The sequence below is a fragment of the Pyrgilauda ruficollis genome, unplaced genomic scaffold (assembly GCF_017590135.1).
Source record: "Pyrgilauda ruficollis isolate IOZ18807 unplaced genomic scaffold, ASM1759013v1 scaffold63, whole genome shotgun sequence".
Lineage (NCBI taxonomy): Eukaryota > Metazoa > Chordata > Aves > Passeriformes > Passeridae > Pyrgilauda > Pyrgilauda ruficollis.
The window spans coordinates 197858-342036 of record NW_024528044.1 but is presented as its reverse complement, the minus strand read 5'-3'; the positions used below and the strand labels follow the sequence as shown (position 1 = coordinate 342036).

Genomic DNA, 144179 nt, shown 5'->3' with positions numbered 1-144179 from the left:
TTTAGCTGCCAGTTCAAGCAAAAGCATAAAATAAAACAGTAACCTTACATTTGTCCCATTTAACTGTTCTTGAAATAACTTGAAGGTAAGCATAAGGACCTGAATATGGTCTTGCTTTTATTTAAAGATTACCTTACTTTATTTAAAAGTGCAGTAAGAAGCTTTCATGCAAACATCCTTTATGAACAGAATTGCCTTCATATAATAGCTTAAATGACCAAAATAATAATTTCTCTCTGTGGAGAGGACCTGTGCAGCACATCCTGGGAGAGCCACTCAGGGTTTATCTGATGCTTTGTGCATATTTGTTTCTCCCACATGGGAAGATTTGTTCACAATCTGTATTTTCATTCTATTGTAATACAGCAGTTATTTTATTGTACCATTTCTTATTGGAATGCTCTTGTTAGGGTAAAGAAAGGGCTCTGCACCATCCTTCTCCTCCTGTCTCACCATGCACTCCCATACACAGCACATGGACTAGCTGCATTTCTTTCAAAGTTTTAAATCTCTTGCTGTGCTTAGGATGTTGCTGTAAAACACAAAATTATGAGGAAGCACATATTTTCTCCACCTTTCTAGTAGACAAAACTTTAATGTGGGAGTGGCTGTATTTTTTTTTATTTTTTTTTTTTTTTACTTCTGGTACAGCCTCATAGAGCAGCCCAAGACTTTTCTCAGCTAACAGAGCTGTGGAGGAATTTGTTATAATGGAGTAAATTTTGCTATGGAAATCACTCTAGAAAACTGAAAGAACTATGATTCACCATAATTAAGGAGAAATTACATGTATTCTGTTTGGTACCAGTCCAGTTGCTTCAACCAAAGGCAGTTAAAGCACACAGAAAATATTTACTGTAGACTTACTTAAAATATTTGAAACTATTTGCATTATTTCCTACATAAACAGCACCTCCAGAGTTAGACAGCAAACATCTCTGGCAACAGATAACCAGTAATTATTTTTTGCTGAAACCACATTAATGTTCTAAATAATGCAGTCACTTCTGTGTTAAAATTTCATGAGCTTGATTGCAATTATTCTCCAGTTTGTGCCAGTCTCAGCTCTGCAGTACACTCTGTGTGGCCTAAAAATAGCATCAGCTGTGACTGCTTTGTCCTTTTTTGACAATAGAAGACTGTAAATGTGGGTGGAAATTCCTCTTTGCATGTTCTTAAAAGGTTGCCAGTTATGCACAATTACCACATTTGATTTAAAGATGCTCTCTGCTCATTTCTTTCCTGTAAAACTCACTAAGCAAAAAAGGGAACAAAACCCTCTAAACAGCCTATTAATAAGAAAAGACAACTTTTGTGAGCTACTTGGGGAGAAGCTGTGGTCTCAGCACAGAATTGCAAGTTCACAGCAGAACCCCATGGAAAATATGTGTGTCATGGGCTTTACTGCTGACCTAAGAAACAGATTTCTAGTCTTTCAAGTGATTGGTACACGTGTGGAAGCCCAGATGCTTCCTGGGGCAATGGACGTATCTCCCTCAGCTAGAAGAGATGAAGTAGGCTGTAGCAATCACTGTTGGCTGAGCTCATTTCTTACAAGAACAGCCAAAATCTGGACATTTCTCAGTACTTAGATGGGAAGAGATGAAATCTATCCAAGTCTTGTCACGTAGTTTTCTTCTTTTGTTTGTGGAAATAGTTGTTGCACATTTGAGTGAGTTGTGTGTCTTGACCCTTGAATCAGTTTCCATTCCAAAAGGAGTGGTGTGGGATCTCCTTCTTCCTTACTACTTTACTGCTTTTCAGAGGTAAATAATTTTTGCTAAGATTTTTTATCTAACACTTAACTCGCTCCTTAAGTGATTGGCACACTCCAACTACATTTATTATTAAAATAATTCCCTATGGTTGTTCTGGTTTTACCTGGAATAGAGTTAATTTTCTTCATAGCTGGTGAAGTGCTGTGATTTGGATTCAGTATGGAAATAATATTGATAACAGGTTGAGAGTTTAGTTGTTGCAAAGTAGTGCTTCCTCTAAGTCATGAACTTTAATTTTCCCACCCTTTGCCATTGAGGAGGTGCACAGCTAGCTTGGGAGGAAGCACAGCCAGGAAAGGTGACCTGAATATCCAAAGGGATATTCTGTGCAACAGAACATCATGCCCAGTATATAACTGGAAGGAGTTGGCTGGGAGCCACCAATCACTGCTTGGGAACCAGACAGGCATCAGTCAGTGTGTTGATGAGCAATGTTACAGCATATCACATGGATCTCTTTCTTTACATTGAAATTTGTAGTAGGAATATACAGTTTGTATTGTCACATTTTATGTTTTGTTCCAATTATCAAATTGTTCTTAGCTCACCTTTTCTTTCCAATTCTCCTTCCCATCAGGGGTGGGGAGGTCAGGGAGTGAGTAAATGAGCTGCTGTGTGGTACTTAGTTGCCAGCTGAAGTTAAGTCAAGATAATAATTTAATCCTTTAAGACAACCTTGGGGAAAAGAGCAAATAGAATCATTGTCTTACAGGGTGTTCTGCAACGGGAAGTGCTGGTCCATTTTGGTCCCCATAAGCTTCTGGCAGCTTCTCACAGAAGCCACCCCTGTAACCACCCACCCACCACCACCAGAACCTTGCCATGCAAACCCAGCACAGTCTTGTAATTCATCTATCAGAACTTATCCTCTCTGCTAATATTACTGGAGCTGTACTGGCTTAAATGATGTATTACCATCAGTTAATTATACTGTGACAAAATGTGACACCTTATTTTGCTATAAGCATAGAATAAGGGTGAAAAACCAGTTCAGAGGCATTTAACATGTAATAAAAGTACAGAGGATATGCTCTGATAGGTGAATTACAAGACCACGTTGGTCAGCTTTCAAAATCTCAGTAATTCAAACTTACAAGTTAGAATACTCCTTCAGCTGTTGATGGATATCATAACAGCAGTCAATCTGCAACACTGCAATAGCACAATTGTAGCTATGATATTTTATTAAAAATCCTTTCCTAGGATTTTTCCCCTCCTGAGGAGCTGAGGGCTTCAGGAAAGAAATGTAAACAATAACTATCTGCTGCTGTGGAATGCAACAGGTGCATCTTCCATTGGTTCATGTGGATTGTTTTCAATTGATGACCAATCACAGCCACCTGTTCCAAGGCTGTGAGCAGTCACAGGATTTTGTTATGCATTCTATTCTGTTCTTGTTCTTTGTAACCTTCTGATCTTTCTCTTCTCTCTGTTCTTTTAGTATCGTTTTAATGTAGCGTTTTAGTATAATATATATCATAATAAATCAACCTTCTGAAATGAAGTCAAGCCTTGTGTCTCCACACGCAGAGTGTTCGTCACAACACACAATCTTTTAAAGATTATTAAAATTACCAGATTCAGACATACACATGATTGATTAATTTTGCCCTTGTGAGTAGAACACCAAAGAGGAAATTATTCTAGTTATCTAGAGAATTAATCAGTGTCACCAAAAGTTCATTTGAACAAAAATAATATTCTATTACAATGCTCTAGTATGTGTTCAAAATGTGTGGATATTTAGCAGATCACTTGTTAAAAATGCTATACAACAGATAAAGCAAATTACCAATACAATCTTTTCAAATTAGCAAAAGGCTGATTCAACTTTTGTTTCTGTTCTACTGTGAGCAGTTGGTAAGAAAAAGCCCACATTTTTCAGCAGTTTCTCTTAACAGAAACTATTGGTTTATAGTACCATTTAATACAAAAAGAAAGTTTCTTCAGGGTAGCACAACACATTCTATTTGCTCAGAGCTAAAAACAGTGCCACTCTGCAGAGAAAACTTGTATTACCTATATTTTTTTAATTTCTTTTCTATAGCACATGGTAGGAAACAAAAATCACAATTTCATACACTATATATAACAGAAGATACAGTACAAGCAGAGCATATATCAGTTCATTGTGGCAGTGTTCCTGATACTAAACATGAGAAGCCTATTGAAGGCAATCCAGCTTTGTATTAATTCCTTAAACCACCAATTAATGACAGTTAATTCCTTTATGCAGTCACCTTTCTGAAATTAATTGCATTAAAAATTACAGGAGAAAAAGACTATTTCACAAGGATATTAGTATCTTGAGACTTCAGAAAATTTAAATACTTAGCTTGATATGACATACTAGTGACAGAACAATTATTTTCCATTAATATTTTCTGAAATTTCAACTCAAATTACAATTTAGCAACATTTGTTATCTACACAAAAAAAATCTGAGTGACTCATGAAAGAAAAAGATCGGCATACAAATAATAGTTTGTCCTTTCACTGTCATTGTATTTCGTGTTTTATAAAATTTTAATTTGTAAATGTTCCTAAATAACTTGAAATATTCATCTGTTTTGTAAAGCAAGCTCTGTTCTGAATAAGATTGGTAGCATGAGTAGCAACAGCACATTTCTCCTGTTACCTGATATATATATTCATTGCATTCTGTAGACTTCATTAAAATTTATTGCTTGGAATAAAACCGGATTATCCAGAGTGTACACATTTAAATTGAGTATGTTTGATCCACACTAAAGTCAGTGAGGATGCGTGGTACAATTATTCTGTGCAACGACAGAATAAGCAAATATTAACAAAGAAGGAAAGTGCTGTTAAGAAGAGCAAAGAAGAACAGAATAAAGATGCTGAAGTCAATTATATCCACATTTCCCGCGGTGAGGCTCTGGAACAGATTTCCCAGGTAAATTGTGGACACTCCATCCCTGGAGGTGTTTAAGTCCAGCCTGGATGGGGCTCTGAGCAACCTGATTTAGTAGAAAGTATCCTTTCCCACAGCAGGAGAGGTTGAAACTAGGTGACCTTCAAGGTCTCCTTTCAGCCCAAACCATTCTATGATTCTATGATTTTCTGAATTGAAAAGCAGGTGTTTGTTGTTTGAGTCCAAATTACACACCTTTACACCACTGATGTCAATTTTGTAATGTTAATTTTCTTTCTGGTTCAACTTTAAGGAATTTGAATCTTGGCCATTGAATCTGTAAACACTTTGAAAACTACAAAGAAAGTTCTACAGTACTAGTACCTTCTACTGTGAAAGTCACTATAAACTAAATAAGTCACCATAACCTTCTTGCCTTTGAGATAAGCAAACTGGGGGTTTTTCACTGTGCAATTAAAAATTCAGAGCTAGACCACAGATCAAACCTCTGGTTCCACAATGTAAAGAGAAAACTCTCTTATTGTATATAAATAGTTAAATTTTTTTTCCAAAACATATCTGTTAAATAGATGGTCCTTTGTGTTTGCTCAAGACTGCATCACACAACTGGAACCAAGACCTGACTGCAGACTAAAAATCAAATGGATCATTAAAAAATTGATGGTTAAGAAACACTTATTGGAGACACACTAAAGACATTGAACAAAATGTCAATAAAATATATCGAAGTTAAATGTCATCTTATTATTCTCACTTCTCAAACATACAATCCAAAGCACATGAATTTGATATACAAGTGAAATAACTATCTTTGTATGGCTATCATGATCTTGCTGCCAATCTCTAGCACTGCTACCAAGCTCTTAAAATATCTGTACTTGTGCATTTTTACTCTCTCAAATTTTAAGAAATATAAATTCAATAAGTAGTAATTGAATGCTGAAGCTATCTCAAAGCTCATTTTAAGCTACAATGCATTTTTAAAAATCTGTATTCAAGGAAACTAACTAAAGCAGTCTTTTTTTTTTTTTTCCTCAGGAAATGAACTTTCAATTGCTTAGGCAAATATTTTCTGCAGAAAGCTCTTACCCAGCATCATGGTTTGCTTCCTTGGAACCAAGGTGCTTTGACTTATCTCTGTAGATTTACTTCTGGAAAAATCTGTGGGATCCACTTCCTCAGCACCTGGCCTTTGGTCTCTGTAGACAATCTTACAATGGCACTGCGACATTTTAAACATGTTAGAAGTCAAGGGTAAGGGCAGAATGTTGTAGGCACACAGCTTGTGGTGTTTGGGAGTGGGGCTGGGGCCAGCCTCATGCCCATGGGCACAGCTGTGAGCAGCAGGTGAGCAGCACTGGCAGCAATGAGCCATGGAGTGCCCAGGGGCTCTGACCAACCACCAAAGGGAGCAGAGGGCACACAGGGGCAGGGTGTGAACATCAGGGGTATGAAAGGCTGGTCATGCCTGGATAAATCAGAACTGATTGAAGGGAATGAATTTTCTAGCATCATGTTCAATAACACTTTGATCACCATTTCTAACTATAGCCCTGTTTGTTGAAATTTAAAAGTTAGTTGATGTGACCTAAATTAAAAAGAAAACATTCTATGTGAGAAGCTCCTGAGTGAAAGCCAATGGCTTATTAGTATCCTTTACAATTGCAAAATAGTCTAAAAGCTTCAATGCTGATAATGAATTGATGATAATGCACAGCAACATGTGCATTATTAATAGTTATCTACATATGAATAGAAACTCAGCCAGACTTGTCTGAAAGTACACTTCAAGGACTGCTCCTTAATGGTACATCTGAGGAACAGGTTTGTGAAGATGAACGTGACATTTATTATTCATTTAAGGATTGACAATAGGGAAAATCTTATTCCTTTTAAGTATATATATTAACCTTGTGTAGTGTTAGTATAGAGCCTTCAAAATCTCAGATTGTCCTTGTGACCAAAAGCTCTCAGACAGTAAGTTGCCCTAAAAATTTCAGTTATGTCAGCTGTGGAAGTTGTCTTTAAGCTCTTGTACTCTGAGGAATCACCTTGGGATTTCCAAACAAGAACTTTTGCCTAGTTCAACACATTCACAATTATTTGGGAACAGTAAAGTGGTAATTTTTGCTGCTGCTGCTATCAAATTTTTCAGACTAATCACTTTAGGTGGAAAGTGAAAGGTTGCACTGATAACACTTAATGACTGACAAAATGACAGATGATATGATGACAAAGGAACACTGCTTCCCATGGTGCAGACATTTTGTGGTATGCTTGTTTGATTAAATGTACTTACAACTTAAACTCCCACCTCTAATTTAGTTTCCTATTTCCTGTCAAAGGTGTTGTCCATGCTATCTTAAAGCAGATCTTGAAAATTCACATTTTTCTCTGTTGAGAAAAAAAAAGAAAAAAAGAAAAAAGAGGTTAAAATAAAACTCTGAACCCCAAGACTTGTTCAGAAAGCACCAGTCTGCATTACTAAAATTTTATACCATCCTCTTGGGCCACATACACTGGAGGTTACTAATGCTTATATCTATACTTACTGCAGTACAAACATATTATGCTATAAACACTTTAAACTCATAGTGTCTAAAACAATGTTTTTCACTGAATACTTTAATCTTTAATTTTAATAAAATTATTTGTATTTTACTGAAAACTTTTCTTACTGCTGCTCTAAGTTTAGCTAGGGAAAATATCAATGCCATTTTACCACCTATTAAAGCATTGAAGACATTTACATTGATTCAGGAGCTGCTATAGATCAGTAAAATGTTTCTTTGGGAAACAGGCAACCACAAAATCTCAACGTAATTTTTCTTTTTTTTTTTTCTCCTTATGTTTCCAGTGCACATTCAATACCTGTGCAACACCCTTGTTAATGAAAACTGACTGTAGGTCTAATGGACCAATCATAATGAAAGGTTTTCCAAATTCAGAGACTTTTCACAAGTCTTGAACTCCTGTAGTCACTAGTACCAGGCTGTTTTGTGGCTGTTTCTTCAAAATATGAGCAAAATACAGGACAATACATTGCATTTGGTGACTCAATTGCCATTAACAGGACTCAGGACAAGCCTTGTGTCAGCTCTTACACAGCTGCCTGCCTATCAGCTACCCCTAGTCTCAAAATCAGGTAATATCTCTGGTTGCAAAGAGGGGCATCTCTGCAGAATGAAAAAAATCAACAATGACTGGATCAGTACCACAAGTCTCCAGTGCCTACAGTTCTGACCCCTATTATTTTTCTGGATTGATTCATTTTTCCACTCTTCCAGGTAAGAAAATGGATATTTAAACAATTATAAAGCACCATATATATACTAGTTATTGGAGAAATTAAACTGATAACACCAGGGGAAAAAGAGATATTTTTTTCTAGAAAAAAAATTTTAAACATATCTTACAGATGAGTGCTGAAAAGGACAAGGAAAAATATATGTGTAAGTATGACAAAGAAAGAATGAAAGGGAAAGAATTAAAAAATTGTCATGAACCATACACACAGAAACAGTGCAAGAGAACAGAAATGAACAAAGAAAGTCAGAGATTAGAAAATTTTAATTTCTAGTTCAGTTGTAACAAGTAATTGTCAATGCTAAAACTTTAAAAGAGTCAAAAAAGACAAAGATTGCATTCATGGATGAAAAAATAATTTTAAGGACTAGTAGACATAAAGGATTAATTCCTGGCTTTTGAATGTCTGAGCTGTAAAATGCTGGAGAAATTCAGGAGAATTTTCTGGGAAGCTGCTAGTTGCAATTCCTATATTCTTACCCTTTCTCCATGCTCTACTGCCTATGCACTAAGCAAGCAAGCAATGAAACCACTGCCATCACTCCAGATGATTAACTAATCCTAAGGATAAAAGAAATAGCTAGACATTCTTAATAATACTGGAGTTCAGATCTTAATCAGCAGCAAAATTGGAAGATAATTATAACATATTTTCATCACTAAGATGCAACAAATCTTAGAGAGAAGCTTATATAGAGACAGCTTATAGATTTTGTTACAAGTTCTGTAATGCAGCTGATTTAAATACTTCATATAAACATTTTTCTATTTCCATTAAAGCCTGTTAATTTGACAATATCTAAATCTTTCAGGTAGAAATAACTGATTTTGTGAATATTTCTACTACATTTATCCAAGTTATTTGGTTTAAAATGTTTGAAATCTATTTCAATTATGTTGTTCGACTTGTATTATGTAATTTTTACAAGAAATAAAAGTGTTTGGACTTCATTATTCTACCATAATGAGAAGTAGAATTAATGTGAACCAAAGCTACAAGAACCCCCATGTTAATAACCCATCACCTTTGCTCCTGGCATTACATTAGCATTTGACCTGACATTATATTCACTAGTAGTCAACACATAAATGAAACTATCAGGTTTTGCAGATATTAAATTACAAACTCTTTCTGATTGCATCTTCAGATTTTATTTTACTATAATTAAATACATGGATCTTTTTTCCATGGGATACTTCTGTATCTGTTTTTTGGACAGGGCAGAGAGAAGTTGATCTGCATGCCTGTTCAGTCTACAGCAGGGCTACACAGAGAAGAAAAATTCTAGGTGGAAAAAAAAAAAAAAGGCATAAAAAGACAAAGGGCTTATTGATACCCCAAATCAGGGAAGCAACTGCACCTCTGGAAACCTCAGAAGCCAATGCCTTATTCTGAAGTCAAGCCCAACCATCTATCCTTCCATAGCTGCCAGGGACATAAGAAAATAAGCTTCAGCTCATATGCCAGCCTAAATTCATATCAGATAGAACTAGGGATATGCAGTATTTGAATAGCCAAGATGGAAATTTGAGCTCATATTGTTTTATATTTACTTTTCAGCAATGCAGAGCTTCATAAATTGTCTTTTAAGAAGAACATATTTTAGCTCATATTTACTTCTGTCATCTTGATATTTATATCCCACTGAAAAGGAAAACTGTAATGCAACAGATCTGCCTGAAATATGGTATGGACCGTGTTTTATTCAGTATTACCCCTGATGGTAAATAAATAATTACACAGCATTCTGCAAATGACTTGAACATTAGAAAAAAGAAGTCATCGGGAAAAACAAATCCACTGAGATTCCCATAACTGAACAGGAGAGGGAAGTAGAGGGCCAGTGTCAGTACAGTTCCAGCTATTGGACTTCATCAGGGCTATTTTCAGATTACACTAATGAGTCAAAATTTCTGGAAATTAATGACAGTTTCTGTGCAGCAAAGGTTGCACCCAAATAATACTGAAGTGAATTTGAATGAGTTAGGTGACAGAGAATAGAACAAATGTTTTAAAATATCATAACAGTTTCCCCTGCTTATCCATCAGATCTGAGAGAACAGTCAAGTAAGAGCAATTTCATATTTAAAGCAGGGTTGTGATTGCCATCAAGAAGCTGAAGACAATCAGCAAGTGTTAATCTAGAACCTAGGGCCGATACTTTCTAGAACATGATAAAAATACTAAAACAGAAGCTCTAGGAGCTTTATAAAGACATCGATTTGAGAATTCATCACCTCATAATCAGTATGGAGGAGAAATAGCTTGGTGTGAGCATCTGTCACAAGTGTACCAGACACTGCATACCTACATAATCAGTGCTGGTTCCTTTCTGATCAGGTTTTCAGTCTTGAGTATGAGTGGAAAATCAGAGCAGCAAGGGTGAGAAAGACAATCACCATGTCAGCATGATGGGCATTGCCTTAAACTGCCTAAAAATTACCTAGTTTTGAGAAATATCTATGAGCTATTTGCAGACTACCAATTCATGCGGTACTCTGAGTACTGTACACTTGCTATGGAAACAGCAATGAAAGAAAGTGGCTCTACAAAAACAAGAATGGTAGCTGAAAGCTAATGGTAACACAGTTCTAAGGCTGATCCTTTCAGACACCAGATTGCAAAAACTGCACAGAATAATGTACCTTTGCCTTCTGATAGGGATGGCAAAGCCACAGAACATGTTTTCAGAAGGGAAAGCCGACAACTCATTAAAAATTTTTAAGGTAATTTTTTGAGTTCTTGGTAGAAGTCTTGCTTTGCTATTAAAGCCTGCCAAATTGCAAAAATTATTTTTCCTAAATATTTTTAAACTCAGTAGGTTTTTTTTTTTTTCACTTACTTGTCTTCAGTGACTTTCCTGGAGTGTGGAAATAAAGCTGACATTCCATTTCATTCATGTTTTAGGATTAAATGAATATAAATATATAAAAAAAATAAATATTTTTGACCCACTGCATAGAAACTTTTTGACCATTTTCCACAGCTTCACAGCATGAAAAGATGTAGACTGTGGAAACAGATCTGTCAGCCTAATTTGAGAAACAGCAACAGCAGCAGAAAAACAACAAAGCCAACTAACCCTTTAGTCCAAGGAATGAAACTACAGCAGCAAATGCAATCCCTGCTGTGAAGGAACATTTCTCATGTATTTCTTTCTTGACTCTTTCCTAGAAGTGATTTTGTTATACAGGGGAGTTATTCCTTACTTGATTCACAAAGAAAATAAAGTCAATAGAACTGAACCAGCAGCCTGAAAATATAGTACTATGTTTCCTTAAAAATCCTTATTTAATCACTTCTCCACATCCACACTGACTTTGTAATTTAATGTGTAGGTTTTGGAATTTCTGCCTTGAGTTCTTCCTGCTTCTCTTGAAATTACCCATTTGATTTTTGGATCACAGTCACTCTTAATGAAGTTCCACTGCCAGTACAAAAGCAAGGGAGGGAATATTAAATTTCACTGTCCTGTGATTGCACAGACCAATGAATCTGCCATTCCTGAACATGTAGTGCAAAAGACTGCCCATTTTGATCATTCAGTGAGAATTTTGTGTAATACTGAATCAAATCAGTATCTTGCAAAGTATTTTTTGCATACTGATAATATGTAAAACCCCTAAATTCATATACTTATAAGCTTTTGAAACAGAAAGCATTTAAGGTGAAATATAGGTTACCTGGGTCATAACTATCATTTCCAGAGAGTTCTCTGAGGAAGATCCTTTATAGGATCCTTTATAGGATCTTCATTTTACATCTTTGAAAGGGACAGCATTGTCTCTAACAGTTACATTTCATATGAGAACTAATGTATTTTCCTAATTTATTAAATGCATGATAACAATACAGTTCTTGCTATTAATGGTAAAAAAATATTCTGCTTTTCTTTCCCATATCTTTGTTTAAACTTTCTACAGCACCACATAATTCCTTGTCCAGAAGGTGCCAAAAAATCATCATGGTATCTCTGTATTCTTAAATCTTTAAGACAAAAGGTGTGAGATTCCAACCAACCTTATTTCAGGAGAACTAGGTAGATAGAAGTCCAGGAATGCTCCAGTTCTTCTGCCACAGCACATCACATCACAGAATTATGGAATCATAGGCTGCACTGGGTTAGAAGGAACCTTAAAGATCATCTGGTTCCACTCCCACTGCTGTAAGCAGGGACACCTGCCACTGGAATGGGTTGCTCAAGGCCTTACCCATCCCGTTCTCTAACACAGCCAGGGACTGGAGACCCACAGCTTCTCTGGGCAGCTTGTGCCAGTGTCTCACTACCCTTGTAGTAAAAAATATCTCCTTACAGCATTTGTTTGATTTTAGTGTGTGAACACAGGCACCACATCATGGCAGGCGCAATTCCTGCTCTGGATAATGGTGTCCATCCACATTGCCACTCCTTTAAACTTTCTTTGCCATTTTGAATTCAGTGACCTGCAGTAGATATAAGAAATATTAAGTAACAAATGTGATTCTTTTTTTTAAGCCAGCTCTTAAATTCCTTACAGGGTTGTTGTGCACCCATGCACCTATGAAGTAGCTCTCAGTGGAGAATTTTCTGGGTCTTCTTAAGTTGTAGAAAAGGATGTGGTGTTTTCATGGTCAGGCTGAGCATGAAACAAGGTCTGCAGTAGACGGTTACAAGGTCCCTCACAAAAAGCAGTTGCATTTTTTTGTTTTGTTTTCTGATAGGAGTTAAATACTCTTTAACTTTTGTCTTGATGATGAATAGCCCACATTGTTCTTGTTTTGTGTATTTTTCTCTTAAGCCTCTTGCATAATACACACAAATATAAATACATGTATCCACTACAAAATTTTCTGTTGAGCTCTCCACCAACAAAAAAAAAGCTGGGGCCAACAGTGATGAGCTGTGGTAATAATACTGCTGTCACAATGAGTACAGAAGTCTGTATCCTTTAAAGTCTGAATTTGTAAAGAGAAGAATACATATTATTCAGTCAAATAACAAACATGGAAAACAACAGACACTTCTGAATGCATAAATCTCCTACAGGTCTCTGCAGAACTTTTCTCTATAAAGGGCTTCTCTTCCGAAAACTATGCCTAAATTATATTTTCCAGCCTAACAGAATATTTCCACTCATGGTGTATTTTAATTTGGGGACAAAATGGTATCTAGATCAGCTTATTGGTCTGTAATTCCTTTCTCAGGAATATTTTCTTTCTTTCAGCCTAGATAACCTCCAGCCTAATAAAATATTCATTTTTCCACACCGCTTACATATCTTACAGTCTTATCATGGATGATCAGAATTACAACAATACTTCCATTCCTGTGAAAACAGTAAATTCTGGAATATTTAAACTTACTTAAGCAGCAAATTGACATGTATGAAATTTGGCAGCTTTACCTCATTCAGAAATGGTCCTCAAAGAGTAATCTGCATAAAATTTGCAAACACAAAGATTAATGTTATGATGGTCAGAAAAGGAACATATGTACTGGTCTATGCTCACAGCTCAGACACTGCAGTCAGCTATTTTAACTTGTAGATAATGGGCATTTTGGGCAAGGCAAGCCATGATCAAAGGGCTTCAATCATGCCGGAGGTTTCATCCCTGTGGTTCCAAGCTACAGGGCAGCCCTGGTCCCAGCAGACAAAGACAGCACCTCCAGCTCCACATAGAGTGGGACCACACCAAGCAAGCTGGCCAGACCTGCTCCCACCTACAGGGAGGCAGGACAGAAACAGCTCTGCAAAGGAGGCTTCTGACATCTAGTTTGGTCCCTTGTCCTCTGGAATTTGAAAACTATATTTGAAAATCAAGTTTGTTTTTAGGCTTTTCCTTATATAGATGAAAAGACATTCATCTCTCTTCTTCTATGAATTTAAAATAAATATTTAATATTGATTGGAAAGAGTCAAAATTTATTTTCCTGGCCAACAAAACTGCAAAGCATTTATGCAGGGCAGGCAATTTCAGCAAAATTATAGGCTTTCTCTAGGTGTATATAATTATTTTCATTCCTGTCTCAATTTCTACTTCAAAATTATCAGAAATAGTCTGATTTTTACAAAAGACTTAATATTTTTCATATTGCCTTTACTCTCCTGTGGAGAATTTTGATGCTTTCTCTAGAAAAGGGTATTTTGCACCAAAGTTGGAGGTTTTCATTGACCACCCCACCCCCCCACNCCCCCCCCGAGGAAGACTTGGTCCCACATGCTCAGATCTCCTGTTCTGTAGCCAGCTTGTCCTCTCTGATGCTAAGCAGCTGGGGTATTTTCCCTTAAGGAAAACAATGTCTTTTGTCTTTAAGTACAAAAATGTCAGTTTTCCATACACTTCTGTGTCCTATATATTATCTCAGCAGAGGTATAGTTCACATGATTAAACTCTGTAATGTCAGACTACATTTTCCTCTTGTGGCCTGTGTTGTTTGTTTATCAGGAGAAAAAGTATTGATGATAATTCTTTTCATTAACTTTGCTGTTTTGTATTAACCAGTTTCATGCTTTGTTCTTTTACCAGCTGATAACACTGATACCTGTTCTAAGTGATACTCCAAATTTTAATCTTCTGAACCTTGGAGTAAATATAATTGATAAAAGCAAAAGCTTACAGATGCCCTTAAGCTTAAGTGCAGATATTTGAGAAGAAAAAAAAATGCAAATGTAGCCAAGAACTTTCTTTTATAAGCATATGCCACTCATTCTGTGAGCAGACCAGAATATTCACAAAACACATTTTGTCAGGAGTTATTTTTTAGTAATTAATCCTGTCACATAAAAAAAAAAAAAAATCAGAGTTCATGCATTTAAAGTATATGTTCTCTGTAATCACCACAAATGTTGGTCCACAGTTTGAAAGGGTAAGCTTCTAGAAATGTGTAGAACCTACTGTAAGATTATAACCTTTTATAGTATCAAATATCAAAAGATCCCTATAATTTACTTTTTAGGGTACCACAGGATACAAAAATGAATTCAAAATACAATTCCATCTCAACTACATAATTAATTCTTCACAAACCAATAAGTAATGGGACATAATGACTCTTTTAATTTTCTGTTTCAACTGAAGTTCATGGAAGAAATAAAAATTATGCTATTACTATCCACAGAGTACTGGATATACTTCTCTTTTTAAACTTTTAATTTTTCTTAAGCTTGTCTCTATGTGAGATTTGATGTTGATCTATGGGAGGCTTCTAGAACATCTATAGTAAAATTTATAAGATCAAAATTGGAAAAAGAATTAATGGCCACACCCATACATCTTTAAATTGTCATAACTTTGTATTAGGTGGTCTTGCTGAAACAAAACAAAACACACAAAAGAGCAAGAAGAACTGCGCTGCTGGCTATGATCTTTCAGCCTTAGTCTTGCCTGAACTTCAAGTAATAATACGCTTCTCAAGTTTGCCTCACTGTAAGGATTTTGAAGTAAGTATATTGCTGTGCTGTTCATAATTCAGCTACTGAGATTGAAATAATCCCTTTAGCCTGATGTGAAGATGCTGGAATCTATTTATTCTTGCAATGTCTTGATTTGCTCTTGCTTGCCTTTCCAAATGCAAGCAGAAAGCTGTCAACTGGAAACTTTGACGTGGATTCCCAATGTATTAAGGTAAGAAGAGTAAGAGAGGTCTCCTTATCAGATGGTGAGAGGAAACTGTGAGAAGACACAGGGTGATTATGCACGATTAAGTGATTGAACTTTTATCTTCCCTGGGAGAAGGATTTCTTAATGTGAGGGAACACAATCACTGAGGTCCAAAGAATACCCTTCCAGGCTTGACAGCTGCTCTGGGCTCACAGTGCAGCCAGGCACAGAGAGCCCTCCGTGTGAACCCGAGTGAGGAGTGAGTCAATATTGCAACTAACAGCACCAGAAACAGACAGAACAAAAGCCAGAATCCCAACGGCATCAATCCTTCTCCAAGATAAAATGGTACTGTAGTAATGAATTTTAAATTATGCTATTTCCTCAACTCTGTAAGAAAATTCCCATGAAGTAGATGACAGTGCTGGGGCTGAAAATTTATGTGTTGACAGAAGGGTACATCATGAAAAAGACAAGGTCAAGGGAAGAACATTTGAGTAAGCCTTTTTGACATACCCTTCTATTTCTCCACATCTCACACTGTTGCCTTACAGTGTCTACTTTTTTCCCAGCAACACAAAATAGCCATTGCCATTAAGAACCTACTCTCAGACTAAGTATTAGCTGATGTGCTAATAATTAATTCTGTGAAGAAGTTCAGTGAAAATTAGTTGTAATCTGTGCTGTGGGCTGTCACAAAAGTATGCAAATTCTAATGCTATTTGATTATTTTCTACTACTTTGTTTCCTTATGCTTTGGGAAACTTCAAACATCAAGCTGTATCTTAACTAGGTACTTGCTGGGATAGTGCTGGGCTTTCACTTGATGGTGAGACTTGATCACTAATGACTCTGTACTGATACTGTCTCCTTATATTTGCAAGTATTTAATTGCTTTTGGAAGAATTAATTCCTCTAACAGTACAATAAATAATGCACAATGAAGTAATCTCTCAACTTTAATTCTAATAATCAAAGAGAAGCATTCTAATAAGCAAAGAGAAGGATCAAGATCTTGTCCAAGATCTTTATCCCACATCTAACTCATCTTTTTATATGCAAAATACAAGCCAGCATTCAAGATGCTGCTCAGTACCATTAGTATGATTTTCCACTCCAGAATGGTAGGTAATTTTATTGGCAAATTATCTATCAGGAAGAATTTGAATCAGGAGAATTGATTGCCCAATTACTAAGGCTTAATATTCAAACTGCTATCTAAATACTAAGTATAATTACTGATTTTCACTGAAACAAACTAAATGTTTTTTAACCTATAAAAAGAACAAAAGTTCAGGCTAAGAAAATATGATTTCATCAAAAATATCATAATATTGTACTTTGTTAGGAAAATTATATTAATTTATCTGATGATATCAAAATTTTTAGTGAAATCACATAGGAAAAAGCACAGAAATATAAACAACCTATGATAATCCCAGAGATCCTCAATCCTAACTACTTTACAAGTGCAATGCTTTTAATTTCCAATTGAGCTACTGTTTAAAGAGGTTGAAATCTTTCTCAGAATTATAGCATTAATGTTCTTTCATCCCAATTAGTTCTCTTGGTTTATTTTTATTAGACTAAGGCACTAAGGCATTGGGTTTTTTTAAAGTGCATTCTTTTCTTGACAAAGAGTCCCAGTGGTATAAGTAACATAATTCTTAAGTTTAAAAAAAAAAAAAAAAAAAAAAAAAAAAAAAAAAACTAAAAAAAACAACAACAACAAAAAAGATATATATAGAAGTAAAAAGTATAAAAGAAGGAAAAAACAGTTGAATTGCCATGAACACTTTTATGTCTTTTTCTTCTTTTTCTTTTTTTTTAAATTTATTTCAATTAATGTAACCAGTCACCATCATTATTTTACAGGGTTTTTTTTTTTTTTTTTTTATTGAGGGTAATGTCTTAGCTCCTAAGAGCAATTCAAATTATATGTGGTCATCTGAGAAGAAATATATGTTAATATGGTTGATGAATGTGTCCAAACCTTACTCTCCAAAGAGCAAATCAATCTAGTATCTCTTCCAACTGCCATTTAAAATGAAACTAGCACATGTAACATACCTATTGAAATCCATCCTTGAATAGATCTAGTCTTTCCATCCTTGTTAAAATGCAAAAGCTGTTTGGACATAGTGCTGGGAAATCTGCTATAGGTGAGACTTCTTGAGCAGGGTGGGATTAGGACCAAATGACATCCAGACATTCCTTCCAACATCAGCCATTCTGTGATTCTATGACATTAGGCTCAAATGCATTTATTTGTTTACTCAGTAGCTCATCTAGTATCATAAATCAATAATATGGCCCATTTTCTGTGGAAGTGATATTTTATGTTTCATTTTAATTGTTGGAGGGGGAGAATTTCCAACATTTATTTCAGACTGAAAGTTGTGAGGACAGTGGAAATAAACAATTGCTGGGATCACCTCATTGATTATAAACAGTTCTGACAGGTATCTTAGTCTTCAAGGTATTTTCTAGATCACTAGAGCTAGACAATAGGAATCATAAACTGATTTAATTTTGTATGGGGCAGAAAGTCTCCCATGTTAAACAATGGTGTACTAGATATCCTTTGTTAAAGAATGTGGCAGGAGCAATGAGACAGTGTGAGTACTAGAGATGTTCATACTTACACTGTAAACTCCTATAGCTGGGTGAGATCCATTTTCTTTTCTTTCTACACCTAAATCTTGCAGTCAAATTCCAAAAATGTCTGCCTACTTTCTGATACCTGGTTTCAGCAATGCTTAAGATAAGACTGAATTTGCCACAGAATGAACTGGGATAATGACATAACATAGTTTGGAATTCCCAGGAAACACGTGCTTTGGAACTGATGGGAGGTCTCACATGAGCTCCTAGGAGAAGTTTCCTTCCTTCATTCCCTGAAACATTTTGGATGTCTTAGGCACCTGGACCTCTGAGTTCAGTACATGTGAGAGATTGTAGTCTACATCATGGAACTGTCTTTTTGGCAAGGGCTTTCTTCTGCCTGGGGATGATAGAGAATGTGTGCTAATGTATTTACAAACAATTCTACAGGTGAAGGTATGGGTGCTAACATCTTTGAACAGGTCTTACTGTCTCTACTAACTTTGAGCAGCAGGTAGGTTACAAAGTCCGGACAGCATAGCTCCTGAAACAGACAAGGTTCTGCACAAGCTTGAGTTTCTGAACTTCAGGGTAAAATGACAGGTTCAAGGGGGGAATAAGAGGGGAATATGTGGTAGGTGGTTCAAGAAAGCTGTACCTTCCTAGTGCCTCAGGAAGAGGGCAACATGCAGCTTGGAGTTTGGGATAAAAGGAGGCTGAGCCCTCTAAAACACCGAGAGAAAACCCAGTGGGCGTGTGCCCCAGTGGACTCCTTCCCTTCATTCAAATAATGTTGTGGGACTCCTCTGTCTTCTTTATGGATGTTGGCTTTTCATAACGTGATTTTCGGTACAAGGTATCTGGCTTTCCCCTTGTAAAGTCAAATTTTCAGTTACAGCCTGATCTCCAGGTGATCTTACCAGTATCCCAACAGCCCTTTAGTTTGCACTTCTAAATCTCATCTAAAACACTTGACCAGAGTCAAAATTCTCATCTATATTCCTTTAGGCAAAGGATAATCTATTTCCATTAAGTATCAAAAGTATCTCAGCAGGATAGTGGGAATTTCAATCTTTATATTCCTAAGGTTTTTTAAGACAAGAAGAAACATAAAAGACATAACGAAACATAAAAACTTCTCAGAATTCCAGATAATTCAGAATGTCACTTATGTCACATTTCATGCAAAAGAGTGTCTCAGAAAATGTCAGAAGCATGTCATATGTTTTCTGTTCCAATTAACAGAAAATACCTCACAATCCTGCAGTCACCAAAGTGAGATTTATTGCAATTCAAAGGCAGACATGATCCTGCATATCAGTTAATACTGTTGTGCTAGTGTTATAGGGTAGAATATGGCTCCATCCTTCTAAATATGAAAGTATGTGAAAACCCTAAATATGAAAGTATGTGAAAAAACTTTTAAGACCTGAGATGTAAATTGATGCTTTTGTAGACCATTAATTCAATATGGCACTTAGGGACATGGTTTAGTGGTGAACATGGTGGTGCCAGGCTTATGGTTGGACTCAATGATCTTATAGGTCTTCTTCAACTCACGTTATTCTATAATTTTGCTACTATTTTTAAATGTGACTGAGAGAATATATAATTCAGACACAAATTGTCCTGGTCCAGGACAGGGCAGGTTCAGTTTTGCAGTACCTGGGAGAGGGCATGGCCAGGAGATGGAGGTTATTTTATACCACCTCACATCATTGCCAGGGGTGGGGGGAAGAGAGTCTCTTCCAGGGAGAAGGGATTCCTTCCAGTTAAGAAAACATAGAGGGAGTTGTTGGTGTTGTTTATTTTAGGGGAATTATTGCCTGAATCCTTCCTTTCTGCACTTTCTCTCATTAGTACTGTTGCTGTTACTTTTTTATCTCCTTGTGGTTTTCAGCAAATTGTCCTTACCTCAACCTGTGATCTTTGTCCTTTGTGCCTCCAGTTCTACCCTCCAGCCTGAGGGATGGGTGGAGGAAAGAGGGAGTGAGCGGTGCATGTGTTGTAGTGGGAGTGTTAAATTGGAAAATATCATTCCTAAACCACTACACATATCCTACTGAATATTATTGGGGCTTGGGCCAGCACTGCAGTGTGCCTGTAAGTTGCAAACTTACTACATCTGACACTAAAAACCCTTGTGATTTTAAGAGAGTATTAATAAAATGGCAACACATTGTCAAGCACACAGGAACATGGAGAGAATCAAACACTATGAAAGCTTTCATCCTGCAAATGTTCTTAGACATCAGTTTCACTTTCAATTTTCAGACATATGGACTCGGTGCCTGTTTCTTCTCCACAATTAATGTTTTTATAAGACAGGAATCTTACACTTTCTGAGACTTTCTGAATCTTATACTTTCATCTCCTGTGAGTACAACACAAAGGGAAGATAAAAAGAACAGAAGATGGTAATATTTACCAATACCTGAGTTTTCTTCAAGTTAGTAGGCATATCATGTTTCTTCAAACACTTATACAGTATCAGTACTATCTTAACATGAACATGCTTCAAGACAAATCTTGCCTGTTTTCCATCTTCAAAAGTCTCACTCCCTGAAATATAAGCCATGGTTGACTCAAAATCTGGTGATTCTTTGCTTCCAGAATGTTCGTATGGTGCAAATTCTATATTCTGTGTTTCTATACTTGGGAAAGTATATTCTGCAAATTATTAGCAGTTCTAAAGGTAAAACAACAATTTGTGGTTCAAATAAATTTGCAGTAGAAGGACCTGTAGCTTCACATAATTCTGTTATTTAAAAGATCTGTGAAACATTTCTCCTTAAAGTCAACCTTGCATACTGCAAGTGTTTAAATACCAAATTTATCTTCCTCAATGTGTCATTATTCCTCAGTAAAATTCCATAGTTCTCAACTTTGACCTCCTTAGACTTTTTAATAATTGCTAGGTGTAATTTCAAATAATTAACAAAATTAACAAAAAACAAACTTTGTTTGTTTAAGTTTTACACAAAAATTCAATACAACTCTTCCCAAATATCCTGTCAAGCAAGAAGTAAGGAAAAGTAAACCTACACAGTGGGAAAGACAGTGAGGAAAATGAGGGGCTTGTGATTTTGCTGGTGTCTGGAGTTATATTTTGGTGGAAGAAGTAGAGAAAATGTTCTGGGAGACGGATATAATAGGCATTAAGTTTTTACCTTTCTGTAAGTGTTTTTCAGCTCTGAGGTGAGGCAACATTCTCTTTCACTCTGAAGTGTTTTGTAGTGAAAAACTAAAAAAAAAAGGGAAATTTTTCCTCAGAATCTGTAAACAAGAAGAACCATGATGGCAGCCTGAGTGTTTAAACAGCTAAATATTTAAATGTCGTTTTAGGCACCTTCTGAGCACTGGCTTTTTGTTGTTTTTCCTTAGAAACACCACAGAGAAGTCACAGTCCTGTTTTGCTGGCAGTGCATGAAAACCTGCCAAAGTGACAGGCCCCACAACAGAAATCTACTTTCCTCAAAGTGGCTTGTGCTTCTCAAGTCTGCAGTCACCCATGTTCAAGGACCAGATTCTCATCTGACCAAATCAACTTAATGCTTCCATACTAAATGCATTATTTTCCTTTGTATCAGAAAGAAGGACTTCTGTGGATAAAGAAAACTAGAGAATTGTGTGAGAAAAATACAGAATTTGAGGAATTTCAAATGTGGTTACAGATTTCCTTGCAGCAGAGCTTCCTAGGGATTTGCAAGGCATCTTTGAATATAACATTTTGGAAAAATGAGAGAGGAAATCAGTTGGAGATACAAACCATAACTTTGCATTATTCTTTGTCAGAAAAACACAGACCTGATCTCTTTCTGAAGATCTTACATGGGAAGCTGCATTGTTAGCAAAAGCCCCACTCTCAGCAGCAGTAGTTTTAAGTAGCAATTCAGACAATAGATTTTCTATCCATTCCTTGTACATTACCTTAAGTAGAGATTTATCTAAAAGCCATTTTTGGACACTGTTCCAGAGCACAGGCTTCCTTTTTCTTTATTGGTACTACTAAAAAAGTAGTACCAATAGCGTCACTACATACCTCATATATTAAATACATTCAGCATTCTCCAAATTTTAATGGTGATAAGTGAAACTAATGACCACAAATGGATTTGCTTGACTTGATTGCAAAAGTTAATTTTAGATATTGAAAACATTAATGTCTTATTTAATGAGCTTTTAAAAACATGGAACATAATGACTTTCCTGTGTATTGTTTTTAGGATGTTGCTGAATATTAAAAATAATTTTATTGGATAATAATATGTCTCTGCTATCAAGAAAAGTGACTCAGACTGGAAATGTTTCTACTTAACATAATAGATTTTCTACAATAGTAGTTTCTTCAAAGTCATCACCAAAGGAGTGCTGTTTCTCAGACTAGACTACTTCTAGTACATAACAGAACCAAACTTGCAGGAAATAAAGAATAATATTCTTGCAAGTCAATAAACAGGATTAACTGGTGCATATTAAATTATTTCTTTTAGAGACCCACCGTGCAGGAAAAAAAAAAATAAATTACTTTTTAAATTACTCCTATTTCCTCAAGCTCTTTCCTACTGAGTTACCAGACCTACAGTCACACCTCACATCAGGGAACACCCAATCTGACACTAGCTGCTACATCTGCTTTTACAGACAAGAATGCAACAATATTTTAGATATAAAAATTAAAGTGTTGCAGTTGGACCACAAAGAAAAATTGTTTACTAATGCAGTTCATATAGAATTCTGTATTCGGTCTCTCATTTTCATAAGGTCTATAACTAATGGTATTAGTTAAATCAGTATAGTTAGTTAAATTAGTTAAATAAGCAGTGGAATAAATATTTTAGGAGAAATCAAAGAACTGTTTTGAACTTTGATGAAACCTTTATCATCCTAATGAGTTCTATAACTTGAAGCTGCTGCTGGCCAGCTGTGACACTTACTAGATTCTCATGCAGCAATTTCTTCACGTGCGTGAGAGCTTGTGATTGGACTTCGGGTATAGTTATGTGTGTAAAAACGTGATGAAAACGTTTTGATCAGACGTGATCAAAAGTTTTGATGTTTCAGAAACATGATCCGTGTCTACTAACTCCTCCCCTGTCCTTGCTCGGTGTGAAGATGCACCTGTAAAGGTGACAGGGGAATGTGGCTGTCCCTAGAGCCCTCGGTCTGCCCTGCACTGTAACACGTGCATAACGCAGCCCAGTTGCTCTTGCAAATCCCTGAGTGCTGTGGTTTTCCTTTGATCTTTTACTCACAAGGTGTCTATGGGTTCATCGCTGGACAATTCAGACAATTCAATGTCTCATTGCTAACTGTGAGGCTTGGAGGAGAATTGATCATGCAGCATAAATCCAACATGCTGGAGATAAGGTTTCCTTCATTGCTTTTTGTAGGTATGTTCTTTGCCTTATTTAAATTATGCAAATAAACAGGAATTCTGTTAAGGAACAAGGTAGATATTTCACTATCTGCTTACAAATTTGTAGTCTATCTTCAGTTCAATTTTCACACAATAGATGTTTTTAATAACAGCTATTAATTCATACATGTTCTTTTGGAAATAAATGTCAAAACATTTTTTATCCCATTGTGTAGTGGAGCAAAGAATTGACATGAAGTGACATGGCCAGTGTCATACAACAGGTAAGCCCAGTCTTATCTTTTGCAACATGCTTTCCTATGCCTAGTACTAAAGAAAGAGAAATCCACCTACTTTGATTCCTAGACAAATGCATTTTCTCTAGAAATGTAAATATCATTTTTCTTCTTCACTTCTAGTTCTGAAAAGTAAATTAATTCTTCCTTAATTGGTCATAGATATCTGCAGCTAATAAAATAGTTTTTAAAAACTAAATACCCAGATTTTAATAAATAATTTCAAATATAATATCATGCAGATTTGTTTGCATGCACCAAGCACAGTTCCAAACTATTTGATCAAGCAATAAATAAGCATTTTCCTCTGATAGCTCAGATCAGCTTTAGTATTCCATGCCTATGGAAAAATGCTTTCTCAAGAATTGTCTATGCTCAGAAACCAAAACTAAACATAATTTTCTCAGACTCAGCTTCCTCTTCAAGCAGTTTCTGCACAGCATTGAACAGAGTTCTCTAAACTAAAACATTTATTTGTGCATGGAGAACAACTGCATCAAAAAGTATGTGCAATAACACCATGAGCAAATTATCACCATAATACACATATGCATAAATCTAAGCTTTCCATTGTACAGGTCTACAAAATAAATTCTCTGTGGAAATGTACACTGATGCAAATTTCAGTATAACAATCTTTGAATCTTTATTTTTAGTTCTAACTAGAGTTTATTAATCAACATATTTAGTGTGTCAATAAATACTCCAGGGAAAATTTTAATGTAGTTGTGCAGCAGACTGGAGACTTATTTCTAATGCTCTGATGCATTTGTTCAAAGGTTTTGTAAGGAGCTGTGATGAGTCAGATGGTCTCCACAAGCAGAACTGTTAGAAAAGTTGAAAGCTATGTTCAACTGGTTTTCACATGGTGAGTTAACTTTGGCTAAAGGCCAAACTCCCACTTAGCTGTTCAATCCCTCCTCCTACTCAGCAGGATAAGGAAAAATTAAGAAAGATTGTAATGAGATAAAGACAGGGACATCACTTACCAATGACTGACTTGGGGAAAATTAATTTTATTGCCCATTAGAATATTTCAAACAGTAAGAAACAAAGACAAATATTACAACATACTGCTTCTCCCCACTGGCCTATATTCAACTTCACACCTTCACTCCGCACATGAGCTCTGGAAAATTTAAAGTAACTCAGTTTAAAGAAAGAATCCTTCTTCTATAATGCTAATACCTTACCTTGTTTTTTACATACCTTCTAGAAACTTAGTCTCTATCACATGACCTCAGTAGAATCAAAAAATTCTTAGGTTAAGCTTATGTGGCAGGGTCCTACAAGGAACATCAAGTCCAGCTCCTGGCCCTGCACAGAAGAGCCTGAAGAATCACACCACGTGCCTGAAAGCATTGTCCAAACACTTCTTGAACCTCATTTCTCTCTGTGATAGGTTATGCTATAAGATAATCAGTACTCTCATCTAAGGAATACATCAATTTTTGCCCCCATTCCAGGATGATGTTTTCCCAGATTTGATCAAACTTTAAAGAGTTTCTTAAATTAATGTGATCTTTGAAATTCAAGCGCATAACTGTAACTGCAGTAAATGGACACCATTTGTAGCACTGTAAATAAAGCTTCCAAGAAAGCAGAACTATTGAGCCACAGACAGATGGTATCTGATTCTGTATTCTGTATTCATTTTGCTGGTTACCAATTATTTTATAGGGTTTTTTTTTTTCCTGGCTATAATAACAGCTATATCTTAAAATGGCAGTTTTGTGATTTGCCTTGACATCGACATTACCTAGTGGATTTTGGATTTTTGAACTCTCTAGCACTTAGCATCTGTGCTATCTTAGAGCCTCAGGTTTCATGGTATAAAAAGTAAGGATCTTGTCCTCATTAATTCAGGGAAAAATTTTAGAGTACAATGGATAAAAGGTAAGTTAAAAAAAAAAGTAAAGATAGAACCCTGTGTGGAACCCAAACTGTTTTGTCAGACAATTCAGCAGCTTTAGAAAGCTTTAGGGACTGGCAATGCTAGATGCAAGCCTCCACAGTACAGCTGTTTTGTCCTTTTTAATATTTTGTTTATTTGTTATTTGTTTGTGGTAGAAATTATTATTTCATCTGATTTAAGACATATTACATAGAAAAGAGCACTTCTGAAACTTGAATAACTATTCAAGGCTAAAATAACTCTCTGAAATAATGATGCTGACAGAGGAGAAACTGAGAAGGTTGAAGGCTTGAAAAGAGAAGTAAGAGATTTATCTCTGGAACAGTTAATCTTTGAGAAGGTTCAACAGGTAATGTCAGACAGAAAAGAAATATTTTTTTCCAAAGAAGACAATAAAACCCCTAGAAATCCAAAGAAATTGGTTTTTATTGCAAACTAGGGTAAATTTTGCATCATATATTTTCATTGTATATTAAAACACATCCTACATATGTAGTTTCAATATACGAATCATGTTTAGTCAGTTTGGTGACTTATATAATTCATAATTTTTTTGACCAAAATATTGCTGAAAATGTATATAAGAATAGAGTCAAAGCACTAGTTAAATTTTATATCAAATTTACTGAAGAGTCAGCTAGGTTATTCAATAAGCACCTTCAGCAAATGTAAGCTGGCACAGATACTGGAAAAAGCATTCCTTACCATCACTAAAAACATGCTCCTATTCTCATTCCTCCCATCCTTATACCAGCACAAATGATTGGGTGTGCTTATACAGTGTGCAGCAAGAGAGCTGCACAGATAAAAACGGAAAGAAGGAGAAGAGGCAAAGGAATAATTTTCTGTCAGATCAGATCCTGCATCCAATTTACTACTTTGACACATGAACAAATTTTGCACACATCTAAGCCTTGAGAGCAGGGAGCATACAGGTAAGGAGTGAGAAGGATTTCTCTGGTGGAAGTGGTGACCTGTAATTGCTGAAATGGCTGCTGAGAAATTTCCTTGTGAGAAGGAAATCAGAATCAGAATCAGATTATGGTATAAGCTTACTGAGCTGGTTCAAATATTCGCTAAAATGACAGTTCGAGATTTTATTAGCAGCATTTATTGGTTGCAGGATTATATTGGCAAGTAAATCAGACAAATATGCAGTGAAGATCAGAATGAATAACCTACAACAATCTTACTTTTCTCTTACAGTTAGATTTCTTTTCTGCTATGTTACAGGTTTCCTTCTTATCCTTTATCCTGGATGCTATGATTTTCATCTACTCAATGGTACTCCCATCTTAGGATCTACACCTGGTCATACAGAGAAAGGAGTAAGTGAGGTGTTATCTTAGGCCATTTACACTGAGATGTGGGTTAGTCTAGACTCATTATATTTCATTCTGCTATATGAAGAATGCTCTTTTCTGTGGGGCTTACTGGAGCTGAAGTACTTCTTTAAGTCGATTTTTTACTGCTGGCAAAATGGCTGAGACTTTTTAGGAGAATTTAAAAGAGGATTTCAAATAAAAACTTGGCTTCAGTTTCAGATTCTTAGAAGTCACAGAGGACATACTATTCTGCTTTTCATAGAGGCTGTGTTTTAACAGACATAAAGCCATTTTCCAAATACTTGAAAATACAAAATGCTTCCATACTGTTGGAGCCTCCTTTCAATATCTTTCAGGCTTAGGCTAAAAATAGAATTACCTTCTCTCTGAAGCACAAGGCCTCCTCATATAAAATACTGTCCATGCATATATTTAGAGGTAAAGATGCATCATAGCCCTTTAAGAAGGGTGGTAAACTCCTCCCTGTACAGCTTGTTCTCTCATAATGTATGAAGTTGGGAAAGAGAATGATATCTGCTCCTTTTGGCAGTAAAGCACCATGTTTTAATACTGTCATATGTCTGCAAGTGAGTAGGTGAGGAGTGGTTTTGTGTCCTGTGCTATAACATCGACACAAGGACAGCTGCAGCTTGGCCCCCCAGGAGTTATGGAGATTAACTATCCACTGGTCTTAGAGACAGCTGTATCATTTCCAATATAAATTTTACTGGTTTGAAGCTTAAATATATAGAGAATAAAAGTGCTGGGGCACACATGTGCTAAAGCAGAGCAGGAGTAGTTTTCAAGGTTCTAAACAGAAAATTTGGTGCTTGCGATTAAAAAAAATGCAAACAACAGACAGAGTATCTAGGGTTTGCAAATGCAATTTCCAATCTATCATAGGAATTTCATTTCATATTGTGGAAAATTAAAGCCCTAATAATTTCTTATTAATCACATCTTAATAGAAAGAAATAATGATAGCTTCATGAAATTTTACTGTGCTCATGTATTTTTTCTCTGGTTCATGTATATTTTAGTTCTTCCAGGGTTGATAAATGCTTGTATTTTTTTTTATGAGCAAAGGGTAGCTACCAGAATGGGTACTGACACTGATACCAGAACAACTAATCTGTTCATTCAGATGTTTGCTTTCCAGTGAGGGAAGGAACCATTCACCTCATTCTTCTGACTACTGTCGTTTGGCCATTTCTCACACCAAATCAACCTTTAGCTGAAAGGCACCTCCATCAGCATTTATCCCAACCCCCTTCTCAGAGCAGGTCTCATTTTACCAGGTTTCTCCAGGCTAGGTGCAGCCCTGAACACCTTGCAGACTGGGGAGTCTGCAAGATCTGGGGCCAACCTGATCCTCTTGGTAAAACGGTTTCTTTATGTCTAAATGGAGTTTTTCCTGTTCCAGCCTGTGCCTGTTGCCTCTCTTCCCACTGGTGTGCACCACCAAGAAGAGTCTGGCTGCTTCTTCTCTCTATCATCCCATCAGGCATCCGTAGGCAGCAGTAGGGCCTCCCCAGAGGCTTTCTCTTCTCCAGGCTGGATAAACCCAGATCTTTCTGTGGCTCCAGCAGCCCCCATTCCTCAGGCACACAGGCACCCTGCAGGAGCCAGCCCTGGCAGCACCAGCCTGACAGCTGAGCCCATCCTGCCTGTGGTGATCAGATAAAGGGCTGGTTGAATGCACGGAGAGGAAAGGAGAGGAAATTGCATGCATGGCCCTTTGCTAGGTCAACCTTCTCTCACCAAAAAACAAACAAACAAACAAACAAACAAAAAAAAAAAAAAAAACCTGAGGGCCTTGAAATTTTATATCAAGGCTTGCATTTACTTTTGGTGAGAATAATGAAAACTTGTTCCCCTGGCAGTTAGACAACAGTAAGTGAAATTACAGTATTCCTTGAACTGACTAAACTTTTTGTGTTTAAAAAAAAAAAGGTAGGGTCAAAATGGAAGAGTTGTACATATTTGCAGAATTTTAGCTGTTTGTCAAAGGCTTTTGCTAAACACGGTTAACTTTGGGCTGATCTCACAATGATAGATGAGCTGTAACTTGAGAAAGTAAGGCTTGACTTTTTTAATCAGTAAAAATATGAGTTACAAGAAAAAGATTTCAAAATACGAGCTTTATATTACACTAGATGAAGGGCATTTCTGTGTATATGAGGAAGGTAGATTAGTTATAAAACTATTTTTAAAATTGTGCTGACTCCATTTACATTTATAATGTCTCTTGGAATTAAACTATAAATATTTATGAATTATGTTATTAATTTCTGTAACAAGTCAGATTTTATTTGAATATTTCTGAAGTAAAACTCTTTCCTTGGATAATGGAATCTAAATGATTAAATAAAAATGTTCATTTATAATAAATATCTAACATGAGAGTTTGCAAATAGTTGTTTCCTTTGGTTTTTATCTTCTCTTAATACCTATCATAAAAAGCTGTTAGCTGAAAAAGGTCATTTGTAGTATGACAAAGCTGTTCAAGTAGTGAATTAAGCCTTTAAATTATATGGAATATTAGAATAAATTTTTGTCTGAACAAATCAAGTTTAATCCCCCCAAGAGGGCTGACTTTCTAGACATTAAATAAAACCAAAGGAAATATCTTTAGAACTTGAATGTCTTTTAATTTATTGTACTGAAACTAATGGCAAATAATTTCTTAAAATGTCCTTTTTATGAACTATTTTTGTCTGTGTAATAGGCTAAATGCTATGGAAGAAATCTGCAGAGAACTATTACCAAGCACCAGAAATTTACAATTGATTCATTACTAAATTATAGCTTAATAGCTACTAGAAGTTAGCTAATATTAAATGACTCCTTGCTCAGAGAAGATATTGAATTACATATAACTGAAAGCTGTTTATAACCATGATAAAGGGAGTTGATAAAGTTGAGATGATATCAGAGGAGGAAACGCAATTGGTTTCAGAGTCTTTCTAGTTTACATACCTGTGATGCATACATTATATATTAGTGACAAAGTTAAAAATATAAAGCAGCAGTTTTAGACAATAGTCAAATTTTCCAAAATTTCTGTTTGAGGCCTCTTCTCTTCTGCATACAAAGAAGACTGAGAAAATAGGCTTAAAAATTAAAATCTATGGACAACATTTTGAGGGTGTGGGAGTGTTAAAAAAATAGCTAAATATACAAATGTACCTTTTCCCCAGGAAAAAAAAAGAGGAAAATTAACAAAAATACATAATGAAAAAACTGGGAAAACTAAACATGTTGATATTGGTTTTTTTCTGTTTTACATGGACCTTTTTTTGGTGTTGTGTTTTTTTGTTTGGTTGGTTGTGGTTTTTTTTGTTTTTGTTTTATTTTGGTGGCTTTTTTTTTTAATATATATATATCATTGTTCCTAGGAAAAAAAGATTTTTTTTTCCTATATGAAGTAATTTTAATAGTAACATTTCTCAACTTGAAGTGGCAAAATCTTTCATTTATAGAAAATATTGATAGATCATGAGAAAAAGATTACATTCCTTTTTTTTTTTTTTTTACAAGACCACCCAATAAGTGTGGTCCATCCCGTGGTGGTTCAGAAGGTGGCACTGTTCTCCCTGTTGAGTTTAAATGCTTGTGTGGCATATTGGAACAGGGAACAGCTGTCATTTAACGAAGTTATATGAATTCCTTCCCCATCCATTAGCGCAGATGTCAAGCAAATGGAAAGATAAAATGCATTTTAACACTTTTCTTATTATTCACTGATATGAGTCAAGTAATATCCTTTCACAATTCTAATTATGTCTCTTATCTGCCTCTCTGTGCTTAAAGTATGTAAATAATTCCTATTCCCACAATGGAATTACAGACTGCAGAATTTCATTATGAATATATTTTCTTAAATGTTTTTCTCATAGTCAGACATTTGTTATATGGTCTATAATGTTCATTCTGCCCACAAGTATACACCAAACACAGGAAAGAAAGTAGGCCCTGAATACCTCTTAACTCACCCATGGAAACTATTTTGTTTTGTCTAATAAAGAAAAGAATATTTATGGTTTTCAGAAAGGAAAAACAACCCATTTTCTAGCTGTATTACATTAACTGAAAAACTGTAAAATAACAGATGTCAGTGCAGATTGGATTTATTTTTCCAATATGCTTTCAAATGAATGAATGTGAAACTGTTTAATACTTGTTGTATGTCAGAAAGTTGGTTATATTTACATGATTTTAATGTCTGTTTTTTTAAATGTTAGAACTGCAGTCATGTATGTGGGAGGTAACTGGCACTTTCCCAAAAAAGGCTAGCTGTATGATCTTGTCATTTAGGATGACAGACGTCTTTTCTTTCCTATTTATTTTGTGGTTTCATAAATCAGATCTTTTGTTGTTGTTGCTGGTGGTGGTGGGGTTTTTTTTCCACAGTTAGATACTGAATGCGTATTTCTACTCACAGGAGAACTCAATAATCAGATTGAGTCTGACAATGCTTTATGGGCAATCAGGTCTAACAATGCTCTGTGGGCAATGAAAAAGGCTATCCTTTTCCAGGAAAACATTCTGGTCTCCTACAAGGGTGTTTCTTGTATTGTTGTTGAAGCTGTACAGAGACATTTTCTTCTTGATGCAGATAAAGAAATAAATTCATTCATGGTTCATTACTTTTTGGCATCTTGAGAATGGGATAAAATGGGATACAATAATAAACTAATCTGCAGACCTTATGGTCAGGAAAACCAACATTGTAATGTTATTGTCCTGTTACTCTAATCTACATCCTTGGATCTGTGGGATCACATGTATTTCCATTAATGACAAAGACTTTTTTCACTTCTGTGTTATAGTATCAATAAGTTAGGGAAGAATGAACTGAGCTGGTCTGCAGCTTTCCTTCTACATCATCCACACTGTCAGCTTAGCTCTGTCTGCAGAGTCCTCATTAGAAAGGGGAGTGGAAGGAATGAACAGATTGCTTTTTTCAGATTCCAGATGGAGTTTGTAAATCTGACAGGTGAAGAAGAGAAATGAGTTGGAAAGAAAAATTTTCATGCTTGTGAAATTACAAAAATCTGTCTAGAAATTATTGAGAAAATGAATATTGGACAAAATGGGGCTGTAAATTATACCCTTCCTGAGTATAACAGTATTTGAGGGGTTAATAATTCAAAAATGCTTGAAACTGACACCCAGATAATCTGCAATTGCAAATATGTCAGATGAATACTAGCTGAGATCCTTGTCCATGAACAGATTACTTTGCATAAAGACTTGTGCTATTAGGTGTTTCTTAAAATTTTACGCAACTTAATATACCGAGTTCCTTTGTGACCTTGTAAGCATGAGGCTGTAATTTTCCAGATATGTGTATTAAACTACACTGCACAGGTGTCTCACCAGGTAGCTCTCTAGCTTCAGGTCACTACTTATTTGCTTGTTTGCTTCATATCTGCTGTGCTGCTTATTGAAGTGAACTAGACTTAAATAAATACAGCAGTTAGTTTATATGGAATCATACTTGCCATTTTGCACATTTGAAAATATTGCAGGCAATGGAAAAGAAGTCAGCTTGAAAGCTTAAAAGCTAAGGTTTATACTACGAGGGACTAAATTTCTATGTTTTCCCATTATATTTGAAAAGTAAAAGGCAAGGAAAGAGCATGGGGAAAACCAATTAACATGTGATAATGAAATATATAAGACTATAATACAAATTTTCTTTATCAGTGTGAATAAGTTTGTGAATATATCTGACTGGTCTCTGCAAATCCAAGCTAAGCAGCCATGCAAAACTACTGGCAGCAGCAGATTGAGATGAGATATAAACTCTTAAATATAAATGTAAATATATAACAGTATGTCATGATAGAGACTTTAGCTGGCTTGTAAGCCCCTCCAGAGCACAGGGAGGTAAAAGAAAATGCTAGGTAAAATAAATAAGCTATATATCACTGTGTTGAGAACTCCAGTACTTTAGAGAATTTAAAGACTAACACTACAAGTAACTCAAGAAAGTCTTTCATATCAATTGCGACCCAGATTTGAACTATACTTTTATAGAAAGAAAATTAAATATGTTCAGAATATAAGAATTAAGCAACTTAATTCTGCACAATAATATATGCTTTTATAGAATTACTTCAAGATATTAAGAAAGAAAATTTACTTTCTGTTAGCCTCTCACTTTTCTATTGCGCCAGTAATACTAAATCTAAAAAATAAATCTAATTTTCTTTTTAAACTTTTAATTCTTTTTCCAGGTTTTATATACCATTATTCTTGAAATAATTTATTAGTTTTGCATTTTCTTATTGTGAGTGTTCTTATTTTATGTTTCTTTTGACTTTTCATGCAAGAGCTGAAAATTGAAATAAAAGGATCAGTCAGTGCAAATGTTTATCTAATCCTTGCAGTGGCTGAGAGTGCATGCAGAAGAGTACAAGAACCACGGTATTTATATTATCCTTTCTCTTTTGGATTCTGGAAGATGAGTAAAACTGGAGGTTTAAAAGAAAAAATTTATGTTTATCAGCTATAAGTGGAACCATCTTCCAAAAGTTATCTTCCCCTATTGTCTTTTAATACAGGAGAAAAATTGTGTTTATTTTTCACTTACAGTGCTTTACCCTCCAGCCTTTATAGTAGAGATTGAATCAAGATGACTGTACTTTCTCCTGAAAGAGCAGCCCCAGAAGCTGTGAATCCATCAAATGATGTCAAAGCACCTAGAAAAAACTGATATGTAAAAAGCTATTTCTAGTCTGAAATGGGTTATTGTCAGGGCTTCAAAATCTGGATATAAATTTCTTCTGACCACAGAAGGGTCAGAGAAGAGCAAGTGCTCTCAAGGAATATGAGATTCATGATTTTGCTCTCAGTGGAGTGTAAACTGCTAAAGGCTGCATGCCTGCAGTCTGCATTTAGAAAGAACTCTGGCTCCTTTGTACTCACCGAGGGATATCAGACTCCTAGATATCCTCGGGGAAAATATATATATATATATATGCTGGGAAAATAAAGGTCTTGTTTCTGCCTCAGGAACGTGTTACACTGATGCTTTTATAAACTGTGGAAGTATATTTGTGACCTGCTATGCTGTCTTGTACAACATACATTCTTCAGGTTTTTGTTACACGATGTCATTTTTACTTTAGTTTGATTTAGAAAGAAAAACTACCTTTTAGGCTAGTATTTCACACCTCTACTGTCTGCAAAGTACGCAGAAAAAAAGGATTATTTAGTCATTGAGCCAAAGAATTCTAATTTCTCTTCTCATTTTTTATCATTATGCCTTAATCTAAGCTGTTTAGGAAACAGCCATATTATCTATTCTCACAAAGGCTCTGGGTAGAGATTTATTAGCAACATACTTCTGAATTCTTCAGATTAATATATGACTGAAATGCAAAATGCCCTTACTGATTAAAGAAAATGCAGCTTATATTGCCAGAATACAGCTTTTTTCATTAACTTAAGATAGAATAAAATTCTGCTGCATTTGTATCCAGAGTGTGTATTAGAGTTAGGTAGTAAGAACTACCAGAGTCTCATTTATTTTGTTTCTGATCAAAAAAACATGCATTCTAAAAATATACTTAAAATATTAGTTGGGCAGCCTCTAACAGTGCTTGGCTTCAAATTAGTCACCAAGTATTGAGAGATAATTATAGCACTTAGAGTGAGTGTGAGGAATTGTGGTTCTAGTTGCTGAAGCGGAGATAATTGCTGTGAACAGACTCTCCACCCATGCCATTCTATAAACACTCATAGAGTGTTTGGGAGAGTGGTGAAGAGATTGCTAAATGTCCACAAGTTCATAGCCTGGAGCATTAAGAAGAAATTTGTTTCAGTAAAATCAGTGGTATTTTTTTCTTCCATAGCTATGTGTTACTCTACCAAACTATCTGAGGCTCAAATGTGTTTATCAGTCCATCTCCCCAGTGTTAGTAGCATCCACCTGACAACAATACCAGCTTTCTGCAGAAGTATTCCCAAAGGCTCGTGGCCTCCTCATGACCCTCTACTCTCTTTCCATTTTAGTCCCAGATGTCCTTACAAGCACCAGAGAAGCCACACAGGAGCTGAATGAAAAACAGTCCTCTCCTTGCTGAAGCAAACCCCCTGTTTCTGGTATCTAGCAACTCACTGGCATGCACAAGTCTCAGGATATGAATGCCTCCATCCTATACCTATATGGGAATATTTGGCATGTAATAAGTTTTTAGGCAGTCCCCGCAGATGCCTTGATCACCATCATACCTTTTTTCTCCAACTTTCACCAAAACTGGAACTGTACACAATAGCAATCTCCTCTATGTAGGCTTCAGATAAAAATGCATCCAAGGACTCTAATGTTTGATGAAGATGTTGCCTAGGCTGGTGTCAGAACATGCTCTAGGGAACTTGCTGCTGTTTCTCTGTCCCTTTGTCAATCCCACAAACCTTTTCATGTTTTTCTCAAGATCTCTCTTCTCTCTTTCCCACTTTCAGACTGGCCAAAACACAACTCTGAATTTGGCAGCAATTTCCTAAGGAAAGAATTCATCCAGATTTTTCTCCAAATGAAGCAGAGTACGTGGGAATATTCTGAAAGAATATGGAGAGGGATTTCACATGGAAGGAACTATGAAAAAATGCATAACAACTGAAAAATTCCCATGTAGTAAGTCACACATGTGATGACTCAGCTGGCCTAAGGAATTGAAGCACTCAAAGCACCTCTGTTTCAGGTACACTGATGTCAGATGTCCATGCTAGTTTCCACAATGGCAAGAGAGCAAGGAGCTTGTGAAGAGCTCACTATCCATTCTCACTAGGACAAACACAGCAAATTAATAGATTTTCTGAGACCAAGAATAGAAAATGAAGGCCCTTCCTTTCCTCTTTTCCTATACTTACATTTCCCAGCCTTTCCTACCTACCTAATAGTATGTCTAGCATAACAGTGCTCGCTCCTTCAGAAACCTGAATCGGCAATGTGGAGCTCAGCTACCTGAAAGACCAGCATCTAAACTTCCTTCTGGAAATAAAAATAAACCCCCACAGTCCCCTATCGTCATCTAAGAAAACATAAGAAACATTTTCAAAGTATGACCACACACTGAAATTACTTTTGTGTCAGACAAAATAGCCCATGAAGGTGTTCTAAAAATACACTTCTGATTCAAAGTGCTATTCATTACCTGAGTATGTAATTTCAACTTTTTGTTTTGTGATTTTAGTATCGTGTAAAAGTTTCTATTGCTAGACTTATTTCACCCTGGAAACTGAGTCTGTGCTCCATCCTCCATTAGATTAGGAGAGTGTAGGTTCTCTATTATAGACACAGGGTGTTTTTAAGGCAATTGCACCTTATTTGCAGATTTCTACATTCCCAAAAAAAAGCAAAACACAGGCTTAGCACTCTTGTATGTGCACTCTTGTATTAAACAAACCATATTTCAAATATCTGAGAAAGAGTTTTCATATATAATATCAGGAAGTGTTTTTTTTCAGCCCAGTCAGCAGAATTAGGTTCTAATGGAATCGATTATCCTCCACATGAGAAGCAAGTGCTGGCAATGTGGCATCTAAGAAGCAGAAGCATAACATTAAATATGGTTTTTTATATGTTTTTAAATTAAAAATCACATTACATAATAATATTTATTGTCTATATACATTTTTCATCCTAGACAAGTTGTTGTAACACAAAATGTCAATTCCCAGCTGCTAAAAATATGAATTCTTTGTTTGTATTTTAAGTTGTTTCCCCTTGAAATGACATTGCTAAAAATATATTTTTGGGAGTAGTTTTCAGTGTTTTTCAATATTATGTGCTCCTTCTGTGGGGTTGTCACCTAAAAATAACTGCCTACCTTGATATCTGAACACTATTCACTCTGTCTATTTTAAATATTTTGTGCACACTACAAAGTGGCAGTATATTTTTAAGGAAATACACCTATGGTCCTTTGTTGCTATATTCTGTTTGCAAAGATCTGTAAATAAAAATTACATAAAACTCAATAAGGTTGTTTGGGGTTTTTTTCTTATTTCTTCTAGTAATTATCCAAAAGTATTGACATCAGTATCTGTACCATTTATGTAAAGTACTTCAATAATTTTAACTTTAGGGAACAAGCTCATTCTAATATTTAATAGCTAAAAGGTCAATTCAAAACAGACTCTTTGTTCAGATTGCTTTGAATTTTCAACGATTAGTTGATCAGTTGTGGTTTTTGAAAAACCTAATTACAGTCTCAGAGCTATAGAACATCTTGGATTTTTTTAACCAATCCTTATGCATTGAAAATCTCTTTACTCATCATGAAATCTGAATAAATATTAAATAAAAATTTTATTTTATTATAGAGTCATAGAAAAAATTACTGAATCACCTTAACTAACATCTTAGAAATTAGAAACTGCAATAAATGTTGACTGATTTTAATGTTGTTTTGCTTTGGACTGTCAGGATGACTAGCTCTTTAAAAGAATTCCTTCACGAGAGCTTGGGACATCTATAAAAACACCAGAACATCTGGGTTAGACCAGTTATAGTCTGAGTGAATTGTTAGGTTTTGAGTAAATTATTCTTCTTCTGGGTGCTGATTGGTGAAGAACTGAGAATTAAAAGGAACAGACATGACAGGCAGCATCATGTTCATAACCCACATACAACTGCGGTGAGAAAGCACAAAGATGATCCCTTCTGTATCTGTCACTCACGAAGATGATGGGCAAGAGCTTTTGAACTGGTGAATGCCACCTCCTGAATTACTTTGTCAGATGATACTCAACAGCAGGCTTTCTGATTGCCAGAAATGTCAGCTGTCTACCTCCTCAGCTGAAGGGGGAGCTCAGCACAGATTTATGTGCATGGGCATCGACTCTCTCAGCTGGAAGCTGTCCCTTCACTGATGGCCACACTGCAGCACTCAGTCAGTATTGTCCCCAGGCTCCAGACACTACTGGGTGCTGCTGCCTGGGTGTTTCTGAGACAGACATCTGGCAGTCAGATGCATCAGCTGCACTGCTAGCTCTGTTCCCTGCCTACCACTCTGCAGTTTTGGAGAAATGGGAGCTGTTCCATGCCTGCACACACATTCCCAAAGCCCAGCTGCTCTCAGGTTGCAGACCAGAAAGGTTTCTAGAGAGTACGCTGGAAATTACTGGGCTGAAAGGTAATGGTGTCCTGATAGTGATGTGTTTCTTTATCAGGGGCTATTTTTCTTTATCAGGGGCTCTGCAGGGCAGAGCTAAGAAACAGAAGAACCTAGGAACCAGCTGCCAAAAGCCTCCTCAGTGCTCCATGCAGATAAGCAGAGGAAAAACACCAGGCAATCTGGAATAGCTCCCACATGCCCACAGAGCGTGCAGATGTAAATGCCATAGTATGAGCTTTTCTGCGCTCCTACGTACTCCTATCCTAATCTGCACTACTTAGTGAGCTGAGGGCATAGGGATCCCTTTTAAATCAACATGGGAATGCATGGCCCTAGGTACTCACAGTATCCTTTCTCTCCTAGAAGTTTTTCCCTACTTTAATTCAGTTTTTTTGTAATGTTAAACACTCCTTCTAGCTAAAATTCCCTGACTCAGAGTTCTCAGTATTAACACCTGAGAATAGAAAATCACAGATCAGTATTTTGAAATCAAATGTGTTCTGAAAACTGTCAAGAGATCCAAGACGTTTTCAATTTATTTCGTTTAAACTGCATTAACCTCTAAAAGGACACAGTGCAGTTCTTTGTATATCATTCTATGCATTACTGCAGTGTACTCGGTTATCTTGGGGAGAAGGCTTTACCATTTTAAGTACTTGTATCTGTTGCACAGAAGAATATTAAACACATGCAAACAAAAGATTGCAGCTGAAAAGAATTTGGTTTACTGACTGTAAACGGTTGAAGACTGTTGGGGGTTTTAAAATCATATATATATATATATATATGAAAAAAAAGCAGCTGAAAAAAAAGTTTTTCCAGGCATAGAAAGATGTTTTACTGGTACACAAGCAAAGTATTTGCTTTCATGAGTGCAAAATGGAGAAAATAAGTTTGAGAAGATTACAAGATGAAACAAGAAGTAACTCCATTGAAAGTAGCTCCGTTAGGGAGCTACAAGAACAGAGCAAAGTCTAAGTGCACATGTCAGAGCAGGGCCAGCACATCCTGATTATCAACATTGATATGCAATGGAAAAATACAAGTTAGCTGCAGTAACATTCTCATTCATAGAACACGAGAAAACAGCATTTGGATGTTAACAAGAGTGTATAATTTCACAGTTTTCTCTTCCTCAACTGCCCATTTTATTTTAGGTATTTTTAGCCTGACTACTTTCTTCACTTCCCTTTAGAAGGAATCAAGCCTCAGGAGGCAGACGTTGCACAACATGAATATTTCACTTATTTTTCTTTCACCTTAAAAAACAAAAGTTTACCTTTAGATACAAAAGCAAAAAAAATACAGCAGATATCCACACTATTTTCACTTTTTTTTTTTTTTTTTTTCACTTAGATAGGATGGGTGCATTGAAAGCTTCTTTTAGAGCTGCTTATTTAAAGTGCCCATAAAAGAAAGAATTTATCCTGTTTGCCAGAGATATGCAAGTTAAAAATAGCATGGCAGTGAAGCAAAACACATGATGACTCTGTGCCAGATGACAACAAAATGGCCTAACAGTGGAAAAGAAATTAATTCTATATACAGTAAGTTTTTCTCAAGTGATCTTATTTTCTACACAGATTTTCTCCTCTAAGTTATCCTGTATTATAGTATGACTCAAAAGCAGAATAGGTAACAAAATGAAGTGTTAACTACAAGTTAGAGATATGCTACTAGGTCTTGATGTTTGGGGACATGACAGGGATTATTTTGTAAGAAACAAATTCTAGATTTTATCCATTAAATGTCTTCATCATTATTTCTGTTAAGTAACAACAGAATTTGTTAACAAATTATCAAACAAAAGGCAATTCTAGTATTTTGTATATAATTAGTTTAAATGCCTCACAGGAAATATTTCTGGTAACAGTACTCAATGTGCTTTAAGAACTGAATTTTTTCAAGTGTTTGTTTGGTTTTCATATTAAGTTATCTCTTTCTTTTATAGACAGAGGATGTTCTACTATTTTTTTTTCTTCTCTTAGTTTGCAGAAAGTAAAAGTTAGGGAAGAGATATAATTTAGAATCCATTTTTAAAAAAAAATAAGTCATTATTAGAAATGTTAAACATAAAGCCTAATCAAGATGAAGCTTAAAGTGCAAAGAGGTTCTTCTTAACTTATGCTAAGAAGTGTTTACATTAATAATTAAATGAAAGGAAATTAGTCTATTGTTACTATTATACAAAGAATGAAAGCTTTTCAGAACAAACCACACTTTAAAATTACTTGAATATCTAGAAAAGCAAATTTCATGTACTTGGAGAGTTTATGATCCTTTTTGGGAAGTTAACATTACTGGCCATAAATGGGTGTGCAATTAAACCAATTTTCTAATATTAAGAAAAAGGATTCTATTTTAAAACCTCAAGACTATAAATTTTTAAAGTACCTATCCATTACATATGCTCAAATCCCTCAAATGCAGTATTGTCAATACAGTAACCTCTCTCCAGATTGATTATGTCTGTATATTGGCTACAGATCAACAGTTTTAGTATCTAAAGAAACCTGATGGTGTTATCAGTTGTATTATTTGGTAAGAGATTTAGGGTCAAAACCACAGTATTGATCACATTCCATCTTGGAAAGAAATAAACAGACTGACCATCTATTGCTTTACCTTTCTGTGCATGTATATGTATGTGTCTGCACACATGCAGAGCTGTTTATTTTGACAGACATGGTTTCATCTGTCCCCAGAGGAAATGGTGCCATTAACCAAGTAATTATGAGTGCAAAACTATCCACTGGGCATTTAATTCATTGTCAGAGTACACAGAGCCATTTCACCTAACTGATTTTTTAATGGTTAAAGAAGCTGAGTACTATGTTACGTACAGGCTGAAAATCGATTATCTTAAATACAATGTGAAACTCAAAAGTTATTAAGTGTGCACGCTTGCTTCTTTCCTTTTTTTTTTTTTTTTTTTTTTTTTTCCTATGCAGTGGAACCTTTTTCAAGTTGGAGATGGAGCTGACAGAACTCCAAGGCTCTCCACTCTGAAGCAAGGATTGTGATCCCTATTGCTCCTCGAGGGTTGGTGGGACACAGATAGGAAGCACTGGCTTTGCACTGCTTAGGCTTCCCTGTGAATGGCTTTTTCACATCTGTGGCAGAAAGTCTCAGGGCACTCGTACTTAATCCTTGAGAAGTGTGGTTATTACACAAAGGGGACAATCTTAAACAGCATCCCCACAGAAACATATGCAAATGTAGGACATTTAAACATTAAAAAAAGTTCATCAAATAACTTATTAATTTCCTTCCTAAGACCTCTGATTTGACTCTTTCTGCCTCTGAAGACAAGATTTAATTTACTGTTGATAATTGGGCAATGTATCTTACAGCTTTAAGATTCTAAGTGGGTTTCTACATAATAATCCTTATTATTCTAAAAAACATTCTCTGATGTTCTCCTACTTTCATAAATCCCTATCCAAGTAACCTGTCCACACAAATTAGGTCTAATCAAATTTCAGTATAACCTCTAGAACTGGCAAACAGTGAACATCTTTTAGTATTAAATGCCTTAACAGAGCCTGTGGCTGATTTTACCACAAGCAGACCCAAATCTAGCCCTGAATTTAACACTACTTGATATATTAAGTCTGTGACAACTTTGAAATTATTTTCAATTTAATATGTCTTCACAAAAGGCAGACATAAGGTCAGTATAAAAAAACAAAGACAAAACCCCAGGAAATCTATTTCAATGTTACAAATCTGTATTAGAAAAAAATTGCCAACACAATTCAAAGAGTAATGATGCACAATTATTTCTGGAACAAGTTTTTGTATCTGCCTGCTTGTGTTTTATTCAGACTGGTTGCTGGAAGTAAACTCATTAGAAAAACAAATCTGAGGTTCAGAGAATAAAGCCTGGCCAGATCTCGAAGCTTCTCAAAGATTTATGTTCTTCCACTTTTTGACCAATGCTGAATCCACGGCTCTGCAGATACTGATTTTCTGATTTTTTTATCTTTAATTTGGTGATTCTTAAAAAAATAAAATATAAGGAGAAATATTGGTGAGTGAAAATTTTTGCAGTTCAGTGTGTAATTCAAAAGCATGCAATATTATTAGATTGAGACCTTCAGAGGTAATTATGCTCAGACCCAAATCAGGGCTCACTTGAAAGACAGATTTGCCCACTCTAGTGATGGCTATTCCGCTGCTCCCCTGAGCAACCTCTCCCTTGGTTCTGAGAGTGTATCATCACTCTCATGCCCAAGAATTTAGTTACAGATGTGTATGTGTCTGTAGTTGAGGCAAAATTATTACAGTTACATCAGTAAATCTCATTAAGAAAACAAGCCCCTCTTAACCCCAAAGTTACAGAAGAAAATGTACAGTTTCAAGCCTACCAGGTGCCTTGAAATCATGACCACAATTTTAAAATAACTAACTTTACACTACTTATTCTTGTATATTATTTTATGCATTTAAAATAGTTCTTCAAGTCTAAGATGCAGTTTTTTGCATATCTGGCCTTTACTGCTTTACTTGAAAAGGTAAAATATACTTTACAGACTATTATGCACGCCATTTGTCAAAAATTGGACTAACTCTGTTTATTGGTCTAGAATGGTGAATTTAACCTGTCATTACCTGTGCATTTTCACTAAAAGCACTCTTTTCACCTTCAAAATATCTACAACTGCTCTGGAGCATGTTATCCACACCTCCCATCCACGGCTCCACTTATATTAGAAAGTCTGTCAATCTCACAACTAGAAAGTACAGGCTACTCTTCTAATTCTGAGTTGTAATCAGACATGAAATATGAGATGCTTGTTTTTTTAGGTACAATGTTTTATTAAATATGGATTCCTTTGTATTGACAATTTTCTGTAAATATTCGTGTTTATAGCTTGGATTGTCTCATAGAATCACACTTTAAATGGAAGGTTAGACTGCTTAAATTTTTTTCCTTTAGTTGAAATTCAGAGTGTTTGTGTTTATATGTGTGTGTGTATATATATACGTACATCTATATATGTATGTATCTATTAGCTATGAATCCAGGCAATTGCATACACAAGCACAAGCATTCAGTGAGCTTTGAAAGCCAACTGAAAGTCAAGGTGGTTTGACCTTAATTTTGTCACTTACGTATGCAAAAATAAAAGTCAGATTGCATCTTCATAAACAATTGGGAAACCCATACGATATTGATAAAAAACCTACAGTTTCCAGAAATCTATTTTCAATGCCTTCTCTAGCATATAGTGGCAAATATCTTCAGTTATCTACATATATGGTCTTTACCTCTCATTATCATCAAGCTATTGCAAATATACTATTTAAAAAATAATACCTATTTGAAGAAAATATATTTCATGTCCATTTTATATTTCAAATATAACCCATATATGTTTACACATTAAACAAAATTAGGGTTCATAATCACTGAAATAACACAAAGTAATGGTTTTCAGAAGAACAAAACTTTCCCAAAGCTATCAGATTTTTCTCTTTTTTTTTTATTCACAGCTGCAAGTTGAATAGAAAAATAAACTTGTTTCTTTCATTTGCATTATCTAGTCTGGGACATAATTTAGGAAAGAATACTATAGAGCTGATAAAATATTACACGAGTGCTTTGTACAGGCAACACAGTAAATTATGCAGTGCTATTTGCTTTTTCTCCCCTTTACCATGAAGGGAATTTTTTCAAATAATTGCTGTAAACTTGACTCCAAAGCAAATAGTAAAATCTAAAAATTTTTAAATGAACTGTCATGAAAGCATATTTCTAACCTTTCTAAAGTCCTTGGATGTCATACTCAGACCCATGATATTTAACACCACTGTCCACATGGCTATGATACTAACCATTAAGTGATGATAAATGGTAAGGCATGCTGTGCAAATGATATATAATTTTATGTTGCATTCCCCATACCCTCCTACAAATCACAGTAGAATTTCTGTGGTTAGGTCATATACTGTGCTAGGCCAGGCAGCACATGATGTCACTCCCCTGATAATCATAAACATTATGCACAGATTTTATCGACTGGTCAAAAGAAACCCGTAATTAGTGACTAAGCCAACCAGATCTAATAAAATGACAGGATCTTTCCAGTCCTATAAGCATGGAAAAATCAAATCCCTTAAAAGCTCCCACTGCTGCCTAACACATTGTATATCTTTTCAGAAAAGTGCATGTTCTAAAAAAACTTTAGGAAATATCACAAACATTTCCAAGATGTCTGAGGCTTACTTGTGTCCCTTTACCCTGCTCTGCCTTGCTGTGCCTGCAAGTCTTCTGAGTTATCACTGGTCAATGAAGGCAATTACTCATCTCATTTTCACATAGTTATTTTTAAACTGGTTCAAGCATGTTCTGACAACACAATCCAGTACCTTCATTGCAGGAACTAGGACAATTTTAATGTATCCCAGTAATTAGGGATTTGGATTTTCCACATATAGATACACATATCTATCTATGTCTCTGCATATCTTGATGTTATCTTAATTAAGTTGAATTAAGGGTTATTTATTTTGGACAGTGCTCCTACTTAATTAAACATTTCAATTTTCGATTGGCAGGCTTAGAGGAGATCTGAGTTTGCAGTTAGAGGTATTGCTTTTAGTGTAAACAGGAAATTAATAAACACCAGAAGATATCAGTGAATAAAGAGTGAACAGAAAAATGAATGGTGATTTTTTTTTCTAGTCTAATTTTGTCTATCTTAAAGAAAGATAAAACCATCTTTTGAATGTAGAACAGCATTTTCCACATGCTGTTCCTTTATTGACATATTGGAGTAGTGAAACTTCCTGCTCTTATTTTATGGTGCCTTAAGAAGAGAGGCCACAGTGAACCTTTTTTGCTTTACATGTCCCATAGATCCTGCTGTGGAATATCCCATATCCTGACGTGGTATTTTGCTCAGCCTGTCTGGCTTCCTATGCTCAATCCTTGTGGCTGTTCTTTCAGCTGCATAGAAGGAATACTTTCAGGAAGGTGTTTGAGGGGAGATATGTTTTTATTATATGGGAAAGGAACAGTCCTGAAGATAAGAGAGAAGGAATGCCTCCTTTGCTACCTGCCAATGAAAGAAATGCAGAATTCCAGAATGCTCCCTCCATGGGTAAGAAAGGGCTAGAAGCAATTTGTCAAATGACCCTACTATCACCAAAAAGTCTGTATCTATTAATATAAACATCAATTTTGCAGTGCATAGATACATAATGCTTTTTTTTTGCAAGCAGTAGTAAATCATATTAATTCTCTGGATTGGGTTGTATTAAATTTCTTTTTGTTAAGCAACACTTGCTAATACTGAGGACTTCTACAAGAAAATATGACTCAGCAAGGATCATGGGAAGTATCCTTTTATGTTAAAATTTTATTGGTATATTTGACAAAAATACAGAAGCAAATCTGTCCACTTACTTTTGTACATATGGACACATTCTTTCATCATTGGAAGAAACAATACAACTTATTCATTCTGAAGCAAAAAGAAAAACAGTGGTGGTACTTCAGATGACACACTGGGGATGTGCTGCAGTTCTGCAGTATGTATATATTTGTCACAGATGAGTAGTTTCTGCTTCTATCTATGCTGCACAAGGTTTTACCCCTCCCTCCATCAGCTCTTCAAAAGGCCCATCTCTAGACTCTTCGAGACTGGCTGCTTTCCCACTAGGCAACAGGAACACTGGCTGCCTAGACTGCCCCTGCCACCACCCTCCCTGACTCTCTTTACTTCTAGCCACAGACTCGGTAGATTTGCCATGGGGGGGTTTTATGATCTGAGGACTAAAACAATTAGCTAGGGGGTCAGTGTATGCAGGTGACCGAGAAGCCAGTGCTGGCTCCTACAGCACTGGAGTCTGAGAAATCCTAAAGTCCAGGACACAGCTCCCCTCTCTACATAGTTCATCAGTAAATTGTATCAAACGCTTTCTTATGATCTATTTTCTCTGTCTTGCAACTGTAAAGCACTTAAATTGCTCAATAACTTTAGCTATGCACTAAGCATGAGGTCCAGCACTTGTCATTAGCAGCCTTGCACATTCAGTTTATGCTACATATCTTTAAATAATATGTTTAAAAATTATTTCCTATATAAGACCTTAGGTGTCCTGCACTGTTTGTGCTGTGAGGAATTGTAGGTATCTCGCTTGTTATCCTTTATCAAGCTGCTTATCAGTGACATTCTGGTAGTTCAACTGCATAACTAGCAGTCAGACTTCTGCTCTCCAGGCCCACAAAACACTTCTTTAGTCTTAATTCTGAGGTCATGTTTCTCAGAAACAGTTTATTATCTAAATGCAGTTTTAAGTACCTTGCACACAAACCATTTCAATAGCCTCATGTGTTCCTGGAGCAAAGGCTAAGGCTTGCTTTTGAATACTCAGATGAGTCTCACACACAGATAACCACCAGTATCTCTATTTCATCTCTATTCCAGTGGAACTGATGAAAAGGGAACCTTTCTGAATCTGGACCACTCTCCTGATCCCACAGGATTACAGGATATACAGGCAAGCTCTGACTTTGTTTCTCAGATCTCACTCCTGCAAACACTATGCTCCTTAGAGAAGGGCTTTGGTACAATCATTCAAAATTATTTGAAACACTATCACTTTGCCAGTTAAAGCTCTGCCTCCTGGCCAGAAATTGCTGCAAGGAATGTTTATGTTAGAGGTGAGGTTTGTTTGTACCGAGATAACAGACTACAAATTGGGGCAGGAGAGACACACACATGTCCTGTTCTACTATGAAGATGGTAAGCTCTGTGAAGAAGTCTGGAATACTGCAAGCGGCATTAGCCTTTCGAATTCATGCATCTAACTGCACTCCTTAGGCACTCAATTTTACATGGTTGACTGACACATTTTTTGGTGTTGTTTACAGCTACTTCCATGTGGAAACCCACTTGCTTTCCTAGACCTGTTTGGCATGAAGGTTGAAATCTTCTGGACAGTTTTTGTATGCTAAATCTGTCTAACTAATAATAAATTTATCCAGCTGTAGGAGGAGAACAATGGCTGAGCCCAAGCATGCCACTCAGCCTGACAAGCCCAAGGACACTGAAGAAGACATTTTACAAGCGTACATGTCACTGGAAATGACAGGCTATATGCTTAAATATAAACTCAAGACCATCAATACAATTTGGCATTTCTAGCAACACCAATCAAGTAATCCAAATTAAATATTATCAGTGCAAAAGACAATGGAAGCAAAAATGAGACAAATTTGAAAAGTCTGAGCAGTTGCAAGAATAAAAGCTGGACTTTAGTTTCTACTAATTTCTACCTAAAACACATTGCCTGCAAGAACCTACAAGAGGAAAAAAAAAAAACCACAGAAAACAAAAGAAGAGGAAAAAAATTAAAAACAAAACAAAGCAAAGCAAAAAAACTCCAACTAAACAAAAAAATTCCCAAAACCCAAAGCTCATCAAAATACACTAAAAAGAGAAGAAAGGTTGTGAAAGGTTGAAGGGCTGACAAGCACCATTATTAGTGTTCATGAAGGCATATTCAGCTTTTCTCTTGGTTTCTGTTATCAGGCAATTAAACACCCATCATAACTTCAGCATTACTAGTCTGTATGGCTGCAGAAAAATTAGAAAAAAACATTTTAAATTACTCAGTATTTAGATAGTAGATAAAAATGGATCACTTATCTGGATGTTCCCAAGTTTATCTTTCTAAAAAAAGGTCATGATGAACTTTTTGAAGGTCTCAATGCCCAGATTCATCAGAAAAAAAGAAAAAAATAACCTTGTTTCCAACTTTGTCTTTCATAACTGTGGCCTGTTCTCTGTTTTCTGTTCATGGCTGTGCATCTGGCCTGAAATTCACAGATGCTGGAGACACTGAAGTCTACTGGCAATCATACTCACGGAGAAAGAGGGATCTACCTTTTCAAAAGTTGGTTTTAATACAGAGGAGCAGCTGAAGGCCACTGGGGGTTAAACTTCTAATATATAAGATAGGAAGACATTTGTAGGAGGCTGTTGCCTACAACAAAAGTAGATTGACCTATTTCCATGATATCCATGCAAAATTTATTGGAATTAATATGAGTCACTGAATGGATTTCGTAGCATTTCTAAGAGAGATCTAAAGGAACAGCAATACAGCTGAGTGTAATGGTCTGAAAAACCGAGGCTGTAGCGAACTGCCACTATGTAGCATCAACAACCATTAGATTAAATGACAGGATGAAAATACACATCCCCTGAGGAGACAGTCAACTTACATTTCTATTCACTAACAGAAGTTGTACCAACTACAATTGACATTGACAAAAACTCAGCGTTAAACATTGTAAAATAAAGTACAAAAATATTTTGCTTAGTTGTGAATGTTTATTTTCTAACTAACCATTATTTTCTAACTAACCAGCTTATTATTTCCAAGCATTACATTCCCAGCATTGTCACAGTGGACACACAGCAATGTGTGTGGCCCAGGATCTGGACACGTCACTGACACCCAACGTAGAAAATACAATAGCAGAATTTGTTTCCAGCCTTATCCTCTGAGTGTGGAGGAACAGCCCTCTGTTATTTGTGTAACGCTTTAGCAGGAGACAATGCCTTTCAGGAACGTCGCTGGGGGCCGGAGCAGCGATCGCACACCTGACCGATCCCAGACTCTCCGCGGGCCGCTGGGAAGAACCAAGCCCGACTCCCGCCCCGCGGGCTTTCTGTGCCAAGGTGAGAACGTGTTTCTGTTCCCAGCACGTTCAGCGCTGCAAAACTCGTCAGAGAGCTGAAAGGGCGCTTTATACGTTAATTTTGGAGGTTTGCCCGCCTAAACTCCTGATCCCGGCGCCGGGCGCCTCCGCCTGCCCCAGCGGCTCCGGCGGGACTCCGGCCGCGGCGGAACCCGGCCCGCGGGAGGCTTCCCGGCCGCGGCGGGCGCACGCCTCTCCTGCGGAGCGCTCTCGCGGAGCGCCGCTGCCGCCAGCCCGGCTCCACGGCGGCTCCGCGGGCGCGGAAGCGGCGCGCAGCCCCCGAGCAGCAGCGTTTGGGGTTCCCTCCCTTCAGCGATCCCAAACTCCGCTCCAACGCGCTTATTTCCTCCTGCCTCCCAAGCCAGCTTCCTGCCCGCGCTGCCACCGTTTTTCCCCGGCATCCCGCCCGCCCCGCCTGCCTCCCAAGCCAGCTTCCTGCCCGCGCTGCCACCGTTTTTCCCCGGCACCCCGCCCGCCCCGCCGTGCCGCCGGTTCGCGGGCGGCCCGGGACGGTGGCGGCGGGGGCGGTGGGCGGCCCGCGGGCGGCCGCGATTGGCGCAGCCGGCGCACGTGGGGCCGCCCTCACGCCTCGGCGCTGGCAGCGCGGCCGCCGCCGCGGGGCACGGCAGGGCAGGGCGGGGGAGCGCACCGAGCTCCGCTCTGCGCGGGTCTCCGCGCACCGCACGCGGCGCTGCGGCGGGGAGGGGAGAGAGAGCGGAGTCGAGTCGAGCCTGCGGAAAGGTGGGTGTGGGAGCCGCAGACGCCACGCTGCGGGTCGCGGTGGCGTGGGGTGGACGGGGGCGATGTCCCCATCGGCTCCCTCGGTGGCGCGCCGCGCTCGCCCCGTTGGGGCTGCCGGCTGCGCGGCGCCCGCGGGCGGAGCTCTCGGAGGGAGAGAAATCACTAACTCGGGCCAGCGAGTTAGTGATCAACTCCGCGGTGGCGTCCTCCGCCCCGGCACGGCGCCGGGACCTCCTGGGCGCGCCGGGGGTGCCGGGCCGAGGCAGCCGGGTGTGCACCCCGGGAGCGGGGGCGGCCGCTGCCGGAGCCGCGGAGCTCCGCCGAGCGCCGTCTGCGGCGCGGCTGGGGCGAGGCGGGCGGTGCGTCCGGCAGCGCAGCCCTTCAGCCCTCGCCGTCGGAGGCTGTGCGAGCGGGGGGCCCGGCCCTGCAGCCCCGGCACGGGTGGCTTTGCTCTGATGCCGGCCTCGAAGTCAGCGCTGCCTGGAGCCGCTGGTGCAGCCCGGCAGTGGTCAGTCCCTGTCGACTGTCCTGGGGAGGTTCTGCGGGTGGTGAAGAGCAGCACAGAACTGGCCAGTAAGCGTTAAGCTGATGTACTGGTCCCCTTCCAACAGGATGTTTCAAGAGTAACCTTGACAGTCCAGTGAAAGGACCACCACCACCTCCCCCGCTTTCTGTTTGAGCCAGCTTTGCTAATGGAAAAGTAAAATTTACAATAGCTGTAGTCATTATCCACTTGTGATGGATAATCCACAGCTGATGGAATCTGAAGTTCAAGGAAATATTTACCGTTATTTAGAGAAATGTGTTATTCTTTTTTCATCATATTTTGCCCCCTGTCAAACAGAGGAGCTTATGTTTAAGGAATTGCATCACTTTGCAAATCCCTCTATCTTTGTCTAAATATAAACTGTCTTATAGGATGTCTTCAACTTGGCTGTTTTCCTTTTCTGAGTCAGAGCTAGTGTTACTGCTTTTCATTGCTTGAACGGGCTCCACAGACCCACGACACCTCTCTTAAGAGTTTTAAGTTGTTGCTCTTGTGATTGGGATCATCTGGCAACTCTGCTTAACGTTACTGAGGCAGACAGGACCTTTTCCAGCCTAAAATACTGGAAGATGACAATAAGGTATCTTGATTTTCTTTTGATTATGACATCTAATCAGTGCTGCAGTGACTAACTCTGGGGGAGGTCTGTAACGTGTCATCTCTTGTAAGGGAGGAGGGCAGGGAAGTTGTATCTTGCTGGTGATGCATTGTGTTAGCAACTCAGGGGTTTCTTTTTCACATCTGTAGTTTCCAAGCACACTTTACCCCTGATTTTTTCTGTAATTCTAGTAAGTTATTTTAATGAGGCCCTAAGAACTCAAAACATAATGAACACAGAACACTTGTGGTAGTTTGAGTGCAAGTAGTCATACTGGGGAGTTGGGCATTTTTTTTCCCATGCTCTGTGAACAGGAATTTACAGCTTCTTGCCCCAGGAAAAATGTTCCCCGTGGGGCTGATGTTAGTCTGCTTGGTAAATACTTGAAAAAGTCACTTTCAGTGCAATGTTTAGGGCCTTTCTGCTTGAGGAAATGCAGTTACATTGTAACATGCCACCCTAATTTCCCATCTATTACTCTTGATTTTCTTCAGGACTATGCCTTAAAAGTTGCATTGCACTTTTAAAAATGCACTAAGGTAAAACAGTGAAAATAAAAAGTACTGTAACATTTTGAGTGTAGAGTGAAAGTACCATTTTGGAAGTTAGCCCAATCACCATTTTGTGATAGCTTCCTCAGGTGAAGGAATTTCCAGGTGGAAAAAAAAGGCTGTGAAGAATTGTGCAATGGAAAGTAAGGGGTATCCTACCCTTGAGTAAGAGTGTTTGTTGTGTTGACTGAGATTTCTGTTAACTTGCACATGTTGATTTCTTACCTGTATTTCATTTATTCTCAAGTTTCTGTGTGTCTCCTCGACATGGTCTGGATAGGAACATGTAAAGTCAGGGAAGTGTGATGGTAACATGGTGTTATGAGCTATAGAATGGTCAAAGAGAAGTACTTTGTGGGTTTTTTTTTTCTTTAAGATTTGTGTTCAGATCACGTCAGTCCTGTGTGGATGTGGGATGTTTAGACACTTTAGATAATATAAGCCATTTATAAAGTCCTTAGTATGAACGGGTTTTTTTTCCTCCTAGCTGAATATTTTTTCTTTGTACTATTTAAGGCTAATTTTACTAGAAGTTCACTTCTTAAGTAAGATGAATTCATCAATAGGTACTTCCTGTGTTTGTAGTGTTGTTATTAGATTAAAGCATACATTTTAGGAAACTTAAAAATACCTTCTTTAAAAAATGCAGCTTATAAGACTATATGGGATGTCTTCTGTTTTATTATGAATAAAATTATATGAAATGCCAGCTCTGCAAAATAGTAACCTGTTAGTTTCCTTTGGGGAGAAGCATGCTGTCTAAGTAATAGTGCATTTGTTCTTTCTTTTTTCTTCCCTTGTAACTTAATGTCCATTTCCAGTGTCCAGCTGGTAAGCTATCATTGCCAAGTCTGTACAAAAGTGTTTTAATCACAGGTGTTCAGATAATATGGTGGTAAGACAAACTTGTCTTCTGTTTTTAACCAAGCAGGAATGCCATAGCTAACATGTGTGCAGAGAAAAACCAAGTCCTTCAAGGGAACACTTAATTTTCCTAGTCCTGGGTTGGTGATCTGGTGATGTTGGGGATTTGAAAAATTGATTAATTAAAAAGCCTTGACATTAATTTATATTGTATCCAGACATGCCAGTGAATTCATTAATACACTTTTGCATATGACTGCAGCAGTTAGTGCTGGTTTAACTGTGTAGAAGCATGTTTAAATTTAGGCTTTTGGTTTGTCTGTTTCTTGTTCTGAGTCAGGAAATGCAAACTAGGGTATATCTAGTATTTTATCAGTGCTAATAAACATTGTGTGATTGTTTACAGTTTCTTGTTGTGTAGCATTCCTTGGTTGTACAGATTTTTAATTTTATCCCCAACAAATTTCTTAAGCTTGGAGAAAAGGAGAGGAAAATAGTTGTTGTTTTGAATTATTATTACCATGTTAACAAGAGAAGGACTATTGGTTTTCCTGCCTAAATGATGTCATAGAACATTTAGGCTGTGGTGTGCAGGAAGAAACTGGTTTTAGGGAAGTGGGAGGAAGGCTATTGCCTCTTACTACTTTCTTTCCTCTCCTCTGGGTAATCTGCTATCACAGAAGGGAATGATGATTTTTCAAAAGCAAATGCATTTCTGAAGCTATGTATAGCAGAAATAAACTCATGAAATATATTCACTGGGTAACTGAGGGCTAAAAAGATATCAGACCATTTAACAAAATCATTGTATTAAAACTCTTTCAAAATTGCCAGTGTCCTCTTCCATCCTGAAAAACCTTTTCCCAGTAGTCCATTTTCTTTTCCAGTATACATTTGTTGGAGGTCCAGTTGACTTCTGGCATGTGTTGTTCATTGTGGTGCTCTAGAGCTCATAGCTGAACATTAAACTGCCTTTTTTTCCATCTTAAGCTTAGGCAGACATCCTCTTCACCTGAGGTTTTTGACACAGACAGTGCTGTGGGACTTCTTTGTCATAAGTGTAAGAGAATCCTTTGTAAATGGGGATTGCATGACTGTGAGTTAGCTTGATAAATTACATATTCATACTTTCCCTTTCATAATTTTTCTTTGCAGATAGTTTTGGTAAAGGATTCCTGCTGTGCTGAAGTGCTGCAGGTCTGGGAGCAGTTTGGACTGTAATGTTCCTGTGTTCTTTACAAGACAGCACTTGTATTGGATTTCTGATGCTTAGAAGACCCAGGTTTCTATGTGTATGTGTTGTCAGTTTCAGACTTTTATATGTAGATAACAGGGGTAATCTACTGTCAACAGCCCCAAGGGAAAAAAATCCAAACGCTTCTGTTCTGTAGCATTTTGATTTCCTTAGTAAAACAGGAGCATTGTGGGAGCTCAAGGTTGCTCAGTGGTGCAGAATTCTTACCAGTGGCTATGAATACAAGTTACTGAAGGTTTTACGGTCATGAACTGCGGATTAAAGTCCAGCACTAAAAGCTGAACTCGGGGTTTTTTTTCCCTTTAAACTTGGTTCTAGTCTTGCTGTAGGCGTGAGAATGGTGCCAGCTCCAGGAATCTTTTTTTTTTGTTTTTTCTTCTGCCTTTGCTGTTTTGTGTGGTTTTAAACTTCAGACGCTTTCACTTCATTATCTCTTCCTAGAGATTGCACATGTTTTTTATATATGTGAAGTTTCTAAGTAGTGTGAAACACACTGTGTAATTGCAGGTCCGTTAGTAATAGGGCAAACCCCCAGATTACATGTATGTGTATGAAACACTTAGGATGGAGAGACTTCGGAAAACAGGTTTCTGGGTAGGTTGGGTTTTTCTTGTCTATGCATAAAACAGTACTCTTAAATGTATAACAGCAATAAATAATAAACTTGTTTTGGAGTAGATTTCAATATAAGAAATCAACATACTCCTACTTGAGTTAAACTAAGCCATGGTTAAATTATTAAGATTCTGCTGCTGTGGAAACAATTCCTTTTTCTTGATACGTCACCATAAGATAAAACTGGAAATGTAACTTTTGTGAAATTTGGTGCTTGCCTGCAATTCATCTTCAAAAAAGAAATATTTATAATTTCTTCTTGCTAGCTGTCCTGGCCAACAAGTTTATTATTTACACATTTTGGTTTTGGGTCTCCTTTTCACAAGCCATTCTGTTATGTTTGCAGGCTGTTTTAGACACTCTTTGTATCTTGCAAATACTTGCTTGGAGAGCCAAAACAGTAATTCCTTAACTTTACTTACAGTTTTTTTCCAGGGTTGTTGAGGTGCGAAATTGAGATATAATCTTAATATTTTTCCTACCTTTCCACTTGCTAGTGTATTTAGGAGGAGGGGAAGAGCAAACAACTTGCCATATGCAGTATACACTTGGAAACCGCCCTCTTAGTAATTAGTAGAAATTCTAGGATGTTTAAGAGCTTCCTCTTGAATTGTTTGCCTTTAATGGGCCATTATCTGAGCATATAAACTTTCTGTATTCATTTAAAAGGACACAATGCTCAGTTCAACATTGTTAATCATATATGGAAGGAAAGAAGGAAAGACTATGATCAGTTATTGACAGATTGGAATTATGCAGTTAGAGTGAGTTCCTGTTAGTTCATTTATTTCTTTGAGCTTGTATGGCGGGTTCCTGACAGTGTAATAAAGTGTCCAAGTGCTCTGATATGCACAGAGGTTAGTGACTACTCTGTTAGCACCTCTGTGACTTTAATATAAACATGGCAAATAATTTTTTGAAGTGGCAGTTTGTTCAGTGTAGATTAACAATCCACTCTACCCTCTAACAGCAAACACTTATAGGTCTGTAGGATGCCATGCTCAGAGATGCGCTCTGCTCATGTGTAACACTGCAAAGGGGCTTCTTTCTGGCTTCCTGGTGGCCATCAGTTCCTTGCTGGTAGGCATCCTCTGCAGGTGGATGGCAGGCTCTGCACCTGGGCCTTTGCCACGTTTTTTATTGCATGAAGGTTACAGGATTCAAAGAGACAAAAAAGTGTCTGGTATCTTTCCACAGGAAAGAACCAACAAAAAACTTGTGTTCAGCTACCTTTAGTGTCTTAAGGAAAGATTTAAAGGTGTGTTTAAACCTAAAATTTACAACTTAGTTTTGTAATTTCAAAATCTCGACCTGTGCTGAAGGGGGTGCATTAAAGAAGCATTCTGATTTAAAATACAAAAACCGCCAGAAGATCACAGAACCGTAGAACAGCTGAGGTTGGATGGGACCTCTGGAAGTTCCTTTTTACAGTTTTATTATACCATTCTCTTTAGGAGAAGAGCTGTGTTAAGCTTAGCTGGTTTTGGACAGTGCTCTCAGGGCCATGGTGTGATTCTTGGGCTTGTCTGTGCAAGGCCAGGAGTTTGACTTCATGATCTTTGAGGGTCTATTCCAACTCAGGATGTTCTATGATTTGTTTTGGGAGATACAGAAAGGATGTTGCAGCTTGTAAATATAGAGGCTCACTAGTATGAGGGGATATCAAACAATGAAGACTTTGTTCTGTAAGCAGACAGCTGAGTGAAGTCAGAGGCATATTCACAGATGGAAGTGAGTTCTTGGTTACTGGAACTGAAATTTTCCGCTTACGTTTTTTTGAACCTTAAATGGGGACCTTTTAAGAATCATCTTGCATTGTGCCCAAGCCATTAATTTTTGTCTCAATCAGTACAGAATTTCAGTTTCAGTATAAACACACTTTCAATATGTTCTTTGAAAAAGAATTATTGACTGCTTTTAGTAAAACTCACAACTTAAGAAAATTAATGTGTCATTTGTTTATTTGAAACATCGGTTTTACTGTAACCTGTGTGCATTTGCAGCTGTTCAGAAGTGACTGTCAGAGGAGCAAAGAATGATTCAAAAGCATATGAGGTGCTGGATGCTTCCCACATCACTGGTAATGTATGATCTATATTTGAAAAATGTAACCAAGACTGAATCTTTACATGTTTTCATGTTTCTTTTTCTGGGCAATTGACTAGTTTGACTATAACATCAGACTGCATTTGCTGTAAGTTAGGGCATTTGTATGACTTACAGTTTACCAGGGCCTGAAATGTTCATACAGAAATTCACGATGGAAGTGTTTGCTTTGAAGATTCTGATTTAATTTAACTCCTGTGGAAGCTAAAGGCTATAGCTGACTTGACTGGAACTTGAACAGAGCAGGCAAGCAAGCTTTGTCCCATAGAGTTGCTTTAATGTTTCTGTTTCCTATGTATTTAGTAAGGCTTCAGATATTCCTTTAGTATGTAACTATAGGGCTAGGTAACGTGTTTCTTAGATGCAGAGACACAGTTACAGTTTATAATCTATTGCTTAAATATCCAAATAAAAGATTAAGGATTTGCCATAGGTGATCAGCTGTACCTTGCAGAGTTGTTAATTAACCTGCACTTAGACACAGGTTGTGTTTGTGGTTGAGTCTGGGCTGAAAACTAGCATCTTTTACGTCAGTTCTGCATTGACTTGTGAGTTATGCTCTCTGCTTAGGCACCTGATTATCTTCTGACCTGAGGTGTCCACATTTCCTGTCAAGTCAGTGGAAGGAGCTGAAAGCCTTGGGGGCATGAATCACAGCACTGTAGTGTTTCACAAAATAGTAATGACATTATTTCAGTAAGCAGTATTAAAAAGCCTGAATAGAAATAGCTTTTATGTGTGCTGGGAGTAAGGCAATACAATTTTGTGACTACTGTGTTAGCTGAAGATAGCTGTTTATGTTGGGTTACACTTCATTTGCAGATCTTGACACACCACTGTCCCTGCTTGCCCCAGTTTGCCAAGGTCATACTGAATTGTGGGTGATTCTTGTCCCCAGCCCAGGAAATCAGATGCTTGGGGGTGTCTCTTGAGAAAGCTTTGGGAAGGTAAGCTAATTGGTTATCTGTGAAATTTTTCAGGAGGAAGCTAGGACTTAGCACCTCTAACTTACTTTAATGACTCGATGGGATCTGAAATATGTCATTTAGTGTCTTAAAAGTAAATTCCTTGTGTCCAATGTGATATTTTAACTCAGAGCCCTTATCTGACCAAAAGCTTATGTGACAGCCTTTAAAGGATTAAGAAACCAGTGTGCCTATAGTTAGATAAAGGAATTTAGTAGATGGGAGCCATGTATAGGGCACCTTCAGATCATTGTAAGAATTACATGAAAGTCTAGTTTCAGGTTCTGTTTGGTTGCTAGACAAGGTTTCATTTTAGGGGACAAGAAGTATGCAATTAAAAAAATATTAGACTTCAGTAACTTTTAATTTTTTGGGGCGTAAACATTATGCATTTTAACCTCCTAAAAAGAAAACTTCAAAGATAAGCTCTGTAAGCTGAGAAATATACTGGATTTAGTTGTCATGTAAAACAACAGTGCATTAAACAGCCCTTATTTTTCTTTCAGTGGTGGTTATTGTGAAAGATACAGCAGTGGGAGTATAAGGGTTCCAGATGTCTGGGGGTCCAGTTCTACTCCTAGTTACTTCTGTATAAATCTTCTTATTTATTCTTGTGGAAATGATTGTTTATTTGTGAAAGTGGGCAGGTCTGTGCTGAGGCAAGGCTTGATCCTGTTGTCCTTGGAGTGCAATAACAGTGCTTCTGCATTCCTCTTAAGGGGATGATAAGACCATGTTTGCAACTCTGCTTTCTGTTTCTTCTGTTCCTCTCCACTAGGTTATTAGGGAGCTGATTTGGTTTTCTGGATGTTTGGGCAAAGAAAACTGAGAATTCTCCAGTAGTATTAGACTCTTGTTTATTTCATGTTTGTCCCCTATAGAAGCTTATGGAGCAGGATATAGTCAAGATGCTGACATATCTTGTGATTAGTTGCTTGTTTCAAACAGTAATAGCTGATGCCTTCAAATCTTGACTTGAAAATACTGATTGGTTTTGTGTTAATTCAAAAGCTAAATCTGAATTAACTTTTCAAAAGCTAAATTCAAAAGCTAAATTCACAGTTTTGTTTTTTTCTATTCCATTTGGTTACAGTAGAAAGTGCAGGAATGGATTGTCTTTGACAGTAACCCAAGTACGACTGGGTGCTAAGGGGGGGCTTCCTTACAGCTCTCTCTGAGCAGTGATTAAGCTGAAGAATGCATTTGTGCAGCCTTATAACACTGACCTGGTGGTCCCATAAGTGCTTAGCAGATGCCAGATTCTCCCATACATTCATAAGCTGGGTGTGGTGACCCCCTCATTTTCTGTAGAAGGAAATGATCTTAAATGAGTTGATCAAAGTGATATCTGTAGTAAAACTGTGATAATAATACATCTTTCTAGTTCTGTTTTTATAGATTATCAGCCTATCAGACTTTATCTTTTAAGCAATTCAGTAAGAAACTTGTAATCAACTCAATGTGCATTTGAAGACCTCTTAAAAATTTGCTAATTCATCCTATGGAGAATCTTGCCCAATGTATAACACAAACATCTTCCCTTTCCAGCTTATAACAAACCTGTTACTTAGGTTTCTAGAGTAAAACAGGCAATGATGTATATGGACTGTTTTTCTGTCTCTTTCGTTGTGCATCTGTTGTGTCTTCCTCTGTGTCTGACATAGTTTGTGCATGTACCCCACACATAGTCTGTGCATGTCTCTGCACAGAAGGAAATGAATTTTCACAGGTGGAGCAATAAAAGCCATCCTTGTGAAGGTGTAGTGTCTGGATGTTTCACAGGGAGCTGGTTTGGTGGCTATGAGCATTTTCTCACTTCCTGATGGTGACAAAGCAGTAAACCCCAGGTTGTTTTTCTCTATGTTCCCCCCACTGTGGATTTATTTCATGTTCTTACAGCAAAGGCTTATCTGAACTTCAGGATATTCCCAGCTTTGACATGAGTTCTCATACTTGTTTTTGCCTTGTCATTTAAACATTTTTCCTCCCTCACTTTTCAAAAGGGTGGCATGAGGTGAGGTTGACAATTGATATCTGTTGTGACTAAAAGGGAACGTTTCTTTTTTGATAGAGGGGTGAATATATAATTTAGCTTGCAGTAAGAGGAAAATGCTTTTCATTTCACTCAGTGAGCTATGCTGAGGAGGGGATAGAAGGGATCAGAAAAGTGGAATCCAGGCTGTGATATAACATATTGTAGTATGTTATGCTGAATAAAATTTCCTGAAAATAGAAAAGAGATACTAGAGCACGCCCAGGAAATGCAGCAATTCCCCTAGAAACATGTCTGAGATGGGAGGAAATGAGAGTTCAGTACTACTGAAACACAGAGAGGTGCAATGAGTTGTCTTCTGAGGTGTGGGAGGTATGGGAGGTATTTATCTGATTAATGAACCAGTAGCACTGGTTCAGCTGTCTTCCATGGACAAGGATTATTCCTGTAACGTGGTCTCAGCTGTGTCTAATCTCCTTCTAATGTCACTCTTTGTTTTCTGCCTTTATAATTTTGTCTGTTTCTTCCTCATTTCTCACTATTTTATTATCTTTGCAACCCTTGCACGTGATTTTAATCATGAGGCTGTTATCTTTCAAACCTCATTTTGCAGTCCCCAGGGACTTCTTAAGGGCCTTAATAGGTGTGTATTTCCCTGTCATGTGTCAGTTTAAACATTAACCTTGGCATCTTTGGTCAAAGAATGTTGACTAGAGATTGATTTCCTCTATTTATAGGTGAGTTCTCACCTTTCTTCATGTTCTTATTTTCTCCTTTAAATAATTATACTTTTCTAGCTTATCTTAGAAACAAGGTAATCTTTGGGAAGAGTAAGATGTGACTCAGATGACTGGAAAAGGGGAAGGATTGTGCCCACCTGTAAAAAGGATAGAAGGGAGGATCCTGGAAGCTACCAACTTCTGACCTCACTTCTGTGCCTGAGAAGGTCATGGAACAGGTCCTCCTAGATGCCATGCTAGGGCATATTGAGGACAGGAAGGTGACTTGAGACAGCCAGCACGACTTCACCCAGGGCAGGTCCTGCCTGATAAATGGCCTTCTATATTGGAGTGACTCCATCAGTGAACTAGGGAAGCTACAGATGTCATTTATCTGCACTTTTGACATGGTTCTCCCCAACATCCTTCTCTTTAAATTGGAGAGAGAAGGATTTGCTGGCTGGACTGTTAAATGGATAAGAAATTGGTTGGATAGTCTCATCCAGAGGGTAGTAGTCAACAGCTCAGGGACCAAGGGACATCAGTAACAAGTGGTGTCCCTTAGGGATCTGTAAACTGTGTTATTTACTATCTTCTTCATTGATGTAGACAGAGGGATTGAGTGCAGCCTCAGCAAGTTTGCAAGTGACACCAAGCTGAGTGGTGTGGTTGACAAACCTGAAGGATGGGATGCCATCCAGAGGGACCTGGACAAGCCCAAGAACTGTGCCCATGGGTATCTCAAGGAGTTTTAACAACACCAAGTGCAAGGTGCTGCACCTGGCTGGGACAACCCGTGGTATCAGCAGAGGCTGGGGATGGACAGATCCAGAACAGCCCTGCCCAGAAGGGCTTGGGGGTGCTGCTGGCTGAGAGGCTAGTCTCATCCAGAGGGTAGTAGTCAACAGCTCAGGGACCAAGGGACATCAGTAACAAGTGGTGTCCCTTAGGGATCTGTAAACTGTGTTATTTACTATCTTCTTCATTGATGTAGACAGAGGGATTGAGTGCAGCCTCAGCAAGTTTGCAAGTGACACCAAGCTGAGTGGTGTGGTTGACAAACCTGAAGGATGGGATGCCATCCAGAGGGACCTGGACAAGCCCAAGAACTGTGCCCATGGGTATCTCAAGGAGTTTTAACAACACCAAGTGCAAGGTGCTGCACCTGGCTGGGACAACCCGTGGTATCAGCAGAGGCTGGGGATGGACAGATCCAGAACAGCCCTGCCCAGAAGGGCTTGGGGGTGCTGCTGGCTGAGAGGCTGGACACGACCCAGCCGTGTGTGCTGGAACCGGATAATCTTTAAGGTCCCTTCCAACCCAAGCCATTCAATAGTTCTGCAGTTGTGTGACCTCCTTTGTAGTTTCCATTTCTTTCGACTTTCAATTCTACTTCCCTTTCACAGTGTTTCTTCTGAGTTGCATACTTTAAATGAAGCAACGAAGTTATTGATGATAAGGGGTGAAAGGTAAGTGTTCTGCAAATTCCACTATGGTATGTTGTGGATCTTTCCAGGTGTGTTATTACACTCTGTGACAGGATGTGAAATATTCCACACATTGAGTAAATAATAGCTGTTATGAATAAATGCTTTTCAGTTAGCAGAGCTGGATAACTGGTTTCTGAACATCTTAAAATGAAAATCCCGAAGAAATGTAGATAGAATAAGGAAGGACCTGGAATTATGTTAGATAGCTAATTAAATGGTTGCTTCTTATTCTGTTGTGGAACAAAAGAAACCAATGCTTTGCAAGTGCTGAAGGGTCACTGAAAAGAAAAAGACAAATTTGAAGTTGTGGGTGGTTGTTTGCCTCAGTATGGTGCTGGCAAGTCTAATATACTTTGTTATGTGCAGAGTATTCTGTGTTTAATTAAGCTTAAAATGTGAGTAATGTATATTCAAAGGCAAGAGAAATGCATCTGTTGTCTTTTAATCTTTCATTGAATGGAGCAATTGATTTCAGTGTAGGATTATCTGTATTACAAGGTACAGGACACTGAAGGGGTGCTTCTGCTTCTGGTTGGCATTTTTCATCCTTCTAAAATGTCTGAGCACTTTAAGTACCGGCAATATCTAGGTATTGAATTTTCTATTGTGTTTCTTTAAAATTATTGGCTAAAGGTTATCTTTAGTATACATAATTTGTAAATTAATTACATATTTATGTGTACCTGAGATCTTTGCGTTCTAAGAGGTGAATTTGCATCTCTGCATAACCACAATATTTTGTTTTTTTTGTTTTGGTCTTTGGCCTGAATGGACATCTGAGGCAAAAAAAAATTTGCAAGACTTATTAGCAGTAGATCCTTGCTTGATTCTACATGGAAATCTCTCAGTTCTCTTGGGGGTCCTATGAAATTGTTCTTTCCTACAGTAATAAAATTGTCTCTCAAGTATAAATGATGCTAGAATTGTCTAGCTGAGTGAGCAACTAAAATTAATGAGTCGCAAAGAATTCCAAGTATGCATCTGGCTATTAGGGCTATACCCGCAGTTTTGTGATATCTTTATTTGGGAAAACATCTCTTGCTTTCTTTACTTGCTGTGCAGATGGCTGTACAAAAGATTGCTCTTTGAAGAAAGACTGAAACATCAGTAGGCATAGTAGATAAAAGCACAGAATGCACTTAACACTCTCTTTCTTAATTTCAGAATCTTTCTCATGAGGATTTAGAAGCAGTTCTTATAATGATGTAGCTTTTAAGAAATTAATATCCTTGTAAAAGCTAGATGAAAGCCTTTTAAGAAGTTGTAAAAACAATATTTGTACCATGTGCTATGTGCCTCATTCATGGCTCCTTTATTACAGATCTTGGTTTTTACAGAGTTGCCTGTCCTTGCAAACCTTTCTGTACGAAATTTTCTTGGAGAGACAGAAGGTTCTAAAATACTAATAGATCTTGTAGTGCATAGCACATGTGTTCTTTGCAAATGAAATGCTTCTTTCTTTTTTCAGCAAGTGGAGTAATGTGAATACTTTTTTGAAGAAAAAAACAAAACCGTAAGATTCCCCTTCCCTCCTTTTCTCCGTGACCAAAGTATTTTGGGATATTAACTTCAAAAATTTAGTTTACTCTTATTTTCATTTTTGAAAACTTTCTAACATGTGGACAGGAATAGTGAAAATTTTTAATTACTGCAATCCTGGTAATATCCCACTTTTTAAAAGTGATTAGTTCTGTTGGACTATTGAAAGTATATGAACTTGAAGACTAAGTTCAGCTGCCTTAGTGATGAATGACCAGAAGAAAGCACATGTAAATTCCATTTAGGGTGCACTAAGACCCTGATAAGGATATTGCTTCATGAGTCTCTTTTTTTTAAACTTCCCTTCCTGTCTGTATACACTGTGTTTCACTGGTGGCCTCGCTGTACTTGTCAGGCTGAATAAAGGCTGTTAGTTCACATTCTGACTCAGCATCACCCCTGAAATGTATACTGTACATCTGCATTGTATGTAAACTCACTATTAAAAAAACCCAAACAACTTTTTAGTATTTCTTATATCTACCAAGGCTTGGATTCAGACCTTTGAGTTTCTGGGTGGGTTGTTTTGCTTGAAGACTGAAACTTACATAGGCAACCCTGAGAAACTGTTGTGATGGTAACATGATAGCTGATACTTACTAGGTAAGGATGAAAATGTTATTTGCAAAGTGAATGTGTGCAGAATCAAACAGGTCTGCCTTATCTCTGTGGGGTATGGGAAATTTTTGGTTTAAGTTTTTTTTGCTTTTGTCTTTTGTTTATACGGTGTTTAATGTATTTTATTAGTGATAACATCCATGATAAAATGCATGGCTGAATCCTTCATAATAGGAAAGCTACTGAAAGAGGTCTTAAATATAAGTAATTATCTGTGAGGCTTTACCTACCTGTCCTGAAGATCTCTCTCAGGGATTTCTCCTGTTGTTGAACATAATGAGCACAGACCATTAACTTTAAAGATACTTGTGTGCCTCACAGGATTCTGGGTCTCTGTTGAATCAGTGACACTTACTGATTTTCTTCCTCTTGGAGTAAGACATTTCTCCTTTCTTTTAAATCTGTCCTGTCACTGTTGCACATTTGTCTTTATATAAAAATTAGGAGGGATTCCCTTCCTTTTCTTGTTTTCTTCTTTCTTAAGTTTCTTTCTCATTGTTCTGGTGTTACATACTTGGGTTGCCTTTCTTTTATCTTCTGTTCCATTCCTTCACCAAATTTCACACAGGTATGGGTGGTTAAAAAGACTAGCTGCATCAGGTTGCCTACTCAGGTTATAGCATGATTAGTGTGAAAGCTTAATATTGAAAGGAGAAAATTTCAAAGAAAAGTGTTACACTACCAGCAAAAATGTACAAAACCTTGATATTTAACTAAGTGTAGAATGCCATGCACGCATCAGTAAAGAGTACTGATCACAGTACTCACAGAAGTGTATTAATAACAATAATCTGTATAAGACTTTAACAATTCTAGAGCAAGATCCTGGTTGATGCAAATTTGCGTAAAAATATTTTCCTTCTGACTTCAGTGTACATTCTCACACTTCTCTGTCCTGGCCACTGTATTGTAACAGGACTTACACCCCCTGAATAAAGCTATTTTTGATTCCTTTCAGGAATGAATAGAGGAGGGAATTGTGTTTCTGATGAAGCCAGAGCTGTGTACAAGGAAGTACTAGATCTGAATCGTTTTTATTACAGTTGTGAAAAGGCATCAGAGCGGTAAATAGTTCTGTTGTATAGCAGGAAAGACAAAAAACAGTAAACATTTGCATTTGATCTTGAATCTGATTTACACAGTTTATTTAACAAAGCTATTTGCTTTGATTGTAGAAGAACAGGAACTTTTGGTGATAAGGTGAGTAGCAATTTGAGTTTCCATTTATGCTTTTCCTCTGCTCAAGTTTGCACCTTGAGCTTACTGGGTGTCAGATGCCTTGAAGCAGTTAATAGATCTGCAAGAGCCAGAAGGAATACTGTGCGCATTTGAATGCTCAGCAAACATATGTATGTTATTTTAGGAAACCTGACAGGTCTTAGAGTAAACTTAAAAGTCACCAAATGTGCTGGTACATTGAAAACACATCTCCTCAGTGTGAATACAGCTGTACTACCCTCCTGACTACCGGGAGATAAGATCCTGGAAGGGTGAGTTCTCTTAACAGAAGGCAGAGAAAACCTGGTGATGTTTGAAGGACCTAGTTCTTTCTGTGTGTGAAGCATAGTTAGCATTCTTTGCAGCACAAGGGAGGAGAGAATGAGGTAACTTTCTTGTGATAGCTTCAGAGGCCACACTGACTGGATTTGAAAGCACTGTATGAAAATGTTCTGTAGTTTTCTGTCCCAGCAATAGTGTAGCCTGGGAATAGGGCTGAAGACTTTGGTTAATATCTTCAGGGTGTTGACAAATTGCAAATGAATAAAGGTTGCATGGGCTTGAAGGGAAGATGAAATTCATCTTCTTTCATTGTCAATTACAGCAGAAATAGCCAGAATAACATGTTAATTTCAAGTAGACTGTTCAGTGTAGATTTAAAAGCCCTGAAATATGTAGAATCACATTTGTTCATGAAACTTGGGTAACTTGAAGCAAGTTGTGAATGTTCTTCCTTTCACCTACACCCCTCTATTCACATTTTGAAATTATATTGGGATTGTACCACCAGTTTCTGTCATGTGTGATTGCAGTGTTGTAGGTTTCTGCCTCTCCTTAAATAAAGGTAAGAAAAAGGACATTATTCCTATTGTCATTGAAAGCGTGTTGTTGAGTAATAACAGTGAGGGCATTTTATTAAGGGCACATTATTTTGAAGCTGTAAAACTGTCCTAGATCTCTCTCTCATCAAAACACTGTTCTTCAAACAAGACTGAAATACTCCAAAATGTAGTCTACCAATATATGTGAACTAGAGGACACTGGCTCAAAGATCAGACACAAAATAGTGTAAGCACTTAGCGAAACTAATTTTATGTAAAAAGTGGTAGTAGGTAATTTCTTTTTATGTCTTCTTTGGGAAGCACACTCAAAAAGCTAATAAAAGCAGACTAGTGTGGATCAGAACTGGTAATATTCCACAGGTATGGCATTCAGATCCAACACTTTGCTCCTAATTCCTTTTCTTCTGTATCGCCTGCATAGTACTGCCCACTCCTTCTCCCCCCCAAAAAATACATACTGGAGATCCATACATTGGGAAATTATTTCATCTCCTGTAACCAGCTAAGTTCCTCATCACTTCTGTGTATTCAGGTTGTGGTATGAAATTTGCAGATTTGAATTGCTCAAGGCATTCCTCAAAACTATATCAAAACAGTAAGCACAGAACAGTAGTTACAGCTTGATGAAGTTGAAGTAGAGGTTTTGAACAGAATGTAGTACTGTGGTGAAAAAATAATGATGTGCCTGGATTATCATAATAATTTTAAAGGATATTGGGGCTAATTTAGCATAGAGACAAACGTTTTTTTCTTAAACTGCATAATGAGAGGAAACATTGCAGTAAGAGACAGACTGTTCCTGCCAGACACTAGAATTATGACTATATTGATAAAGTTAGTTGGGATGATTTTTTTTTCCTTTCTAAGGTGGAGGTGGCAATTCCTCTTTTAGAATATGATTTCTGAGATCTTCTGTTAATGTGTGCAACAGTGAGACTGCCAGAAAATGGTTTTCTAAAAATGCAATCTCTCAAGTCAACCAAATGCATCATTGCAAGCAGTTTCTTTTAATCCACAAGTCAGTGGGCACCAATCCTGTTTAGTGGTTTGAGTTTTCAAAGAAGAACATTGATGTCAGGCTGAAGCTTGCATAATGCCAGTGGTGGCTGCCTAATACATAATATTTCTATGAGTTGTTCTAAATTCTAGACTTCACTGGTAGTGCAGGTACTGTACATCATGTTATGGAAATAGAAATGGATGTTTTTCTGGATACTCTTTTCTGCATTATTTTCCATGTTCAAGATTCAGAGTGACCAAAGAAGGTCCTTTTGCCTATCATTTTCCACCAATGGGCACAGCAATGTTAGTAGATATTTCCAATTTGGCAAAACAAGTTTATGAAGGTAATCAAAGAAAGGTCATTTTTGAAATAAAGCAGGAAGAGAAGGGGAACCTTCCCCTGTGGATGCTGTCCCTGTACTCAGGTGAGAATGGTTTGGGAATCTGACCTTTGCATATGGGTTTGCTTCTTTCTTTTTTCCTTTTTTTTTTTTTTCCTTGTTGTTTTAATAGAGTGGGTATACTGGAGATAAACCCAGGTTAACCCTTCTGTTATAGTATGTGGAGTGCTGTCTCTGAACTAAAATGGGAAGAGGGAACTTTATATGGGAAAGCAGGACACAATTTATGAATGTGAGTTTTCAAATCTAGTGTTTTATTTCAGCATACTTTCAGTTTGCATCTGTTTATGTACTTGGCACAGAATTACCACTCACTACATTAGGGGTGACCATTCAATTGTTTTTTGGGTTTTTTTATTTCATATTTTGGAGCATTTTCTATTATTGGACCACCTAAAATGTAACCGTTTGTCAGTGAAGTTGATAATATCTTTTGCTGCTTTGGCTTGAAGGAAGAGCTGTGCTTTCTGCTCATTGATATCCTCTTTGTTTTGTATGATTGTACTAGAAGGTGGTAATTGGCACCTTGCTTTTTCCTACTATTTAAGGATGCCTTGTAGTTAATATAATTTGCTGTTCTTCAAGGTAACTAATTCACATATGCAGTAATTCAAAGGAAACCAAAAGGAAGTTACATGGAATTTCTCTTTTGGCAGTGCTTGGTAAGCATGTTTCATCATCCCAGAAATTCTGTTCAGTCAAAGCCTAATTTTGGAAAAGAAGAAAAACTGTCTGTTTCTGTCGAGAACTTGCTTGATACAAAGCAAGCAATTAAGCTTTCTGCCTAAAGACTTGTAATTGTATTTGAAAAAATTAATAACTGTAAGGGAAAACTCAATAGGAGTTGGAATCTTATGTTTTGCATTTGATTTCAGCTGTCTCTAAAGACCTGACTGGTTTCACTTCTTCACCTAACCTCTTTTTATGAATATGCTCTATGTTTCTAATTTTCTTCTCCTTTGGGAATGCTTGATGGCTGTCATTGTGGATTTTTATTTGAGTGAAAATGACAACTTGAGTATAAGTGACAGTTTTCAAATCCACTTTTAAATAGATACGAATTTTCCAAATCCTTTGGAGATTATATCAAACCCCTTGCACTGCTTTTATTGGGTCTGTGGGATCTCTTCAGCAGCTGGCAAGAAGTCCATCTTAAAACACTGTCAGGATCACCATTTATCCTTTGCCCATTGTACTATCTGTGGTTTTCTGCAAAAGTGCTGAGCTATCCCAGCATGGATACATGTGACTTCTGAGTCTGTTGAGTACCTTTGTCTTGTGCATAAGCCCTGCAGTTACCTCAGGCTTATGTGTCACAAGCACAGGCATGAACCTGGTGTGTAACAAGGAATGCTCAAGTAAGAGAGGAATGCTTGGCAGAGCACTGTAATTAAGCATGGCGCAAACAGGACATGTCCCTCTGTCGAATATGAGCTGTATATTCTGCAACCAAAATGTCCAAGTGTGTGCTCATCCTTTGCATGGACAGATTTTTAGCACTTTTGACCTGTCAAATGCTAAATGACAGGATTATCATGTGCTAAATAGAAAGCTCTTACTTTGTTCCATTTTAAATTTGAATTTTGAAGATTTAAATCTGTATTTCTTCTAATGCTGTTCAAACTATTTTTCTCCATCAAGACAAGGACAATAGTTTCTGATTTTAAAATGTCAGATTACTAGTTTCTTTACTACCTTTTAATGCATTTGTGTACTCTGGCAGTGTTTGTGAGTTTGAAGTACTATGCAGATGCAGCTGAGGTATAAATTGTATAAATGACATTAGTAGTAAGTTAGACTAAAGGATATTAAAACAAGCCAAGCAGTTGCTTGCTCCATGTATTTATTTATATCTTGTATGCTTAAAGTGGGTTTCCTTTGGATTAGACAGATGTAGCAATGACATTTTCTGATTTCATGTCCTGGGGCAAATGATTTTTTTTGGGTCATCCACCAAAAAAAATACCTTTACACTACTATATACCTAATAGTAGTAGCTGCAGCTAGTTCTCTGTTCTTTCTGTTTCTAAGGCCTGCTTTCTCAGCTTTCTGAAAATCTTCTTATCTTTACTGTTTCACACAGGAGGTTACCTTGAGTTGGTGTTAACTGCTTAGAGAAATATCAGTTGTAAATAATGTATGTTTGAGTTACCCCCAGTAGGGGATGGATCTTTTAAAATGCTTTCGAAATCTATTTTCTGAGTTTCAGTAGAGTTAAACTGCTTTCTGAACAAAAACTTCCTCATTCTCCTGTCACCTGATCCATTGTTTTTGGTGTTCTACTATGAGTAAGTCTTAACTGAAATTGTGCCTGTCATTGGTACCCATTTATTTAGGTTTTATTGGTATTTTCTGCTTTGAATTTCAACATGTCACCTCCTTATGCAACAGAGAATGCTGTAAAGAATTTGTTTTATCTATGAGTGGGTTTAAGAGTGCTTGTTTACAATGGGCAGTTGTGCTTGTCATTTTGTATATTCACTGACCAAACAGGGAGCAAACCTGTGGAAAATCCTGTGGAAGATAAGCCTTTGAAATTCAGCAAGGTTTATTTTGAAATATTATCTCAAAATTTCTCATAATTGTTCAGGGAGAAGTTGCAGTCTTATTTTTTATATACCCAGCATTTTGAAAGATAGAATTAAACTATTGAGGCTTGTAGCCTAGTGTCTTACTGATAGTTACATGTTCTAGTATCTGTGAAACTGCTTTTACTTTTTTGAACCACTGCGCAAATTGCTTAAAAATCTGATTTTAAGTGTTAATTCCACTGTTATCCATACACAATAGCAATGATAACTACTTGAACTTTTTTCCTTTCTGTTCAGATGTGGTTATAGGTTCAAGGATTTATTTTCTGTTTTAATTTTAAGTTTACAGACTTTCTTAAATTCAGATGATCACCTACTGATGGCCCAAATGGAACAGGAACCATTCTTAACTGTGAGCGAGACTATTTTGTGCATAATTCTCCTTTTTGGCCTGCTCTGTTTATCATCTTACTAGAATGGGATTATGCTCCCAGGATGTTGATAAATGTTGTTGAGTTGTAGCACTATTATGCATGAACTGTTGTATTTGAATAACTAGGAATTTTTATTGACACATAAAGGATGTATTTGTCTCTAATTATCATACTGTTGTTGAAGTGGTTATCTTTTTATCTTGACTTAGAGTGGAAGAACTGGCAAGGCTTGGCAGCTCCTTTGCCTCCTATCAAATTTGGGGTTCTTGCCAGTGTCACTGAAGCAATTTTTAATGTGCTCTTATTAGACTAGAATTGCTTGTATCATTTTTCTTTTCTGCAAAGTCTCAGCTCAGAGTTAGTCAGCAGGATTGTGTATGTCCCTGCGATGCTGTGTTTTGAAGAACGTCATTAGTTACTTTGGCCCTGTGCACTGAGGCTTGCCTACAGGAGCTGTGGTGACTAAGGGAGATGCTACAGCCTTTTTAGGTCATCGTCAAATCAGGCTGCTGCTGTCATTCTGCAGAAGTTTTGCAGCCCTCCCTGTGAAGTTCTTCATCTGCAGTTTTGAAGTCCTTGCTGCCCTTGCTAACCACGTATAAGCAGAAAGTTTTTGATTCAGTGGTATATAGCTTTTCAGATGCATCTTGTCTTCTTTCCCACTGCTGAGCTGGCCAGTCTCTAGCATAATTACCTTTTATTTGAAGAAGAGAGTGCTCCAGCTGGCTACTGCTGCTGCATTACTGTGTGCAGGCAATGATTAGGTGTTCTGACTTTCCTTCCTTGTGCTTCTCTGCTCTTAGCACTTTGCCTGTCCTTTGCTGGTTCCTTCTGCAGTAGTCTCTCTCATGATCTGCCATCCATTACTTAAAACCTTCTAAAAGCGAGTAAAAAGAAGTTTTGTTTGCTTGATTCCTTTGTTTTCCCTTCCCGTGTCCTTATGAACTTGGAATAACTGCAAAAGGCTTGAGTAAGCACAGGCTTTGGATCCTGTTTGCTGCTCAGTGCGTTTACTCAAGCTGTTGCTGGTGTTCCTTGTGCAAACAGCTGCTGGTGGTTTTAAGTTGATCTTTTGATTCTCAGTTGGTTGAACCTGCCCAGGTGCCCTGTGAGCCGGAGGTTCCCTGTGGCTGTGGCACCAGGAGTGGTGAGGGCTCCCTGGGATCCGGGCTGTTGGGTGGCCTCAGCCTGGGGCATGGGACACCTCCCTGGGGATGAGGTCAAGCTCGGGCTGGGGTATCAGCCCACCAGCAGGTGTGGTGGGGCTGGATCAGAAGAAGTTCTGCTGAGAGGAACTGTGGTCTCACAGGGCTGTAGGGATGGCCTGAGGCCAGGCTGGGATGTGGGCCCACAGGTGGGACTGGCTTGGTGGGGCTCGTGGCCACCTGGGGGCAGCTGGAGAGGAGCCCTTTAGAAAAGAGTAATATGACTGTGATGCTTTATCTTTTGCATACAAAGTAAAGCCTGATTATTTTTTATTATGAGCAGGATGTACTGAAGGAATTAATTCATAAACAAAACATCTGTCTCTCCAGCAGTTTTTTTGCTGGGATTGGAATGAGTCATGGATTTGGGAACTGTGCTGGTCTCAGCGCAATGAGATCACCAGAAGACTTAAGGATTTTCACTGTGCTTTCCAGGAAGAAAAAAATATATTGTGAAGTTCTTAAAACTTGCCCTCCTTTTACACTTGCACATGGCCACCTACTTTTATGCCTTTATGGTATTGGGAACTGTCTTCCAGAAGAGCAGTTTCCTTTTATTCTCCAATAAGAGCATTAAAGGGACTTGGACAAGACTTTCTATACTAGTAAAAGTTACCAATCTGAATGTGATGAGGGAGAGTGAAGAATGTCAGGAGTGGTAAGGAGTAGTATGTTGTTGCCAATTCAGTTTTGGCCTAAACATATATATGGGTAAATACCATTATTGAAGGAAAAACATTGAGTTGACTGACTAAAAGTAGTCCAGAAATGTTTCAAAGAAAATAAGATTTTAACTGTAAATTACTTGAAAAGCAGTATTATGGCACTAGGAGGTGGAAAATAGTCATTGAAAATGAAGCTGTGTTCTTCTGCACTTGCCTTTTCTGAGTTTTTACTTATGAAATGTTAATTTATTTATCTAGCTGAGTTATGATTTACTTACAAAAAGAAATTGAAGTGACTCAGTGCTTTGACTGCTGCTCAGTCAAATTGAATTGACTCAGTTAATTCCTTCTAAATTTTATAGAAGTTGCAGCAGATTTTTTAATACTGTCTAGCAAGGCTATTGTATCTGTATTCTCTAGATTTGATGCTGTAGTTCTTAAGGCGAGAACAGTCAGTAATTTTGTTGGCAGAAATGCATGCAGTCATGTTAGCGCAATCACTTTGCACTCAATCTTTCCTTCATGACACTTAATACAATTCTGTAAATTTGACTTGTATAGAAACTGATCCAGTTTCAGGCCTTTAAAAGAATCTAATATTTCAACCTTAGCCGCTGGATCCAGCGTTTGAGATATTTTGTTACCGTGGTAGTCAGTGGTGCTGTCTCCATGTCTCTTGCGTATATTCTCTCAGAGATTCTTTATCTGACAATCTCATTAAGCAGTGGGCTCCTGTGCTCCATTTATTAGTAATAGGCCCTTGCATAGTTTTCTTTCCTCTTAGAGTAGGATTTTCTATGGGAGTTTTAATTTTCAAAGTTTATTTTATATACGTTAATATGTCTTAGATGCATAGAAGTTGAGGAGGAAGATTTATCCTAAGACTTTTGGAACATGATCCATTACTTTTATTCTTGGCAAGGCAATTAGGGTACAAGAGTGAACTCCTTCCCATGTCTTTCTGTCATTCCCTTATCTAGCCAGCCCCTGGCATAGCTGTAGTCCAGCATGGTAAAGCCCAGTCCTGGATTTCACCAAAAACACACTCCACAGTACGGCCTGTGAGGACCACCTTTAGTGCTTCTGAGTATAGAGGCTTGGCTTCCACTAGCACAGGAGTTTCTGCAGTAAAAGAAACATCTTCCTCAGTGCATGAGAGGAGACTTGTGGAGGCTGAAAAAAATGACAAGATATGTACTCCCAGTTCAACGTGCTTGTCTTCTGATGTCATAGTAGCATTTTGAGAAGTGGAGCTTTGTCCCTCCCCTTCTTATCATAAGCTATTTCTGTTATTTCATAAGTTATTAAAAATAACTTATTTATGTTATTAGTTTGTTTCTTCTGGTAGAGTTTGGGTTCTGTCTGCTAGGAGATGGCTGTGTTAGTGGGTGAAAGAAGTTTTACCCTTTTGTCTGGTGTGTGGAGACATCTTTGTTAATCTCTTGTGGTAAAGTAGTTTGTTACTGTGTCACTTGCCAAATGCTTCTAAATCAAGGGCCTCTTGTGCTTGGAGTTATACTTGATTTTTACTGGTATTTCAACAGATATTCTCTGTGTCCCATCCCTTCCTTACTGGAAGCTGATTGCTCTGAAGTTTCTTGGCTGTATCCATACTGTTTTTACAAACATATATTTGTTTCACTTACATCTTGCCTTCCTTGTACCTGTGCTCATGGTGCTTATCTGGATAGCTAGTGCTTTAAGGCAGATGTAGTGAGCTTTTTGTTTATTATGTACTTAGTGTTAGCAAAGTGCTGTTTTCAATGTGGATCAACAAGCCACAGAAATAAGCATTAATGTCAGTTTCTCCAAGTACACTGTTTGTCTTAATAAGTTCCTATATATCTTAAACATGCAAGCATATTTTAGGTGTTGGAGGCTGTAAATGTGTATTGTGAATTTAAAGCCACCTGTGTAAGTTCTTCAGCTTCTTTGCCTGTTGTGTTAGCCATTATGAAATGAATATGTTTGAAGTAAATTGTTAGCGTGATTAAGTCTAATGAATGGCCAAGTATCAGGTTATAAAGTCATGTTTATTTACCTACTGACTGTGTGAAATGAAAAGTAAAGGGTAAAGTGAAGCTTGATTGAATCATTCGTGTTATTAGTTAACCATTCTCTTTTAAGGTAGCTGATTTCTAGATGGGTGATTTTGAGGAGTTACAAGCCTGGAGATAATGCTACTGATACCTTTTATGAATTTTATAAGTTTTGTAAGTCTGCAAAATATATGAAAGGAAAAACCTGTAGCAAAAACACCACTTGATTTAACGTAAGATGTATTTATAAAATTTTCTGGGTGCTGTATGTATGCAATTAATTATTGAATTATGGAGTTGCTTTTAACTACTTACGTTGAATGTTGGATTACAAAGGCAAAGTAGTTTAATAGCTTTTAGTGAAGTATGGTGTTAGTATTAGTAGAGGTTTTGGGTCCTGTTGAATAAAGAAAGAAAAAGATAAAAACTGTGCAGAGGCGTCTATAAGTTCATTGCAACAGGGCATATCATTGTCTCTGAAATGGGTTCAGGATTCAAAAATAATAAATTTTAAGAATATAATTTTAGGGCTTGGTTCTAAAGGAATGTGCAGATATGAGGGTAAGGTTTGAAGAATGAATTAACCCAGTGAACTGTAGATTACTGCCAAGAGTAGTGCATATTCCTCCCACAGTCTCACTGTTTTGATACTAATGTGCAGCTGCAAATTTTAGTATAGGTTGAGTGTTCTAATGAATCAGGAAAATACTGCAAGATGAAGAATGTTGACCCCTTCATTTGGTAACGTCTCACAGTTTATCTGGCATAAGCCGCTACTGAAAAGCTTCTTTTGGCTGAGGACAGGACTAGATTTATTTCTCTGTGAAACAGTATTCCTGTCTGTAACTGGAAATTTCTGTCCTTGAGCAATTGTATGAGTTGCTCATACATATGAACTGAGAGCATTGTGTGTAGTGGTGATTAGGTTTTGCACAGGAGGAGGTTTTTCATAAGGCTGTTTATGGTAGAAAAAGAGTGATTTGAGGTAAACACATCTGTATCTACATGAATTTGTTTTCAGGGCTGCATACTACAGCCAGGACTGTGTGGCTGTCAGTTTTCCCTTACCTTCTATTCAGATGTCTTAGTTAAAGATGGAATATATTTCTTCCTGTTGTTGGTGCAGAATGTATTTGTGGAATAAAAATCATAGCTCTGTATGGAATATGTGCTTGTTCTTTTGGTTGGATGCCATTTTATCTAGGGGTGTGGCCATGTAAAATATGATGTGGGTTGTATGAAGTTGATTTTGGCACAGAATTCTTACAGAGGATTTGTTGCTGTGGACCTTGTCAGTTACTATACATACTAATCTGATAGGGGAAAATTGAAAATGCCATTCAGTTTTAAAGTGTGTATTTACCAATCAAGTGTGCATTTGGTGCTAAAATTACCTTTTCATAAGCCTGTGAAGATATACTGAGAGATTGTTATTTCAGGGTTCATAGCTGTGCCTGCTCTTTTAGAGACAGCATAAATGATTCATTGCAAAGTTGTGGTTGACATTTAAGTTGGAAGGGTGTCTGATACATTGATTGAGCTGCTGTTTTCTGGGATTCGTCTGAAGGAAGACATACAATGTATACTTTGTAATGGTTTTTGTTTGTTGTTTGGTTTCGGTTTTTTTTTTTTTTTTAAACAGCCCTCTTACCTTGACATGTGGAATGGGCACTGTAGGTCTAAGTTCTGTGTGCAATAAGCATGGAACCACTCCTAAATATATGAAGAGAATGATACAGGGGGTTTGTGTTGTATTGTCTTTCTGCATCCCCTCTCCCTGAACAGGATGCTTCTTTACAAATGTCGCTGTTACTCCTTGGTCCACCTTCTCATGCCCTCATGTTGTATTGTCTCAGCTTCAGGCATGCAAAACAGATGTGATTCTCCTAATATTTTCACTTGAAATAAAGGCATTCCAGTCTCTTCCTTGGCAAACTATAAAAAGACATAATAGAAATAGAGAAGTTTTTTTGTTTCGTTTTTTTGTTGTTGTTGTTGGTTTTGTTTTGGTTTTTTTTGGGGTTTTTTTTGGTTTTGTTTGTTTTTTGGTTTTTTTTTTTCTTTTTTTGTTTTTTTTTTTTTTTTTTTTTTTTTTTTTTGGGGTTTTTTGTTTTTGGTTTTTTTTTGGTTTTTTTTGGGGTTTTTTTTGGTTTTTTTTTTTTTTTGGTTTTTTTTTTTTTTTTTTTTTTTTTTTTTTTTTTTTTTTTTTTTTTTTTTTTGCTTGAGCTGTCTAGGTTATCATCATTCTTTCATCCTTCACTGTGCTGCTTTACTGTTCTCAGAATTTAATATAGAACTGGAAAATTTTGCTATATGTTTTACAGGTATCCCATACATTGATTAATACCACACTGATCTGTAAGAGATACTAATCTAAAACTTAATGGTTTGTCCGCATCCATGAACCTGATGAAATCTTCCCCTACCTCAAGAAGTTCCTACTTTTTCCCCGTAAGGAGTGCAGAGGGGAAAGTGGTATTTCATTTATATCTTTATTTTGAAAGAAGACTGTCTTGTTCCCAAGAGGCTATCACTTGACATAACTGCTGCCTTGCCATGTTTGATGGAAACTTTCAAGCTAGTAAAATAAAATAATTCTGTCACTGATCACTGATTGCAAATTACTATGAAAGTAATTAAGGAGGACTTACTTGAGAGGAGAGGAGAAAAGCCAGTAGTTTCCTGTCTTGGTTTTTCTCAGCTTTCTATGAGATTGAACAGTTTATTCCTTAAAAACCCAACCAACCAAAAATAAAAACCCCACAAAACCCCATAAATTTCAACGTACAAGGTCTGTTTGCAGTCATGGTTTTAACTGGATTCTGTCAGGAGAGCAGAGCTAAGCTATCAAACATAGTTGGGTTTCTAGTTGGGGCTAGAAGCTGTGGATGACATTTTTAATCATTTCTGAGATGATAACATCCCTTGAACAAAACACCTGATCAGACCATTTTATTTTTGTTTGTAATTTCTTAAGTTTGCAGAACCCTCTGCAATTTTTCAAGCTTTGTTGAACTCATCCATTTTGAAGTGAGTGATGCTTGTAACTGCTGGAAGATTCTTGGAAAGAAGCATGCAGCATGTCAGAAATGTTTTCAGGTTGTGTTATTTGCCAAAAAGAAAACTATTTATTTAACAGCTGCAAAGTATCATCACACTGCCAACAGATGGTTTACTACTTTGCATAGTGCTTGTTTTCCCTCAAGAAAAGCATTCATGTAGTAGTTCATAGAGGTGTGTCTGCTCTTACAGAGATTTTAATATCCCCAGAATCACATATATTTCATTCTTAAAAGCATTATGCATTTTTCTAGTAAGTTATTCTTCTTAAGCATTTGGAGTGATTGAAAAAAACCACTATACTTACCGAGGAATGTTGATTCACCTTAAATGAATGAAATAAAATGTCTTAATATCTTGATGTTATCTTTTCTTGTCTCATCCCAATGTATTACTATGCTTTCGTACTTTTCCCCAGCATTAAAGTAATATAAAGGAACTTTTTCTTTTTTTTTTCTGGTGTGGGTATTGCAGGTTGCAGTTTAGAAAATTGAAAATATTTCGCCTGAGATGCCTGACTTTGTTCCCTCCTTCTCTTTTGGGATATTTAATTTAATGGATGACTGTAGCTTGAACCAATATCAATTATGTGAGGAAGAATGGAAATGAAACTGTGAGGATTTGTAAAACCTGATTTCAGAGTGTACTGAATTATACAAGTTGGAGAAAGCAAGTGCTAAGAGTACTATGTGCCAGCTGTCAGTTCATACAATTTTGTGGGTTTTTATATTTTCTTTCTTTAAAGCACCTTCAGCTGATGCTGTAGGAATAACATGTCTCTCTGGCAGCCTGTACACTAAATTATGAATCTATTTAATGTGTTTTTTCAGTTATCAGTACTTTTTAAGTCAGAATCTGGTTCCTGTGAGATGTCTTGACAGAGTAGGTGATGTGAGTTAGTGTGTTGTAGTTATGGGTGCTATACTGCAGTAATAGCATTGCATCATTTATTTTGTATATTCCTATAGGCAACAGTTCTGATAGCTGTGTAACAGAGACAGACTTCTTTTAACCTGACTTTTTGCTACCTCCCTGTTTAAGCCAACCAATAATGCAGTCAGTATACCAAGAAATTAGTACTATCTTGAGCCCCATTTTTTCATATCAAGGAGAAGCCCCATATGAACTCCTGTTTTAGCACTTTTTAGTAAGTTTGGTTCTTTTTAGCAAGTTTTGATTTTGAAAAATTTTGTCTAGGTTGCTGCAGTTTATATATATTTGTTTTCTTGCACACCTATTTAAAATAATCTACTAGCAGTCTGCAGCTATTCAGACACAGAATCAGAGTACAGAAATCTTATGTCTTACAACATTTGAGTTGGATTTTCACAGATTGCAGTATTTTAGGTTCACTTCAGTATTACATCCTTTTTGTGAGCTGGGATCTGTGATACTGTTTACTAGGACATTAATTTCTAGATCTGGAATTGCTGTTTTCAGAACATGAAATATGACCTGGAATGTACAGTAACCCATCCCTCAATATGTTTCTGGTGCCTTAAGTCACCTCCTACTTAATTTTCTGTACCATTTGGAGACAGTTCAGGGGCATGGTCTCAAAAGAACAAAGTGATACTGCATCTTCTGCTTTTGCTGCATGTGCCTTGAGGAAGTACAGGTATTACTTGCCATGATGCTCTATGTATGTATTTCACTCAGCAGAGCAGAGTGCAGAAATGAAAGCAGCTGCTCTGTCTTCCACATGCAAGTGGGACTGGTTCTCCTTTGCCCATTTATGGGCTTTCTGTGATATCCCTGATAATCTGTCTTTGTAAGGAGATGTTTGGGTTTTTTTGTGGGGTGATGGAGGAAGGTGCACCAAACTTCTATTTTTTTTTTTAAAGATTGTGTTACATATGAAATAAACTCAAAAGCACCTTCATTTTTTTACTGTGTCTTTATAAATACGTATTCAATTCAGAGCTCCTTATCTTTTTAAATCTGTAGGTCCATACTACTTGCACAGAATTCAAATCACCTTCCCTTGTAATGAAAGGTTATAGGAAATGCTTAAGGGCCTCAGGCTGCCTGCCTCAGGTGAAGAAATGTGTCAAGCATTGAGGTATTCACTGCTTCTGTCTGACTGTAAGATCCTATTACTGTGCAATTTTCCTCTTCTATTTTTTTTTCTTGACCAAAAACATCACATGTTTTCAGGCCACACAGTATGGTAGCCAGTATAGTCTTTCATGTTTCTTTTGCTTATTCTGGGAGCTTTTGAGAAATTCACTGGTTCAGACAAGGCTTCTTGGAGGTTTCAGTAAACAGTTCTGCTAAATTCCCATAATCAAACAATGTCTTGATTAAAAACAAAGTTTAGGCTTGTATTCAAATTTACAGTAAATTCTGTCATGTGTTGGTCTTGGATTAGGTGGGCTACAATATAAATCTTCACTTAAAAGAAAGAAGTTACCACTTTAGCATGTAACATTCAAGTTTTGCGTTAAAGAGCTGCTGCTCTCTGAAGTCTGCTTATGTCCTATTCAGCTTAACTGGGCAGTTTATTTTGTAATTACATATGTAAGTGAAAACACACTTCTTGTTTCTAGTTTGAACTGCTACAAATACAGTTCCAATTTCATAATTTTCGTATTTTGGAATTAATACATTATTCAAATGAACGAGTCTTAGCTGAGAAGTTATTTGGAATAATAAATTGGAAATTTGACAGCCCACAAATAACTCTGGAGAATGATTGAGGTTTTTTCAGTAAATACTTCTAAAAGTCGTAAGCCCATGTTAATAGGAAGTAATGGAATTTTTCTGGCTGCTGCAGTGGCTGCTGCTATTGTCCTAATTTAAATAAATATCTTTCAAGCAAAGTTAGGTTTGAAAATAGGGTGACAGAAGATGATCTGATTTATTTTTTTATGTTCAAGCATTTTAAAGATTTTACCTTGACTGTTTCAGAATAAGGTTGATCTACTAATTTGGTCCGTGTTTGCAGAGCTAATTAAACTTGGTGTTATTCCTCTAGGATAAAGTTATACTTAATAAATGTATTGCAAGCCAACTTTTAAAACGTGTATGTTTTAATATTTGTTCTTTAAAGATTTATAAATTAGTTGCCTTGGGTTTTAAATGGGTTGTTTTTGCTTTTTTCAAATTATACTAGCTATTTGTTTGAGATGACAGCAAATACAGGATTTTGATGACCTGCAGTATTCAAAGTAGTTTAAACACTTCCAGCAAGTAAATACCAGGCAACTATCGCAATAGCAAAAGCTGTTCTTTTGGCAACAGTGTCTTGCAATGATTTCCTCAAGTAGATGTCATCTTTCAGGATAGTGGCTTTATTAAAAGCAGATTTGAGTGCTTGCTAGAGTTACTATTCCAAGAATAGTTGGTTGCTCAGATGATTTCACACTGCAGGCAGCATTTCAGTGGTTAGCCTGTTCTGGGAGCCCATCCCTGTTTGTGATTAAACTAAAGATCCTTGAAAACAGCCAGGTTTAGCATACTGAACATTTTTTCCTTTTTTTTTGGAAACTTTTATGTCCTTTTCCAGTTCTTGCTTTGTATTGTAATTTACTCCTATTTGAATTCTGCATGCTGAGGATTAGTTTCCTTTCTGCATACGTATACCCTCAACAAAGATACTGTAAATCCCCTTTTTTCCACTTATTTGCATAGAGTCCTATGAAACATGTGGGTGTAAATTAGCCATTTGCTGGCTGTGTGCCTGAAAACAGTCTGAGATTCTGGCTGACCAGAAAACCGTCCATTTTTTTGGTTGTTGTTGAACATGTAGGATGTATTAAGGATTCAATTTAATTATCTTGGTTTTATTTAATCTTCTTTTTAAGAAATTGCCTTTAATTGTTGCCCCCTCACATACTTCTAGAGGAATAGTCAGCTGTTCACAGAGGGAGCTTTTAATGATAGAAATATAATGGAGAAGAACTGTAGTAGAGAAAGATGTGAGAAGATGCAAATGAGCAGCGCATTGCAGGCACTTTTTCAAATCCACACAGGAATCTTTCCTCTCTGTGTTTCTTCTGTGTGCTGGGGGCACTGTGTAAATGCTGACATCCTGTTCCATAATGCTATAGTAGGTGGAGTGAAAAATTGCAGAAGAAAAAATGGGGTCTTTGTTTAGCCAAAAGCATCAGTATAATAATTTGAGTGGAAGTAAATATGTGTAACAAAGCATGTGAGGTAGGAAATGTGGTCTCTCTTTCTGAACTCTTAGGTTTCTGGAACCTTTAAGTCCCCCTTACCTCCAAGGGGTTAATCTTGCAAGCAGTAATGCACTGAGAGTGCTCAGAGATCCTCCAGCAAAGTTTCTTTAAGGATTTTATTTTGTATCTGAGTATAAATGGGAGGAAAAAGTTTGTGTTCCAGTGCATGAGTTCATACGGGCCTTGAGTGGAAACTGCTGATGGTTTGAATATGTCCTGGAATGTGCACCAAGAGAAAACACAATTATGCAAAGAAATATGCATATACAACATGAAGTTGTGCACGTAGAGGCAGTGGTTTGGGGTTTTTTTAATGAAAAGAAGGATTTTGTTGAAAAGAAGGATTTTGTTAGAGAACAGGAAAAAATGAGACTCGTTCGTGTTCCTTGAGGAAGTGTGTAGAGATATATATATATATAATTATTATTATTAAGTAAAACTGCCAGAGATTGTATTATCTCCACTTGTGAATACAGGGAGCATTGGAAGGCTTTACTTATTTAAACAAAGGGCTTTTGCATACAAATACTATTGCATAGGAGAAGATTGCTTATTTGAATTCAGCTGCTGATTTTTTGACCTATGAAAAATAACTTCATCTAAACTATATTGACATCTCAATCTCAGAAGTCTGTTTGTACACAGGCACAGTTAGTTATTTTCTTCTTTAAATAAATGGGCTTCTGTGGTTTGTGTTAGTGTCAGTCTTCACATCAGATTTAGCAGTTGTATCAGGTACACACTGTCTTAGATTAATTGTTTGAATATGGCTTCTGAAGCTGTTGTCAACCCAAGTTCTGGGAACAGAAGGATCACAATCTCTGAAGCCAGGAGTCCACACTCGGATTGGAAGTTCCAGTCACAGTCCACCTACTGTGTCTGTGTATAGCTTCTGGTAAATGTATACAAACCAGCTTAATGCCAAAGCCAGTAGCAGCATGCAGCAATAAACCACTAACATTTTGTGATACTGTAGGTAAGAAAAACTTGGATCTTCTCTTAATCCAGGAAGCCTTTACATCCCTGAGTAATCTTTGAAGTCATATTTTATTTTGCAGTCTGTGACCACTAAGAAAATGTCTGAAAACATCTATTCAACAACTGAGTTGCAGAATTAACAGCATCAGATCATTGCACTCTGGAAAGCACTTTTTCAGCTGAATGTCACTTGAATGTCTTTTAACCTGACAGCACTTCTGAGTGTTTTCCCAAAAAGTTATTAATTGAAAATTCTTTAGGCACATGAAGGACTGGGTTTTGCAAAGATTATCAGCCTCTGGCTCAGTCAGGAGGTCTGTGTGTTTAAATCCATTGTTGTTAACAGTGGCCTTGAATTAAAAAAAGAAATAAAAATTAACCCAAAAGCTAGTTGCAATGTCCCAGCAGTTTAAATGCCGGTATGATGTGCTTTGCAAATATTTCTATAACACAGAAGAAGAGAGAAGTATGTGATGAATGTGAAAACAACACATTTTTTCACAACTTTTTTCTAAGTAACTACATGTAAGTTGATTCTTTTGATTCTGTTTTCATGTAGATATATTCATAGTTAAAGGATAGGTAACTAAGATGTTGGGACTTACGAGATCACACCTTGTCAGGAATTACGCATTCTTTGTTCCCTTGAAAGTGGTCTGGTTTTTTCTTTTGATGGAGACAATTTTTAAATCCAATTCACTTTTTTAAAGATTCATGTAAATGACCTGGTGCTAAAACATGTCAGAATTCAAATTACTCTGTGTTGGTTAACTGAAGTATACTGTTACAGATTATTTTGGCACAGGATTCTGTTTGCATCCCAAAATTAGCAAGTGGTGAATTCAGTTTGGACTAAGTTGTGCTGTCTCTTGTGTACTTATTTTTTTAAAATTTTCCCATTTTTTAAGATAAGGGAATGTCATAAATAGTGACAACAAAACGTTGAGACTGAAAGTGTTAAGGCAATTACTTTGCTAGTAGTATGCACACAAAAAATAATGGATCTGTGACTCTCTTAATAATCTCATTTTCATAATATAATTTGATTATGTAGTTTATTTACATTTATTTTAAATTATGACAAATATCAAATGATCCCACAGGCAGAATTATCAGGTAGTTCAGGCCTGAGTATAATCATCTTCGTACTAAGAAAGCTAAGGAGGTCAAAAAGATCTGTCAGCTTGAAAGTCTTCATAATACAGAAATGTGTAAATTAATGTATGTGCATTGGAGTGTCATTACACTGGGACAATTAAAGGTGTCATTCAGCAGTTTCCATGAATGGGGGCCTGTGCATGTGTTACAAGACATCAGTGCAGAACTAATTGGAGTTACAGCTTGCACAAAGAACCTGTTCATGCCCCCTCTCAGTTCTCCCTCCTTTACTTAGGCTCTTCTGCAAGCTGCAGTGAGGTTTGTTTTTTGGGATGTGCGTGACTAAGCAGCTTCCCTCCTCCCTCCCTGTTCTCTACAATAATTTTTTCCTCTGCGAATGTGTATGTCTCTCCTGAGACAAATGTCTCTCCTAAGTCAGCTGTGCTGTTTTGTTACGAAACACGTTGAGGAACTGACCTGGGTCAAAATTACGCAGCCCAAAAGTAGAGGTGTGGTTTTGGCTGCGTTGACCCCGATGGTGTCTCTGACACTGTTTCCTGTGCAGTTGCCCAGTCAGTAATTCCAGAGTTGAGGGGATGAGGTGCTAAAGCTGCAAGAGGTGTAAGAGCTGTGCAGTCAAGTGCTGTCACCAGGAGCAGTGCTTCTGAAGAACAGTCTCACCAAGTCTGAAGCTTTCTCTGTCCTCTGTGAACATGATTTCTTGTGTGCCAGCACAATCATGATGCTCCTTCCCTATGCCCTTGCAGTGCTTCCCCTGTGTATGTGGGACACAGATCTGAGTTTCCTTCAGTTATCAGAGGGGGAATTAATGAAGCTTTTATGTTGCATGAAGTTAAACAGGGTGTTTCTCTGAGAAGATTTTGCAATATACTGAAGTGCAAGTGCTTCTGCCCAAAATAAGCTAAGCTTGCATAAGCAAATTTAAGAAGTGTGGAGAACAACTTCAGTGAAGACACTCAAGTACTTTGAAAATTCTGCCTTTAAGAATATGAAATTATTTTCTAAATTCTTTGAGGCATTAAAAACTTTCTTTGAAGGTCAGAGTTTGTAATGCCTGAGTAAGTTAAGTGGACTTTGATATAACTTTAGAGTTTCTAACATTGTTTTATATTTATGTTTTCATTTTTAGAGAGTAACAGTCTGCTATACCTGTGATCTACAATGAATGCCAAATCTGCAATCAGCAAAGAGATTTTTGCCCCACATGATGAAAGGATGCTGGGAGCTGTTCAAGTGAAAAGAAGAACAAAAAAAAAGATTCCTTTTCTAGCTACTGGGGGTCAGGGTGAATATTTAACGTACATCTGCCTGTCAGGTAGGTTTAATGACTTTTGACATCCAGTTGTTTGTTTATCTTTGATTAACTGATTAGCTGTTGTCTGTAACCATAAGGAGCTGGGTGATTCCAATCTTCACAATGTAATGAGAGAATTATAGCACTTATACCTTTTATCTTGAGGAGCCATGTGCTCTAGGCTATTTATATTTATATATTATAATAAGTTGAACAGGTGGTTTCATTGTTTAAAAACCCCTAGGTGTTCTCACAGCCCAGCTGCAGAGTATGAACAAATCGAATATTTGGTAACAGCCTTTCCTTAGTCAGATTAAGACATTTCTTAGAAGGATGAATTTTTCAGGACATTAAAGTGATATACAATGTAATTTTTTATGCCATGTTTCAATGTCTGCCAACTGAGTGTGTGTGAATATCTTTGGTATTTAGGGTGATCTAGTCACTTACTTTTTTAGGCCTATCATTTGCTCCCTTTGAGTGTGTACGTCTTGCTGGAAGGACAGCTAGTGGCCAGAAGAAATGTTCTATGACTCTCAGCAAAGTAGGATTATTTTTGCACTAAATGAGAGAGTTTCATGACTTTTTCAAATTGTGGTGTTATTTCTTTAAATAATGTAAAAGTTTCAAAGCATAGGACGGAAAACTCAGTGACTCTACTACTGTTCTAGCACATCACACATCTGCCCAAAAAGTATACATTCACTGTATGTTATTGGATGAGATGCTATTTATATACATATGTACAAATACTTCTGTTAAAATACAAGCTGGAGAGGAAATGCACATGCATACTGAGGTCAGTGAGACAAAAGAGAAGACCTTTCATTTACAGCTGAGTATTTTGCTTGTCATTGTAGTATCATAGACTATCCTGAGTTGGAAGTGACACACAAAGATCATCAAGGCCAACTCCTGGCCCTGCATTTTGGTAAACCCAAAAATGGCACCATGTGTCTGAAAGCATTTCAAATGCTTTGTGGGCTCTGCCAGGTTAGTGCTGTGACCAGTTCCCTGGGGGGCCTGTTCAAGGGCTTGAACACGCTCTGAATAAAGAACCTTTTTCTGATATCCAGCCTAATCCTTCCCTTACAGAGTTTTGTGCTATTTCCTCAGGTCCTATCAGTGGTCATGAGAGTGAAGAGATCAATGTGTGACTCTCTGCTTTCCCTCCTGAGGAAGCTGTAGACCACAATGAGCCCTTCCCTCAGTCTGCTATTTTCTAGGCTGAGCAAGCCAAGTGACCTCACATTCTCCCCACATAGAGAGCTTCAAGGAAGGATTTAAAAATTGATTCCCCTAGGCTGTTCCATAGACTTGCAGTTGGAATACTCTGTGTTGATGTAAGAATTGCATGCTTCAGTCTTCTCAAGGTGTAGAGGAAACTAATCTAGGCCTCTCAACTCTTAAAGAAATGTTCAAATGACTAATGTATTTAAGCAAAGCCAAACTCTTCTTTTGGCAGTCATATTTTTCAAATGTCAGTCCATTTTTTTCTTAACTCTTCTTGTAAAGAGCAATCATGTTCTAGGACTGTGCAGTAAGTTTTGGGACATACAGTTGTTTGATACCCATGTTCATGATTAAAGGTTAAAGATGTGCTCATTCATGATTAAAGGCTAGAGATGTGCTCTATGCTTACAATTTTCTGTAGGCTAAATGTTCAATAGGTGGATTTTTTGTCTTTTATTTTTTTTTATTTGATATTCTGTAAAACTTAGCCCTCCTTTGACTCCCCTACCCCATATTCATAGGTATCAGTCAACATGGATTTTAAGACAGTGAATGGTCTTAAATGCATTTATTGTTTTACTGCCATAGCATATTATGAGTAAGGAAAAAATAGTGGATGTCCTGACTTAAGCAGAGTTTGCCACTCATGATAAGGAGAAGCATTCAGGATCTAAATAAAATTATTTAGTGACAGACACTGAAAAGTTGCGTATTGATATTGCAAGAACCCTCACATGTGGCTCACTATTCATGGGGTTTTGCACAGATCTGAGACCAGGTTTTCTCATATACATTTATAGTTTATGAGAGTACTGTATGATTGGTAATATCAGTAGGCAACAAAGTGACTAGGGAGAGGACTGCTTGGCTGTGTTTGATGTCACATTCCAAACAGTCTGCTCAGCAAGATTATGCAATTCAGTAGGGTCAAGTGCCATTACTTATGTAGTCGGGAGTCATCAAAGGCACAAAACCGTGCATTGGGGAGCAAGTGTTTCTGCCACTGTTTAAAAGAAATTGTGATGAGGATAAACTGAGATTTTTGCCTATTCCTAATGGCTGTGAAGCAATAATGGTTTTTAGTTGCAGCACAAAGTTGTTACAGAAAAAGTTTCTGTTTGGTAAGGCTAAGTTAATGTAGTCGTGGCAATTTAACTGTGCCCCAAACAGTCCAAGATGAATTGTATCTTGGGACAACAGAATGTATTGATCGCCTTCCTTTTTTGAAGTAATGTGTCCAGTGAAGCAGTCACAATGGTGGCTAGCTCTGAATTTGTATTTATATTTCAGGTAACGTGCTTTAGTGCTGAGTATTGCAACCTCTTCCCTGGAAATGCCTTTATCAGCCTTTGACTCTTGTCCCAGGTTTGCTGTGTATTAGGTAAACAACGTGACTGGAATATCTCTGTGTTCATAGTTTTCTTGGACTAATTCAGTTTGGCCTTTGTTGAAAGGAATTTGGTAATTTACTCTTTAGAACAGAATTTGTCAGTTGAAAGAATAGAAACTGACTCCTTATATCCTTAGGGGGTATAAATATAAAACATATTGTCTAGTTGTAGTTTCATCCAAGATATAGTACAGAAAATGAAACATCAGCCACTGTGGCAGCTACTTGTATTTACTGCTCACTTTGAAACTAAGAAATTACACAAATTGTTATAACCAGAGTTTTACTTTCAATGTTGAACTGAATTTTGGGTTGAAAAAACATTTTATCATAGTTGTTTATTTGAATTTCTGAAAGTGTGGCTAGAGATGCTGAGCAGGGAGAATGCCCTTAGCCTCAGAGGTGAACCATTAAAAGAAGCAAATATTGAGGAGAGTGAGATGGGAGAGTAAGGAAGATTCTTCTTTAGTATTGGTATTTGAAGTATGTACTGAGTTTTTTGATTGTACAATATTGAATACTGAGATGGTTAGAAGTAAGCATTAATGCTTGAAAGAGGTATAGCTAAAGCCTGTAATCTGAAACTGGGCACAGATTAAGCTAAGAAAGCTGTAGCAAGACTGCTTGCCAGCCTGGTGGAAACCAAGCAGCTGGGTTACCTGCAGCTTTCTAGCCTAGTGTTGGAGCTAGCCAAGTTAAACTGGCAAACAGAGCCAAGACAGATCTTTAAGGAGTTGTGTAGCTGAAGAAGAACAAGAAGGGAGTAGACAGATGGGAAACACAGAGGTGGGGTGGCTGTAGGCAGAACAGAGAAAATGAACACTAGGATTTTTGTAATGTAAAAGAAGATTTAACACAGAGCAAAGACAAGAAATTCAAAGCTGAAAGTGGATATTTATCACCTCCTCCACACTAGCAGACCTAGTGAGAGTTATTGGATCAGGTCTAAGTTTTAATTTTGTCACCATTGTCTTATATAATTGAAACATAATTGTTTAAAATAGTTCTTAGCCTTATTTAGAATTCTGAATTAAGTATAAAATACTTAAACGGTCACTTCAGAAATAGGTCATTGGCCTACTCACCAGTGGGTGGTATTTTCCCCTCTGTTTAAATGTTGTGAGAATGTTACTTCAGTGCTCATCATATTCACTTTCGATCTGACCCACTTAGATGTCAGACTCTATTGAATATTTGATTATTTATACAAAAAAGGTCATGACTGACATAAGAGATTTGGTCAGCCCAGAAGAGCACACCAGCCAAATGATGGTCCAGTGTTCTGCAAGCTCTGACCTGGACAGCTGTTTGCAGACAGCTGCAGGCCAGTTGTGGTGTTTGCCCAACCCTATGGACCCAGACTTGGATCATGGCTGAACATCTGAGCACAGACAGGGGTGCTCAGCAAGGACTGAACAAAGTCCAATACAAGTTTTATATTGTGTTTTGTTGTGAAAATTCAAATTCCTTTTTTCGGAACAGAGGAAAAAAACCAAACTAGCTTCTTTCTTCACTATCTTATCTTAGTAATGTCTTCTTTAAGGTGAAGGTTTAATAGTTCAGGTATCTGTAGGGCAAATAATGACTAGCTCCTCTTGCTGTGTGCTCACTGACCTATATTTACTGCTTTAAACTGGCCGTAAGTTGGAAAATGGAAAGCACTGATGTTTTTCAAATTGTTGCACAGTGTGGTTACATTCACTTACTGTATTATGTGTGCCTAAATAAATATGTATTAAATGTACACATGCAGCATATAGCTTCTAGTGCTAATATGAACAAAACATAATTGCCTTCATCTACTTATAATAAATTATTATGATACTGAATATAATTCTTAACCAAGACTCTTTTCCTTCCTTTGTCAGAACCTACTTTGTTAGGGACTTCTGGTATTTTAACTCCAGGGTTCCCATAAGGAGTTTTATAAGGTCAAATACCAGTTGCTCATAATAATAATAAATTTCAAATTTTATAAAAGAGATTTTAAAATCTTTTCTTAAGGGTCTTTGAAAAACAAAACTGGCGCATTTTGAGTGGAAGCCAGGTTAAGCTTCTCTTCTTCATTATTGATCTTTCTGTATATATTGAAATAGAAGAGAAAGTTATGAACTACTTTGCATACATGTATTGATTGTATTCTTAATATGTCTTGTTGCTCTGATCCCTTCTGATTCTGAGTTGTCTACCGTAACATAACCAGTCCTTTTCCACAAGAATTTTGTGTAGGAGGGCATCTTTTTACAGCAAAGCTACAGAATTATATATTTGAAGGCATTTAGTCTTAAGATTGGTGTGTTTTGGTTTGCTTTTTTTTTTTTTTTTCTCTTTTTAAGGTGGAGGAAGAATGTATGTGTGCATCCTCCCAGTACCCTACTTGATCTTATTCATGTGCAGGAAATATTTTCTAAATGGCAAGATGAAGGTGTGCAGTTATGTGTCTGCTCTTTAGTGCTTTTTTCCCCCGCAAATCCTTCAGAATATAATTGTAGCAGATTGATAAAGCTTAACAGTTTACTGTGCATCAGTACTGTTCCTCAGAGCTCAGTGTTGCACCCAGTCCTGATTAATACGTTTATTTATCATCTGGATGAGGGGATCAGGTGCATCATCTGACAGATTACAGACTACACCAAGCTGGGCAGGAATGTTGATCATCTGGAGGGCAGGAAGGCTCTGCAGAGGGATCTGGGCAGCCTGGATCAATGGGCCAAGGCCAATGATATGAGATTCAACAAAGTCAAGTGCCAGATCCTGCACTTGGAGCACAAGAATCCCAGGCAGAACTACAGGCTGGAGACAGAGCGGCTGGGAAGATGTTGCATGGAAAAGGATCTAGGAGTGCTTGTCAGCAGCTGGATGAACGTGTTCCAGTGTGTGCCCAGGTGGCCAAGAAGGCCAGTGGCATCCAGGTCTGTATCAGCAGTAGTGTGGGCAACAGGACAAGGGCAGTCCCTCTGTACTCAGCATTTGTGAGGCTGCACCTGGAGTCCTGCGTTCAGTTCTGGGCCTGTCACTGCAAGGAAGACATTAAGGTTCTGGAGTGTGCTCAGAGAGGGGTAAGGAAGCTGGTGAAGGTTCTAGAGGGTAATTCCTTTGAGAAGCAGCTGAGGGAATTGGGGTTGTTCAGCCTGGAGAAAAGGATGCTCAGGGAAGATGTTACTGCTCTCTACAGCTGCCTGAAAGGAGGCTGTAACAGGGTGGGGGTCAGCCTCTTCTCCCAGGTAACCAGTGATAAAACAATAAAATGGCCTCAAGCTATGCCAGAGCGGTTCAGCCTGGACATCAGGAGGAACTTCTTCACAGAGGGGTTTCTTAAACAGTGGAGTGAACTGCTCAGGGTGGTGGTGGAGTTACTATCCCTGGTTCAAGAGAAATGATTGGATGTGGCGCTTAGTGCCATGGCATATCTGATATGGTGATGTTCAGTCAAAGGTTGGATTTAATGATCTGAGGTGTTCTCCAATCTAAATGATTTTGTGACTCTCTGTGCAGTTTTTTAAAAATGTGTCAATACACAAAATTTCTGTTACTAATGTTGTTTTTAATTCTATTCAGACTTGATCTCTTGAAATTGTTTTTCCTTCCACCTCAACCAGACATAAACTCCTTGGAAAGATTTCCAAAATTTCAAATGAGAAATCTTGAAAAAATGCGAGCAAAACAAAGACATTGAAAACTTGATGGGAAATGTGAGGCATCAGATCTGTTTTTTCATTCATATGTAAATTTGCAGTAATTAAAAGGAATAAATTCAATATACATAAATACAAAGCCGGTTTTGATGCAGCAAGATTTATGCATTAAAACAAATTGGTTGTAAAACTGTAGACTGGAAGCTACTGGGAGCTGCTTGTTGCCTCATTGTTCATAAAGGAAGCCTGATGAGATTATTAGTTGGACTTTGTGGCCTTTTCCATGGAGGTATGCAAAAATTACTGTGAAAATTACTACACAAAATAGTTATGTTGCAGATCCCCTCACTCCCCTCCGTGTTCAGAAGTGAATGGGGGCTCTGCAGAGCTTTATCCATTTATTGTAATTACTTGTGCTGGGTAGGTTCGTATTCCTCAAGAGCTGGCAGCACCTTACTTCAGTGGTGATGATGTACGTCAGTGCCGTGTTTTGCCCAGAACATGGCAGATGCTGCATCAATTTGAGTGCCAGGTTAAAATGTTTGAATGTCATAATGTCTTTGGAAACAGTTTGTTCATTCTTTGTCCAAGTGAGGCTTTTGGCAAGGTTTGTTGCTATCTTGTATGTGATAAAAACGCAGAGCTGTAAAGTAAGGCTCTACATAACAAATGTCCATGGTAGCTCTCCCATCAAGTTGGAGTACAGCAACCATGCACACAAGACCTGTGTGAGTATCCCCTTGCTAGCTTTGGCAAAAGCTATTCTTGTGGTGCCATGACAGCTAAAACTGCTGTGTTTTGCTTTGCAATAGGCTTCATTCTGAACAGTTTTCTTAGTTTTTGTAGTGCTGGAGTGTAGTATGTATAATACCCTGACTCACTGCATTATGGATTGTTGAACTTGAATCAAACTGGGAAGAAAACATCTGGAATGTTCCCTTGATGTTGCGTTTCAGAAAGCATTTCTGTTGATTGCTGTATAGTTCTGCTCTTAGAAGTAATATCATCTTGTGAACAAAACCAGAAGTTCTCTTTCTCCCTGACCAATGCTTATGGTATTAGACTCTTTTAGTAGATAAACATCAGATTAAAATCTTATCCTTTTATAGTACTCCCAGCTGTATGAGTCAAATCCTGCAAGTTTTCACCATACATCTGGCCTTTAGATACTGTACTATTGAATAATTTTCAGCATGGAGCAGCACGTAAGAAGTACTTAACAAAGGAACTGATAAGCTGATTAGAAGACTACATCAAGCTTCTCTATCATTAGGTAGATTTTATTGTTGCCTTGACAATGAGAAAGATGAATAATGCAGTTCTGATATCTAAATATTTTCTGTTTGGGACTTTAATCTGTAAATTAATCCTTTTAAAGCAAGTGAAATTGAAAAAGAACAGATCAGAACTGATGATTGATTTTCTGGCGTGTTTAGCCTGTGTCCTCCAGTTTATGCAAACTGCTGCCACAGGAGCTCATATACCAATCAAGTAGCAAGACACCTGAAAAACACAGTAGGGGGGAATTACTTAATGAACTAAGTCTATCTAATCGTCCCTCACTGTTATAATATCTGAACATTTCAGACTGTTGCAATAAAAACAAGCTCATATTCTCATGTATGCATGTGTATGTGCTACTGTGAGCAAGTGCTCTGCATTTACAGCAGACATTGTTTTTCCTCAGCATTTCCTACTTACATTTAGATTTTTAGTAACTTGTTTTTGTACTCTGATTATGCATATCCTAACAAGAAGGAAAAAACAACATATGAAGGGTGGGGAGGCTGAGAGAATATAAACTATGCAAAGTTTTGTTGGCCATGTATCAGGGAGGAGCCTACCCATTAGTCCAAGTTAAAACAATCTCTAGTAACTGTTTAGCTGGAACAACTTCATAGAGAAATTCTGGCACACCCAGTCAGCTGCTTTTTTGTTCATTAGAGCTCAGCAGCACACAGTAACTCTCAGTAGCCTGAGGGAATGGCAAAGTTAAAACCCTACAAATTCTCTAATGTTACTGTTTTAAACAAAACTTCATTTGGGTGAAATTTTTAGGGGCTGAAAACTTTATAACTTTATGGAACATACTTGTCAGTCAGTGAAGTTCCTTGGGCATTTTTAGCCCATAATTCTAAATAGTTATTGGAAAATTACTTTAAGCATTCCATTTTCTTTTCATATTGTCTATTTAGACCTGTCTTGAGAGGACAGGCTCAGCTGGAAGGGAAGCTGCAACATAAATGTCTTGCTGGATGAAATAACTGGTAAATGCTTTTCCTGGATAATATGATATCAGCCCCTGCTGTGTTAGTTTTCTCAAACTTGTGCCTCATGTCACTCTGTGGAACACAGTGTGGAGCACACATAGTAATGGCAAGAGCAATTTTCTGTGACTGGATCAATGACTTGGAAGGAAATAGAACTGTTGAAAGAACATTCTCTTACTTCTAGCAAGAGAAGTATTTACAACATGTATTTAAAGCAGTTACACAAAGTATGATTTTTCTGAGTGAGGCAAAAATTGGAAGCTGAAGTAAACAAAAGCTTCCAACCTCCAGACATTATATTTATTCGCTTGCATTAATGACCGATTGCTAAAGAAAACGTGACTGTTTAAGTGTCTGGGAATATCTAAAGTTGTCTAGAATACTATCTGAGAAGATTTTAGGCAGCTGAAATTTGTTGAATTTGCTTCCAAAGAAAACAACATCTAGGTAGAGAATGCTTAAAAGTTCTGGAATAATTTCTGTTCTCCTTTATTTTTGTACTCACATATCATTATTTCTTTTAAGAATAGTGTTTTTAGGTTTAGCACACATAAGTTTGCCATACAAAAATGCAAACAATCCTTCAGCTGTACTATTTCATGGAGTGCTGCATTTTTGCCCAGTGTTCAATCTATAATGAAAGGTAGTTGGGATACAAAACAACAAAAATTGTCTTTAAGTATGGGGAACAGAAAATGGGTTGAGGAGATGCTTTGAAATTTTTTAGGAACTGGGAAAAGGGAGGGTTTTTACAGTGGCATTAGGAAGAGTTTAAACTCATAAACCACTGTATGTATGTATTGACTGATAAAGCAATTCATATTTTATTCATTGGGACTCCTAAATTTATTTATTTTTAAATTAAAAAATATATTTTCCTTTTGTCTCCTAACCACCTAGAGATAAAAAAAAAAATGTAAGCAAGTTTGCATTTGGATTTTGTGTTGTACTTTGGAAGTATTGTAAATCACATAATCACTAGGTTGGAAAAGATCGCTAAGGTCACGGAGTCCAACTTTGACCAGTCATCTCCTTGCCAGCTAAATTGTAGCGCTAAGTACCATGTCCGTTCATTTTTTCCCACCTCCAGGGATACGCTCTGTGATCTGTGCTCATATCATTTTTAACTAAAAGTGAGGTTTGTTTGTGTTCCAGCTAGAGCCTGATGTATCCTAATAAAATATTTTTGTGCTTAGGTTCAAAAAGCTTTTGTTCCAGCCAGGAAGAAGGGTGAGGAGGGGAAGAGCAGAACAGAAAGAATCAACTACACCAGCTGGTTGAACCACATACTTTGCTTGTCTCTAATGATGTGTTTGGAGCATGATGTTATTTTGCAAGTTAGGGCTTTCAGTCTGTACTGAGATACTGTGAGGACTAAAGTATGTCATGGTTGTGAGGGTTTGTGATCCATGTGATGAGAAACAACTTTTAATTAAAGGCTCTTTGCCTTTTAAATATGATAAAAAATGTTTCCTTTTTAATGATTTTTCAGTCCTTAAGTTACACTAGTCAGAGAATGGCAGAACACCCTGGGTTGAAAGGAGCCTTAAAATAATCTTCTGGTCCAGTCTTTATTTGTTAAATAATATACTAAAAAAAATAGTGTGTAGTGAGGTGTTGTTCAGACTGTCTGCTGGAATTATCCAGAGCAGCAGCCTAAACAAGTAGAAATAGTGTCAAGAATAGTTTCAGCCTTTCATTTGGGTAGGTAGCACAGTCTCAAAGACTTGAATGACCAGAGGTGTACTACTGCTTTGGACTGAAAATTTAATGATATGTAGAAAATATTGTAAAAATTACATGTATCTGTAACTGTTTACTGCTCTGCTTTTTCTATTGTGTTTATCCATAACCTCCGGGTTTTCCCTGTTTCAGCTCAGTCACTTCTTTAAAGAAGAATTTTATATTATCGTTCTCATGTCTGCTTAATGTGGACCTCTTCAAACAGTATTTCTTTTTTTTCCATTTGTTTTTTCTCTCTTTAAAAAACACTTGAATAATTTAGGGCAATCAGATTGGTTTCATGATGTCTTTCCCCTTTTTGCATACCTGTAATGCCTTTAGAAGATGGGAAAAATATTTGAAATTCCCTCTTTCTGTGAGTAGCTACTATTCTAAAACAAATCAGTTGTGGACAATTTCTTTTAGTCTTCTGATTTGTGGAAGTTTTACTTTGGCAAGGTTTCCGTTTGTTACTTCCACTTCTAAAATATGCCTTTTTCTTTATGATTAATTAATTGCATTATTTAGCCATGGCTATTGCTTCTGGAGAAGTTTCAGTCACTAAACATAGTTGTTTCACTTCAAGTTAATTCTTGTTTTAATTTTGCGCACTTCCTTCCTGAATGTGAATATTCACTAGTAACAAACCATTGTTCACTTGGCGCTAGTTCTGCTTAACTCAATCTCCAGCTGTCCAGCTCTGTGCAAGAATCTATCCTTTCTTGAAACAAAACATAACACTATTCCTCCTCTGCTTATGCCAACTTCTTCTGCTCTTAACACACACTAGTAATGCTGCTGATTGTTAATCTCATGTGATTGTTCCACCCCCTTTTATCTTCCTGCTCTTTTTAAAGAATCCACTTTCTTGCTTTTCCATCTTGCAGTCAAGCTCTTAATTTTCAAAACCTCATCTGCTCTTTTGGACCATATTTTTGTTTTTCTTTGTTTTTCCTTTTGTTTCTAGAATCCTGCTGCAGCTGTAAATCCAGGCTTCCGCTATGCCATTTCCGTGAAAATTTGATATGCTATCACTTGGCTTCATTCCAGGTTCAGGAGGAATCACTTGGAGTGCATAATTCCTATTTCTTACTATCCCTGAACATTTTGTCTGCACTTCAGCTGGATGTTTGATGTTTCTGGCAGGCTTTGTGAACTCCATGTTTTATTAGTGATTGTCTAATAGGAGATTGATTTGTGTAATATTTGATTAAAGCAGTCCTAGGAGTTGCTTGTCAGCTCTGTGCAGGAAGCTTCTGCACATAACAGAAGGGCAGAGAAACTGTTCCTGAAAAATGGTTGGATTTTTTTTGGCCATAGAGCTAGGTTTTAAAACTATTTGAAAAAAGTAAGAAGCTCACAGAATAGTGAAGAAATAATGATTACTAGAGCGGCCTTGCAGAGCTGTATTTTTGTCTGTTAATGACTGTCCATTAGGACACATTTGTAGGGATGGAGTACTGGAAACAACTGTGTTGCATTATTTTAAATGTTTGACATTCAGCTGTAAACTCCTGTGATTATGCTCTGGCTTCCTTTCCACCTGTTCAAATGTATTACTCCTTCTCTCTAGGAAAGCTTTTTGTCTTTATTGTTCATGCTTCAGTCTCTTTCATCTATTAATCTCAATGAAAAGTGAATTTACAGCCTCTTCAGCTTTTTTTGTCCTCCACAAATACTGTAACATATAAAAAACAGTCTATTACATTGTCCATGTGTTGAGGCTTAAGTAAACGTGGAAGAGAGGGGTACAAATTGAATTCAACACGTACACCTTCATATGTTTTAAAATTAGCTTTAGACCTAGTTCCTGTATTTGTTATAAGTTTTCTCACAGTATGTCTTGCAAAAGAATACAGATAAAAAAATCAGCAATATGGTGACTTCAATTTTTCTCAAAAAATACTTTATCTCTAATAGTGTGACAGGTTAATAACATAGTTTGTCAAACATCTGCATGTATGTAGAAAATAGAATAGAAGAAATGAAAATTCTTTCAGCTTTAAAGTGCTGCCTAAGCAGACAGTTTAATTTAAATCATAACAGGAATGCATCGGTTTGAGGGCTGATATTAAAATTGTTTTCCTAACTATAGAAATGTTTTTCCAAGCATGGGGTTTGTTTCATTTTGAATATATTATAAATATCTCAAGAATTGGATGGAATTGATATTCAGAAAATTCTGAAAACTTAATATAGGCAAATGCAACTTTGTCAAGCTATTTCGTGACTATGTACTTTATCTGTCAAAGCAATCTGACTCAGAGGACACATAGAATTTCCTAGAATAGGAGTAACTTGACTGACATGTCCTTTAATTTAAGATGTTATTTTTACTGAATCAGTAGTTTCATAATCTAGTTATCAATATTCTTGAAACAAAGGCAGTTACTGCCAAGTTGCTAAGTGACTATAAGTTTTCATGAGGGGTAATTAGTACTGTAAAGAAAAGGGGTAGACTGCTCACTTCTGGTGTTTCCAGTATAAATCTAAGAATTCTTGTCTAACTTTTCAGGTTAATTCTTTGACACTGGTGTGGCTGTGATTTGTACAGAATTCAGTTTTATCTTATTGGATAGTGAATACCAAGAGATACCTTACAAGATCCCTCAAATCATAATGTACTTGATTGTAGGATTGCCTTTCCACAAGGTGTGGTACTTCCTTACTATCCTAAGTGTTGGCTAGTAGTTTCATTTTTTAAAGCAAGTGGAAGCAGGATCTTTGAGAGGTACAGATGTCTGGAAGTGTCAGGACTAGCTGATGCCGTACTGTGCAAGGTGTGCTCAGTACAATGTGCAGCCTGCATCTTAGGGTGCAGCTGCGTAACTCCTCTGCTCGTACCTGCTCTCTGGCCACATCTTTTTAAGCATAGAATCATCAGCCGCAGGTGAATGAGGCTCAGAACCTCTGAGGGTTCTGAGCACGTGTTCATAGGGCACATGTTGATAGATTTGGTATTTTAGCTTTTGGTAGTCATTGTATTGAAATATAATCTGGATTAAGGGACTAACCAGCGTAAATTAGAAAAAAGATTATTCACTGAATAATATGCCACAAAGAATATTATTCACTGGAAATTATGATGGCTGCAGAACATCCAAAATGTGATTTAACAAGGCGTCAAGATACTATTTCTGGATGTTTCAAACGCCATGAGGATCTGCAGGAGTTTCTTCACCAGTGTAATACAGTATGAAAAGAGTGAACAGTAGAAGTAGTAGTAGTAATAAATGAGCTTGCATTCCTTTCAGTTTAGACAGTAATGAACTGAAAAAGCAAACTGACACCTATAAAAGGAGGTTTATGTACTCAACTGATGTTTGTCAATAGATGCAAACCATGTGTTAAGGTTTAGAATTTGGAAGGGGTCATATAATATTTGAGCAGGAGAAGATGTTTCTTATGGACATCTCTAAAGAATTGGATGTACTTTCAAAGGAAATGCAGAGTGATGTCATGTGTTAGCCCTTTTCACATGTGCACCTTTGGGATTGTTTTGTTGCTCTGAAGTGCAGAGAATGTTTCAAAATGACTTTGTTGTCTTCCCCATTTTTTGGGTTATACCAGTAAATGAGTGATGTACAATTTATTACACTTGTGTAATCTGTAAAACCTCAGTCTATGGATTAGCATTGTCATAATGCAGTAATAAAATTTAATGGTTTTCTGCTTATGCATTGCTGGGTTTTTTTTAACTCCACAGGGTCATTCATATGATAATCAGTCTTGGCTGTATCTTGTTTGTATTACGTATTCTATAGGATCTCTGTGGGTAGCATTTGTGTAACCTTTCAAGATGCAGCTGCTGCTTCTGTTATTGAATCCTTTTCATTATGTATTCATTACAGAAGGATAAATAAAAATAGATTTAATAACAATGGCAAGAGAAATCTACTGCAGTCTGGGATATACAGATGCAATTTGTATAGTCTGGTTCTTCATTTTGTGTTCAGTTCTAAAGTTCATAATCATTAATACAGCAAGAATCCACTATGAATTTGCTGTATAGTTTCTTCAATTAAATTTAATGCTGGCCTTCACAGGGTCAAAGAGTGAGTTAGTAAAGTCTAGGATCCCTGTTAAAGCTAACTGATTAGTATACTGTGTTGGTAAAGGAAATCCCTGAAAGAGATATTAATCTGAGAGCAATGGTAGTATGTACAGTATGAGATTCTGATTTGAAAATAATCTGTTAAAAAAATCTCACTCTCCTTAATACTTAGGGTATCAGAATTTCTTGCTTGCTCATGGAAGATCTTAAAAATTGAAGAGTTACCCCTCCTGCAAAACACTGCCTGTAATACTGTACATTTTATAACTTCTCAAGATACAACCCCTTCTGAGACTTGTTCAACACAGGAGTTGGTCTGAATTGTGTATGTGGAAGGCTGAGGAATTACAGGAACTTGAAGTAGGTGTTGAGATGGCTGATTTTTCTCAAGCAGCTACAAGCAGAGATGGAGAATAACTCAGCCAAGTATCAGTATGTTTCTACTCTAGGGACTTGAACTAGCTAATGTTATTCCAGGCCATGGGCTTTTGAATCCATGTTTACTTGCTTCATTGAGAGAAGTACAAGCAACTCTGATAGCTCTTTATCTTTCTCAGTGAAGTATTACTTGAGTGAGATTTTTGTGGTATTGAGGAGGACTCCAGGCATTCTTAAACAGAATTTGTGTGTTTATACATGAAATTTCTAGACAAATAGGTATGAAAGAGCACACATTGGTGTTTCTCAGGATCCTGATAAGTAGCTCAAACCCCTAGTCTCACCCCTAGTGCAATAAATTGTGTGGGGAAACCTGCAAATCTTAAAAGTCTGGATCTTATGTGTAGGGAAGACTTTGAGGTGGAAAAAGGGATGGATGTATCTGAGGCTGAACACAGGGCGGGTCTGTTGCTTAGATTTGTTTTATTTTCAGCTTTCTGGCAATTGAGTTGGTTTATGAAGAAAATCCTGAAATAATAGTCTTGTTTGATAATGTTAAAATAATTGATCTGCAATAGATCAATTATTAGATACTTAAGTAGAATTTTTTTAAAGTATACACATATATTGTGTCTTAGGATTTGGTTATCCCGAGAAGTTGTGGATGCCACATCCCTGGAAGGGTTCAAGACCAGGTTGGATGAGACTTTAGGGAACCTGATCTAGCCTGCCCATAGCAGAGGGAGTTGGAACTAGATGATCTTTATGGTCTCTTACAATCCAAACCATTCTAAAATTTGGTGAACTAAGTGTGAATGTATTTGTGTTTTAATTTGATTTTCCAGATTAGAGTGCTTTATCTTCTTACCCTGATCTGTAATTAAATGCATCTGGTGGATCCCCTTCAGGCATATGTAAAACACAGTATCTTAAGCAGCCTTATAAAGTCATATGTTCACATTCCTGTCTGAACTGCAGCATCTCTAGCAATAATCCAGGGAACTTGCCTTAGCATTAATATAGGTACATTGGGTGAATTTGGTAATATATCCACTGGTGCTTATTGTGCTGGGAGTTGTAAGGTTTTAATTGTCTATTCCATGCTGTCTTTCTTTTGTAACTCTTACAACCAAGTCTAATTGGCAGTGCTGCCATGGGAGAGTGTACTTAGTGCTCTTTTGTCAATGGTTTTGTTAGGGAGAGAAGTGTCTGGCTAATCTAGCAGTAAAAGACAGGCTAGATATAAAACATGAACAAAATTCACCTGCTATTTTTTTTAATGGTATGACATGCTGCTACATTTTTTGGTGAGTTGGAAAGTGGATAGGGTCCTAAGGCAAGAAGAGTTATTCTGCAATTGTATTTATAAAAATGAAGGAATTGAGTTGCTTGATGATAGCTTCATATTTTAACTGTTTGCTGAAAGATATTGACCCCTTCTTTTAATCTTGTGTATTAAGCTGTCATAATTTCCGATAAACTTATTAGGTACATATTTAAATTAATTAAATGTCAGAAGATAGAGTTCAAGTCATATGTAGTACCTTGAAAAGTATTGCAGGAAACACAGGTCAAGAAACTGTTTTAAATTAGTATGATCTGTTTTCTTTATGGAAGTGACTTAACGTGGTATAACTTTTGACAGCTTCATAGCTTCTCAAGCTGCTAAGTATTGGTTGTCTTTACTTTTTCTCTATTGAAATAGTTTTAAGCAAGTGTTAAATCAACAAGTAGATAACAGCTTGAACCAGAACTTAGAAAATATTAGATTAGGAAAAAGTCTGTCCACCAAATTAATGTTTAACTGATATTTAGTCAGCTTTTATCCAACCTAGTGGGAACTGACATAGTCCAAGACATGAAAGACAAGGAAGTAGCTTAATAATGTACTGGAGGATGTGAATGAAAAATGAAAAAAATTGCAGGAAAAAAAAAAAAGCCAAAAAAAAAAAAAAAAAAAAAAAAAAAAAGAAAGAAAATTAAATACCCGAGCAGGTTTGCCAGCTCGCAGAAGACAAACGCTGAGAAGCCTGGGCACTCTGTAAATCAAGGTTGATAAGAAATACACGTTAGTGGAAGTTTAGAGGATATCTGACTTAAAACATTTATTTCTACCAGATTTATGTGAAATATATTACTTATTTCCTCAAACTATTGTACTTTATTTGTCAATGAATGAAGACTTACTAAGTATCAACATTTTTGATAGTCTCAAATATTCATTTTCAAATGCATTGCAATTAATGAACATGTCATGAGTTGCAAAAATAGATGTATTATATATCCTTATCTTTCTAAGGGGAAATGTTGATTCTGATTGGTAGCATCAGGTGTGTTGGGGAGAACATATGCAATTATTTTTCTTGTCATATTATAATCCTTGTGAGTATCTTATGGTGGGATATCAGTAAAGGATTGCTTCACTCTAAAGCAGATCTATTGCATCAGGTAGCACCCTTTTTCATAGGAGTGCAATACTAATGGGTGTGTTCCCGTGGGGGGCAGATGCATGGGTGACCTTTCTGCAAGGTCTTTTTAAAATTAAATTAATAACTTACTTCTGGATAATTTGACCAACACAGAAGTGTGAAAATGTTTCTGCCCCTTTTTTAGTTCCCTTCCTAAATGCCTGGTATGTAGGGGTGTTGTAGCTGTGAAATGTCACTTGGCTGATAATGCACTTCAGCTCTCTTTAAGATAAATTGATGTGGTTTAATTATTTGCTTTAAAGTAATCTGATCCTGGGTATATGCTTATACTTTTGCTAGTCATATTCAGTACTTGTTAATCAGGGAATGTTCCAGCATAACTTGGCACATAAAATACAACTGAAGCAGATGTCCCTTTAAAATATACTTAAAACCTAGAGACCTTACTATTCCCCTGTTATTGTCCAGTAATCCTTGAGCATTTGTAAGCTATTGAGCTGCTTCTTTTAAAAGTCTGTTCATCATTATTGTATTTCTTGTGCATCTTGCTGCTGAGTTTTACTAGGGAGAGCAAGACATTAAGATGGAAACCTTTAAATGGGATAAGGCTGCTCTGCTCCCTTCTCCTGTAATTTTAGTCCTTGTATCCTTTTAGTCCAAATGCCTTTGCTTTCTTTCCATGATGTAGTTTCTATAGCTGTATTCTGGATCACATTCAACTTCTTGTGTTGGCAGTCTTTGCAATTATACCACATTCAGTAAGTCTCTGAAAAGGCTAAATTGACTTCTAAAGAGCCTTATGAAGGCCTCATTACCATAATTTTTTGTCCTGACATGCTAATAGGGACACACCCCTGCACTTTTAGCAGTGCCAAATTATTAATTACTTGAATACCTGTCCCTATAGCATCTAAATTTTCTTTTAGTATCAAATAGAATATTTTGTATAGCTATGATAGAGTCAGTCTGTGGGAAACGAAGAACTGGGATGCAGATGTGTTTGCTTAAGAACTGTTAAAACCAGCTGATGCTGCAATGTACTGCTTGTACATAGCTGTCTCCAACAGACAAAACCTTTTTTGGATTCATAGGTAATCTTGTGGATTTAAGATTTTAGTTCATGTAAGAGAAAACCATTTCAGTTTTCTCAAGCTTGGGAGGACAGAAGGGTTCAGTGAGCATCTCTTGCTGATGCCATGGGAGATTTTGCAGCAAGCACTATGAATAAACAGCTCTTGCAGTAGTGAGGCAAAACAAATGATAGGTACTAATTACTGTGTCCCCGTGGTTCTCAGGTATTCTCATGTCCCGTTTATTGTTTCATGAACAAAGACTTAAGTTTTGAAAGACAAGTTGTTGCTTCTTGAAAAGCCAGTGACAGAAAAAGTGCCAAGTAAGGAAGAACTCAAATAGGAATGGTGTAATGATTTCAGTATGTAATTTTAATTAAATTTTTTGAGTTCTCAAATTGTCATGTGAAAAGATGGAATGAGGAATTAAACCCCTAGAGCGAGGGGTCCTATTCTTGATCTTTTATTTATGTATTTTGGAGTGAAGCACAACAACTTTGGTTTTAGTAGAGCATCTTACCTAGCAGCAGAATGCTGTTCTGAGTGATTGTAAGCTGAAATGGCTGTATTTGCACAAGACACTAACTGGGAATAACTACCAGATGGAAAAGGTAGTGGAAATTAATATTTGCAAAACAATGTAATTTCTCATTAGGAGAATTACCCTGTAGGGTGGGTTGTAGTGTTTTTGTCTCCCTTCCCCCACCCCCCTTTTTAAGGTGTTATGCCTAACTGTTACTATTAATGTATACTTAGGTATGTCAGCTATTGAATACTGGTTTTATTGAATACAAGTTTTTAAAACTTGTGTTTCTAGGAAATTTCTCTTAAATTTCACTCCGGAGCAACTTACATGATATGATAGCTTTATTGCTGCAGTCTTGGGATTTGGAAATATCCAGCTGATTTTCCCACCTTCACTGGGAGACAGGGTCAGACCTGCAGAAATTATTATAGCTATTGACAATATGCTCATATTGTAAATTCTTCAAAGCTGTGAAAGCAAGTCTTTAGAGTGTGAAACAAACCCTGTGTGGTTTTTTTAAGTACACAGATTTTTGCATTTTTGTTTCAAGCATTTTTTTAAATTTCAATTCTCTTTCCAGCTTATAACTAATCTGAAATTTATTTATTCAGTAAGATTCTAGTATGCAAAAGAAAGCAAAATGAAGGTTTGTTGAATAGGTTGTCTTTGCAGGGACTAATTGTGGTTTTTATTGTTCCTGTGGAAAAATAGTAAATGCTTTCCCCCTCTCTAATAGAAATTCTTCAGCACCCATTGTGTTTAATTTTTTTGGTTTCTAAGGAATTCAATAAATAGTCGGAGTTTTCTAGAAGGAAAAGGTCTGGAAGTATGCTGTATTTTCTTGGTGGGTAGAGGACAGAGAAACCAGCTATAAAGGCACCACATTTGGCTTGCTTTGAATTACCTCTGTCTCTTTAAGGTGTGTGCTTATCTGAAAGAAACATAACATTAAAGTGATTCATTGTTTAGAGCTTATCTGTACAAAAAATTTGATTGCTAGCATTGAGAGAGCCAACCGCAAAATATAGATCTTAATAATAAAACATGTCTTGATGCAATGTAGTGAGTTCTTCCAGGCTGAACAAATCGAAGCAGTTATTTATTACTGAAGCAGGACACAGTTTGGCACTGCATGGACAAAATTATCCTCAGTTTTTACAAACAAAAAATATTAGCCTTAGGCCATGTGTATAAGATAGTGGTCTGGAGCTGTTTTCTCCTGAAATGTTGGGCAGAGACATGAAGCTCTGATCCAGCTCTCTCTTGATGTCTGGGCCTGGCTGGCTGGGAAATGGTGCAGAAGAGAACCATTAGGAGAAAATAGATTGTGACAAAGCTCCTTGTCTGTTCTCCTTTTATCTTGACTTAAGAAGATTGTCATACCATTGTCACAGTGCTCTGATAGGAAAGGGAAGTGTCACAAGTCTGAACTGTGCAGACAGTAGTGGTGTGTAATACAAATGTGTGGCTCTAAGCATTGAGAAGCAGTGATAAATGGGCTGCAGTCCTGGATCTCCCAGCCCCACTTCCTGAAACTGTGTAGAGCTGAGCCCAGTAAAGTAAATAATCTTTGATTTGAAATGAGACTTTCACTTGCTCATACCAGTATGTTTTAGACTTTTACAGTGTTCTTTTCACTGCTCAGCATTTTCTTTTGGCCACGTTGAGTCTTTGTCAGATAATGATTATTTAATCTTCTCTCATTTTATATTTCTTTCTTTTTAGTATTGGATAATATATTTTGTTTAAATGATAAGTGATTCTTTTTAGAATTGATGATAGCACTGTCTTTACAAACCTTTTGATTCGTTTATTTGGTTTAGTATTTCTGGTTTTGCTTCTAAACTTGAACTTTTTAAGTAGAATTATATGGATTTGTTGCTGTGGTACCAATAATTCCTTGTTCATGAAAGATTCAGCAGTATAGCTGGCTTCCGTGCTAGTATAGTCACTCTTGAATATGTAAAATTGTCTCTGCATGAGAAACAGGTATTATACAGGAATATTGGTTAAAAGGGTTTTTTTCTTATGTAGATGGGAGTGGTCTTAATAGAGTTGCACTGAGAAAAGAAGCCTCTGATTGTGGCTCTGCAGTCTTAGTAAGTTCATTAACCATGGCAAGGGGAGGAGAGGAGCACAGGGCAAAAAAAGCACAGGTAATTAATACGTTAAATTCTCTGTATTCAGCAAGAATGTAAAAGGGTGTTATACTTAGAATATTGAAGATAATGTGTTTCAAGATAAGATACGCATTTTTCTTAATTTTTGGCATAACTTCAAAAATATGTATCCTGGGTAAACATGCAAAAAAATCAAACTCATCTAAATCAAGATGGTTGGGGTAAGGGGCAGAGGAGAGCAGTCTAAAACCTGTTTACTAGAAATAGCCATTCTTTGGCTTTTACATACATCATTATTCTCTAAAGTAAGTCCTGGTTCAACTCTTTAAGTGGCATTTAGGCATTAAAAACTAGAAATAAATTGATTGTAATGCTTATATTTATTTACTAACTGTCCTGTTACACTGTTCTCCAGGACTTACTTTTTATAACTTCAAGAGTTCTTAATAAATCTTAAACAACATTCACTGGAACTGCTAATGATGCTGAAGTTACTTCTCTTCTTGCTTTGGCTGAACTTTGTTGTTCTTTTACTTCTTTAATCCATAAAATATCCAATCTTAAGTCGTCAGTATAGACAGTCATGAAAGGATTGGTATTGATTGGATCAGTTGATGAGTGGGTATAAAGGCCATGTGTGTAAAGTAGGATTGGACTGGGACTTACACCTCTTGACAGCCTGTCAAGCAGCTGGACAGGTTGAATAATATATTGTAGTCTGTGGAGAGGGACTTCATGTCTTCTGTCTTCAGTAAATGCTAAAGTTCTCAGTAAAATAGGGTATCTTAAGTCAGTTGCTTTTAATATATTGATAGTGATACACCAGAAGCTTGCAATTTCACAGTATTTAAAGTTTTTGAAATCTGAGTCAGCACTGTCATATTTTTCCTGTGGAATTATAAAAGTGTTATTCACTAAAATGAATACTTTTGAGGGATCAATTTTTTAATGTAAATCTCTGGACAAAGTTGTTGAAGCTTAAGCTAATTGACAAACCTACAACTTCAAAGGAAAATTATTTTCTTCAGGAAGTTTTGACCCTTTTTTGTTGGTCAGCTCTCATCATATGGTTTTTGAATTCTAAGTTTAAAAAGTAGCTATATGTGCCATTGATCTGTAAGTACACCTTTCTCTTTCTTAATGCTTTTAAGCTCAGAAGTCAATACATGTAAATTTTATTCTGAATGTTATGACTTCAGTTCTTAGTTGATTGTTTGATCACGTGGCAAATGTAATTTCAAAGGACATTAGGCAGTAAACTGTTCCTTACATTGACTTAACATCTGTATAATTAATTGATTTACCAGGGAATTACTAATCTGCAGTGAAAATACTGCATTACTAATAGGAGGTGAAGGAAGTTGTATCAATTTACTTTATGATGATGTCACTGGAAAGGTTTTTGTGAGACTGTTGGAAATATATAAAAATTTGGAGCAATATTTAGTATACATCAGTACACTTGCAAATATTGCTCTATTATAGAGATTGACAACAAAAAGGCATAGAATGCAGTAAAATTTTAAAGTGACTTCTTAAATATATCCTTAATTCATGTGAAATAAGCAGAATAGTTCATGGAGTATCTTTGAAGAAGTGTTTTGATGTAACTTCTGATCAGTGTTCAGAATTTACTTTCTAAATTGCCATGGCTAAGTAAGAGTGCATGTGTTGCAGTGATACTTATTTGCTTTGTGAAGGTATTACTTAGGATACAGCCTCATGTTTTTGTCTGCAGCTATTAATAATTTCAGTAATGCAACTGTATTTTCATTTAAATTTGTGTAATAAAATTTTATAATGGACTCTTTTTATTTTGGAATGGCCAGTTATTGTCTTTTGAGGAGAACATAGCTAGCTGTTGGTCTCAGTAGCTACGACTATAAAGATTTTATATGTTCACAACTTTTGGCAAGCTTAGGAAGAATTTTATTTCACAAAGGGTAAAGGCTTAAGGAAACTGAAAAACCTATGGAGGTATTATTGCTACTACTGTAGCTCAAGTTAAAGCCAATCTGTTCATGTCTTAAACAGCAAATTTTATTGTTGTTCAAAGCCCTTGAAAAACACATTGATGCATTTAAACTGAGCAATTTACAGTCAAAATGACAGATTTTCTTCTTTGCTGCACCATTTGTCTGGTTTTATCAATGAGTATTTATGGATGACTCTAACAGGTTAATTACAGGACAGCCTTCATGGACTAGGCAGCAGACAAGACAACAGTCATGGTGATTCTTGGCTGTAACTGTGCAGTGGGACGAAGCTATTAGCAGCAAATTTACAAGCTATGAGGCTTAGAATAATAGATTATATTAATAGTGTGTATTAGAGGACAGAAAAATCAAGCAAATGCCCTACTATACATAAAACTTCAGAAGAGACAGAGGGCCTTTTCTTTCAGGATAGGAATTTTCTGTATTAGAGGTATATGAAGCAGAGAATTTTTAAAAAACTCCCAAGAAGTCATAACCAACTGACAAAAACCCCATTTTTACAAAGACAACTGCAAATGCAGAAATGCATGTAAGTTGCATAGTAATAAATTTCATACAACAAAAATTGTTTTGTATATGTGGCAAATCCACTTGTTAGTCCTGGTGTTTGGAAATTCTTCTGTTTCTTTAGATGTTTAATTTTGAATGGAGGGAAGATAAAAAAATTATAGTCTGGTAGAAATACTGTGGATTTTTTCTTTTACTTTATTCCCCTACCTTAAAGTTCTTGCAGTTTTTACGAGTGGTCGGCACAGTAAAAATGACTGACATAAATGTTAAGAATACAGAATTTGATCAGAAGTAAATGCTGACAGCAAGAGGGCAGTTAAGTTGAATAACAGAGTTATTTCTGAGTAGTGTGTCATTTCTGTGTATTTTTAGAGTTCATTCAAGCCCTCACTCTAAGCTTATGGAAAAATTACTTAAATTGAAAATTGCAAATCAAATTTCATTTGCAAATCTGCTCAGTGCTAGGCCCTTAAACACTATGTTTGCCATTACGGAATTGGTCTGATTTTAAGTATTAGACCCTGAGCTTTCAATAATTAAGTAATGCTAAAGTAAAATATTGGTGAGGGTAAAAATTATGTGTTACATAACACTGACATTGAAAGACAGACTATCTATAGCTCTTTACATTAATTTTCTACATTACATTAGTAAATTGATGCTTGTAAAGGAATTTATGAATATCTGAGTAGATCTCATATCACTCACTTAGATGGGAATGGAGCCATGTAGCAGTGTAGCACAGCTTTCACTGTCCTTGTAGGCAGATGGCATAATTTGTATAGGAGAGGTGGAGTATGAGGTGAGAGGAAGAGGAACACGGGGCTCAGAGGTGTGGTTCTGTGTCTATGCAGTGGCTCAGTGTCATAAGGGCATAGCTGCTGGTGGCACGGTGGGTGTGGAAACTGATCCTGGAGCCAGTTCCTGGTTCATTTCCTTTTCCATTACTAGGATAACAGGATGTGCTGTGTCCCTCAGGTTTGCAGGTGATACCAAATTGGAGGGGAGGGAGGTAGGACTTTCAATAACGTGGCTCTAGGTGTGGGAATGGGGCAACAGAAGGGGACTTCTGATGTTTGACCAGGACAAGCATGAAATCCTGCACCTGGGCTGGAATAATCCACTGCCTGGGGTGGAGGGCTGCCTGTCAAGTCTGGAGAGGAGAGGAAAAAAATCACCATAAGAAAGTGAAGTTCTTAATTTGGTTTACTATCTTTTGCAATTAAGTAACCTCACTGAATGATAATGTTTGTGCGACTTTGAGCAGAGGTTTGACTAGGTGACCTTGAGAGGTCAGATTCACTTTTGTGATCCTGAATTGTATAAATGAGCAGGCAGCTATGAAGGAACTCTGGCATGTTTTGGCAAAGTAATTCCAGTCTGTTGTGAAATCAGGAATGTTTTGGTAATCTGAGTGCTGTGTACAGGCTTCATAGAGTTCCATGATGGAATTGGTACAAATAGCATAAACATTTCTGCAGAAAGAGCAAAGTATTAGATTCAGATTAAATCTCTGTCAGCAAGCTGGATGCTTTCTAAGACTGTCGCATCCAAGTGGACATTTTTTTCCTGAAGATTGAGTTTGAATATCTCTGTTAGTCCTGAATTGACTTTTCTTTGAATGACAAGTACAATAAATAAGAACTAGGATGCTGGTAAATGCAAGACATCTAGTGAGACATGAAAGGTTCTATTAAAAAAAAAAAAAAACTAACTTGGTTTTTTACTTGCTCCTTAAAAGTATTGCCAAAAGTATCTCTGTTCAATCATAAATTATTCGGTTATCTTTTCCAGAATTTGGCAGTGTACTATGGCAAGATTGGAACAGTGTTATGCTGTGAAAGAAATTGTGTTTGATTTTAATTGTCCAGTGTAATTTCCCTTGTGAGAATATCCCAGTCAAGTTTTATTTATTAAAGTTGGTATTTGAATATTTGCTTTTCAGTGGTGGATGTTACATGTTAGTTCTGGAACTGTTGGATGGACATGGTTTTATTTGGTGTGTTTCTGTATCCTGTTGTAGAATGGGTGGACCTGATGTGTTCTGCTTTAGATTAAGTGTGGCAAAAGATATGTGAAAGTGAATACAAATTACCCATTTTCTCAAGGTTTAGGCAATATGTATGCTGAGCTTTCTCAACAGATTACGGTAGATACAAGAAGCAGCCTCATTTAGGGTCTTCCGTTTTAAACAAATCAGAATAATTATTTTCATCTGGTCTGGTTTGAACCTTCTAGTCTCTGGCTGGAAGAAATTCAATGTGTTTTCCATTTCAAGTGTGTTTCCAGAGTTTCTTGTGAAACTTGTAGCATGGTATATGTGATCCACTCTATTACCTTCAATGCACTCCAAAGGACTGAAAAAAGTCGGTCACGAGATGATAAAATGTCATGAGACAAAAAAGCTGTAACGTCAGATTTCATTTTTCAGGTTGTACATGTCTTTTGATCTGTTTGTGTTTACAGTTCATAAATTCAAATATATAGTTTTAGAAGACCTGCTGATATTTTTTGTGGGTTTTTTCACATTTTAACAATCTTGCCAGGTACCAAGTTTGCCTTAGTGTATGCTGGTCTGCACCTCAATTTCTACTTTAGGAAAGCTGAAAATCCTTAAGAAGGGTTACGTGCAGGGAGATGTAATGAGCAGTTCATCCACTGTAAAATACACCCCTCTTGTTGCATTTTGCATGAATGTATAATGACAATAGTAGGAACAAACCTTCAAGATGTTATAGTGTTTCTTGTAGTATCAGTTCTGTGTTCAGACTGTTGGAAAGTTTTCAGCATTTCTTCATATCCAGACTCTGTTCTTATGGCCTTTTTCTTTTTTCTTTTCTTTTTTTTTTTTTTTTTTTTTACCCCTCCCCTCTTTAAAGTGTTTCTACTGTATTTCTCCTAGTTTGGAGAATTATCTGTCCTCCAGATGCTAATATGGTGTAGGACTTTTTTGCACTATTGTAACAGTGAATTTTTTTTCTCCTGATATATGGAGGAGCTTTTTAAATGTGACTGCAGTACTACTAATGTTCTCTGTAGAGCCACCCACCTAGGCAGCAGGCAGCTCCATCCATTATAGATCTTGTACCAACATGCTCAGCATGGCTGGAAACTAAGGGGGCATGTCTGGTGTCTCAAGGTCAAACTGCTGAGTGTCCTAGATAGTGAAACTACTTTAAATATTTGAGATTATAGATCTCTCTGATCCAGACTTCTTAAATGCTTCATGCCTGTTCTTTGGGCATTTTTTTCTCCTTTCACAGTCTTTCAAACTGTTGCATTTATCTGCTTCAGAATATCTTTAGTGTTAACCTTTTGAATGTAGGAGAAATCCGGATCTGAGGAGCAACTCTTCTTTTTTCCTTCCACCTGTTTTTAATTTGGCTATAAATATAAATGTATTACTAATGCACAAAATCTGCAAAAGAGAATAATTGGATTTTCCCCTCTCAAGGGCTGTTATTAGTGTACTGTGTCTAGGAACACTATGGATATTGCTTTAAAAAAAGTATACTTCCTTCAGTGTAAATTTCCTTTACCTTATCCTTTGTGTATTGTCAACTCATTTATACTTTCACTGGCTGTTTTCTGGTAGGAAATTGGTCCAATACAGTCAGGCGAAACACATAGTTTCAAATAATTCATACTTATCCACTTGGGCAGATAAAATCCTATTATTCAGATACTTCAAAACAAAACAAAAAAAAAATCAAGCAGTAGTGCTTTTAACAGTAATGGGTTTATTTCTGGCTTCATGGCACTTTTTGTTTCAGATTGGGGTATTTTGACAATTGTTACTTGATAGAGCAAAATTGGAATATACATCTGTAGTAGTAGCTTCTATTGTTAGCATTTACAGATGGTGGACAAAATTAGTTCAGTCCACATAGGCTTGTTGAATAACACTTCAGTATTGACCTGGAGCCCAAAATAAAACTTTAAAATGTTTCCAAACTGAAATTGATTTTCTGTTTTGGCTTTATATCCCATTTCAGCTGTACCTCTAGGTAACTCCCCACTGATACATTTCTGGGGTGTTTATTGGTTTGGGGATGTGTGTGTTTCAATTTCTTCATAGCTTTAAGTGGTTGAAGTCTGACAGACTTTTTTAGTTGCTTATATTGAGATTTAGATGTTTTCATACCACGTGTATGTGAAGGGTTCTGTAGAATTCTCTCGGACAGTCTGAGTTACAAGTGTATGGAATAATTTGCCCGCTGCTGTTCTGACTGAGACCATTGCATAGCAAAAGCTGGGGATTTTGTCTTGAATGGCTGTAATAGTCCTTTCTTACATCTGCTCGTGGAAAGTATTTTTTTTTTAGTAGCAGTCTCATCTGCTATATTTTTGGTCATTGATTCGAGCAAAATCAAGAAAAACAGTTTTCTAAGTAACTTTAAAAGCTGCAGTAAACCCTCTACCCTGTTATAACAGGATTCTCTTAGAATGTAGGATCTTAAAAGTTGTTGACCAGAACCTGAAGCCTCTCAAGTTTTCTGAGCAAGCTTAGAAATGAAGCGCTATTTGTTAAATACCATGGTCCTTGTACGAGTTACTGAGTAACAAAGTCAGGCTTTAATTTTCCAGAACCTCTTCCTGCCTCTCAGGACACTTGCTGTGAAGTTCAAACATTGTTTTCAGGCTGGTGAGGTAATTCCTAGTGTACTCTCTGCTAAGGATGCACATCTGTTAACTTGCACGGGAATAATGCCAAATTCCACTTAAGTTGACAAGTACTTTTGTGGTATTGATTTTTATTGGTTCCTCACAGCTTCAGGTGCTGAAGTGACAAGAATGTGATAAAAGGACAACCCACACATGTATTCACTGTGGTCTGTGTCTTGAGCCTTGATTTCTAAGCTAAATTGAAGTGAGATTTTCTGCAGTGTGCATACATGCTTGCAAGGTGATTTTAAAGCTGTTCAGAAAAGTCTGTGTAGAATGCTGCCTTCCTTTTAAGGAAAGGAGAGCCAAGAAGATTGAAGGTGTAAGTGATCTAGACAAATAGAGTGAACTGAAATTCTCAGTCACCAAATATGCCCAATTAAGAGATGAGGCTCTATCATGCCAGGACAAGGTGAACTACAAATATAAAATGCTCTAGGTCGGGATCAGCTGGAGCTCTATTCTAATTGAGAAGTCCCTGATGAAACTTCTGGTGTCTGTGTTGTGAGAAATTCATCATTCTTCCCTGGGACCTGGCTGGAATATCTATTATCTTCTCTACAGTGGCCCTGCTTTGGTAGATTGCCTGAGCGCCATGCTGTCCTCTCAACTAGTTTTAACTAAAAACATACACACAATAAATCTGGTGGTTTTGACTAGAAATACCTTGAGTCCTCAAATGCAGCTGACTGTGCGCAGGAAAAAGGAGGTGGGAAAAGTTTGAAAGTTGGCTGCTTTGCAATATAAAGTAGTAAAAGGCAATTCAAACAAAACCTGGAAGTTCAGTCATCATTCTGGAAGTGAAAATGTGTTTAATAAGATTCCTTTGCAGATATTTGCAGTTAAGCAGAAGCTTTCTCTCTGGTGACAAAATGAAGTCTGCCATTCTTGCCACTGTTACCTACATTTGTTTATATAACTGCCACTATGAAAAGCAGTTGCTTTTATATAGGTAACTTAAGCTATATTGCTGTAGTATTTGAAGAATAATTTAAGCAAGTTATTAATTTAAAACTGAAAAATTTCTATATTTATAGCTTTAAAATTTTGATAGAAACACAGGATGAATCTTCTGCAATCGATATGGATGATGGGGGGGGGTTCAGGTGTTTGAATAGTTATAAAATCTTTTTGAGGACAAGTATTTACACGGTTCTGTGAAAAATAAATATTTCCGGGGGGAAACCAAAGGCAAGGCATTCTGCCTCTAAGCAGCAGTTTTTTATTAATACAGTCATGTTGTAAGACTCTCATTTCAGGCTTATAAACTTCATGGTGTCATACACATGAACAAAAAAAGTGTTTTTTTTTATTGCAACTCAAGGGAATAGTTTATTTTTTTTTTTTCCATTTAAAGTCACCAGGACATTTTTTTGTCTAGTTCTTTATCTTGGGAAGATACAGCACATATCTTAACCTGAATTTTCAGATTAACCAATTTTTTTAGTACTTGATTTTTCTTTTACTAGTCAACAGATAAGGATAACTTGCATGTAGAAAGAAAATTTATTATTTACATAAAACTTTATTTCAAACAATGTATGAATATACATTAATTAAGAGAAAGGCATTTCTTACATTTTTATCGTGAAGCATAAGGCTGGCAACTTGTTATGGGCAGTGATGCAGTAGAGCTGATTTAAGCAGACAGATGATGCATATTGTTATCTGAACTCCTGGGGAGGGCTGTGGGAAAACCAGTATGTGTTTAGACTTAGGAGTAGTTTGCCTCTTTTGTATCTGAAAGCTTCTCTTTCTTCCGGTTTCATGTCAAAACATTATGCTGTGCCTGAAGAAACAGAAGGAATTAATGTTTGGTTACACTGCTGTGTATTTAGGGCCATTTACATCCTCATGTCCTATTTGGCAAGTGGAGAAGGTGGGACTGTGCTGCTTGTCCCTGCTTTCAGCTCCTTAGATCCCAGATGGTGAGAAAGCAGCACTGTCAAATGAAGGAAAGAGGAAATATGGGCAAAAATAGGAGATGCCATTCTGAGAAGTCAGGCCTCACCTTATGAACATTTTGACACCTGCAAGACTTGACCAGCAAGCGGGAATTTAAACATGCCCCAGTTTTAGCTGGTTTTCTTTATCTTCTGTGAGGCTAGCTCTCTTTTGCTGCAAACATATCCTTTCTTTTCTCTGTACCTAAAAAAAAATTAATCCTGGAAGTGGCAACATAAGTCTAAATTAATTTTGCCACAGTCTTCTCAGAGCATCCCTTTTTATTATATATGGATCGTTGAGGTCTAAGAAGTGTGTCAGGTGTGCAAGAGGTAATCCCACTGGACAATCGCAGTGGGAAGGCTCAAAGTTCTAGCATTAATTCAGACTGCAAACTAAATCAGTATTAGTTGAACCTGTTCTGAGAAAACCTGAAACACTACAAGTTTTGGTGCTCAGACTCAGAGCTGGAATTGATAGGTAGCAAAGCTCACAACTGTCAAGTAAAGCAGACTGGAAGCAGCTTTCCTAAAACTCACATGGTATACTAAGACAGTTTCATGTATATCTGGATCTTACTTCTCATGACCTAAATAAGTCAAGAATGCACCTGTTTGCTCCATCTTAATTGTCACCTTAATTTTTCTGATTGTTGGAAAGTTATTGTAGGAAAATCTGGAAGTTTCTTGCCAGGACCATACCTTGGGGACCATGTGACCTGAACAGTAGTAGCTTGAACTACCTTGTAGCCTTGCAGAACAGAGTAATACAAGGGTTAAGGGGATGTGTGAGTGTCCTTTCCCCTGCCTAGTCTTCATTTCCTTGCTTTGGGAAGAAAACAGAGAGGGTAAGATTTTGAAATGGGGGGAAAACAATTGTAAGGTTGTCTTAGTGACAGGAAGAAGACCTTCTTATGCCAAGGGAATAGAGATAGATTATCTTTTCTTGCCTTTTGCTTTGGAGTTATATAGGTAAGAATAGCAAATGGGGGCCAGCCCTCATTGATAACTTAATGTCTTTTCTTTGAGCCTTTGTACTTTGGCATTTGAAAGAAAATCCAATAAATATTTCTTTCTCATACTTCTGGGGCATTTTTACAAGTTAATTGTGTTTTGTCGTCTGAGACAACATTGCAGATTAAGTAGCAGCTGGACAAACATAACAGAAAAGTCATCAACCTCACAGTGTCTTCCATCATAAATTGCAGTAGCTGATTTCTCACACATTTTCTTGCTTCACTGATAGCTGTATGTTGCTTAAAAAGAAAAAACTTGTTTCCATCTATGACATGTAGAAATGCCCTATGAACCGACCATTTATTTATGGGTTCCAAATAAATGTATTTTGTCCACACTGTTATAGCTTGTTATTTTGAAGGCTTAGTGTTACAGTTTTTAAAAAGGCAAAGCAAACAAAAAACCCACTTAAAATTGAAGCATAACTTAAATATTGGCTTTTATTAAGATAGGTGATGATTATGTAAGATCTTAGCAAAAATGCCTAAATGATTTGTCAGAGAGGGAATGTGTCTAGGTATATGTAATTGCTTCCACTTTTTTTCAGTTTTTCAGAAAATACTTTTTACGTGTCTGCAAGATAACTCCCACTCAGTGGCTGGTGAAATGCTCTAGTTTTTTAGGCAGTATAACGAGCAGCTAGTGAGGATGGTTTCCCTGGCTGCCAAAGGGTTTCTCAGAGTTACAGTGACTGCCATATTACTGTCAAGCTGTCATGGACTTCTAAAGCATGTTTGGTGGGTTCGTGAGTAGCTGGTTTTTTGAATGCTATAGAAATGCTAGCTGTTTCCTAAAATACTAAGACTTGAAAGGTGAAATGCAGCTAGATCTGTTTGACTGTGCACAGTAATCATGACTGAGATGTAGAGGAGGAGCTGCTGTTTTCCCAAGAGGATGGCACCATTTAGCTTAAGACTGAATTTCTGCCTCAGGTGATGACATACCCAAGGTCCTTGTAAGTTCCTCCATGGGGGAGTAGCCCTCTTGGCCTTTTCCAGAGTTATGTGGTGGTGGATGATACAGAAACAATCATCTAATCAAGATGCTTTTATAGTTTATCATTAATAGGCATTTTTGGGAGGTGATGAAGTTTGGAAATGTAATGTGAATCTTTCACTGCAGTACAGAGCACTGATGGCTCCAAATGAAGACAAAGCTGCTGTTTATTGATTGTTAAAAGTGCTATATAGAGGAGTTTGGGGAAGTAGATTTTGGATATGTCAAACGAACAAGTTTCTGGAGATGCTGAGATTAGACATTTAGTGTTTAAATATCATGTGTAAAATTTTATATTCTCACCTTGAAAGATTAATGTCCCCTGTTTTCAAGAGCACTTGCATGTATGTCATGTATAAGCCTCCAGAACAATAGGAAGTTTGCTGTATTAAAGGTTAAGGCTATACATTTCGTGATTGGTTATCCATGAGACTCTTGAGGGAGAAAAATGTCTAGTGCTTCCTGGTGTCAAACTCTTTAGTTTGCAGAGCTGCTGGTATTATAAAATTATATGTGTGACTTACATGTAGTATGCACAATTTTTTCTTTTTAATACATAACTCATTTAGCTTTAGATCATTGCCCATTTTGCATGGAAAGAGAATAATCCACAGGCCATAAAAGTTGAGCCGCTGTTCAATAGCCTTCAATTAGTACTGATTTGTAGAAGATATGTGAAACTTGGTCTAGTAGAATGCTGTAAAGTGTTTAAATACATACAAAGAGTAAATTTAGGGAAAATGAGCGCATAAACCTGTACAGTTTGTGAGTTTGTTTCGCACTCCCTACTGTGTGGGTTTGAAGTAGAAACAGAACCTGTATATGCCCTATAGGTATGGATAGGTTTCCTGACACCCCTGCATTATTGGGATTGTTGTATTTGGATGCCTGGGCCATGGAGCAAGCAATGAGTCTTTAATACTAATCTCACTTCTTAGTAATAGCCTTCAGTAATAGTAATAGTCTTCAGTAGTTGGTCTAGTCTTATTTTGCTGCTGCCTTTCTGATACTACATTGATCTTCTGTGTACCATTTGATGTAAGATTCTAAACCACCTACTTCAACATGCACCACTTCGGCTTGCAGTGCTTCCAGTGTCAGTGAGATTTCCGACAGTTTGTTTCCTACATTCTTGTCAATAGACTGATCAATATACTGAGTCCAGCTGTGCTTCCTATTCCAAGGTAGCTTAAAAACAATTATCTTAAAAACAATTATCTCCCTTGTGGAATGCTAGTATCTTTTTTTTTTTTTTTTTTTTTTTTTCCCTACTAAAATTTCCTTGGAATGAATTTTCTGTTTATCAAGTTTAGTTCACATTAGGGTGTTTGGACTTTCACAGACACACTCAGAACTGAAAACATCTAAATCTGAGATACTGAAAAGAGCTTTTCATATTAATCTGCTTTTGCTAATGTATTCCAAAGTGCATTTAACAACAAGACACTGATCTGTGCGTTTTAAATTTTCATCCTAAGAACCAATATTAGCTTTTTAACTTCATGGTATGATAAGGTATTACAGCAGTATTTACTTAGTGTTTAACTGTGTCTCTGGGTGCAGAAGTGCATGCTGCATGCCTTTTCAGAGTGGGAAGCCTGTTACTTTTCCTGGTTGTCTGGGCAAAGAGAGTGCACAAAAATAAGCAATCTTGCTGTTTAAGTCTTGATTATTTTAGATGCTCTCTTTGACTGCCAGCATCTAAAAGCAGAGAAAAGCAACTTTTCCAATAATACTCTTATTTGGTGGACCATATGGGTAAAATTATTTTTGGAAAGAGTTTAGGTAGGAAAAAAATAAATGACACACCAGCTTTAGTAGATTATGCAATACAGTGATTATACAAATTTTTTCTTCACAGAAAGTGGAAATGTGTTTGGGAGTGACTTAACATACAGCAACAGATAAGTGACATGTAAATGAAATACACATTGGACTACAGAAAGTATCTAAAGCTGCTTATAGAACTTCCATGGAGTTACACTGATTAAAAGAATATTTGTTTAGAGAAAACATCTAATGCAGGAAGTCAATTTTCCTGCTGTTGAAAAGTTAGCCTTATTAAGTACTCTTTGAAAACACAATTCTGACTTAATGATACACTGATTTGAGCATTGTATTGCCTTTTTTATTCTTTTCCAAAATCAGAGCAGTGGTTTTTAACATACATTTTTTTGTGAGTTTTAACATACATTTTGTTTGTAATAAGTAATATAATTCTTATTCATGGTTTTTGTTTGTGGTACCTAATATTTGGAAGGGAAGGTGTCAAACAAACTTTAGTTCCTTAATTCTTGTACCTGTGTTTTTCACTGACTGTTGTCTGACTTGGTGGATTTACAGTGCATATACCTATGTCTCTTGGCTGGCACTCAAATGTCACAAATGTTGGTGGTATTATACAAGCGTGACCTACATGTACCATGTTGTGAAAAGACTGGAAAAATACTTTGTTTTTTTCAATCAACAATGTAAAATTCAGTCTAAAGTAACAGGGTTTTTTAATAAGGTGCATATACTTACATGGTCATATGGTTGGGGTTTTGTTTTTCCTTCTCTGTTTTCCTAAATTGAGAAGATGAGAAAGAAATTGTTAATACTCAGTGATGAATATGAGAAACTTAAGCAAATTAGCATGGGGAAAAGAGAACAGTAAGGTAATTGATGGTGCACCTCTCCTGTGAGGAAAGTCTGAGAGATTTGGGTTTTATCGGCCTGAAGAACAGAATGCTTTGAAATGACCTAATTGCAGCCTTCCAGTACCTGAGAGCCTAGAAGAAATCTGGAGAAGGACTTCTTACAAGAGCATGTAGTGCTAGGACAAAGGGAAACAGCTTCACACTGAAAGAGAGTAGATTTAGGTTAGATATTAGGGGAAAAAAGGTCTTTACTGGGAGAGTGGTGATGCGTTGGAACAGGTTGCCCAGAAAGGTGGTCAGTGCCCTGTCACTGGAGATGTTTAGGACAAACTGGATGGGGCTCTGAGCAACCTGGTCTAGTGAGAGGTGTCCCTGACCATGGCAGGGAGATAGGAACTGGATGGTCTTTAAGTCCCTTAATACCAGGCCATTCTGTGATTCTGGGATTGTTAGAATGAAATGGACAGACCTTTGTTGTAGCACTGGGTTTTTTTACAGGATGTTGGTAACTTACATTGATAATGGCTAAAATACATCCAATTTTGAGTGCTAAACAGCTTGTTTGGCATCATACCACCATTCTGACAATGAGGAATATGCTTTTCAGTATGTTATCCTGGAAAGATAATGCATTCTGCTGTCAGAATCAGTGACATGTATTTGCTTTGTGGGACACTGTAGAAAATACACCAGCAAAACAGCTACTGATAAGTGAAGTAAACAGCATGTTCTTGAATCACAAAACCCATTTTAGTTCTGTGTTTTTCTATATGTTCAGTGACAAACAAGAAACCAGCTCAAGCGTCTATTACAAAGGTGAAGCAGTTTGAAGGCTCCACGTCCTTTGTCAGGAGAACGCAGTGGATGCTCGAGCAGCTTCGCCAGGTCAACGGAATAGACCCTAATCGGGTGAGTTTGAAAAGTTTTCTAGAAAATGAAAATTGAGCTGTTATGTAACTGGTTTGTGAGCCAGGCATTCTTTCTATTTAAAAGGTATCTTTTGATCTTTTGAAATATAAGATGCAGGTTTAAGTGCAAATTGTCAAAAAAGAAACAGCTACATGGAATATGTGAAGTAAATTTTAATGGGAAACATGGGAGGAGGCTAAAACTCAGTCATGTGGATTTTTTTCTTCTTGTCTTTCCATACTTTCCTTACTGCTTTTTCTTTTCTTTGTAGAGAGCAGAGTAAGAGCCTTGTTTGCTTCAGCTTTAAGCCTCTTGGGGTCTACTTTGGCATGCAGCTGTGCTGTGAGATAGAGCAATAGGTAGAAGTACAGAGGAGGTTGCTGAGATTCAAGTTTGTGAAATCTTGTGAATCCTGCATTTTTTCTAGGACAGTCCTTTCCTCAGATATTTCTACATTCCTTATCTTATGCTAGCAAATGTGGTGGTGTCCTTTAGCTGCAAATGGCAAATGAACACTGATTTAAACAAAAAATTACCAAAAATAAAATAAAACAAATTAACCCTATATTGAATAGCTGTGGAATTATTCCTTTAATTTGGGCTGTGCAGCTCACCTTGATCTATCTCAAGATGAGGTTGTACAAATATGTCTTAGTTTTATGAATGCAATTCTCCAGTACTAAAGCAACGTAATTAGAAGTTAAAAATGTAGCTTATATTATGTGCTCACCAAGTGATTTTGTGTTCTTTATATAGCAAAATATTTTTGTGACTAGCTCCCTTGTTTCTTCAAAGTTGTGCTCTAATCAACCACATAAGCATCTTAACTGTGGTGCACCAAATTTTGTCAGTACCCAAGTCTTGGTTAGTACCTAAGTCCTTAGTACCAAGTCTAGTTATTACCTAAAGACTTGATACAAAAAAGAAGCCCTTAGCCACTACCCTATAAAATGCAAGGAGTGGAATTATATTTTCTGTGGGTAAAGGAACTATGAAAACAAGTGAAATTACAAAGAGATAAGGCATAAGAGTTTTAGGTCCTTTTACAGCATCTGCTATGCAGCTGTGTACATAACAGATGGAAAATCCTACCATGCTCTTAAGCTTAGAAATGTTTCCTTCAAACTCATCTCCCTGTGAATTCCTAGTGTCATCAACTGGAAAACAACATTTACTAGATTAGATTGCAAAATAATGGCTCACAAATATTAAATGTATAGCATGACTTCTTGCGTAAAATCATTTTATTTTGGCAGCTGAATCTGGTATTGAGCTGCACTGTGATTTGTTCGGGGAGTGGCCTTTTGCTCATGTTATCCTGAGTCCTTTGCAACACTTTATGAAAATGCATTAAATACAATAACTAGGACTTGTTATTTGCTTAGGACTTAGCTCATTTGTTTGGTTGAGCATGGAGAGCAGATCCACATCTTCTATAACATAGTGTGACCATAGATTTTGTGTTGAGAGACATAAATGCTTGCGTAATACAGAGGAAACAAATAACTATATATCTGAAGATAGCAATGGCTTCTTATGAGAATTTGGCTTTTAATTTTTTGATCTAAATCATATTTGTTTTCAGATATTTTTGTCATAGCTGACTATTCCTCATTAAAAATAACAGTAAAAAAACCTTCCTGCCTGTTTGGTCTTTTTCATTTAAAAATGTGCAGTAATACCACGGTGGTTATTAGTTGCATGACCTTTCTGCTTTTTGTAACACAGTACATTTTAAAAAATATCTTTCTCTAAATCGTTTTTAAAACAGTAATAATAACAGTCTTATTTTTTTTTTCTTCTAGGATTCCCCAGAATTTGATTTACTATTTGAAAATGCATTTGACCAATGGGTAGCAAACACAGCTTCAGAAAAATGCACATTCTTTCAGGTTCTACATCACACTTGTCAGCGATACCTTACAGACAAGAAGCCAGAATTTATCAACTGCCAATCTAAAATTATGGGAGGTAAGTGAATCAAAGCTTTGCAGTTGGACATGAAATCATTTGCATGTGATTTATTCTGTGTTCAGATAAGCTTGCAGCCTAATGACATCTTGAAATCATGGATCTGAACATGCTAACTTAGCAGTAAACTTCTAGGCTTCAGCATTGCTCCACCAAGCACCACTTCACACTCTTCTGTTACCTTAGCATTCCTTTTATTTCAGCTACTGAAACTGCTAACAGATACAGATAACTTCATCAATCAATAGTTTTCTTTTAGTGTCTTCTCAATCTAAGAAACAATGTACAATATTTCTTGTGTCTTCTCTTATTCTTTCATTTTCCACATGAGCAGAATTTGTTTTCTTCTTCGTGTGATGCTGAGGAAGGAGCTGCATTAGTGAGTGAAGATACACTCTACAATTTTTCTATTTCATATGCGAAGTCTCATGTTGGTTATCTGTTTCTCACTTCCATTGTTCCTGCAAATAAGTTGTTATTAATAAAGCACAACACATTTTGCCTTTGAACTTGTATTATTCTTCTAAGCTTGACCTGTCCAAAGTTGAGTTCCTGATTCAACTGACCCCAGTATTAACTTTATCCTAAACAAATGTCATCAGAGTGGAAAAAAATTGCCACTGAGGTCCATAAATATATGCTTAACTTCTACCTTTTCAACACACACTAGATTCTACCATGTCCCATGAAGCACACCCACATTCTCCCTTTCATAACTTCCTAGATCAAGTGGGAGTGTTCAGTAATCCTCTGATAGCAGATGGTGACCATTTCCATATTCCTTGTATGTCATTCTGACTGGGCACAAGTCTGGTCTGTGTATGTACACACACAGTGCTGCATACAGACATTGCATAGGAACTAATAAATCTGCTCATGGATACAGTGCTTCTGCTGTTCTTCACAGTATCAGCTTTTTCCTCACACTGGGTAATACACTCCCTGGGGGTAGGTTTAAATTTGACAGAACCTGTACAAACCATAAACAAAGTAATAGTTGACCCTAAATTTCAGTGACTTGCTGTGTGTCAGCCTCACTGAGCCAGCTGTTTGTATCAAAACCCATTTAGTCCAAAACCTGAAATACCAAGAAGTATTTTCTGGAATATATGTTGAAATATTTTGTCAAGCTCAAATTCATCCCGACCAGAGAAAGTAAGGTCCAAATGTAGCCAAGCAAGCCAAAGAACATAGACCTGAGGATATAGTTTGAACTATATTATGTCCAGTTGAGAATTTACAACTTGAGTTTTTTTGTTGTTGCTGTTATGTTGGTGTTTTTTGCTAGCTAGTCAAAGCAGTATATTCAAATCATACTTAAATCTTAAGTGTGGTCAGATTTCAAGGCTTGTCACTTCATCCCCTCAGCCAAGGCAGCATAACATTTAAAGTGATATTCTTGTGAACTTTCTGGGGATGTGAAATTAATACTTTCTTTTTGATGGTTTGACAGTTTAACTTCTAATACTCTACAAGTTTTTTAAAAAATAAATTATTAGAATATATATATGCACACACCCACATGGGTTTGTAAGTCATTATATAGATATGCCCATCTGTAATGGGCACGTACGTAATGTGTATCTTGTAGTTAATGCATATTTTCAAAAATAAAAAAAATTGCCACCAAAGAACAGTTTTTCCTAAGTGGAACTGAAGATGAAAGAACCTGAAGGGCTTGTTGACAAGCCTACTTATCTTATTGAACCTTGTTCCTTCCTGAAGGAAAAGTGTGAAGAAAGTGAAACTCGTGCTACTCCTGCAGGAAGTGCTTAGGAGCTTAGCTTTAAGTAAATATGGGTGTTCTGTGGAACTCCAGGCCTTCTTCATGGCCTTCCTCCTTTTACCTCCTTTCTCTCTCTCTCACACACACACTTCCCCCTGTAGACGAGGGCCCTGGCACTGACTCTCCTTCTGCAGAATCATTTTTGCCTCATTTTCATTTGCATGTCATTATAGTCTGCAGAGTTAAATAGGCTAGACTGTTTTCTGTAACTTGATTAATGACATCAGTACTTGCAGCAGTAATGAGAGCTGACTGAAGGTGTGGGTGCTAATTCTGAGAACAAAGAACAAATTCAAGTTTAGGCAGACTGTAACAAGATTCCTCCTACTAGTGTCATATACTAAATATTTCAGGTTTGTCTTTTGTTTAGAATTTAGGTGAGCCCTCTCTGTAGCTTACATGCATTCTGGATGTTATGGTGGAGAAGAAGGGCAGGTTTTGGGGATAGAGGGCTTTTTTTGACTGATTTTTCCCCTTGTGTAAATTTATAACATACATGTTCTGAAACTGGAATCTGTGTAATTTGGAGTATCTTTGTGTTGTATTATTTGGTGGCCATGATAATCAGGTTGTATTGCTTTTGCAAAGCAGAGTTGGAGGTGGCTGGTATGCAGAAATTTGATCCCTTAGAGGTTGTGTTCATTGGAACAGCTTGATTCTTGACATAGCATTAAACTGACATTGAGGATGCATTTGACTCTTGTTTCTGGATAGAGCCTTGAGGTACAGCGATTGAAGCTCTTTAGAGATTTACTCTGCCCGATAATAAAGAACAAACATTTGCTGCCACCTTTAGATGTATATTAGAAATGCATTTGGTTTTAAGCTTTGTCCTACCTCTATGCATTGGCATTTAACAATTGTCCTGCTGAATTAATCAAAATATTCTTGGAAGCCCAAAATGATGACATCTTTACCTTTGTGACCTTTTCTGTAGGACACCCTGCAGGAGTTATTAATGAATCACTATTTTTCCTCCAAGAATAAAATGCCAGTGTGAGAATGGTAATGAGTACTTTTTCCATACAGTATTACTCATCTTGGCTTACCACATTTGAGACCTGCTAAGCATATAGTGGTGTTTACCATACACAGCAAGATTAATGACTGACCAAAGGAGATGAACTAAAACTTGTGTTAGAAATTGCCTCGAGCATCCTGATGTAGTGGGTGGCATCACTGTCCTTGGTGGGGGTTTGGAAATAGATCATCTTTAAGGTCCCTTCCAACCCAGGCCTGTGATTCTGTGAATTAGGATGGGAAAAAAGACAATTGTTGCCCTCCCTCCTGTCAAATATGTGGTAGTTGGTTGTGTGTTTCAGTTGTCACCTGACATTGAAAAAAGTGTGTATTTGAACATACTACTCTTGCAGACATTCACATTTAAATTAATTCTGATAGAAATGAATTTGACCCCCAAAAAATCAAAAAACAAACAAACGAAAAACAACAACAACAAAGGTAAATTATCTGCAGTATCTATTATTTTGGTGTTTTGCTGTTTTGAATTGACCAACCAAATTTAGCAATGTTCCCATACAGAAACAAATTTTTTTTCATTTTATTTAGGTATTTCTTGCTAATGTATACCAAATACTCAGTTATTGTCATTTTAGAGATTAAAATATTATACATGTTTTCTGCTGCCAAAGACCATTTCAGATGCTTGCTTTTATGCCCTGCATATTCATGTCAATATTAGTTCTGCTTTGCAGTTGTACTTAACTATATGTATTTTAGTGATCTTAAACACATAAGACATGTATTGAGATTCGAATTAATAAGAATAGTCGAGATCTTTTTTGAGATAGAAATTTGGCATATAATCTGAGCTCTAAATTAAATTCTAAAAGGAGAAACTTGTAAGAAAAAAAAAGGTCCATTATGTTCTTGCAAAATCTGTAGGGATACATAAATTGAGAAGGGACATTTATCATTATAAAGGTTGGTTCCTTTTTCTGATCCGTATGACTCTGAGACAAAGTAGTGTAGAAAGCATTAAGCAACATATTTGCTTGACTTTCTGAAGACTGAAGGTCTAAGTGAGGCGTTGTCTTCAAGATTCAGAATATTGCTGTTTGCCATAGAAATGTGGTTCTTTTTCTTTTTCTTTTTTTTTTAATCTAGTTGTTAGGTTTTGAAGTTTACAGATCCAGACTGGGGTTCTGTGCTTTGTTATAGTTACTGATTCTGAAAGTGTCTGATTGGTTAGACTGTAATTTAGTATAAATCTTAATTTTAATTGAAAATACTGCTTACTTAAGTTAGAATTAATTTTATAAATGTATTACATTAGAATTTAAAGTTTTACTAGCCTAAATACATTTTTAGTTTGGAAAGCAGGTAAAGTTTGTGTTAATATGAAATTGATCCTAGTTAGGTATTTCCTTAATGTATAACTAATACACATTACACAGTAACAACCTGTCCTGGCATCAGTGCCAGTAATTAAGAACATTAGTGGGAGAAGATAAGATTTTCTGTAAGGAATTTGTGACCTGGTCATTCAGCCCTTAATCCTTGTTCTGTATATTTTCCAGAACTGCTAGAAATATAAAACATAATTGCTTTTCTGTTTCTTTCAAGCAAGGAAAAAAGCAGTCCTGAGTGACAGACAAATGAAATCTGTAAAAGGGAAAATTAATTCCTAATTTCAGTAATTTGCTTAAACTTTAATACTGTATTGATGTAGAAAGGCAGAGACATCATATGCTATGACGATGTTGAACCCTAGAAGAATCCCAAAGTGTGTGAATGTAGTTGGCTTAGAAAACTAAATAACAGCCTTTTTTTTCTTTTTTTTTTTTTTTTTTAATTTGAACATTTATTAGCACTAAGACCAGATCATGAAAAAAAAATTAAAGTATAAAGAAAATAAGAAAACCCTTAACTATGAAAATCCTACCTATGACAAGGAAAACTAGCCTGGCTCCATGTTGTGTTACAGGGAATGAACACTAGAGATCACATCCTCCAGCTATACAGTTAAGATGAAATACAGCTGCCTGGACTCATAAACTAATGATGATATTGATAAAAAGGTTGCAACATGCTTGAAATGCTCTCTGCTGGTAGCCAGTATTTGCTGTGCTTTCCTGTAGAAAGTTGATGATAAGTAAGCTGAAGGCTGATGTTTTTCTTCTTTACTCACTGACTGCTCTTAGCACACCTGAGTTATGACACACTGAGTTTGTCAGTCCTGGCAGCCCACCTCAAGGACTTCTTGAGGTGCTTCTTACCCAGAGGTAGAATTTATCTTGAATGTAATTTATGATCATAGTGGCAGAGCTGTCCGCTGCCAGTTTTACCCTGATTTCTATTACTGAGATATCTTTCACTGTTTCACCTCACCTAGCTTCATTAGTTTTGTGGTTTTGATAGGTTTTGAAAGTACAAGTCTGATTTATTTATACTCAGTATATTTATACTTACATAGATACATTTTTGCATGGTTAAAACATAGGCTTAGGTTTCAATATCTATTTTACAGCATTTTGGAATTCATCAGTTTTTGCCTAAAATGAGATGGATGACAGTTCTGTTTTGTGCTGCTGAGCATTACTTGATTGGTGAAAGCTATTTTCTGATCACCTTTGTGTGTAACCAAGCAAGACCAGACAGAGTTTTTTCATCCTATAGAAAACTTCATTTAATCTGGCTGACCTCTGATGTGAAAAGGTGATTGCCCATGTTCATAACGACTTCGGAGCTATTAGAAATGTAAAATAGAATTGCTTTTCTATTTCTTATAAAGAAGGGAAAAAAGCAGCCTTGGTTGATAGACACATTGGTAAAAGGGAAGAATCCACCTCCTGAATGGCTAGCTGTTTAAAAACATAAAATCTTCCTTTTCTGTTCCTGCAACCCGGTATTTCCTAGGTTTCCATGTTAGTTCACTGTTACTATTTAATGCAGCATTTTTCCCAGTCTGGAAAGTGAATGCAAGTGGTACATCAATAGTAATAACTATTCAAAATACCTCTCTGGAGCATGCTTTGTTGAATGAATCCAGATCCATTTCTCAATACTTCTGAGCTTCTTAGACCCTTGAGAATAAATTTTGCATAAATTCTCAGGTTACTTGAGTCCAGAAAACTCAAATGAAGCATTAAATAACAGTTTTTTCTTAATGGCATTGCTCTGAATATTTGACCTCATCTTGTTTGTAAAGCACACAGCCACTAGCTCGTTTGAAATAAGCAGACGTATATTGTGCTTGATGAATTGCTGCAGACTTATCCTTTCTTACCTTTTTGAATTTTAATTCTTTTCCAGTCTGTCAGAAAGGATCTGTCTAAAGAATCACTTCTTGATCTTCTGTATGAAAATCCTGTATACCATATTTTTCATTATCAGTCCCTATGAAAGTCATAAGGCAATGGCATTACTGTGTATCAAAACAAAGTCAGTAGGAAGTATGAATTAATTTGTACTTGTTGTCCAGCATTCTCTCCATTCCAAAACTCATTCTAAACTTAGTGCATTGTAATTCCTTATGACTAGCAGGAATTCATTAGTGTTGACATTTTCAGTCCTCTCAAGTTCTTCTGTTGACACAGGATCAATTCAGTATGTATAATGGCTCTCTTTCTACTTCGAAAGCATAGGTCATTTCTCTTCTGAAGCATTTTAGAATTTTCTTTATCTTTCACACTTCCCATATTGACATAAGAAGGTGGAAGACCTTGTTTAGATAGTCTTATTTACTAACATAAGAAACGCTGTTTTTTACTGCTGAACAATAACATACTCCATCTTTTCATCTCTTTCCTCCATTTCAGTTCTGTGTACATAATTTTTTTTTAAGTCTGTTGGCAATGCTGATGCTTAAAAGAGCCCATTCTAATTCTGTTTTCCTTCCTTCGATATTAAGTGTCATTCTATCCTATCTTGTTTATATGTATTCACATATAGCATCCACATTGGGATAGAATGTTAGTCTCTACTCTTCTTTGACTTCAAACAAAAAGCTTGTTTTTAGGTGTCTAGGATCTTTCATTTGGTCTCCAAATGAACATGTATATGAAAGCTTGTTCCTAACCCAGTTTTCTAAGCTCTTTAGATTTCTGACATTGAAGAGGTAGATATAAAATACAGAACTGTAGACCATCTGTCTAGGTAGCAGGGAAAAATGTCTCCCAGGCTACTTAAGCCACTTGAAAAATAACTCTCAGAATTTAGTTGCAAACTTGATATTTTGATATTCATGGATTAGCATTATTTTTTAATATAAAATATTAAGAAATAGGACACAGATGTGTAGTCTTGGTGATGTCTTAGGTCGAAGTGTTGGATTTTTCAGAATTACTTACAAAAGGGTTGTTTTAGAAGGCCCGCTGTGGCACGATAGTAATTTCCTAAATAGGTAATTTATTGATTTTTCTGTCTCTCTCTTCACAGTATTTAAACTTACTCATAAAATACAAAACAGGTTGAATGTACATCACCTTCACTCACTGTGGACTTTACTGCATTACATATTTTTATTCATTAAAATAATATATAGTTGATGGATCTGTGTAACATGTTCCCTCTCCACTTCCAGACCACTAACATCAAATGGTTTTTCCATGTTTGCTTTTATTTACATTTGGCAAAGATACAAAATTACTACCTTGGCCAGGTGCTAGTTTTGCTAATCAGTACATACCCTCAGTTTGCACACCTATATAAACACTATTCTTTCTGTTTCTTTCTCCCCTCCTTCCTTCTCCTTTAAGGCTGGTGCTAATGTGATGCTTTAAAACTGGTTATTGATTTGGTTAGGAAGGTACAGAGTGTAAAGTTCTCTACATTGTTAACTTAAGGCTGCCAGTTTGGAGAATCATTGCTGGAGGTTTTTAGTAGCATATGCTTTCACTTCAGACAAATTAAGGTCTTTCAGACTCCCTTATCCCCATTCTGGGACCATAGCAGACTTCTCTTCATTCACTGTGAACTTCAACTCACGGTTAGTTGGCTGTTGAGTACCTGGATACTGGGATTGCTCTACAAGGTTCATGCTTGATAGTAGTGCAAAAGTGAAGAAATTTTATTCTGTCAGTTTCTCATTTAGATGATTTTAACAAAGTTGTGATTAATAAAGCTCATGCAAACATGTCAAGCATAATTCAGCTTATAGCAGTCTGGAAATCAGAGCATCTACTGAGGTCCTCTGATAGCTGCACCCAGAAGAAGCTGTGAAGTATTGTTTGCAAGACCCTGTACTGCAGGCATTGCAGGAATCTGAAATATATGCACATTCTTCAGTCAGTCAATCCAGGAAAACCATGTACCTTTATTTTCATTTGTGGAAAATAGGTTAAACAAGAACTAGGATGTTACCCACTAGACTGATTTTTATTTTTTTTCCCATCTTAAAATGTACCTTGCAAATCTAAGGAGCTGACATGGCTCCTTAGCCATGATGAGAGCAGAGAAAGAAATTTATCTCTGTTGTCAATAAGGCTTGTCTTGTTTTGTTGCTTGCTAATGAAGATGCTGAACAGTCAGGATGATAATTTTGCCTCGTACATACTCTCTAATTGATAGGACCTTTTTAAAAGTATAATGTTGCGATGCACAAGATGTTCTTTGTTATTGTTACAAATAACTTGCAAGCATCTGTTTAACTTTCAGGGTTATAGGTATTAGTTAACTACTAGCAGGAACAAAATATGCTTTTTCTTCATATAAGAGTTGAGATAAAATTGCCCTCTTTTGGCGCTAAAAGTACAGGATTTCAGACACAAAAAAAAATATCGCGTGCGGATGTAAATGTAATGTTCAGAAGCAATGAAGTGACAAACTAGGGTTGTATTGGAACATGCTATAATATAAAGTATTCTATGTTACTATGACTGATAGGCTTTATTTCATGTGTTGCAAATCAGGAAGACTGAAAAGTATGGGGTCAAATCTGAATAGTTTTACTGAGGTTTATAAAGCAATTATAATATACTGGTTTTGGGGTTTTTTTCCTTTTTCTGTCTTACATGCTTTGGACAAAATACTGGATTAGATGAATTTTCAAGTCTCTTTGCCTCAACATAATACACAATATTTGTCCACCTTTTTATATTTACATCTGTTTCTGTCCACTTTTGGTATTGATATTAAAAGATCCAGATGTGTCAGAAGAAATTGCCTAGCTCATATGTGGACAGGGGAAAGTACTGTAACCAGTTTAAATTTGAGATCACTTCTTACTCTGAAACCTGTATTACTTTTCAGGGTAGAATAAGATTTTTACAAAGGTGAAACCATTGATTATGTCCCTTGGGAGTACAATGACTCTTAATGTTGCATGATTGGTAAAGGCTAAATTAAGTGCAGAATATGTACCACTTACATTAAAATAGTTACCAGGCTGGGTAACTAATGCTTTTTGAAGGCCATACACTTTGCAGATTCAGGTGCAAAGACTTACAAAAGTGTTTTGTTTACTTTCAAGGAAAGTGAAAGTCCATGGCAGTCCTCCTGTCCAGGCTGTGAGACTTCTAGATTTTATGGATCAAGTATAAGTTGGGAAGTATGTTATCTTTGAAAGATAAATTGAGAAGTTGATGTTCAGATTTAATTTGAGATTCAAGTTTTCAAAGCTGGAAATCCAGTGAATATTGTACTTTTTATAAATGTTCTATTTTTCCGATCACTTAGGCATCCTTTCTGAATGACAATTTAAATATTGAAATTATCTAGAGAACATTCCATTTGTGTGCAATTCATTAAGTTGTAAGAGTGTATAATCTTACAGGATTGCCATCACAGAAGTACTGTTTCTATAATCGTCTATGTATTATCTCAAACTGTTTAATAAGGCTTTTGTATGGCTGTTTAAGAGAGGTCATAATTTTTTTTTTTTCTGTTTGGGTCTTTTTAGTAGCTCTTCCCTCTTTTATTCAAGAGAGCTCTTAACCAAGGCTGTCAGCACAGCCCCAATATGTATGAAAGGATGTGTAACAGTTGGCAGGGAGGTGACAGGGATGAAGGAGGGGAAGAACGTGTTTGTCCTGTGGACTTTTATAATCAGCTATTGTGTTACAGATGTGATGGAAAGCCTTGGGTTAATGTTAGTCTAGGAAATGTAACTCTCTGGTAATGATGAATTCCACAAAACAAATGTGCTCAGCAAGAAGGGGCAGCTAATGGATGTGTGAAGTGCCACCATCGACTGAAACTTCATCAGTCTCAATATGTTGATGTTGAAATACTGTAGCAGCCTGAGTTAAATGCCTAGAGTTCATTTAATCCTTTATAATTCTTGTGGTGTTTCTTGGGTATCATTCCAGACCAAGTTATTCCTTATTGTGAGCAGTTTCATGACAGTCTTAGCAGTAGAAGAGGTTTGTCTTCATGTCTTCAGTGCTGTGTTGCAGTAATGAGCAGCTCTTAACTTATTTTTTATGGCATAATTCATCCTTCCAACAAAATGTATGGAAGAATCAAGTCACCTGAACTTTGACAGACTTAGGAGAAACTTTCAGATAAGCAAAACCTGTAACTGCCTCTTGAGCTTTCTGTGGTCACTTGCTTCATTCTGAAGTATTGTTTTCAGTGATTCAGTACAGTTTGGAGGTGGAAGAAGAGATTGGATTTTTGTAAAATGCTGTGTATAAGAGCAGCATTCAAGCTGGTTTTGATTGACAGTGGTTGACTGACAGATGAGAGTAATGTGCATAATTAGCAGAAAAAACTATTCAAGCACAAACATATGTCAGTCATACCAATCTTAGGTGATTGGGATGGTGCTGAAATATTGCCTGTAAACGTATAGCTCCTGGATTACCCTGAGGAAGGGCTGGCACAGCCAGTCGCTCTCAGGTCAGATGCTGCATTTTTCATTTGATGTTTTCCAGCCATTGCTCTTGGCTGATTTCATCCTGACCTTTACCAGTTCTTAGTCTTCATTCTTACTCATGAGCCATAATTTTATTTTTAGTTTATGTGGTAATAGAAGTTGGTGATTTTGAATATGCTGCTTAAGTAGCAAGCACAGAATTTTCAAAGTCACTTACCTGATGAAGAAATAGGAATTTGTTGACAAATACATTGTGTTCCATGCCTCCATTGTAGCAGGTTAATGCCTTATGTTTCTCAATAATAATTAACACTACTTAAGCAAAAGCTCAATCAATAGTATTGACACAATGTCTGCAAGAACTACCTTTGTTTAGAAAAATCCTGTGGTTCATTTTCAGGGCATGTTGCTGTCTAAATCTCCCACCCATCCTAAAAGAAATGTCAGTACTTTGGTGAATTCAATTTGAAACAAAACAACGAAATTGCAGCAGGAGATGTGTTAACACTTCGGACTGCCTTGACAGGGAAAAGTGTGTTAGGCTTTCTATAGTTTTTGGCTGGGATGGAGCTTATTTTTCTTCATAAAACCAGTACAGTGTTGTATTTTGGATTTGTGACCAAAACTGTGTTGGTAACACACCAGTGTCAAGACCTTCATGGTCTCTTCCTTCTGCCTTATCCCCCAGCAAATGGCCTGGGAGAGGACACAAACAGGAAAGCTTACCAAAACTGACCAAGGCGATTCTCCGTGCCGTGTAACAGCATGCTCAGCAATAAAACTGGAGGGGAAACTGCCTTTTCCCAAGGTAGACATTACTCAGGGACTATCTGAGCATTAGCCCAGTGGTGAGTGTTGGCTGGTCACTGATTCTTTTTGCATCATTTCATGCATCTTTCATTAAAAATAGATTTTTTTTCCTTTTAAATATTAAATACAACTCTTCATAGTATTCACTGGTTGGGGGATTTTCTTATTCTATTTGAAATATGTTCCATCATTCTGAATATTCCCTGTGGAAAAATACTCTGATTTTTGAATCAAACTCGTTTGAGTATTTCAACTTGTGGTGAGGAAGAAATGTAGGAAGTGCAGCATTTCATTAATGGCAGAAATGGCTGGAAGAATTTAACCAAAAAATCCATCATACTTTTCCTTCATAGGATGACATCAATGTCAGTAAAAATTGACATGGGAGTTATCCCATTTCCAGTTATTTACTTGCCAATTGTTCTAAATCAGCAAAGCTTCAAAGTTTATTCAGTGTTCACAACTCTGACAGCTCTCACTTGTGACCCCGGGGGAGCAGCATTTAATATTAATATTTAAACTTGTTAGCTCACTCTCAAAAAGAAGCTTGCCATGGCGCATAGCTGCTGTTCTTTGTTTTAACTACACGTTCTGCTTCTTGTCAGGTTGGCTGTAATATGAGATCCTGCTGAATTCCAGAACTTTTCCTGAGTAAGCCGTTTTAACACAAAATTGTCGTAATGGGTAAATGTCACTGCGCAGTAAGATTTTTGGACATTATTGATTTTATATTCCCCAAGAAAATTACCCTTTCAATATTTCGACCAGAGTCATGATCTGAGACAAATTCCTGTAATAGAATGATGCAAAGATAATTCTGAAGTAATTTTTCTGATTCTACTGCTTGAAATTTGACTCTGTAATTAGTTAAGCTGTTCAAAAGTATGAATAATTTACATGGTATCATTGCTGTGGAGTACTGAATAAAAGAAAATCTCAAGAGAGCAGGAGGTATTTTAGTTATCAAGATAGCTCATCAATGAAAAAAATCTTTTTTGTTTTACTCTAATCGCCCCTATATCACTATTTAAAATAAAAAGGAACTAGCATCAAAGATAAAACTTGCTTTTTCTTACAACTGTAGCAGGAAAGCTTGTCCTACTTAACTGCCCATAGAAGATATTTTTTAGTGCCTTGCAGAACCATAATAAGGGTTGGTTTTTTTGTAACACAGCTGTTTCTAGATCTAAGATTTTGCAATCCACACTGAGAAATGAGAATACACTGTGTTTGCTAAGCAATAAAAATACTGAACTGTTGAACCCTTAAGGTTATTCAAGTAATTTATTTTGTCATGTTTTGGGGGGGTTTTTTTGTTGGTTTTTTTTAAGACCTCATCTTTACGACTTAATTAAATTTTATTTCCTATGGTCTGCAGAAATCATTCTGTTCATGTGCTGCTTTCACTTTTTTGTCAGCTAATTGTCTGCTGTGTTTCAGGCTATGTTGATTTTCTTTCATTTTTGTATTTCTGGTTTGCATATATTTAAATATGAGAGTTAAAACACCAGTAATCATCCAGATGTATTTGGTATGTTGGAGGTGATACTGCTTGAGCTAAAAGTAGGGGTGGTTCTTTTTTCAGAGAAGTTTATGGAAATAATTTAGTAAAGATATATGCAAAGATACTCTTTGACTCAAGAAATCCCCAAAGCCACAAATAGTATTGTAGACTTGGAAAATATACTAGTTAAGTATCGCTATATATTTATTTTGCTCTAAAAAGTTTATTGAAAGTGTCTGCTGATTCTTGCATTTTCATAATTGTCCATTGATTTTTGTTAACATCTGCAGAAGTTTTCTTAAAACATAAAGAACATTCAAATCAGATCAGTAAAAAATGTATTTAGTCTTGTATTTTGTCTTTTAGCACAACATTGTGGTTTAGGAATGGTATTCCCCTCTCTAGTGCTCCAACCAAAACTGCAACAGCATTCACTCCCCCTCCTCCTCCAGCAGAAAGCACAAAAGGCAAAGATTAGGGGTTGAGATAAGAAAAAATTACTGAAAACAACATTAAGAAAATGAACAGTAACAGCAAGAATAATAATTACAAATAATCAAAGCTAAATGCATTTATTTCCTTCTCAGAAGTAGGTAGTTGCTAAATGTTTTATTAATGCATGTACAATTAAAATTGAATACTCGTGTTTGCAAATCAGTCACTGTAGAGTCTGATCACTAATTTAAAGATAAATCTCTGCATTGAGCTGAAATGTATTTGATATGGCTAATAGAGAATGCAATGAACCTTTTATGAATGTGTGATAAAACAAATGATGCAATCTAAATAATGATATCTCTAGAGACCAGTTAGTTTCCTCGCATACTTTATTATGACAGTATTCCTGTATCTTTCAGGTATTGGATATGGTGGCTAAAGGATGTATTTTTCATTGTGCATGATAAAAGTCCTTGGGGGTGTAAGAGCTTCTTGATACAGCTTGAATTGTAGAATATCCTGAGTTGGAAGGGACCTATGGGGGTCATCAAAGTCCAGCTCCTGGCTCTGCACAGGACGCCCCAGGAGTCACACAATGTGCCTGAGAGCACTGTCCAAATGCTGCTTGAGCTCTGTCAGGTTGGTGCTGTGACCACTGCCTGGGGGAGCCTGTTCCAGTGCCCAAACACCCTCTGGGTAAAAAACCTTTTTCTAATATCCAAAATAAACTGAAGAGGTCCGTGCCTGCCCCTCCTCTTCACCTCAGGAGAAGTTGTAGACTGCTGTGAGTTCTGCTCTCAGTCTCCTTCAGGCTGAACTAGCCAGGTGACCTCAACCACTCCTCATATGGCTTCTGCTCTAGATCCTTCACCACCTTTGTAGTCCTTCTTTGGACACTCTCCAATGGATTTACATTCTTTAAGTGTTGTGGTGCCGAAAACTGCACACAGGACTCGAGGTGTGCAGAGTGGGACAGTCCCCTCCCTTGCCTGGCTGGTGATGCTGTGCCTGATGAACCCCAGGACAGGGTTGGCCCTCCTCGCTGCCGGGGCACTGCTGACTCAGATTCAACTTGACTTTGACCATGGTACTACTCTCCAGCATCTTGTTCCTCAGTCTGTACATAAATCTAGGGTTACCCCATCCCAAGTGCAGAATCCAGCACTTTCCTTTGTTGAACTTCCTGCAGCTGGTGATTACACGGCCCTCTAATTTGTCAAGGTCTTTCTGCAGGGCCTCTCTGCTGTGATGGGAGTCAACAACTCCTCCCAATTTAGTATTGTCTGAAAACCTGTTATACATCTATCTGATTCCTGCATCCAAGTTCGTTTTGAAGATGTTGAAAATTGGGCCCTGCAGAACCCCAGACAGATCACCAGCCTGATGTCACCCCATTCAGTGTAACCCTTTGCACCTGAGCCATGAGCCAGTTGCTCACCCATCACAAGATGTGTTTATCCAGCTGTGTGCTGGACATTTTGTCTAGAAGGATACTGTGAAAGACAGTATGAGAAGCTTTACTGAAATCCTAAAGGAATCCATTAACATGGAAAACGTCTCTCAGGATATTTTAAATCAAAGTAGTTACCTCCTAAAGAACAGCTTAAAAGTTTTGCAGGTTGTAGATTATTTATTCATATGAATGATTTTCCGACACATCCAGTGCAAGTATTGCTGTTCCTGCAGTGATACTAATACAGGGATGAGGTATAGTCAGTCATACCAGCAACCACCTACACGTGCTCTAGAAATACACTGATGAAATTCCATACACTACTGAGATGTGGGTTTCTGAGTTGTTCATAGTTGAGAGCAGATTTTTTTTATTGTTTTACTGACATACCATTGGTAAGGATACTCCAGAAGTAGTTCTTAGGAACAGTCTCAGAATAGCAGCTTCTCTGCAAATCACTGCTCATGAGAAAATACAGCAGATCTTACCTGGAGAGAACACAATATTGTGTTAGCTAGAGGGAAAAACACTTACTGTCACTGTGCCAAACTTTCAAGTTCATTCTTCTTTGCTGAAAATAATGTGGAGTAATAGATACCAGTCTTTGGCCACAAATCTACAAATAGTTTTAGGAGTATAGAAAATAAGGAATATTTTTGGGAGTATAGAAAATGAAAAATATTTTTGTTCTGTAGTTTCCTGTTGACATGACAGAAGGTCAGCAATATGTTAAATTCTGCTCCGCAACACATTTTAAGACTTCAGAAGATGCTTAGTTTTATAAGTTTATCCATGTAGCCTGCTTTCCTTGAATTCAGCAGAGGCTTTGTGATCTTGTGAAAAACAGATTTAATTCAGTGTTGGGAGCTTTTAAAACTCTTGTCCTAGAGAACTAACACTATACAAGAGGCCAAAGCCATTAGATCACACCACCAAAAAAGGAAAACTATTTCCAGTGCAGTGCTGCTCCAGTACATGTGTTTATTGGAAAAGCTGCCTGAACAGAAGCCAAAATTATCTCCTTAAAAAATTATGAACAAAATAGCATTTGATTGAAAAGTTTCAAAGTAAGAAAGTGTGCAGGATGTAAAGTTGAAGTTGTTTGGTTTTACAATCAAACTCCTCAGTGTCTGAAGGGAGATCACTTGAAAAGATTAATTTCTGTCTCTGCAAAGTTCCAGCTCACAGTATTGTTAGATACTAATCTCTTTAACAAGAATGCCAGCTATTATATTCCTTTTCTAAATACAACAGTAGGAAAAAACCCCAAACATGTAGCAGTTCCACATCTACTTTTTTTTTTTTATTTTCAACTCCTGATGTGCAAAATGTAACAATATTGGTATTTAGGAGGCCAGGATGTTCTTTCATGGGTATTTCTCATATTGACTCATCATCTGTGAGTCACTTTGTGTAGGTTCTTAAGTCTCTCCCTCACCTCCATAGTTTAATACTAGTTGACTTTTAGCTTAAATTGTAAGACAGTTTTCTTTATATCAGGAATTCCTGCATATTCAGCTAGTACCGTGCTTCACAGGCTACCTAGGTCAGCCTTTAGTTTCACTGTTCATTGTTTGTTTGGACTTTCTAAGGGAAGGATTACTATTTGAAAACTGAAGTCTGAAAGGATTGTTTGGTCTTATTTTTTCTAATGAAACTGTGAGCTGATTTCAGATATGTGAATTTTTTTCACAGTGGCTGATATGGGGCAATGTGATAGATTTGTGCTGAACATGGGGTTGATAATATGGAGATGTTTTTGTTATTGCTGAGCTGGGCTTGCACAGAACCAAGGCCTTTTCTGCTTTTTGTACTGGCCATGCTGGTGAGGAAGTTGGGAGGTTGGGAGGAGGAGACACAGCTTGGACAGCTGACAAAAGGGATATTCCAGACCATATGACATCACACTCAGTGCATAAAGTGAGAGGAAGAAGGAGGTAGGGGAGGAAGTTTGGTGTAATCATGTTCGTTTTCATGAGGAACTGTTACTGTGGGATGGGTGCCTGCTCTCCTGGAAATGGCTGAACCCCTGCCTGCCCATGGCAAGGAGTGAATTAATTCCTTGTTTTTCTTTACGTTAGTGCTTAGCTTTTGCTTTCTCTATTAAACTGTCTGTATCTCACCACATCCGTTTTCTAATTTTTACCTTTCTAGTCTCTCCCCAGTCCTGCTGGTGGGAGAGAGAGAAAGGGGCTGTGTGGTTCTTGGTTGCTGGCTGGGGCTAAACTACAACAAACTAGTAGCAAAGTAGCCCTTTAAATTAATGTTTGAGTTTGATTTTTTAACCCGAGAATATTTTTAAAGTAGGTACACACTTCCTCAGATTAATGATAAAAGCAGTGTCTGTTTCCACTTGTCTTCGTATGCTAGTAAGAACAACATAGTTTAACAGCAGATTTGCTGTAGTACTTGCTTTGACTGTTGAGTTTGTTTCATATCTTTACCAGAATAATTCATTTAAGAGCATTATGTAGTTGGTTTTAATGCTGTGGAAAAAATGACGACAGCCAGGACAACCAGGGGATCAAGTCCAACCAACATGGATTTATGAGAGGAAGGTGCTGCGTGACTCCCCTGATGGCAAAGTGACCTGTTCTGTAGATGAAGAGAAAGCTGTGGATGTTGTTTATCTAGACTCACTAAAGTCTACCACAGCATCCTTCTAGATCAGCTGGCTGCTTGTGGCTTGGATGGGTTGACTCATCAATGAATAAAAATGTGGGGGGATGTCCAGGCCTAGAGAGTTGTAGTGAATGGAACTAAATCCAGTTGGCGACCCATCGCTAGCAGTGTTCTCCAGGGCTCTGTTTTGGCACCAATTCTGTTTAACATCTTTATTGATGATCTGGATCTAGGGATTGAGGGCACCCTCAGTAGATTTACAGTGATACTAAGATGGGTGGGAGTGTTCATTTCTCGAGGGAAGGAAGGCTCTACAGAGGGATCTGGACAGACTCAGTCAGTGGGCTAAGGACAAGGCAAGAGGCTCACCAGGGCCAAGTGCCAGGTCCTGCACTTGGGTCGCAGCAGTCCCAGGCAGTGCTGCAGGCTGGGGCAAGAGTGGCTGTCCAGCAGAAAGGGGCCTGGGGGTGCTGGCCAACAGCAGGCTCAGGGTGAGCCAGTCTGGGCCCAGGTGGCCAAGAAGGCCAGTGGCATCTTGGCCTGTGTCAGCAATCCTGTGGCCAGCAGGACCAGGGAAGTGACAATCCCTCTGCATCAGCACTGGTGAGGCCACACCTCGAGTGCCGCATTCACTTTTGGGCCCCTCCCTTTAAAAAGGGCATTGAAGTACTGGAGTGTGTCCAGTGAAGGGCAGCAAGGCTCTGAGAGGTCTAGGGAACTTGTCTTTTGAGGAACAGCTGGGATTGAGAGAGCTGGGATTGTTTAGTCTTGAGGAGGCTCAGGGGAGATTTTGTCGCTCTCTACAACCACCTCAAGAGAGATTATAGTGAAGTGAGGCCAGTCCAGATAGCAAACCAGCTCTAGAACATTATAAATTAAATTAATTGTATTTATTCCAAAGCATATATATATACGTGAGTACTCTAACAGCTTCTTTTGGTTAACAGGAAACAGCATACTCCATTCAGCAGCAGACAGTGTGACAAGCGCAGTACAGAAGGCAAGTCAGGCCTTGAATGAGCGTGGTGAAAGGCTAGGTCGTGCAGAAGAAAAGACAGAGGAGCTGAAAAACAGTGCTCAGCAGTTTGCAGAAACTGCACATAAGGTAAGATTTCAGTGGAATAAAGTCTGACATTTGGCTGTCAGAGTTTGTTGCATGAAAGCATGTATCGATACTTTGTTGTATAAAGGCTTGAACTTAGCTCAGGGTATGTATCAAATCCTCTGTGACACCTTCTTCACCTTCTTTGCCTCTAAAAAATCCCTTCCATTTGTTGGTGACTGCACAGGATCTCAAAGTTATAAATTCTGTAAAATAAAAACTTCTCAGAGTTTGTTGTCTTTGTGCCTGCCAAAGACACATTTAAAAAAAAAAATTCTTTGTGAGGAAAGAAAGAAGAGTGTTGGTATAAGTTCTTTTGTGCTTAAATGGGATTCTAGTATATCACTACAAATATTAATTTCTTTAAAAAATTGTAGTTTCTTTAAAAATTTGTAACCTTATCCTTGAGTTTCAAGGGTTTATGTCAGTTTAGTTTGAGTCATTTATTGGTCATCATTTCACCAGCAGCAAATGAGTGAATTTTAACTGCTGCTACAGTTCTGTTTTCTAGGTGATTTCCCAGAGGGTTCACTCATCTCAGCTTTGTTAGCATGCTATTATCTACAGATAGCATTTTTTTTATTATATGGAACCTAACCCTAAGCTCTCTGTTTGGTTTGCAAAGTCCATTTGTCTACACATTTTATACAGGTTTTAGCTCGCTTCATCTCTTTCTTCTCCCTCTCATTCCTAGTTAAGTGCATTTTTGAATTATTTGAAATGGAAATAATTGGTAATCACAGAGGTGGAAAGGCAATCAGTCCTTTATATTTCATCATTATGTAGAGCTCCTGAATAGGTGTTTTAAATTACTTGTCTGGAATTTCTGATTGTAGTTAATAATCAAAATGATTGGGTCAAAATTACTATTGTTCTGAGCATGTCTTTATATCTGGTGTCTTGCTCTAGCCTTCCTCACAGATAGCAAAATAATGAAACATTGGGAAACAGAGCTGGGAAAGCAGATAAATCCTGCCTCCTCAGCATGGCAGAGGGAGGCTTTGCCTGTGTGTTCGAGGAAAGGGAATAACTATGGTATATCTGTGCAAAGAAGTTAATGGATTTCAGGCATCCTTTGAAGAATTTGTCTTACAAACTCTTCTTATCCATACTAGCCATATTAGGTTGATACAGCTGTCATTCTCAGTGATATCTCTTTAATTAATTTTTTTATTTCTTTTTCAGCTTGCCATGAAGCACAAATGCTGAGATACTGCCCAAAGTTGAAATCTTCTCAAGAGAAGCTGAAAAGGCTCGAATCAGCAACTTTTACAGGAGATTCAGTCTTCTGTGTGCTTTTTCCTTCCCATTCAGTGGAGATGCATTCTTTCAGTTTCTGTGCAGGAAAAAGTGTTGCGTTTCTACTTTTCTGACTTCTTTCTGTTCCTCTTTTTTAATATTGCTACACAGTCCTGCGGTACTTTCTACCTGTATTTCAGTTGTTACAGGAGTGAAAGCAGACATTGAAAAAGGACCAAATGACAAGCAGATCAGGATTAAAATAGTAATATTCTTCCATGGTTGTACAAAAAGAAAGATTGAACTGATGGTGGACATGTATGTGGAAATAAAATCCAAAGAAGGGGTATAATTTTCTTCATTTAATGTAGCATCAGCAGAATGTGAATGAATGTTAGAATTAAACATCTAGGGTTGTAGCTATAGCGGAGGACAAACAGCTTTGTCCTGGGAAACAGAAAAAATGGTTTCTTCTAATGTAGGAAGTGTTGTATGTGCACCAGCATTCAGAAGTGCATATCTGAATTTCATTCATATCAGCATTTTACATGTTCCTATTTTCACTTTCAGACTGATTATTTGAATAGTATGCTGAAACCTAGAGAATGTATGCTTGAGGTTTCAAAATAGAGGAAAAAAGTAATTTTTACATCTATACGCACATAGCTGTGCCTCAAACACAATCTACAATTCAGCAATCTTGATATAAAATAGCATTTCTTTTTACCTGTGATTGTATGGCTAAAGTCCCATGAGAATGCAAAGGCCTGGGAAGATGAGAGTGCACTATTTTCAAGTCATCTGTTTTTCATAAATTCTACAGTTTTTTGAACACTTCAGAAATGTGTCTGATTTTAATGACTTCTCTGTTAGCAAGTTGTCTGATTTTTTTAATATAGAGGCTTTCAAAAAAGCATGTCTTGGTACACTAGAATCAACTTCTAGTTTGAGTCTCAGCTTTCAATATGTTATCACTGGAAGGATGTCTCTACTACATCTGTATTCATTACATGCAATAGATGCACTGTATTTCCCTTACAAAAATAAGTAGGTTACCTTTTTTCTTCACACTTTCATGATGGTCTAATAGGCTACAAGAATGAAAAGGGGAAAAAAAAAGAGAAAAATGTTTTTTTCTTTTTTTAAACCTATGATGGTCTAATATGCTACAAGAATGAAAAGGGAAAAAAAAAAAGAGAAAAATGTTTTTTTCTTTTTTTAAACCAGTAAGCTAGAAAACAGATCCTTGCAGAAGGTACAGCCTTCATCTTCTGAAAATGCCTGCTCTTTATTTCTGCCCTCATCTTACCAGAGAAAAGCTGGCATTATGTGAATGTACTGTATTCATTGTAGAATATGATTTTTGCATTATTAATGACACAGCAGTCTAAAATCCTCAGAGCAGTGCTTGTAAGAGAGATAAAAGCTACTGTAGTAATTGAGAATATTTTACTTACTGCAAGCTGAAATAACTGAAAATTTCATGGAAATGCCCATTTCATAAAAAGATGCTTGCCATTAGGAAAGTATTCTTATTTGAAATAAGGACACTGTCTAGTTAGCTGATTGCATTCAAACTTAACATCTGTTTTGGTTTTGGTTTTTTTTTCCTGTAATTTAAACAATTGTGTATGAAGCTTTTTATTTAATTTCACATTGGGAATTGAGAGAATGGGTCGTTTGTGTAGTACCATAGGATCATTTAGCTCTATTTAGCATCAGTTCCAACAGTTACCAAATCTAACACCTACTGAAAGGGAATTTAGCCACTTCTGTTATAAATCAGAACAGGTTCATTAACAACACAAGTTCTGAACACTCCACTGAGCTTTGTGTAAGTAATGCTTGCCCTGGAAATGTCTGAATGCTATTGTAATGAGTGGGTATTTCTGCAATTAACCAGGAAAACAGTATCTGTTTTTTAAACAGAAATTAAACTTCTGCTAGATACAAAATGTTAGGCTATATTTTTTTTTAAAGATGGATTATAAATCAGTCAGGGAGTACGTTTTTGACCACGTAGCTATCTTCATGTCATATTTTCCACTCTTTTAAAACTATATTCTGCTGCTAACCTCACAAGTCTTTCTCTTGAGAGACGGAAGTAGATTCTGGGCTGTTGTCATGAAGCCATTCCTCTAAGCTTTCAAATAATTAGAATAAATGTCTAAAACCCAGGTCATATAAACCTGAAAATAATTAGTTGTCTAAATTTAGATAAAAAGGCATATATTTTCAAATGTTTACATAAATGTCAGCTGGACAGGACAAGATCATAATTGCACTGCTAAGTTCCAGACCTCTTGTGAGCTGAACTGTACTAAAACATTGCTTTAGTCCCACCTGAGTTTTTCAGCATTTTGGGTTGTTTTGTATCTTCCAGTTAAGTGTGTTGTTTTTATCATAACTCAGGACTTTAATCCAACCATCAAAAGCCATTTACTATGGGAACTTTAGGTAAACCTAAGGCTTCTGAATGAAGGAAAAGT

At 37.1% G+C, this 144179-nt stretch overlaps 1 protein-coding gene and 1 long non-coding RNA gene across 3 annotated transcripts; both read left to right on the top strand.

The window, feature by feature from the left end:
* The first annotated feature begins 39700 nt into the window (after positions 1 to 39700).
* LOC121362541 lies at positions 39701 to 46704 on the top strand. Its single transcript, XR_005956522.1, has 3 exons — positions 39701 to 39740; positions 41145 to 41235; positions 46632 to 46704. It is a non-coding gene; the product is annotated as an uncharacterized LOC121362541 (long non-coding RNA).
* A 2857-nt stretch (positions 46705 to 49561) lies between these two features.
* STXBP6 (syntaxin binding protein 6) lies at positions 49562 to 142832 on the top strand. Of its 2 annotated transcripts, XM_041484136.1 has the most exons (7): positions 50709 to 50781; positions 56088 to 56164; positions 84319 to 84504; positions 119856 to 119986; positions 121792 to 121957; positions 140297 to 140454; positions 141637 to 142832. In XM_041484136.1, exons 3-7 carry the CDS (start codon positions 84351 to 84353, stop codon positions 141658 to 141660), a joined length of 633 nt encoding a protein of 210 aa, XP_041340070.1. In that variant the 5' UTR covers positions 50709 to 50781; positions 56088 to 56164; positions 84319 to 84350; the 3' UTR covers positions 141661 to 142832. The 2 variants fall into 2 exon arrangements, with proteins under 2 accessions (XP_041340069.1, XP_041340070.1); XM_041484135.1 differs by lacking the exons at positions 50709 to 50781; positions 56088 to 56164 and adding an exon at positions 49562 to 49654.
* Positions 142833 to 144179: the final 1347 nt, after the last annotated feature.

Coding starts and splice junctions, on each gene's coding strand:
- STXBP6 (XM_041484135.1), top strand. CDS start 84,351: ATGAATGCCAAATCTGCAATCAGCAAAGAGATTTTTGCCCCACATGAT. Junction 84,505..119,855: donor AACGTACATCTGCCTGTCAG/GTAGGTTTAATG, acceptor CTATATGTTCAG/TGACAAACAAGAAACCAGCT. Junction 121,958..140,296: donor CCAATCTAAAATTATGGGAG/GTAAGTGAATCA, acceptor TTTGGTTAACAG/GAAACAGCATACTCCATTCA.